We start from the raw sequence: 105,426 nt of genomic DNA, 5'->3' as shown, positions 1-105,426 counted from the left end.
GGCTAGTCCTTGAAATTTTGTATCGTTTAAAAATTCATATTTTTGTTAAATCTGGATTTTAAATTTAGTGTAGGTGCTCAGTTAGTGCCATTGTGTTTAATTATTTGTTGGAGTTTAGTTTTTAATGGTTCAATGTTACAGTAATAAAGTTATTTTTTTATATTCTCTTGTTTTATTCATTGCCTAAATTTATTAAAAACAATCGTTCGACAATTTGATATTTATGGTTTTATGGCATTCAAATGATTTATAAAGAGTAGAAAAAAATCGATCACGAGGCGAGACTCGAACGCGCATCCTTTCACGCCAATCCGGGGCGGACGCTTGACCAACTCAGCCACTCAGGTAAGTGGGTGTGATGTAATTAAGATATATATGTAAATGAAAATATATTCATTTGTAGGTATTCTATAGACTAGATAATTTCTTAAAAAATCTACTAAAAGAAAATAAATAAATAAACAGTATGAAAAATGAACAATTTCAATACTCCTTGTCAAAATATTAAGCAAATACACAAATGCGATTTGAAAAGGAAAAATTTCGATTTGATTGAAATGAATACGATTTCAATTTTTTTAAACTACAAACGTGACATTTTATCAAATTTAAAATATAAGTACAGTATCTGTTTGTTGCTCTATTCCCCAAAATACCTAAATAATGCTGGCGGGAATAGTAAAAACACAGACTTCAGTACCTACGTTGTTTTTTAGAAACCCACTTTGCGATTTTATACTTTATTGCAATACTTATTTTTAATTTATTCTACTACTACGGGCTTTCAATGATTTTTTCCCAACACCTACTCTACTTAAAGTAAAAGTATTTTTCTAATAAAATCAAGAAAAAAAGACAAACAATTCTATCGAACATGCGTTATAATTGCTGGTAATTTATCGTAATTAAAATGTACAGCCGCCATTTTCTTTACAAGTCTTTAAGCCTAGAAAAGCTTCGAATTTCACGGCATTTTCAACGTTATTTTGTTGAAATAGAGTACCGATTCCTTTGATATTGTGCACCATATGGTACAATATCATGTAATTATTAGGTACAAGAGTTCAATCGATGACTGACATGACGTGATGTTTTAACAAACAATTGGAGGCAATTTTGGTTTATAAATAATTATGTTAATATAGAAGGTTATGATCTTATGTCTCATATAATAATAAAACACACTACATTGGATTGGAAAATGACAAGTCTTATTTATTTGGATAAAATACCCGATGTAATTTTGTTTCCTATGTTTAACTTAGGCGTTAAACCAATGATTAAACGTCGTTTAATATGCTAAATATTATAATGAAAAATATATTATTATCTAACTACTATACATAATATATAGAAAACTGCAGTATTCCTAAAAGACATCCCATTATCCCATACTCAAAAGTTCATACAATCTCTGAGTCATAGCAATCGAATACGATAATATATTCCGTTGAAACTAGAACATTTCCCATATAAAGAACAGCGACCGCCAAATGTTCCACTAGTGTAACCTTATGTAGGAGAAGACGACAATTTTCCACAATATTGTAGTAGATAATCATACTATACTTTACTATAGTATTACCACAGAATACTTAATAGTAGCTGTATATCTTAATCCTCAAAGCTCTCGTTAACAAACCTCTCCGCTATCCGACCAGCGAATTATATGCTCTTTGCCAAGTTCCCACCGTAAGACAATTGTTTATTCTCAAAGTTGTTCTGAGGAAGCACTCAGACACTGTGTATGACTTGGACTTTATAAATACTAGGCGCAGAAACGACAGAGTATGCGTTATTAAATATCGCAGAACAGCAATAGCTAGTCGCCACTATCTTTTCATAAGTTCGTTAATCTACAATAAAATTAATCAAGTCCTCAATATTTACCCACTCTGTCATTATAAGCTAAAAACCATACTCCTAAACTGGCTTCTATCCCTCTCGTATGATGAAACTGAACTAATTATTAAAACCACCATCTAAACTTCTACATTTCTCACTCAACCTCACAAACTCACATAATCTCACTCTCGCATACTCACACACATAACATTCACACACTCTCTCACAAACACATACCTGCACATTTTTGTCTTTTTAATTTTGTATAAGTAAATCGTCTTACTTACTTTTATCATTACTTTGTGTTTCTGTTTTGGAGATATGAATGTTAAAATTTGATTAGTGGAACTACTAATGTTTGGAGGCGGGCGTTGGCACCTGTGCCGCAGCTTATTTAAGCTTTTATGGGTGCCATCGTGCATAAAGTTTTTGTAATGTGTTGTTGTGTTCCAAATAAACAATTTTTATTTTTTTTTTGATTTTTTTAATACTCTTCTGAGATATTATAATTATAATTGTTTGTTTATAACAATGCCAATTTGTCGAATTTATGCTTTTATAAATAAATGCGGATAGTGGAACGTACGAGTAGTCGTGAGCTTAGAAAATACTGTAGGTGTTATTCTACTAGCTTAGTATCATATAATATTATAATATAGGTGAAGTAAGAAAACAAATGTAAACATTTTTTTCCATTTACATTGCAGTCATTTGAATATCACGCGATGTTAAGCATAGATGCGGTCTAAAGTATTTTATTCTTGCTTTTAGAGATATTGCCTTTTCATTTTTGCCTAAAAAAGATAAACTATAAATATACTTAGCCTATGGCTTCGTAAACTTCCGTGCTAGCGAGTATTCTTTGCTCATGCGACAGCCGTTGCTCATATAAAATTCCATCCCCTATTCCATCCTTTCGCGTTTATTTTCACGACAAAAGCTTTTTCAACGTTCCAACTTTATATCAAAGTTCATCTACTATTAATTATTATGCGTAAACAATGTGACAGACGCATAGACAGTTTCCTTTTTTCAACCGACTTAAAAAAAGGATGAGAGGATATTCTCAATTTGAGTGAACCGATTTTGATGATTTCGTCCGCCCCGTTTTAATTTTTTTTCAGTTCTAACCATTAATTGAAGGCGGTTTTGATTGTGAAAAAATAATAAGTATTTGTTTCCATGGAGATCGAGTATTTTTCACTTTTGTTGTAAGTAGTAATTTAATTTTGTAGGCTTTTATAAATAAATGTAAGTCATTAGTGTCTTCGGTTGATGGAAGCCCGCATTTCTAGGTGTTGATAATAATGCGGGGTAAACGAGGAGCTATAACGAGTGCAATAGTACGATAGTTTTCATAAATAGTTAATGAAATTTCGAAATTTTGTTTGTATCCATTATTTTGACTATTTATTGATGAACTAATATTGAAGCAATATTAAGAAAATGAAGAAATTCGTTAGGTGAAAAAAATTAAGAAATATTTAATTGTATTACGGGAATGAACTTACCTAATCACAGAGCACGTCGCTAATTATAATAAAAAAATCGAATTCAGTTTAATTTTTAGCAACGCTGGACAAAAACTACCCCATAAAAGCATCTTCATTTTTGTAAAGTCGGTAAAAAGTGCATGTTCCCTCATGTAAACACACGCTATCGATTGCAGAGGGTCAAGGTTGGGGAACCAGCATCCCCATTCATCTGAATCTCCCTACGGGCTTACAGGCAACCCTTTCATTGTGACCATATTTTTAATAAAGGCGAATTTTTTTAACTAAGTACATAATATTGTGATTTTTTGAAGGAATTAATATTAATTTTTCCTTTTTTATAAAAAATTTAAACATTTATAAATTTATGTACCAAATTATTTTCTAGAACCTGTATCAGAACTATCATATTCAATGAATTTTCTCAAAAGTAGTCATGAATTTGTTTTTAAAGAAAGTTTTAATCGTAGAAAATTGTCAAGATGATGAGTAATGCTCTAGCTTTAGATCCACACATCACAATGTGGTACTTCAATTATTCAGTAATTTTCTTTCGATGTAAAATTTTGTTCTTGTTCATCATAATCAGTGATCACACAATGATCAAACAAGCAAGCTACTGGTTGTTGGGTTGGATACAAACTAAATGATGATAAACAACACTGTAATGTAAATACCTAATATTACATTGTTATTAAAAGGTAGCTCGATATTATTACTTAATCATTTCGATGTTGGAAACACGCTTTTCTTATAAAATCGAACTTAAGACTCTATGGAATTAAAATTCAATTTTTACAATAGATCCAATTTGAAAAAGACAATAATTAATAGTTCAACTTTAATTATATCATATAATATTGAAATTTAACATCCGCACATTAATTATATTTGACCAATTTTTATCATTTCAGGAAGCAAATTAGTAAAATTACAATAGAATAAAATCAGATGTTTAACCATACAATGTGTAATGAATCTATTAATAACATTAATTTCCTTATATTACTCATTGTTCCCAACAAACTGAGCCGAAAGACAAGCCCTGTCTGTAGTGTGTCCACTAGTGCATATTATAGCTACACGATACGGTGTTATTCTGAATCTAGACCTAACTTGGATGCGATATCGCTTCGATCTCGTTTCGATTAACAGCCTATTATATCGGTTTTCAGCGTTTCTTCGGGAAAAACAATACATTACAAAACTCTATGATATTTTGAGATGTAGAGTTTTTTTCTTGGAGTTCTTTCAACTTTATAAAAAATTTATCTGTCTATTTATTACATTCCCTAATCAAAATCAATCGGTCTTTACTTCCCACATAATTAACTATACAAAAACTATGGCCACAACATACATACAAAAAAAACTACAGTGCCCAGTAGAATCAAACATCTTTTAACCATGAATCGTCATATCTTTGTTTTTACCTCTATCCATCCTTCGAAATGACTAATCTCCTCATCCCAAATCCTCTTTTTCCCTATCAAATTCAAAACTATTCAATTCCATACAAACCCACAATTCCAGAATAGTCCCGGCGCATATCCCACGTTATATAAAAGCGGTGAACACCACGCACCACCACCAGTCCGGCCCGGTGCGTTGCCTAGCGAACTCGCCACGCCAAAACCGCTCTTATTGTTCAAGACTTGACAAGACTTAAAAACTAAAGCAACATGGTAAGTTAACTTTTTTTTAGTTAGTAAAAAAAAATAGAAAATAGGCTTCAAAAAATATTTATTTATTAAATAATATCACATAACATTATACTTAATATAAAATATTGTCGAGTCCTTTGAATTTTTCAAAATCTAGAGCAGACCTTTATTAAATAGGAAAACTAGAAAACTGGCAAAATAATTATTATAATAAATCCGTACCTTAATTAATTAATTATAACGTAAATTAATTTTCTCTTTAATTGTGAAAAGCTTATAAAAATGTTTTATCATTACTTGTAATATACTGTACTAAATATAAAGTAATATTTAGGTGCTCTACTATGCTCTACCTTTTAATTAAATTAAATAAAATTAAAAAAAATATTTTTTATTCCTTATTGTAGTTAAGTAGGTACCTTTAGGTATTTTGGCATTGTATATATGAATAATTATATTCATCTAAAATATTAAACTACCTACTTGTATCATTTGTATGTGCTAGTAACTTCACCTTATGAATTAAATAGCGCAATAGGTGATATAATAATATTATCGATAGATTTCAATCGATTCGTAAATAAGTGATAAACTACTATTAATTTGCAAAAATTAATTATTTTATTCTGTCATCTGCAAAATTACATTGGAATCTCAATACCAATTTCGCGATTGACTGATCAAACTAATTTCAACGAGCCGTTAAAGCTTAATAAGTTTCGGATAAAAAAGTATTATACTAAGATGTGTTTATTTGATGCCAATTGAAAAACAATATTAGTTGCCGACCGTAGTTGGAACGAAGGAACAGTAAAAAATGAGTAGTACTTAAGTAATTTTATTTTCTTATTTTTACCCTAAAATTGTATAAAAAGTAAATATATCACTTCAAGCGGTATTTTTCAATTCAACAGCGTTTATAAACGAAGTTTATTTAATTAAATAAATGTTAATTAATTATTTTAACCGCAATTTAATAACCGCGATTTAATTTTGATATCCTCGCTCGTTCGTTTCATTTATTTTATCTATTTTTTTTTCTGTACTGATGTACGGGTTAATGTTTTGGTTTTAATTTTGATATTACAAGTGTTATATTTAAAAAAAGTTCAAAGTCTGTCCCTGATGCTTTGCCAAGTTTGTAAAGTCCACTATATCCTAGAACAGCTCTTACCGATTCCTTGATCCTTTGTTCCTTGAAGCATGTTTTATTCAAGCCGATAAATATTAGATCGGGAATAAGCAATTAGTTCCCGAACACACAATGCATACAGACAGACTTCGTGACAAACAATGCAGCTATTGTTTATGCAACCGCCTTATTGAGGGGTTCACTATATACGTACAATAAATCGGAAAGTGGAGAAATTAAAATAAATAAAAAAACATTTTTTTCGAAATGTCTCTGATATTGTAGGTAACCACGCTATTAACTCATCAAAAAGTTTTCCGAAGTTTTTTCAGTGAAGAAATTTTATGCAATCGATCCATCTATCGATCCATCTCAAAGGTGACTGATATAAGTGATCTATCAACGCACAGCCCAAACCACTGGTCGGATCGGGCTGAAATTTGGCATGCGGATAAGTGTTAGGACGGTGGCGCGGCGGCCCCTTAGAAAGGATTTTGATCAATTCTACCCCCAAGGGGATAAAATAGAGGATGAAAATTTGTATCATGTTTAATTATCTTTTCCACACATAAAAACTAAACTTAATTCCCAATACATTCGCATTTCCATAGAACATTATTTTGTAATTAATTTTATAATGTATATAGAGTCGAAATTATTAGACAGAGTCCCTATTGTGGTCCCTATGCAATTAATAAAAACGTCAATAATTTTAGTGTTGTTCCTTATATACTGGCAACATTATTCAACAATAGCCTTAGCAGTAAAAAATAAAGTAAAAATGTCATTTCAATATCTCACCACAGATAAAACCTAACTGTACTTTACAATAATTTATTGTCGCGTGAAAGCGTTTAATCAGTTTTTGCAAGATATCGACCCAACGATATAAGTTGCATCCAACACGTTTTCGGTCAGTGCAGTGACCTTTGAACGAAGAATTGGCGGGTAAATATTTGACAATTTTATTGTTCAGAAACAGCTTTCAACTTTCGAATCGTCCCGAAATATTATGTAAATAAGAAAAAAACTCTATTTTCATTATTCTGATTCCAATAGGGAAAAGAAAGAGGTAAAAAAATATTAAAAAATACATTTAGGGTAGGTTAGGTAGATATATCATAGAATTTAGAAAGATATTTAAAATACATGCGACGCAATAAAACAAGCTCTCTGGTAGCCGTACAAGCTTTTATATTCAGCTATTTTAATCAATTAAATAGATATATAAATACACATATAATTACACTACAGACAATACGTGGGTGTGAGCTTATCAGATTATCCATACCTAAGTTATTATTATTAGGTAACTATTAGGTACAGTAGCACGACTTTGTCTATAGAAAACTTTAATATAATATTATGGACGTTCCTACATAATATATGCCTTTTATTAATATTGAATAAGGTGTCAAAGAAATATCGATTAAGTGTGTTATTAACTATCTACAAATAAGCTTTTGTATTGCGTCCAAATTGCGTCAAGTTATTTCATAAAATAATTGAGACTGGGAAATAATATCACATAATATCGGTCAATTAAAATGCTGTCCTTTTTTAGAGATTATTATTTTATTATAGTCACATTAAAATAACGTGAAAGATCTGTTACATTTTTACAATTTAATATTTTTCTAAAAATTGTGTGTAAGTAATTATTTGCACAAGTTTACTAAGTGATTCCACTGAAAGCTCTACAGTAGAGCTATCGCCAAAATATCAACAAGGTCGTATTTTGCGTAACTTAATTAATTAATATCATAAACCGAGCCTATATTTTATTATAATATATGTAATACCTAGATAATAAAGTACGTTATTAGCTCTTATTTTTTTACTCTATCTTCGCGATTTCGCCTGCTTTGTCTAGAATACAGATCTCTTCTGTATAATGTAGTGATTAAGCTATAATAAAAAATGCAGATGCAAGCTTTAATTAACATCTACTAATACATATACTTCGTATACCTAAGTATTTTAATAATTAGCTTTTGGAAGCTTCGAGTGACGTCACCAGCCCCTCCCTGTGACTCATCCCTATTTGCATGTCACTTGGGATTCAGTTACAATTATTCCAGATATTTATTCAGCGGTTATCCGTTGTATCCAATTTACGAGGTTTTTAACCTCTGGATAGTTGGGATATTTTAATGGTATTCATTGAAAAGTTTTAATTATTTTTAAATATCAATGACAAACTTTACATCACTTACGTTTTTATTTCTTGTGACCTTTTAGTTATCATCATCATTTGATAAGCAACTTAAGTTATCTATCATCTATATTGTTATGAATAGTCAGAAAAAATAAATAATTAGGTAGGTAGTTATATATTCACGAAAATATCAAAATAATCTTCTGGATAAATGATTATTTTTGTAGGGACTAAAATTTAAACTGTAAAGTTGTATTGTTAGTTGTTACGTATTAGATCAGCCGTATGTACCTAGTGTAGGCAAAATAGATATCTTTGTTACAATGATTCAGAGTTTCAAGAAATCAATGTCTCAAATTAAAAGTCTTACAAAGAAATCCTTATTCACTTTGTTTTGATATTCCGCGTTATTTGATTCATATTAATTATTATACAATGTAAACAGATGGTATAACCATTGTATTTTATTTATTTTTAAACCATTATTTTATTGTGTAACATCTTTGTAGGTAAATATCCTATACTAACTTACTTATAGGTAACTAGCTTTCCGCCCGCGGCTTCGCCCGCGTTTTCAAAGAAAAACCCGTTCCCGTAGGATTTCCGGGAAAAAACCTATCCTATGTCCTTTCTCGGGTATCAAAATATCTCTATACCAAATTTCATGCAAATTGGTTCAGTAGTTAAGGCGTGATTGAGTAACAGACAGACAGACAGACAGAGTTACTTTCGCATTTATAATATTAGTATGGATAATGTCAGTTTTTTTTATAAATAACGCGATCGTTTAAGCTTTTAGATAATAACCAAAGGTATTGGATAAAGATACTACATGTACATTCTATTTCATTGATGTATCTTTTCAAAAAAGTAAAAAATGGTATGTACTTAAATTAATACATAAACCTACGAACCTATCATAATATATATGTATTACCTACTACTATACCTAAGCCTGCATCTTTTTCAGAATTTACCGCAAAATTTACATAAACATAACACTATTTTTTAATAAAATAAAACAGGTTGAAAATAAAATTTTAGCGACCAGAAATAACTCTTGCGTTCCAAAAATTGTAATTTTTTTCGCTCGCTTATGACTACCGTGTAAAAAAACTACATAGCGTTAGAATACAATGTTCACGACTGCGGCAGGCCACATCGGACAATAGTTATTATGAAATGTTTTTGCCTTTTTTGTCAGCAGGCGTCTCGTGCCGGACAAAAACCACAATGGGTGTCGGTAGCAACGTTGTTATAAACTATTTATGCCTCTGAAATAGTAGCCTTATCATCAACTTCTTTTCTTATTAAATATTTTCAAAGGACAACGTATCTAGTGCACATATATTATGTATGTTAAACTAGAGGGTAGTAAGGTATTACTATTAATTTAGTATTTTAGTAGTTTAACGTTCATATGGGCCGTAGTTTTAAGTTATCGGTATTAAGACCTTTAACTGTAACTACATTTGTTGCCTGAAATAAAGAAATAAATAAAATAAATAAATTACATAAACTTACATGTTACATAGTTACATGTAATGTATACTACACAGTACACAGTAATAGTTAGAAAGTAGTACGTAGTAAGAAAATAGTCTCATAAAGTAGAGTCTAGAGACATAGGGTCAGAGAACAGAGATAGATATGTATTAGAAAGCTTACTTTTGATTTCATTTCATTTCAAGTATAAAATGTATAATATGATCGGATTTAAAATCCTGCCTATTCACAGGAAATATTAATTAGGTATGTACTTTATATTTTAAGTTAAAAGTAAATCAGTTTGTAAAATTGTTAATGATAAACAATTAACTGATTTTTAGTACAAATCAAGAGTTTAACATTCCTGTAATCCACCAAATAAAGTGTTAAGTTCGATTCACTATTGTCAGTTTTTATGATGTTTTTTGTATTGTTACTCCGACGTCGGAATTAACAGAGTACATTGAACTCGGCTCTATAACTTGGCTTGCAGTAATGTAGATTTTGATAGCGATTTGTTCCTAGACATTTCTGCATAAAACAATGATGTATTGATTTAATTATAGATAAATAAACGTGTTTTATTATCTTCATTTGTCTGGCTAAGTGTTAGTTACGTTGTTCTATACAAAACGCAGATTATATTCGTCTCAAATAACTACATAGACAGTAAAATTTGATAAAATTATCTTTAGATAGTAATTTTCTGATAAAATTGGATCAGGAAGTAATAAATATGTATAATTAAAGCATCTTATTATGATATTAATTGAATCGAGCTAAAACTTTTATAGAGCTCTTCATTCAATACTAGCTTACCGCCCGCGGCTTCGCCCGCTTTGTCTGAAACCTAATAAATTATATACTAAAACCTTCCTCTTGAATCACTCTATCTATTAAAAAAACCGCATCAAAATCCGTTGCGTAGTTTTAAAGATTTAAGCATACAAAGGTGAAAGGGACATAGGGACAGAGAAAGCGACTTTATTTTATACTATGTAGTGATGATAATAACCTTTGTTAACATAAATGACCAGTCTTCAAGTGCCTAGAAATACTTTCAATTATTCCTACGAATTTTGTGTAAAGAAAATAACTAGAAACCAAGGAAGACCATTAATTTCGTGTAAATAGGTATTCCGATAACCTGGTTGACTGGACGTTTTCAGGGCACCTACAGGAAACACTGGATTTAAGTCACTGCTGTCTAACATGCTATTTAGTATTTACTAGCCTTGCTTTTATCTAGGATGTAGGTACTTACTGTATTCCAGATTGTAATCTAGTATTTTATTTAGGTAAATAGGTACATAATAATATCCTGATTCGAATCACATTGAAAGCGAATATTGCTAATCAGTAACTAAACAGTTAAAATAAATTATAAAACAAAATCTATCTCTAAACTAGCAATATAAATTTAAAAATTATACCACTATGTTATCAAATACCTACTAGGTTTATGCAAAAATTCCCTTTACTTCAGACATTCTAGGCATCCTAAAACTACACTCTTTACGTTCCCAAATAAAAAGCCGTAATATTTGCTTACGTAAGGGCTTGTAACCCTACCTCGATGTAGGGTGCTTCGCCCCTGTGGAAAGGGCTTTTAGGGCATCGGAAGCGTATGTACTAAGTATCTACACTGTTAGACCTAGGGAGTGCTCTTATTACATGAAGGGCTTTGTAATGAGTCTAGGTAGGATGAAATGAATTTTTGACAGCCCTTTTTAATGCATACGATGAGCTAACATTTTAATTGTTAATCAATAAGATTTGTTTCGAAATTGAAAATTTATGGAATAAATATCTTGAAGTATGGAATGAATGCAACTGTAAGAACTTTTTGAAATATTACATTTATTAGCAGGATAATTAAAATATAAAGTCAAATTAATGAATCTATATTTGTTATATTCTACTACTTTAATGTTGCTACATCATAAAAACGATTACACGATTAATTGTTACGATTAGAAAAGTCACTAAAAAAGTCATGTTAATTCACAAACCAAAAGTGTCATGTTAATTCGATACTATACAATAAATCTTTCAGAAATAATTAATGAACACAACTTCAATGACGTGTTTTTAGTCGTTTAAATCGAGTCAAGGGTCGCTTTGTTAATATACTTGCCATTTATTAAATAAAAGCAAAGCCAAGTTTTTACTTCTTTAGAGAAAAAATGTGCTGACTCAGACTCATTTATAACAGCGCCTGGCTCTACGGTCATTTATGATATTTAAACTAAATAAATTCTTAATTTGTTGCCATACAAACCTTTAAAATGATTTTTTGTTTCGTGTTTTTGTAAATTTCAAATATCATTAATCTTATATAATTATATTGGCGCTTAAAAAAGTGGTAGAAACGATTTCCAGAAATTTCTAGTCATCGTAGTCATTTTACCTTACATAGGCCATTTTAAATATGATATATTTAAGTACCACGAATGTAATTTGATTGTAAGTGTACCTACGATTATAATGTTCACGCAGCATATCATAATATACTTTCTTCTATTTTTTCAATTATCTAACTTATTATAATAATATTATGACCGTGATTATGTATCATTCATAATAAGACTTCAAATTTACTTAAATTATTATAATCAAACTTTTACTAACTTTCCACCCGCGGCATCGCCCGCGCAGAAGAAAGAAAACCCGCATAGTTCCCGTTCCCGTGGGATTTCCGGGATAAAACCTATTCTATGTCCTTTATCTCGGGTATCAAAATATCTCTATACCAAATTTCATGCAAATTGGTTCAGTAGTTAAGGCGTGATTGAGTAACAGACAGAGTTACTTTCGCATTTATAATATTATATTAGTATGGAAAAATAGTTTTTTTTTTTAATATACCTCGTGTGTTCATAAGTTTTGAGACGAACTTTGTAGTTAAAAAATGAGATAAAATGTCACTGGTTGATATTTTTTTCTTTTTCCAATTTTGAATTTGGAATGTTTACTCTTAATTCCTTTGATTTTCAAATTCATTTCTTTCAATTTTCTCGTGATGGAGGGAACTAAAGAATTACGTGCGACCGTAATTTCGCTGTTTAAGGCGGGGAAAAACCCAATGGAGATTTTCCATGAGGTGAAAATTTTTGGTGTGAGCCGTAACTTCGTGTATTACACTATCAAACGATACAAGGAGACTAATTCTTTGCAAGATCGCCAAAGAAGTGGCCGGCCACGCTCTGTGAGGACGCCTGCGAACATCAAAATCATCAGAGAGCGACTTCGCCGAAATCCATGTCGCACTCAGAAAAAACTCGCACTGCAGACTGATATTTCGCGCGTATCAATCAACAGAATACTAAAATATGATCTTAAGGTAAAGGCGTACAGCCGTAGGAAAATTCACTTTTTAAACGACCGGCTTCGTAAATTGCGACGCGAACGTTCTCCAATACTGCTTAGGAGACACGATGCGAGGAAAATACTCTTTACTGATGAGAAAATCTTTACTGTCGAAGAAAAGTTCAACCGACAAAACAATAAAGTGTATGCCAAAAGTAGCAAGGACGTCCCACCTTCTGCACGGAATGTCTTGCGTACTCATCATCCGGCTAGTGTGATGGTATGGTGGGGAGTTTCGTATGAAGGTGTCACTCCGCTGCATTTCTGCCAACAAGGTGTCAAGGTGAAAGCCAAGAATTATCAAAGTGATATTTTAGAGCCTGTTGTGAAACCCCTGTCTCATACTTTATTTCACAACAAGGATTGGGTTTTCCAGCAAGACTCAGCGCCATCTCATAAGGCAAAAACCACCCAAGCTTGGTTGAAGGAGAATTTGCCGGCCTTCATTGCGGCTAACGAATGGCCCTCCTCCAGCCCAGACCTCAACCCGCTGGATTATTCTTTATGGACTGAATTAGAGCTCAGGGCCTGCCGAAAGTCCCACCGAAACTTGGAGTCACTGAAGCGAGCTCTTGTCCGAGAGGCAAAGCGAATTCCATTGGAAAAGATTCGTGCCGCTATAGATGACTGTCCAAATCGTCTGAGGGCTTGTATAAAAAATAAGGGTGGACATTTTGAGTAAAATTGAAAGTTTATTGTTTGTTATTACTGACTTAATATGTTGTATAAATTTTAGAATTATAAGTTAAATATTACAAAAGATATGCAACTTTTATTTCGTCTCAAAACTTATGAACACACGAGGTAAGATCCTATTTATAATCATTATAATAAAAAATAGTTTTCTAAATACCCATACACCATATTAACATTATAAATTGACTAAAGCTAAAATACTAAACTCATTTTAAACACATGTCCGTCACAAACTATATTTTATATAAGAAAAAACTAAGTAAACTAAGTAAACTTCTCATAATGAAACTGCCTTCCGATAATGTCTGATTTAAAAAATTGCTCTTGTACGTAGCACGGTGTGGTACCAACGATATCATCAATCAATGTAGAAACATAATAGGCTAAGTTACTGTGCCAAATTAATACCTGGATCTAGGTTAATTCGATTCTTACGATCTAGTGTCAAAATTGTGGTAAATTATGGAATTCTGGAAGTTCATTTCACCGAAATATTTGGAATAGAATTATAATACCTAGGTACCGATTCACTTCATGTTGTAGCTAGCTGCGCCCCGCGGTTTCATCAGCGTGGCTCTGCTCCTGTTGGTATTAGCATGATGATATATTATAGCCTTCCTCGATAAATGGGCTATCTAACACCGAAATAATTTTTCAAATCGGACCAGTAGTTCCTGAGATTAGCGCGTTCAAACAAACAAACTCTTCAGCTTTATAATATTAGTATAGATTCCAATTAAATATCTATTGACTAAAATGTTCTTTTTATGTCATGGTAAATTGGCAAATAAAAAGCTCTTAAAATGTGTTCCCAAACAGTAGAGTTGTTAAAGAAAATTGATGTCATTAATTGTGAAACAATTGACAATAAAGATGTTTTTTAAGTATGTAATCGTTTTCAATCGAATAAGTGTGGGTGTGTTTCCATTTTGGAAATAAATCGATTGATCTGCATTGAAATTGTTAAACAATTTGTTTTATGTAAATTAATGTTTCGTTTGTTAAATGACTTGGTAAAGTTTTAGTTTAGTTTTCAGTACCTATGACCTTTTAAGATTGATTTTTATTGATTATTGCTTAGGATTATAGTTTCAGTAATTCAGATGTTTTCATTTTCAGTTTCAGACCATTTTTCATAACAAGAAATTATAAATTATTTAAAGAAGATCTTTGAAGCTTTTATTATACCTAATATCGTAATAGTTTTGAAGGTATAGATAGGTTTACAAATGTTTAATTCAGATCAATAAATCTTCAAGTAATACAGAAGTAGTTCCACTTGAGCGGGTATAAACAAAGACGGATTTAGCAGGCCGCTGGTTGCGCCTGCGCAGCCAATGAAGCATTCCCATAATATTGGGCCATTTCCTATCAATTGTATTCTTCTAGTGTCCTTTAAAGTTAAGCTAGAATGAGTGTTTGATATAATATGTATGGAATTATAGGTATATTTAATTAATAATTTAACACGTTTTAGAAAAAATGACTGCATGTAGTCTAGATCGATTGGTGTGTTTCAATTAATATGATACTTGTTACAGTAACATTGGGACTTGGGTTATGGGTAAATGAAAATGACAAAAAGAGATAGGTAATGTTTTTTTTAATGCGTTGATATTTGCATAGTCTCATAAGTTCTTTATAATTACATAAAAATAAATGAAGTACTTGTAAATTCCTATTTTCAAAATCTGCTTGCTAACTAAAAAAAAATGTTGTGTGGTTTTATGAAACCACGGTAAAAGTGAAACTTTTTTTCACACAATAGAGTATAGACATTTAACTGAAAATTATCGTATTTGTAGGATAATTATCGTACGTATCGTGCGTGACGCGACATGCGCTACACAGACCAAAAAGTTTGAGACGATGTAATAAAAGTTTCACTTTAAAATTAAATTTTCTACATGATTACAATTCAAAATACTTTAAAATTAGAATGTATTACTGAAAATACCCATATCAAAGTAATCGATACTGCATTGTAATTGAAAATAACTTCACTACCATCTATGCGTGCATCAGTAACAAAACCACCGTATAACATGAAAGGGGAAAATCCCTGGAAACAGAAAAACAAAGGATAAGTATATGCTTCATATGAATAATTTCATAGATTCCCATCTATTTGTATTCATTGTATTCAAAAAATGTAAGCATTTATCCAAACAGCCTGTTTGTTGTTATTTTTATCGATCTTTAACAAAATCGTGTGTATTATTCGTTTAGAAACCTATTTTTAGATTTTTTTTAATCTACTTATTTCAATTCGAAGACAAGTTATTTCCGCTTATATCTCAGAAGGCAGAGCTACGACGTCGCAGGTATTGATACTTGTGATATGAAACCAGATCCAAACCAGCTGCTTCACCAAGCATGTCCGTTTGTTCATGTGTAACGAATGATGATGTTACATTAATAGCTTGCCCAGTCTGCATCCATTTGAGATTATCTTCGAAAATCTGAGAAATATGCGTCATGATGATTAATATTTTTGTCTTTTGCTTTTAGTTTGTAAAGTCATTGGTACATAACTACCGACCTTTCCCCGTTTAATTTTTCTAATTAAAACTTCTTTTTCTTAACTTAAAAGATAGGTACATAGAGTGAGACGTTTGCTCTATGACGAATATATGCAAACCCTGGTACGTCAGCACTGAACATAAGTTTTGAAAACACCTTTAAGGTTATTTTTCATCACAATAAGTTCATTGTTTTGATATATACAGTCTAACAATAAAACAAAACAAAATGCCAGTTTTAAGGCTTTACAATTATCATCTTTCCTATAGACGCAAACTAATACCGTATCCATTCCACATTTATGATAATCATAAACATATCATGGCAGGCAATTCGTGGCTGACACGGCGTTTTTCAGTCCTGTAATGGAAGTTCATTGAACTTAACCCTAATCTTGTGCTTTACAAATTACCGTCACGCACGGAACGATTAGCTTTGAACAGCTGATGTATAGATATTTTCTGTAAAGTTATGCGTGTAATGACATAGAATAACCCCTGTTTTTATGTCAAAGTTCATGTACTAAGTTGTTAGGTCTTTTCTTAATAATGAACGATTTGACTAAAATTTACCCCGGTATTTTAGTCAACGCTAAATTCAAATTAAGCTGACCTGCCTATTTTAAGGTTTCAAAAGTCACAGATTACAAAAAGAACAACTAAAGAAAGTCTTGTCCTTAAAAGCTCTATTGAAAATTGATACACTTAATTCTATAGTTTAATTTAATAGGATTAATTATATAATTACATATTCAACATACATATACCTACCGTATTAAATCCGGAGAAACTGCTATAAAATGTAAATATAAAATATTTCCAATGAAAGTGTTGATGCATTAACGTGATTAACATATTCTTGTGGTCTGCACGTTTTCCGCCCCATTTCATGCTAAGTGCATTTGCATTGCCTCTTTACTATTTCACTTTGAATATTTTCATTTATAAAGTACTTATACACCACTATTTTTAAATCAGTACAAAAACTTTAAGGACATGTTAGCGAATACTTTATTGTCGTGATCATGATGTTAGAATTACATAATATCGATAGATAGCAAAGATATAATCATTTGTTTATTTAAGAAAGTCTCACTAAAATCATAGACACATTGCAGAGTTCATTCACTTATTCATTGATAGTATTACCTAACCTTGGGCAATAAAATGAAACAAGAGATGTAGTTACCAACTTTATTTATTTTAATTTCCTAAATTCAAATCTCCCCTTCATAGGTACTTCATCCGGGCTTAGGACCGGCATAATTACTTTTTTACAATAAATTAAATAGGTACGTAGGTATGCAATTACAAAGCAAACAATATCAAAATCGAATTTTGACGTATAAATTAAGAAGTTAGAATCAGCTGTTTTTTACAATACCTAATCTGTATTGAAAGAAAAAACGATTTTGGCGTGTTTAAGAAGTTAGAATCAGCTGTTTTTTACAATACCTACTCTGTATTGAAAGAAAAAACGATTTTGGCGTGTTTAAGAAATTAGAATCAGCTGTTTTTACAATACCTAATCTGTATTGAAAGAAAAAACGATTTTGGCGTGTGAAGTTAGAATCAGCTGGTATTTACAATTATCTTAACTAACCTTACAAGTATTTCAATAATAAAATTGTCCTTCAAAATGTCCACCACCATTATCAATACACAGACGTGCACGTTTTATTAAATTGTTTTTTAACGAGAGAAGTAAGTAGGTATGTTTTTTTGTCTTTTCACTTCATCCAATATGCGCTGTTTTAATTATTGTTCGACACTAACCGGCTCACTTTTGTTCACTTAATTTCACTCCACAAAAAGAGGTCCAAGGGTGTGAGATCAGGTGAGCGAGGAGGCCAAGCAGCAGGCCCGCCTCGACCGATCCACTGACTTCCAAACTCCGCTGTGAGAAATTCATGAACCGCAGCGTTATTCGACATTCGTACTACGTCGAGGATCCTCTTAAAAATACGCTAGTACATTACACGTTAGCATTTTGTGACAACGCCTGCTGGTAAGCATTTACCACGACGGTTCGTACATTTGGCGATCGAGCGTTCGGGACTCAGGTACTATTATCTGTACATACGTACTGCTGCACTCGCATTTTCTCCACTCAAAAAGAACGCACGAAGCATAAGTACATAATCCCGTGATATGAATTGATATGATATTGTACCGGGAAAAACGTAAACAAACGCGACGAAAAAAAGCAAGTTTTCACTTCCGCTAACAATTAGGCACTGTTTGTCCGTTGTCGCAACGCGTTCGGCGTTGGGGTGCGAACTGCGAACTGCGAACTGCGACGCGGGCGCAGGCCACAGAGGGAAAGGGGGTGGCGGGGTGAAGGATGGCGAGCTTCGACGCGAGTTTGCCGGAATTTATCAATGGAGCTGTCCAGCGGACCTATTCGAAATCGTACGCTAGAAAATTACAACACAATTATACCTAGTGTGGGTCATTGACTAAGAATAGGTTTAACAATTTTTACATATTTATGTGGACAATTTTGGGACATTTCTGTTTGTTAGTGTTTTTAATTATTTCTTACACAAATATGATTGGTTAAAGGTACTTAACACCCTGTAAAATTTTATGTACTGATTAAAAAATAGTGGTGTATACACCACTATTTTTTAATCAGTACAAAAACTTTAAGGACATGTTAGCGAATACTTTATTATCATTTATATGATGTAAGAATTACATTATATCGATAAATAGCAAAGATATAATCATTTGTTTATTTAAGAAAGTCTCACTAAAATCATAGACACATTGCAGAGTTCATTCACTTATTCACTGATAGTATTACCTAACCTTGGGCAATAAAATGAAACAAGAGATGTAGTTACTAACTTTATTTATTTTAATTTCCTAAATTCAAATCTCCCCTTCATACTTCATCCGGGCTTAAATAACTTTAAATAAGAGGTATGTAATTACAAAACAAACATCAAAATCGAATTTTAGCGTATTTAAGAAGTTAGAATCAGCTGTTTTTACAATACCTAATCTGTATTGAAAGAAAAACGATTTTGGCGTGTTTAAGAAGTTAGAATCAGCTGTTTTTACAATACCTAACCTGTATTGAAAGAAAAAACGATTTTGGCGTGTTTAAGAAGTTAGAATCAGCTGGTATTTACAATTATCTTAACTAACCTTACAAGTATTTCAATAATAATCGTCCTTCAAAATGTCCACCACCATTATCAATACACAGACGTGCACGTTTTATTACTTAAATTGTTTTTAACGAGAGAAGTAGGTACGTTTTTTTGTCTTTTCACTTCATCCAATATGCGCTGTTTTAATTGTTCGACACTAACCGGCTCACTTTTGTTCACTTAATTTCACTCCACAAAAATAAGGCCAAGGGTGTGAGATCAGGTGAGCGAGGAGGCTAAGCAGCAGGCCCGCCTCGACCGATCCACTGACTTCCAAACTCCGCTGTGAGAAATTCATGAACCGTAGCGTTATTCGACATTCGTACTACGTCGAGGATCCTCTTCAAAATATGCTAGTACATTACACGTTAACATTTTGTGACAACGCCTGCTGGTAAGCATTTACCACGGTTCGTACATGTGACGATCGATCGATCGATCGATCTGTACATAGGTACGTACTGCTGCACTCGCATTTTCTCCACTCAAAAAGAACGCACGAAGCATAAGTACATAATCCCGTGATATGAATTGATATGATATTGTACGAAAAAAAAGCAAGTTTTCACTTCCGCTAACAATTATTAGGCACTGTTTGTCGCAACGCGTTCGGCCTTCGGCGTTGGGGTGCGAAGTGCGAACTGCGACGCGGGCGCAGGCCACAGAGGGAAAGGGGTTGGCGGGGTGAAGGATGGCGAGCATCGACGCGAGTTTGCCGGAATTTATCAATGGAGCTGTGCAGCGGACCTATTCGAAATCGTACGCTAGAAAATTACAACATAATACCTAGTGTGGGTCATTGACTAAGAATAGGTTTAACAATTTTTACATATTTATGTGGACAATTTTGGGACATTTCTGTTTGTTAGTGTTTTTAATTATTTCTTACACAAATATGATTGGTTAAAGGTACTTAACACCCTGTAAATTTTTTTGTACTGATTAAAAAATAGTGGTGTATAATTGTTTGTACCCATGGGAATATAGTTCGATTTGAAATGTAAAATAAAGTATAGATGGGCCGATATCTATGATTATTACTATGAGTTTCAATTTTCTATTCCAAATATCGGACTGATGATTAATTTACATAATATCACACGTGTAGGTGCGTGCTCTTTATTTTCTTAACCTTCCTCTTTAATTTTACCTGTTAAAAAAACATTTTAAATAACATTATTATTTGTTATAAAGATTAATAATCTTCAATCAATAATTAAAATTAAAATTCATCTCTCCAAAAAAAAAATCAATACCTATATTATTATAACCAATATTTATTACGACAACCTTCTGCACTACAACAAATCTTGTTCACATATCACCAAGAATAAAAAAGAACCACCTCAATACAACAAATTATTTGCCCACAGAGGGAATGCATCTCAGTCCACATCGGGCAAGCCGGCGTGCAGATCGGCAACGCCTGCTGGGAGCTGTACTGCCTGGAGCACGGCATCCAGCCGGACGGGCAGATGCCCTCCGACAAGACGCTGGGCGGCGGGGACGACTCCTTCAACACGTTCTTCAGCGAGACCGGCGCGGGCAAGCATGTGCCGAGGGCTGTGTTCGTGGACCTCGAGCCTACTGTAGTGGGTAAGTGACAGATGCCCTACAACAAGACGCCTGGTGGCGGAGACGACTCCTTCAACACGTTCTTCAGCGAGACCGGCGCGGGCAAGCATGTGCCGAGGGCTGTGTTCGTGGACCTCGAGCCTACTGTAGTGGGTAAGTGACAGATGCCCTACAACAAGACGCCTGGTGGCGGAGACGACTCCTTCAACACGTTCTTCAGCGAGACCGGCGCGGGCAAGCACGTGCCGAAGGCTGTGTTCGTGGATCTGGAGCCTACTGAAGTGGGTTAGTAAGAGTACTTTCATGATTTTATAGAGCAATATTATGCTATAAAGTCAGTTAAAAATTGACATACCTATAAAAAATGAAGATTTTTATACTTACGTCTTTCGTCATTGGAGCCTTTTTCTTTTAAAGATTTGACACAATTTCCCGTTGAAGCTTTTTGGGTTTATGATATAATTTTAGAAGTCTCTAGTAAAATAAAATAAACCAGTTGAATATAAATTATCATCGAAGTGAAAAAATACTGCATCATCATGAATAATGATTTCTAAATCGAATGTAAAAAAACTTAGAGAACTTAGAATTAAATAAGCTTTCTAAGCTGAGTGCGCTGTAATAATCATGACCACAAATAACTTGCTTGTCTGGAGTTTTTATAGTAAGTATATATGTATCTAGTAAGTAGGAACATATAATCAGAATACTAAATGTAAACTTTTAAAATCATTTCACAAGGCTCATAGAAAATTATATTATACAAATTCTATAGGACGATGAACGTCGAAACCTTTAGTGATAAAAGCTTAAAGCACACTTATGAAAAGTTGTTTAATAACTTCAGCCATTCGACAAATCATAATTGAATGTACATTATTATATTATATTACCCATATTAATGCCTGTAACATTTCCCAAAATAGTCCCGAAAAGCTCGAAGCTCGAATCATACGAGTGTGCTCTTGAAGTAAGAACTTATAAGTTAGATAAGACGACCATTGAACTTGTTCAAGAGGCAGCTATTACAGTAACGTGTCATTACGTCTATATTCCGCACTGTACTTACCTAAATCGAGGATCTGGCTGACAGGGCTGCTAACAAAAAAAAATGCCTTGCTAACAAAAAAGTTCTTGATGATGTTTTTTTTTGCTTAGAGAAGCAAAATGAAAACGATGCCTTTCTTGGAGACATTATTCGACATTTTTTCTTTCTTAGTGTTTCATGTTGTTAAAAATAATTTGCTGTTTAAATATGTACTTAAATCCAATAATCTTACGATTAGCTAATTAATTTCGGCAAATGATCGAAATATACATTAAAATTTAAAACAGCTATATGCATATTGCATATGTAGCTTTTTGAAATTTTATACATATTATTAAACTCAATATGAATAACAGGTGACAACCCTATAGCCACGTTATAACTCATCAAATTGCTATTTTCATCACTCGAAGCACAAATATAAACCCGTCGATCGAAACATTGAAAATGTACACAATTTACGATCAAATTACAATGTTTAGCTACCTACTACAGTTAAAGGGAAAATTGTTTTAGTGATGATGGCGTTATTACTTACTGATACTTAGTTCGTATTATAGAGGCTTTAAAAATAAAATAATAGTTTTCGCTCTTTTATCTTTTTCTAAACAAATTAAAATCTTTATCGAATACATTTGAATTGTTTCCCAGTTTATATTATGTATCTAATATAGGTAATTTGTACCTACGATGTTTTTCTATTTCAAAATAACATAGTACCTACCATTTATGTATAGTCTATGATACCTACGCAATAATATTCACTGCGGTTAATAAATAGCCTATAAAAACGATCAATGTATGCTATTCATAATTCATCCGTAATTGTTAGTATAGAATACAGATTATAATTCAATATGAAATAATAATAAACGATTGCCTAAATAAAAATGTCGTTCATGAACGATGAAGAAAATTTCGTCAGGCTGTATTCGTTTCCAATAATATTGCCTATATTTTTGAATACCTACATAAATATTATTTCTAGTTTGAAACAGTTATAAAACAGCTTACAAGCAGGAAAGCTTTCAATCCACGTTTATTTCGGCCAACTTTCAGTTTCACATACTTTATTTCTTCAAAATTTACTTACGTATATAGAAAAAAGCTATCCACATTGACTATTAGATTATTGACATAAATATAAATAACATTAAGAAGTGCTATTTTTTGAAATTATAGGTTTTTAATTTAAAAACTTTACTTCTAACGTCGGCATTATACTAAACCCACGCCTAAGATTCTCAGAAGCAACAAATAACAATGCAAATACTTGCGTGTCAGATTACGCCTACAAAAAAATAGATGACCAATAATAATTACGACTGTATTTGATTCATTTCATAACATATCATGCGGCTGTATATAAAATAATTTGCATAATATACTATATATAATGCTATGCTCCGCCGCCCGTCTGCCCGTTACCTACATGCTAAGACCTTAGCTAAGACGATGAGATTTTGCAAAGAATCTGAAGAAAATTCTTTACGAGATTTCTTTACACTTAACTTTTAATTGAATTTTAATTAAAAATGTTTTATATTAAATTATATAAGTTTAAACTTAGAATAGCCAGCTCCCATTCAGAGTTTTATAAATAAGTAATACATATTACTTATTTACTTAAATATAAGTTTTTGAAGGCGCTACATTTTTTCCTTCGAAACTATTTAGCCTCGAGTAACATTTTAAATATATTTTAAGTATTCTGAAACTTACATAGCTTATTTAACTTCAATTATTCAAGACCTCATTCCCAGCTATTTAGGTTACTTATTCCAGCCTAGATTGAAAATTCAGAGAAACGGGAGCATGCCTGCGGGGCAGAGCGAATACAAGCTCAAAGAACTTAAATTTTCACGAGATGAATTCAATCTTGCCTTGTTCTTAATAAGATGCTTTTGTTTGACTTTGTATTGAAGAATAGGACTATATATGGCTTATATTGTACTTACCTATATATAGTAGCCTGACTTTGTAGAGACAATAATGCTTGCATAGAAGCGAAATGTTCGGTCTCTTTTAGTTATAGATAACTACTAGCGGTCCGCCCCGGCTTCGCCCGTGGTACATATTAACGTTTTCTCTACATAAGAACCATCCTCGTACTTCAAGGAATATAATAAAAAAAGAATTATCGAAATCGGTTCAGCCGTTCTCGAGTTATGGAATTACAACGAAAAGTGGCATTGATTTTTATATATTAGAAGATAAAGAAAATTCTGTCTGTTAACTTTGATTAACTTATATTTTAGATCACATATTTTTTTAAACATAAGTACATACTTTTATCTAAAAATTTTCAATATAGAAACAACAAAAACACGAACTTTAATTAAAATCATCCCTTTCGGAACCACTGTTTTCTTTATACATGACTAAGTACCGAGTCCCAAAAATAATGAATCGTCTCAAGGGCTGAAACATAAAACGAAAAAATTACCCTCCAGATAGGGGAGACTAGACATAGACAAACATGATGACAATACACAAAGTAATTAATAAACTGAAAACATATTACAATATCTATATTTTTAAAATTATGAAAAGGAATGTAATGATTTTTAATTACGACCCGACTCAATATATTAAGTAAGATCAACTGGTTCGATATTAACAAATTCTATTATGTTTTAGATATTATAATTATATAATAGTACAGTACAGTAATAGATGAGCATTTTATTGTACGACTATCGAATAATAATGTGAAGAACACTTGAGCGAAACAACGAAAGACTGCTAGACTTTTAAATGTTTATGTTTATGGTAGCGCCTCTACACTTTATTGTAGTTATTAATAATTATTACAATATGGATAATTAAATGTTGCTTTACCTGTTTCTAAATCAATAAAACAATTGCAAATAAAAATGCACTAAAAGCCAGTAATCAACACAGGCCCGACAAATCCAATTACGCAGTCTGCAGAACATTCCACCTCATTAACTGCCACTTGACTTTCTGATGGAATCACTGTTTTGTTCGCTTTGCCCACATGTGCTGGTCGTTAGTTATTCCTGGTATTTGCTACTGAAAGAATTTAATTAGAAGGGTTATAGATATCTATACTAATATTATACAGAGAAAAGATTTGATTGTTTGTATTGAAAAGGCTCCGAACCTACTGGACCAATTTTTAAAATCTTTATCAACATAATCCTACGTTATCCCTTAACATAGGTATTTTGTGATGTTTTTATCCCGGTTTAAACACGTGCGGAGCCGGGACGAGAGCCTAGTTTGTGATATATTCAAGCTATTGTTTAAGTACCTAGTTGGCGCAATTTCTGAAGCGAATTTCTGTGATGAAAAGTTTAATTTAGAAATGCAGTTACTTGGCTTTCTGATTGATTTGCGTACAGACATTCTACTTAATGAAGTTTAATTGCATTGATTGAGTGCAATACTTAATTAACCTTCGCAGACTTGCTCTGCTTCAGATTCTGCATAGTTATGTCCGATTTAATAATGAAATTTCTTTTCTTTAAATGTTTTTACCAGTTGCCATAAACAATCAATAAAATTAAGAATGTAGAGCTTCACACACACAGACACACATTGATATTGACAACAACTTTTAGGCGTATTCTTTTTAAGTATAAGTTCGATTGCATTATCTATTCAGCTTCACGTAAAAGCGAGAACGATTCATCATAATTATCATCATCATATCAGATGACAGATCGCTCTCTAATAAAATATAGAGCCCTTTAAAAAACCGTTTCATTCTCATACATAATTTTTTCCACGTCTAGACGAGGTCCGCACGGGCACCTATCGCCAGTTGTTTCACCCAGAACAGCTTATCACTGGCAAGGAAGACGCCGCCAACAACTATGCGAGGGGCCACTACACCATCGGCAAGGAGATCGTTGACGTCGTGTTGGATAGGCTCAGGAAACTTGCTGACCAGTGCACTGGACTGCAGGTTTGTTAATTTAGCTATTATCATGCTAAAAGGCTTAGTTCTAAGTTGATTTGTTAATTAATTGTTTCTGCATTCAAATGGTATCGAATATTGTCGTGGATATAATATTTTGTAACATAACATATACATAATATAACGTAGAGTCCTCCGCTGAAATTTTCTGTTTGTTCGCGATAAACTCAAAAACCTACATCACCGATTTACATTATGTTTTGACCAGCACAGCCTGGTTGTCGTGGAAATAAGAATATTATATTTTGTTTTTGACAACGCGAGTAAATCCGGCGGAAACTAGTAACTGATGTTTTATCTCTGTGTCTAGGGATTCCTCGTGTTCCACTCGTTCGGTGGAGGCACCGGCTCCGGGTTCACGTCCCTGCTGATGGAGCGCCTCTCCGTGGACTATGGGAAGAAGTCCAAGCTGGAGTTCTCCATCTACCCTGCACCACAAGTAAGTGTACTAATTTGTATCTAAATTTATTATATTTAATTTTGGAGATAGTTAATTTTGAATATGTCCCCGTCTTGTCAACTTCATCTAGTTGGATCTGCTATTTGATAGAAAGACTACTGTGTTAATTGAATGACGACATTTAATTGAATGACTAGGTCGAACGTTAAATTAACAAGTATCAGTCAAAGTTCAATTAGTTAGCGGATTGTAACATAGCCCTTTGAACAGAGCGGCATATTGTTGAATGACTAGCGTGTTCATCGAAAGACTACGGAATTTACTCCTTCCAAGGTATCCTCAAAAAGATGGTTGCGAGCCGACGGCCGACTTCTTATTTCCCCATTATCATAGAAAATCACACACTAAAACTTTAAATTTCTCATTTATTAATCTAATATTCTTCCCCAGGTATCAACAGCAGTAGTAGAACCCTACAACTCCATTCTCACGACGCACACAACGCTGGAGCACTCGGACTGCGCCTTCATGGTCGACAACGAAGCCATCTATGACATCTGCAGGAGAAACCTCGATATTGAGAGGCCGACATACACCAACTTGAATAGGCTTATAGGACAGGTAAGATATATCAGATAATGGAAATGTAGTGCAAAAATAAAATATTTAAAAGGTAGAGATTTTAATTTTAGAGAAATTCATCCAGTTTTTAAGATTAGGTTTTTAAAGTGTTGTTCTAAAACACTAATTCTCATTCAAAGCTCTATTTTCTTTGATCTTTCATTAAACAAAGTATCTCTTATCGTTTTACTTTTTAATTGTAAGTTATAACAAAAATCGTCTTACGTTATATTTCCCTTTATAGGTACCTATAAAATATACTAAATACATTAATTACCTGATGATTAATGATGTTAGCTCACCTTTTACCATTACTTTTAAAGTTATAACATTGCAATTGTTTTAATAATAGTGTTAATAGTACGTTGTTTTATTATGCAATCTGCATTGATACAATTTCTTAACCTAACACTAACCTAAGCACTATTCCACAGATCGTATCCTCCATAACCGCGTCCCTCCGCTTCGACGGCGCCCTCAACGTGGACCTCACGGAGTTCCAAACGAACCTGGTGCCCTACCCGCGTATACACTTCCCGCTCGCTACTTACGCGCCCGTCATCTCCGCGGAGAAAGCGTACCACGAGCAGCTCACTGTCGCTGAGATCACTAACGCGTGCTTCGAGCCGGCTAACCAGGTGAGTCATAAATAAAATATTTATTGCCAAAACGAAATTTAATAGTTATTCGAATTGCGATTACCAGGATCGAAAGATAGCTAGAAAGTTTTATTCGAGCTGGCTTACCAAGCGAACAGACTGCGAATCTATTAGAAACAGATAAGCTTAGTCCTGAACCCTTTTTATTATTTCACATTGAGACTGGTCTTATCAAAAGTATGGAAGACCTATCAGTCGGTCGAAATCATAATTATCTTGGCATTCTTGCTTACATTATATATTTATTTTTCACATTGATACTCAACATAAAATTGTTCAATAGATACATATTTGTTTTAAAACGATGATAAAATAACAAAGTTGAATCGATAATAGTTCAAAATAGTCATTTTGTCAAGAATACCATAAGATACAAAAACTAAGAGAGAAAGCTACAAAAACATTCAATTTACCTAAGCTTGGAATTGCTTGGAATAAAATATGCGCATTGCAGATAGGTCCTTATGCAATATTAATTCCGCTGGCTGGGATCCAAAAGCCTCCCTCATAACTTTTATGACGTTCTCAAGATTTCGAGCCTTGTACCTTATACTTTAATGATGCTTTAGAAATTTAATTCAGCTTGGAATATTACCGAGGTAAAAGAAAATTTAATGGAAAATTTATTCAGTCGACCTATGTATGATAGAATACGACTTAGGTAGTTAGATTAGTTTGGTATCGTAACATAGTTTGAAATATAAAACTTTATCCTGAAATAATAAATTGATATTGGCTATAAAATTAAAAGGTACTGATTGAAAACTCCTGTTTGTTGTGTAATTAGATTCTTTGTATTTCTATTAGATTTGTTTTAATTTTGTTTTGTAATTGCAGATGGTAAAATGCGACCCACGTCACGGCAAATACATGGCGTGCTGCATGTTATACAGGTTTGTATTCAAATCCTTATTAATAATTTAAATATTTGATCATTTTATAACTATGTGTAAAGTTTTTAACTTCATAAAGTTTGAAGAATGAATGTTTAATAATTTCATGAAGAAAATTTGTCTGAGCTTAAATTAACTTTTCCAATTTCGAACCTAAAAAAAGATTTTTATCTTCAGCCACTTTTCAGCCACTTCTTTGCTTAACTCTAATAAAATGATTTTCAACAGAGGTGACGTAGTACCAAAGGACGTGAACGCAGCCATCGCGACCATCAAGACCAAACGGTCCATACAGTTTGTGGACTGGTGTCCTACTGGGTTCAAAGTTAGTGCTTTTTGTAATTCTCATGTAATTTATGAAAATATAATATACGTGTGGCACTCGGGGACTGCCGCGGTAAAGCTATTGCATGCTATGCCTTCAAGCCACACCTCCGTGCCTGTCGGAATGGGGAGCGTGAGGTTTTTCGCAATTTCTGGATTCAGTCCCCGCGATCAAGGCCCGCGATAGAAGCTATGCAATAGCTTAAAAATATTTTTCCTTAATTAATTTCATATTCATATAATAATTATCATATAGGTGGGCATCAACTACCAGCCACCGACGGTGGTGCCGGGCGGCGACCTCGCCAAGGTGCAGCGCGCTGTGTGCATGTTGTCCAACACAACCGCCATTGCAGAGGCTTGGGCCAGGTATATTACACATATACACATTTTTTTATTTAGACCAAAAATCAAGATATCTGTTGCTCTTCGTTTTAATGTGTGAAATGACGATGTAATGCAATGTAATTACCAATTATGTAGATATATGTATATTTAGAGGTATTCTTGTGAAGTAAATGTCAGATAGTCGTGCTAAAGTTTTATGCTGATTAAAAATTTACCACTTTTCATTCTACAATTTTATATGTAGGAATATTAAAAAATGAGTGTAAATAAAAGCTCGACAACATGATTTTAAACAACTTTATTAGATATAATATACAATTAGTACAATTACAATAAATACATACCACATGGTATAAAATAAATGTCTTCTCATTAGAGGAATTCAAATTCAAATTAAATAATATTCAAAGCTATATAACGAAAGAGTTTCATCAAAATGCGTCTAGTAATTTTTGCGTGAAAATCGGATAACAAACAGACTTCCAGTTTTATTATATCTTATATCTGGATACTCAAATCTGTGTATTAAAACAATGTCTTTCCCACAGGCTCGACCACAAATTCGATCTAATGTACGCAAAGCGCGCTTTTGTACATTGGTACGTTGGCGAAGGTATGGAGGAGGGAGAGTTCTCTGAGGCTAGAGAGGATCTCGCAGCGCTTGAGAAGGACTATGAGGAGGTCGGGGTCGATTCCACTGAGGGGGAACTTGATGAGGATAATGAATATTAGAGGGGAGGCTGTGATGTGCGATTTATATGAGAGATAGAGAGAGACAAAGGAATATTGCCTATACCATAGAGATAATATAAATATGTACTTAATTAGCTGTGAATAGAGAATACTTCATAGAGGGAATCAGTATTTTGTCTCGTTCTGTAATCTGTAATACTACTATGTCATCAATGTATTTTAAGTATATAACATTATTATATTGCATTGTCCAAAAGTATTGACATATGTAGTAGATTTTACAGATTTTAAGTGTCTTTTTTGGAGATTCCGTCACTTTCAATGTAAAATGAAATAAAGTATTGATTAAAATCACTAAAATCAATAAATCGCACATCACTACAAATTTGACGTCTGACATCCACCATCAATGTTGCCAGCAATAAAATATTTTATCAATTTTCTACTAAATAAGTAACAAATAATAAGGGTAATATGAGCTTGTAAGAATGCTTATTAACAGTACAAACTTTTGAAATATAATTTCCATTTGAAATACAAAGTTTGTATAACTGTAACATTGTGTGAATTTATTTGCGGTATGCATTTATTAAGTATAGAGATCGTGATGATTAGATTTAGCTTTTCAATTTTTATCAAGCTAACTTATAGATTTTTATGTACTACAATATTGTATCAATATTAATTTATTTTTAATGCACAATAAAAAATTTACACTTTACATGTCGATGTTTTATTTTCATTCCCTTTTAAGAACTCTTTATTACTAAGTTGTTTTATAGATAATCTAGTAATTGTATATAAAGCCTATGGTTATTCTATAGATCTAGATCTGTTTATCTGAATACCAAAACAAAGCAAAAGTAGTTCAGCAATTTTGTGCGTGCCACAGATATTCAAATACTCTTTTAAAAAATATTTTTTATAAGGATAGGGTATTAATGTGAATTATTATGAATGAGAAAGAAAACACATATCAATATTTAAATTTCCTAATTTATTTACAAAGTTAATTTCAACTACACAAATGTATTAAAATTAAAAGAAAATCGATAAGCCTTTATAAAAACTTTATTTCAATGTATAACATTAACAAAATGACTTCTATATAATATTGTATATAGTTACAAATTATTATTTGCAATAAATCTATTTTCGAGTATATGTTAAAAAAATAAAGAACTTTAAACACAGTTAAAAATAGCAGCAAATAAACTTTTATTAAAAAATAAATCTTCACAGAATATATGTAAATTATATAAAATTAAAAAACACTTGGGTCAGAATAAAAAAAACGTAGTTAGGAATGATAATTGTGACATAAACATTTCTTAATATACCAGTTGTATTTTATTTAACAAAATAAAAAATAGAAACCTATCAAAGTTATTAAAAGTACAAAAAAATATTGCAAAAAGTACATAAAAGGTAATTAAACTATAATAAAATTCGATTATAATTACCATAGATTAACTAGACGACACGAAAAATCGCACAAAATTTAAGTTCAATTCGATCGATTTTATTGGATTATTTCATGTTTATTAATATTATTTATAAAACCTGTAAAAAAGTAAAAAAAAATGATTGTTTATTATACAGAGATTGTTTATTCTGTCACCTCACCTAAAAACTGTCTTCCGTCTTGTGCCACAGCACAAAAAAAAACCATTAAAAATATATAATGCTTGCACCTGTAATCATTTACTTGACACCTCACAAAAAAGGGTTTTATAAAATAATTAACTAAAATAACAGTATGTATAATCTATTTATATTTGACTGTACAAAAAGAGATCTTGACTAACAATATTTAGTACAAATGCCATTGTAATATTATGTATTAGCATACAAGTTCTTTATAAACATATACAAAATGTTCTTAAAAATTCGCTTCGTTATAAATGCGGTTATTCTTATAATGACTAAAATACAGGGTTACTTGTAAAACACCAGCAACCTCGCAGGACAAGATAGCTAACATCATAAGTAACAACATTTTGTTCTACGATTTTTGATAATTTGTTAGATTTTATTTTCATACAAAAATAAATATTCATTTAATTTTCCGTTTGAATATTATAAACTTTTACGTTATCTATCTGCGACAGTCAGCGCATAGACTTACAAATGTTAGGAGAGTACAATAAAAGCTTAAAAAATCATTTAAAAATAATTTATTGCGTTATGCCAATAGTCGTAGAACAAATGTTGTTAATTATGATGTAAGCTATCTAGTCCTGCGAGGTTGCTGCCTGCTGGTTTTTTACAAGTAACCTGTATACATATTTCATTATTTCCCTTCAAAGTACACTACCAACTTTCAACGTTGTATTTAAAATGTATAAATATAAATAACGTTTATTCTAAATGTTGACTTAATTAGCAGGCACAGAATCATGTTAATATTTTTAAACTAAGACTCAGGCACTTTATGAATTTCTGAAAAGCGTTTTTATATTATGAATATAGTATATTCTTAATTTAAAATAACATTCTCTTTAGAAGGAGATAGATATAATTTGTCTCCTTCATGCGTGTGGAATTTGAGTTTGTTTTATGTGGAACATGGTGTTATTAAATACACTGCGACTTATTTGAAATAGTATAAAAAGGGTGTATACTGTATAATGTACATTCACAAAATTTTATTTTATTTTCACATTTATATCCCGCATCGAATATGTAACAGAAATAAAAACAAACACAATTTTTTAATTTCATATTTTCATCTACCATTAATTATTTTAATAAAAACGTGTTTTCACATTTTTTTCATAACACAAAAAATTAATTATCGAAATCGGTCCACCCACGTCCATGTCCGTCCACGCGTGAACGTGATGCCGTGACCAAGGAAAAAGGGTTTTTTTTGTATATATATATAGAGATGTAATGATAATATCATTATTTAGGGCACTTATTAGAAAAAAATATATCGCTGCCGTTAAAATCATATCGTATTGTAAACTAACTTGACTCATATTACTATTTACTATATCAGCATATGATTTCAACATGTGTGTTTAATTAACAAAAACGTAACAACTAGATCACTTTTGATTATCATTTTCACTTTATCAACTACAATATACCAGTGGAAAGTTGCCATGGAGGAGAAGTACTTGAAATACTGGATATTGCTATCCAATTATATTGCTGAAATGAAACATTTCTTTATTTTTAAAAAGAAATAGAACCATGCCCGGGAATCGAACTTACTAAAAGTTCGTAGTGCTTTTCCTCCAACGCCCATACAATTTTCCATCATGTATAGTACCTATAACTAACCGCTAGATGGCGCTGATTTCAAAATTCCGGTATCACTAAATAAGACGTGTGTTAAATATAATTTTGTATTTTGAACTTTGCGCCTTGCAACACCAGCTCACGCTTGACCTTCTTGACCTAGAGAGAGCTCTACTCTGTGGAGACATTATAGTGACTGTATGTGTTCCTGGTATTTTTACTTAAAATAAAGTTAATATTGAAATAAACAGTATTTGTGACTCATTAATCTTGATAGATTAATGCCTACACTAAACCAATATCTGTGCCCATAGCTCAGAATCAGAAACAAGAAAAGTGCGAAATCTCGTTGTAAAAACAGTGATCAAAACATTATAAGTGAACTTCACCTCAAACCAGCAACGTGACTTTTGTTAATACAACTTTTGTGTTGAAAGTGAATAAATTCAAACAAAATGGCAACAAACAACCAATTGGCATTAATTGAAAAGCTATACGGTCGGGAAAACTATGCAACTTGGCGGTTTGCAATGCTAACATATTTACAACATGAGGAGTTGGGGGACTGCATAGAATCTAACACGGAACCAGATCCAAAACGAGATGCTAAGGCGAGAACAAAGATAATCCTCTCAGTTGATCCCACAAGGTATGTGCATATCCAAGTCTCGCACCGCCAAAGAAGTTTGGGATAAATTGTCCTCATCATTTGATGACTCTGGGCTGACACGCAGAGGTGGGCTACTGCGTGATTTATGTAATACGTCACTAACAGAATGTCAAAATGTAGAAGAGTACGAGAATAATGAACAAAGCTCATAAACTCAGAAACATTGGTTTTAAAATGGACGACGAGGTAACTATGTCGCTCTCAGTTCTGCCCGAAAGCTATAAACCAATGATAATGGCCATTGAAAGCTCAGGCATGACTATTACTTCAGATTCTGTAAAGGCAAAATTATTACAGGGTTTCGGACCATGTGAAAATGAGTCAAAAGCATTCGCAGTTAACAAAAAAATTCAGAAAAATTTCAAGAGGCATTCTAAAGTACCTAGGTGCTACACCTGTAATAAATATGGACACAAAAGCCCAGAATGCAAATCGAAAAATAAAGAAGAGTGAAGTCCCATGTCCCCGTAGTGGGGTAAGGGGCAGATGCATTATACATCTGTTACACTGATCGATTTTCTTTAGGGGCAAGTAGGTTATCAACCTTCTGTGTCCTGCCAGACCGAGACATTTTTTTTTCTTCCTCTCCACCGGGAATCGAACCCAGGACCCCTCGGTACTACGCTCGCGCGTCAACCACTGTACCAAGGAGGCGGTCAAAAATAAAAGTTGAAAAATAAAGAAGCATCACAAAATTCCAGTAGTTCATCATATGCTGCTGTATTTATTGCGACAACTGCACAATGTGATGGTATGTGGACTCAGGCGCATCCTCACATATGGTCAAAGACAAGAGTTTGTTTCAGAATGAGACTACTTCCGTTATAAAGAATATAAGAGTAGCATATAACAAAGTATTATCAGTGCAATGCTCAGGGCAAGTGAGCTTAAATACTTACAATGAAAAAGGTCAAGAAAATAAAGTACTGTTTACAAATGTATTACATGTTCATGGATGAGCTACTTACTATCTGTAAGTCAGATTATTCGCAGTGGAGGCCAAGTAAGATTTGACAAAACTGGCTGTGTTATTATGAACAATGGAAATCACATAGCAACAGTATTAGTATTATCAACAACGTGTACCGGCTGAACATGCCTGGAGGCTATGCGTGCATGTCCGATGTTGAAGAAAATTATATCTTTCTATCATATAGATATACATATGGAGACGACACCGCCTACATCACTTATGTTCCGCTCACCATAAGCCATATGGCTTAACTGCACTCAGTCGCTTGCTCGCTCATTAGCGCGAACGTCACGCTCATTTTTTATTTGTTTTAAAGTGAAACGCATCAAATATGCCTTCGTGTGTGTGACGATATTGCACAAATAATACGGAAAAGTGCAAAGGAATAACTTTTCATCGGTAAGTACCTAACTAGATAATAATTTTTAAAACTTAGTTAGAGCAAAAAAATGGCGCACAGATTTTGTTCGTGGTGTCTCCTCCATACGTAGTAATATCTCAATGCTTTCTATGGCACATTAATTTCAACAGTCTAAAGAAAATGTCTGATAATACTGACCATGTAACTTTCTCAGCAAATTCAGAAAATCATGTGTCACCTGTAAGAAAGGTAAGCAGACAAGAACTTTTAGAAGTGAAGGGTTTGCTTCAATTGGTCCACTCAGATATATTATGTGGCCCTATGGAGACAAAGATATGATTTTTGTGTCTGGAGATAGTTGGGAGGCTAGAGTGATATTATAGCCTATATTTTTATGTAATAACTTTTCTAATATTGCCTGTTGAGCACACACATTTCTTTGTTGTTTAATGTATACATATCGCCTAATTTATTATTAATTTTTTTTTAAATAAATAAATAATTTCTGTGAATGTAGTGTTCATCTATAATAGTTGCATAATAATGTGTAAATCCTATTGTTCCTGTTTTACGAGAATGATACATATGTAACAACTGGTGATGAACCTTTTTAATAAATAAATAATAATACATTTTACTGCGCTCATTTTCATGGGAAATTCCTTTGACTACACAGTCTAAAAAAAACTACTGGGCCTATCCGAATAAAATTTTATGGGACCAATTCGACACCATCCCGCAACGAACAAAAAAAAAGAATCACGTAAATCGGTTCAGAAACCTCGGAGTAATCGGTGTACACACATTTAAAAAAATATACCGGCCGAATTGATAACCTCCTCCTTTTTTTTAAAGTCGGTTAAAAACTAATTTAAACACATTTAAATGAAGATATAACCTAGTGCTAATCGGGTTTACTTTTAATTTGATCTGTTGGCACTACTGCGTCTCGCGGGAACCAACCCCGCGGCCCTCGGCTTGATTCCTCGAAACCGACTAGTTTCTCGCCGAAGAGCCAATGCCTGAAAAAAATTAATTTATTGAGTAAAAAGGAGGATAAATTGAATAAAAAGTACATATTTGATCTTAGGAGCGACTTAGCGCCATATTGAACGTCATAATTATTGTGATTCTAACTAATTCAGAAATAACCTTTAATATTTAGGTAAGTACGTTTATTGCAACATATTTATCTTAGTTAAGAAATAACATTTAACATAAGGGAAAAACCCCTGTTTTTAATGTAAAAAACCATAGTTTAAAAAATGACGTTGAACAGTAATTTTATGTTATTTCGCATAGTATTTAAAAAATCAATCCAAACGCATTACTAATTGGCGCCGGAAATATAACGCGATTTTTTAATTTCTTTATAATATTTATAAAAAAGCATCACTACATCAATGACCTATTATACTAGTAGACGCGGCATACGCCAACATCATTGCACTAAAAAACAGCGTAATTAATACATACCTACTTACTAACGCATTATCACCAATACAGTTGTTCTCTCTTTCACTCTCACGCACGAGACGTAATACATGTCTCACTCATGTACTTCGTAATAACAACTGCCGATTAAAATACAAAAAGAACGTCCAGCCACGACGCTGAATGGTGCGTGACTAAGTGAAACTCGGGCACTTACCTGAGTTTTTTCTTGCCAAAATAGAGAGCGGGTAACGTATCTAGCTTTTTTATATAATATCATAGCACTACATAGTATAAAACAAAGTCGCTTTCTCTGTCCCTATGCCCCTTTGTATGCTTAAATTTTTCAAACTACGTAACGGATTTCGATGCGGTTTTTTTAATAGATAGAGTGATTCAAGAGGAAGGGTTAGTATATAATTTATTAGGTATTAGACAAAGCGGGCGAAGCCGCGGGCGGTAAGCTAGTAATATAATAAAATTAAAACCCGCACCTTCTCTGCCTAGTAGCTCTGATAAGATCTCCAGGCTTCAACGGCAGTCTAGCTTCATCGGTACAAGGTGCTGCGATGGCTGCGCGCGGCCGGCTGAGGATGGGTACCCAGTGGCCGGAGTAAGTACTGGTCGCCGTGAATAGACGGGAGCGGAGTTGTTTATCTATCTTTTGGGCTTTTTGCTCCATCTGCAGGAGAAAATAATTTTAAATTATTATTAAATATAAAATGATAAAATCATTTTTTAATAACTCAGCCCCCGGAATCACAGGTCGTGGACCGATCGGGTCGCTGGGGGCTCAATGGGTTAACGAAATTGTTATCGATTTATTTTCAAACTGGCTGTGCTCCGCGGTTTTACCTGCAGTGCTCCGCTCCTGTTGGTCTTAGCGAGATGTTATATAGCCTTCCTCGAAAAATAAGCTATCTAACACCGAATGAATTTCAAATCGGACCAGCAGCTCCCGAGATTAGTGCGTTCAAACAAACAAACTCTTCAGCTTTATAATATTAGTATCTAGATGAAATTGCATGACAGAGATGTAGCAGAGGATTACTGTTATCGTGTGAGATAGTAAAAATTTAGGAAAAAAATATGTATCATTAAAAATATAACCATACATTTTTATAAAAAAATTAAATTTTGTTCATCTCTTTCTACATTACTCACAGTAAGATCATAAGGCCCAGTTCCCTCGATCACGTGCCAGTGCAGGCCGTCCCCGAGGCCGGGGGCGAAGGCCGAGCGCAAACTATCCGCCCAGTGGTACATGTAGGGGTACACGAAGGGCGGTAGGCCCCGCTCTTCGCGCCGACTCGCTGCCTTCTCCACTATCCAGTCCTCGATGGTCGTGCGGTTGCGGAGTAGCCCGCGGATCTGGACATAATATAATGTCAAGATTTTAAGTAGGAGTTTTCTTTGGGAAATAGATAAAAAAATACTCAAAGATTTGTGTCTTCAAATTATCACTGGATTTTGAGAAAAGGTATATTAACCTCTTGCTTTAATTCAACACTATGCAATACTTAGATTATTTTTTTTTACGTCGGTAACTATATTGTCAATTTGTCAATATATAGGTAGAATTTATTGTGCCACCTGGAGGAAAATACTCTAAACACTGTAGTTAGAAAATTTTGCAAAAAGAATAATATATTCTTTTAGTTTTGAATGCAATTTGCATTCAACAATTTCCGATTTTTCCGATTCCTTTTCAATTTACTTTGACACAACTTTTTCATTAGCATAAAACCCACCTGCAAATACAACAGCGCTCCAACCGCTAACACAACGCCCACAGCCAGCCCAATCGCCAGCAGGGTCAGCAGTAACGTGGTCAGCGTGAGGAAGATCAGCGGCTCTTGGCCCGTGCCGTGATACATGTACCAGCCGCGGTTGATCGCGTGGTACAGGCAGATTATTAGCACCTGTGGGAAGACCGATCTAAATAGTGTGGTATGGGCAGATTGTCAGCGTAAGAAAACACTGAAATAATTTTTCAAATCGGACCAGTAGTTCCTGAGATTAGCGCGTTCAAACAAACTCTTCAGCTTTATAATATTTATATAGATATCTTAATATATAAAAATGAAACCCGCTTTCCTTGGTCACAGCATCACGCGTGAACGAACGGGTGGACTGTTTTCGACAATTCTTCTTTTATTATATTCCATGAAGTACGAGGATGGTTCTTATGTAGAGAAAACGTAAATATGTACCACGGGCGAAGCCGGAGCGGACCGCTAGTAGATTATAACTTACAATAGATGCATGCAGACATCCAAGCACAGCAAACATGAGGAATGTGATGAAGTAACCATGATTAGCATATCCCACACAACAGTTGATCCACGGGCAGTGGTGATCCATTTTCTTTATACACCTACCACCTGAAATAAAAATTAATTGATTTATGTGATGTTACCATTTAGAAAACTTGTTATAGCTACAGTTCTAGTTGCTATTAATTTTATTAAATACTAGCTTTCCACCCGCGGCATCGCCCGCGCAGTCAAAGAAAAACCCGCATAACTAGTTCCCGTTCCCGTGGGATTTCCGGGATAAAAAGTATCCTATATCCTTTTTCGGGTATCAATATATCTCTATACCAAATTTCATACAAATTGGTTCAGTAGTTAAGGCGTGATTGAGTAACAGACAGACATAGTTACTTTCGCATTTACAATATTAATATGGATATTTATATGTTTGATTTAATGTTTCAATTATTCATGTTTGTGTATTTTGGAAAATCTCTGTAACAACTTTCTAGGAATACTAGCTGTGCCCCGCAATTTTATGCGCAGTGCTTCGCTCATGTTGGTCTTAGCTTGTTGATATACACTATAGTCTTCCTCGATAAATGGAAAAAATCAAACTCTTCAACTTTATAAAATTAGTAAAGATTTCTAACTGGCAGAAGTATACAGTCGACTCTCGTTAATTCAAACCTGCGATAATTCGAACCTCTCTATAATTCAAAGTTATCACGAGATCCCTACAAAATCTCTTTATATTTCGAAATAAAACCATACATTTTTGTGCACTTGGTAATTCAAATGAAAATACCATTGCTATATAACAAAACGACGCGTTAATTCGAACTCATCGACGTCCAACACTCGACAATTCAAAGTTGCAGAGAGAAAGAGGCGGAAAGAATCGTAAGCAGGTAGTCAGGTAGGTACATTTTGCGACAAGTTCAAACTTGTTCAATGAGCTGTTGTTTTTGTTATGATTAGTTTGACTTTACACTTCTCACGAATTGGTATGTTTAGTTATCATTTGGTTACTGTAGAATAGTATATAATAAATAATAATTCGAAGTTTTATTTATTTTCTCTCACAAATTTCGAACCATTTGATATTTCAAACTCTTGATAATTCATAATATTTTGAGAGTCCCTCGAGTTTCGAATTAACGAGAGTCAACTGTAGTTACAAACGTACTAGAATTGGCTTTATTTTGTAAAGATAAATAATTTTATAAATAATAATAAAGTCAAAGGTTGTATTTAAATAAAATTTAGTATAAAATGAAATACTCACACTTTTTACAATGATGTGACCTAGGTGCTTTGTAACCCTCACACACAACACAATATTGCAAATATTCTACATCCTCTTCATTTTCCTGCAATTTTAAAATCAATCAATTAAGATTTTTATTTTATTGAGTACATAACATTTATTAACGTCAATACTTATTAAAAAACAAGAACTCATGTTCTTGCACTTAAATAAATAAAATAAAAACTGAAAAAGTATATCTTCTCCATAATAAAATAAGTTTTTTTGTTGATCCATCACTTCACTTTACTCTACAGTGATAAACTTTAGTGATTCATGAAAAAATTGTCCAAAAATCTGAAATAATCTAATTACCAAATTTAATAATAATAACAACACTCACAGGTTTCCATCCCATCGGCACATATCCCGGCCCTTCAAGTAATGCTTGTAGAAAGTAATATAGAGTAAGGGCTGCAAGGCTCAGAAACATGAGGGAGTGAAGAGCTGCTCCTAGGGAGACATGTGGGGGCCACCACATGCTCATCAGATGGACCATAGCCCATGTTATCAGTTTGATTATAGCTGCAAATTATAATAATTCAAATTCAAATTCAAATAATTTATTGCTTACTAACCAATTTACATATTAGTAACCTTATACAGGTATTGCAATACAATCATAATGTTATATTTAAATTACATAATATTATCTCATACAATTAAATTTGACAATAATTAGATTACAAAAATAACAAAAATAATGTACAATTTATATATGTCCGGAATTACACAATTACGTTTAGTTTAGTTTCAATTACATTTATTAGGTATATGAGATTGGAAAGACTCGCCACACGAAGCCACACGAAAATTCAAGTTTAGCGTAGTTTAGCTTCGAAATATTCATTTATTGAATAAAAGCATTTTTGGATTAAAAGGAACTTTAGTTGTTTGTTAAAAGAATAAATAGTTTTTTGGTTTTTAATTTGGTCAGGAAGTTTGTTATATATTTTTATAGCCATGTGATAGGGGCTTTGATTTAACATTTTGATTCTTGAGAATCGTAGGTGTAATCTATTTTTAAAGCGCGTATTTACTTCGTGGTGTTCCTCGACTCGTGAAAATGTATTAATATTTTTATAGACAAATGTGCAAATTTCGTGTATATACATCGATGGTAATGTTAAAAGGTTATATTTTCTAAAGTATGGTTTGCAACTATCTGTGTTTTTTATTTGGGCTAAGATTCTCACGCACTTCTTCTGCATTTTAAATAAATCATTAACATCAACGCTGTTTCCCCATAACATCACACCATATCTTAGCCATGAGTAGGCGTACCCGTAATATGCAGATAAAGCGGTGTGTAAGTTTGTGCTATGTTTTATATGGAATAAGACATATTAATCTATTATTTCTCTCTGTGCACTATAAAAATATAATAGAGTGGTGATGAAGGTTGCATATAGTTAATTCTGGTAAAGATTTACAGGAACCTTCCTTTGTTGTTCTGAATATAACCTTCTAGTCTCCAGATAATCAATTAACATACAGTTATCATAATACGAACAACGAGCGCACAAAGTTGTCAAAAAGTGCGTGAAATACTTATCAAAACGCCGGTTTGTTAGAAAAAAACAATATTTTATTATTTAAACGTACCTAATACTGAAATTGGACCCCAATGCAACAAACGTCGAAAAGGCGATACGTGCATGATTATTTTCTTCTTTTATTACAATCCAATATTCGATTATCAACTATACATTATTCCTTATCATTATGCTCTACTTAACGCAATAGTTTCACTTATATTCACTATAAAATCATTGTATGCTTGCGTTTAATGAACTCATGAACTCTGAAGTGCTTTGCTTTCAATAATAATCAGCTGTCGCCTGTCACTCAACATCCGGACGACAAATTGACAGTAGCGGTATTCAAATCATTTTACGCAATAATGTTTGACCATAATAGTTTAATTTTTATTTTTTAATGTTATTTACTTTTTATTTTACTTTTTATTTCAATATCCTTAATTTTATTATCATGTTGAAAACAATATTCAATATAGTTTCAGTGAAATATGAGTGGTTCAAGACCAGTGCAAACTTAGCACCCCATCTATGGAATTTTGGGTCGAAAATGACCTTGATCGTTAGGTCCCCGTTAGGTCCTTTAAGGTCCCACAATTTTTTCGTTAGGTCCCCTTTAGTTTTTTTTTAAATAATTTTTTAAATTTTAGGTATAAAAAAATGCAACTTTAGCACCCCATCCATAGAATTTTGGGACAAAAATGACCTTAATCGATAGGTCTCCGTTAGGTCCTATAAGGTCCCACAATTTTTTCGTTAGGTCCCCTTTAGTTTTTTTTTTAAATTTTTTTTTTTAATTTTAGGTATAAAAAAGTTACACTTTAGCACCATTGAGATAATATTAATATGGAGCAGACACCACGAACAAAATCTGTGCGCCAAGCGCGGCGGCGCGGGGCGCGCGAATGACGGCTAGACAGTCATAGATTATGCGATGTCACTGACTCACCGCTATAGAGGCGACACTTTGTTTCATTCTGTCTATTTTATTGGGTGCCACTCCTTACATGCACGTTGACTTGAAATTTTCTTTGTACTTAAGTACTTAATATTTATTTTAGGTATAAACTGACTTTACTACGCGGGGCTAACAATATCTGGCATATAATATAGGATGATGTAAATAGTGATGTCATATGGAATAATTTAATTTTTTTCGTGTTTTAGGTTCAGTCAGGGCTATGGGAAGTTTTATTCCTTACAAATTGAGCCTTTTTTAGAAAAAAAAATAATTTTTCCCTTTCTTCACGGCCCAGACATGGAAACCTTGAATAGAAAAAATATTAATTACTTATCTCTGAACTAGCGGTCCGCCCCGGCTTCGCCCGTGGCACATATTTCGCAATAAAAAGTAGCCTATGTTCTTTCTCAGGGTCTTAAGATTGTCTGTGCCAAAGGAGAATGCCCATGAAAGTATGGACCACAGTACAGTGTTGCGTCAATGCCAGAGTGGTTTTGGAGGGTTCTTCGATATTCAAAAGATTTTTACCAATTGATTTTTTTGTGATAAAAACAGGGGTTTTCAAGATATTGAGAAAAATGTGAAATAACCTCAAAACTTAAATAAGCCCGATTTAGTTAGGTTTATGTGTGATTTAGGTAACATTTTATCGTCCAAAGGGTATTTTTCGATTAACATATTTAATCTATGCGTAGAGCTTATGCTTTCAGACAAAGTCTATCTGTTCATCGGCTAGTGTAGGTAGGCACCAGAAATCTTCCGGGACGGATTTCAAGAAAACCTAAATATATACTTAAAAAATGCCAATTGAGTTTTTATTCGGTTTACATGTTGTTGTTGTTGTTGTTGTTTGAATAATTTTTTCACTACATATTCCAAGAAAGAAACAAATAAGAAATAACTGGTTACCTACCAAGCTATGTCATAATAATATTTTTTTTATATAATATACATATTTATATTATTTTACTTCACTATCTTTGTTAAAACAACATACAGTGTATAAACAATACCTTTAAAGAGTGATTTTATGTTAATTGATTTTTTTTTTGTAATTCAATGAACACAATAATCGATATTAATACATTTAGCTATTTACCATAGTAAATGTAATAAGTTACCGCTTGGTTACCGTGGTAACCGGTAATGGACACTAAATCTATAATAACGGATCTAAACAATTACATGTCTTATTAGATTTTACAAAACATTCCCTGTTCAAAATATATTTTCCGATGGTAAGAAGGCCTCTAAATTGCCGAGATTTTTTTTAATAGTATTGTTGTCTTGATGCATGAGAAAAACCAGTACCAAAAATGGGCATTCTCCTTTCATCAAAATCGGTCCAGTAGTTTATGAGCCTATTAATTACAATCAAACAAACAAACAAAGTTTTCCTCTTTATAATATTAGTGCAGATAAATAAATAATAATTCAATTATACGTTCAAGTCAGTAGCTTATACAATATCAATTAAAAACTTGATTAAAATAAATTAACAAAAAAAATTGGTGATTGAGTAATTGATTTTCATATTTCATGATTTCACCTTTTTTCAATTAACAACCAGTCTATGCTTTTCTAAATATGTAAAATTATTATTTTATACTATAAAAATATACGCCAGCAAATATTACTAACAACACTTATTTCATGCCCAATGTCATATCTTAAATTTTTAATCTATGACAAAATGTCGCCCGCCAAAAATTTTGTTCTAACTAAGTTTTAAAAATTATTATCTAGTTACTTACTGATGAAAAGTTATTCCTTTGCACTTTTCCGTATTCTTTGTATTATTTGCGCAATATCGTAACACACACGTAGGCATATTTGATGCGTTTCACTTTAAAACAAATAAAAAATGAGCGTGACGTTCGCGCCAATGAGCGAGCAACCGACTGAGTGCAGTTACGCCACATGACGTATGTTGAGTGGAACATAAGTGATGTAGGCGGTATCGTCTCCATATTAATATTATCTCAATGTTTAGCACCCCATCCATAGCAAAATTGGCGAATTTTATCAAAATCGTATTCTTTACCGTTAGGTCCGTAGAGGCCCATCATTGAAATTGTTAAATTATTTATGTTATTAAAATCTATATATATAAAAGAAAGGCGTGTTAGTTACTCCACTTATAACTCAAGAACGGCTGAACCGATTTAGCTAAAAATTGGCAGGGAGGTAGTTTAGAGCCAGGAGAAGGATATAGGATACTAAATATGTACCACGGGCGAAGCCGGGGCGGACCACTAGTTATAAAATAATTGAAACCTGCGCATGCGCCTTAGAGCATTAAGGCATGCGCACATCATTCATAAACAGTGCGAAATTTAAATTGGTATCGTTTCATTTATTAAATTAAATCAATAAATAAATATATATAGGTCTACCAGAATCTGATGGCATATTTATATTTAAACTCAAACTCAAACTCAAACATTTATTTATTCAATTAGACTTCTTCGAGAAGCACTTTTGAAACGTCAATACATATTTTTATCATTTACCACCGATTCGGAAAGCAGTATCTATGGAGAAGAATCGGCAAGAAACTCCATAGTTGCTCTTTTAAATCATTTCAGTATTACAATTTAATTTTACAAAATATGTAAGTAACCGTACGTATATAATATTATCATAATATGCCAAAGAACTGTCCTGCGGTTCTCACGCGACAACCCTCCATGGGTTTTTATCTTCCATATATTCCTTAATGCTGTAATAGGCTCTCTGAACTAAGACGTTTTTTACATAATTCTTAAATTTAGCACTACTAAACTCTTTAATACTATGAGGAATTTTGTTGTAAAAAAGTATACCTTGACCCATAAATGAATTTTTAACTTTAGCTAACCGGTAAAATGGCATTTCAATTTTATTTCTGTTCCTTGTGCCATAACAGTGTCTATCTCCTACTCTTGTGTGTAAGTCTGCGTTTTTGTGTACATATAAAATATTATTAAATATATACTGTGATGGTACAGTGAGGATACCAGTATTCTTAAAGAGATCTCTTAGTGAGTCCCTAGCACGTAAATTATATATAGAGCGTATGGCTCTTTTCTGTAATATAAATATAGTTTCAATATCTGCAGCCCTGCCCCATAGAAGAATTCCATAGGACATAATGCTATGAAAGTAGCTAAAATAAACCAATCTAGCCGTGTCTACATCGGTGAGATGCCTTATTCTTCGAACTGCATATGCAGCTGAACTAAGCTTAGCAGCAGTGGCGGCAACATGGGCCCCCCATTGTAACTTCTCATCTAGTGTCAATCCAAGAAAAACAGTAGAATCCACAGGGTATAATACCTCCCCGTTTAAAATAATATCCCTTTTTACCTTTTTTACATTTGGAAGGATAAATTCTACACAATTTGTTTTTTTTGCATTTAATAATAAATTATTAGCAGTGAACCAATTGGATATGCGTAAAAGAGCAGAGTTTACTTCGTCAACGTTTGAGTCATGTCTATCCACATTAAATATTAATGAGGTATCATCTGCAAACAGTACTATTTCACACATATCCTGCAAATAATAAGGTAGGTCATTAATATATACTAAGAACAAAAACGGTCCTAAGATAGATCCCTGCGGAACACCTATGTTAATCGGCGCACCGCGAGATTTCTCTCCATTAACAACAACGGTTTGTACCCTGTTCTGAAGATATGAAGCTATGAGGTCCTGAGATAAACCTTTAATACCATAAAAATTTAGTTTCCGTAATAGAGTGGTATGTTCTACACAGTCAAAAGCCTTAGAAAGGTCACAGAATATCCCTAAAGCATTCTTTGAATTTTCCCATGCTTTATATATATGTGACAAAAGAGCTATTCCAGCATCAGTAGTAGAGCGCCCCTTTGTGAAACCAAACTGTTTGGCGTGCAGTAAACCATTTGATACAAAATGACTACATAATTGGTTTAAAATTAATTTCTCGAAGACTTTGCTCAAAGTTGGTAAAATGGAAATTGGCCTATAGTTATTACAGTCTTCCTGGTCACCACTTTTAAATAAAGGAATTACTTTACTTAACTTTAATAAATCAGGGAATATACCACAGTCACAACATTGATTAAATATAAACGCTAAGTGGTTGGCAATGTTTTCTTTAAGAAATAAAAGATTTTCATGTGGCAACTTATTTGACAACTATCAAATTGGTTGTCAAATTATTTATCTTTTTTGCAGTTGATGAATAATTTTTAGGATTTTGTCTAAAAAAATCTTCGAAAATGTCGAAAAAGCCGCTGCGATCACAAGCAATATGTGTAGACTGTAGTTTATAATGTGTATAGAAAAACATTCGAAGAAGAAGGGTCAAACACATCACAATTTTCAATTTTGAAGGTTTTATTGGTAAATTGGACTTACCCGTTTTGATACTTTAAATTAAAAAATATTATATGTAGGTAACTATAATATTGTTTGTTGATTAGAATATAATTTTATGAAAACTTATTACAGGAGTTTCCAATACGGCTATTCTTCAAGTCCAAGCTGTCCAAGTCAATTTTATAATGTGGTAATCTGTTAATACTTACGACAATAAACATAGTTTTATTTTATTTTATAAATAATTATTATAAGCAGTTTTGATCTATATTATCATGGCATACACCAGTATGTTATATTGTATATTCATTACCAAATGAATATACAAATATAGGTATGTGTAAATAATAATATGTATTACCTGTATACAAGTAATATGTCTAATTGTATATGTAAGTATGTACCTACATAATATTAAATGGATATCTCATTATTAAGTAAAGTATTGTCCACTTATGTAATGTGACTAATGATATTGAGGACAAAATAAAAAATAACGAGTATCAAGATCGTTCAGTCCATTTTCCCTAGGGTTGCACACTCAAAATTTTGATTTCCCTAATTGCCATCAGATTCTAGTTTACCTATACTAGTCACGTCTGGTTCGAAAGATGAAACTGGCTTTTTATTTCGAAAATTTATTTGGCAACACTTGACAGTTAACTGTCATTAAAACCTGAGTTGTTGATGTGTCAAAGCTTGTCAAAGTGATTTTTTTGTGTTTTTCTGCGATTTTAGCTTAGGATTTTAGTGATTTCTAAAAAAAAATTAAAAAAAAAATTATTAAAAAAAACTAAAGGGGACCTAACGAAAAAATTGTGGGACCTTATAGGACCTAACGGAGACCTATCGATTAAGGTCATTTTTGACCCAAAATTCTATGGATGGGGTGCTAAAGTTGCATTTTTTTATACCTAAAATTTAAAAAATTATTAAAAAGAAACTAAAGGGGACCTAACGAAAAAATTGTGGGACCTTAAAGGACCTAACGGGGACCTAACGATCAAGGTCATTTTCGACCCAAAATTCCATAGATGGGGTGCTAAGTTTGCACTGGTTGGTTCAAGAGCTACGACCTAAGGCTACGACACATGAACACAAATATTTAAAATTAGAAATTTAATTTTACGACATTCTACCTATACCAATATAATTAATTATTAAGTACAATATGTAATCGAAGTTAACTTTTGTATTGATTATATTTAATATTTCATAAATGGAATATTTAATCTATTTGATTATTCATAATCTGTAATAGAAATTTACAAGACATTACCAGTTTTGTCAAGTTTTTATTTGAAAATTGATAAAATGTGGTAACCCGGCGTACCACGTCACGCAGTTGTCACATCATATCGCGATATTTTTGTGACTCTTTTGGGTGTGTGCTTTCTTCATGTGTGTTTTGCTACTTATGTGGATTATTAGGTGATATTCTTCTTTTACCGGGTAAGTTTTAATAAAACGTCAACTGTGATAATTTATTTTCAAGTGATTAAAGTTGGTAACCGTATATAGCCTAGTGGGTATAATCCCCGCCGGTGAGTAGGTAGGTAGGTTCCCACTATCTAATAACCGTCGTCACCAGTTCAACAAATACAATAAATGAAATAAGCAGCATGAGATATTCAGTACTTATAATTTCTCTTATAAGATACGAAAACATAATCTTAGACTGGAACGACTTGTCAATGGCCCCTTACGATGTGGTGTTTGCGTGCGAATCTCTTACACTTGTTTTTCCGTTTCAGATTGCAATCCTAAACCGCAAACATGCCAAAATCGGTAAGTACTTTTTTATAACATAAAAATGTCAATATTACAACAGGTAGTTAGTTAAAAACACGTTTTAAATGATGGAATATGATGTTCTCAAAAGCGCGTATTTCTGATTTCACCACAAGCATCAAACAGCATGTTAAATAACTGAACAAATATTGAATGTAACTTTTGCGCAATACTTAGTTTAAGTAAATACCGGAATATTATCCATATGAGTAGAATAAAGTTTTAGATTTACTCTCACATACCTTACATACTTACTGATAAGAGGTTATATTATGACTCATAATAGCTTAAAAACTTATTTCTATAATGTTTAATGGAAACAGCCACAATGTTGGCAAAATGATTCATATAGGAAATGATTCTACTTGTAAAACACTTGCTATACAATAAAACAATCATACTATCATATTATTTATATATTATTATAAAAAACTAGATTCGCATAGAGTAATGGAATAAGTAGTTCATTTCTATAATATACACATAGTTTTCATTCACAAATGTCATACAAGTAATATAATTTTTTAACTGTATATCAAAAACATATTATCAATGATATGAGAGCAATAAATAAAAATGAACTATGTACTTAAATGAAAATTTTTCATGTTCTCGGGTTTTAGTATAAATAATTTTTACCTCAATGACTACCAAAAGTGTGATAATGCTATTGTAATTTATTTGATAACATTAATTAAGTGGATTATATTCCGTACTTTCACCGTTTAAGTGATTATAATTTAAAACTGGAAGTTATGTTCAAATATTTAAATATTATTAAAGTATTTTTCATTAAACTGCACAATTTAAATAGATGTGCATTTTCCATATTTATAGAAATACGTCTTATTTATTTATAAATGAATAAATCTTGATTTAATTTATATGATTTGAATTATTTTGATTTTATGTAAGTAGTATTGATCTTTGGTACAAATATATGGAAGTTGGACATAACAATTTCATAAGTCAAATACTAAAGTTGAGTATCAGACAAAAATATATTATATATTTATTTATTAGTTTTTTGACAAACACAAGTACACGCACAAATAATGATTTGAAAAGAAAGTACAAAGTTCCACTCCACATACTTAGAAACATTAAGATAATAAATTACACACATTTGAATTTATATTTTTTGGTTTTTATGGCATTCAAATGCTTTATAAATATAAATTTATAAAGAATAGAAAAAATTCGATCACGAGGTGGGACTCGAACCCGCATCCTTCGCGCCATTCCGGGGCGGATGCCTAACCAACTCAGCCACTCGTGACCCTTGTTGACTCATTTATAAATTTATATTTACACACATTTATTTATTTTCATTTCTTATTTTATTTTTCAGATATTAGCATATATAAATAAAGCTATAGGTGGTTCAAGTGAAAATCACTTGGTTAGTTAAATTGGACTGTTTTCGTTTGGAATTCCTCTGTATACCCCTGAAATGCTATCCTTTTATAGATTAGATCTTTGCTCGAGTTTTGATTTTATTGTAAATAAATCACGTGTATGGATGCCTCACAATAACAATTTTTTTATGTGTTTCACAATATTGCTACACTTGTAAATTACATCTAAAAAATTATACAGTGAGTGTCGCTATAGACATTATTTCTTTCGACTTCTTTAATGTACATGTACCTATAACCTAATTTAAACTCTATGAATATTTGCTCACCCATTCCTTATATCGATAACCTTCTTTTTATCCAAAGTCTCAGTTCAGGAGTGTAGAATTTCATATGTTTGTTTGTGAGTTTCTGTATCCCACCCTAACTTCGGAATGCCTGAATAAATTCAAATGTCTGGATGTTGTGAAATTCATCTTAATTATAACAGTTGAATATTAATTCAAAACTATACTTAATTGAACAACATGATTATATATTAACTTAAAGAAGATGTTTCACAGTTTTTCAATCTTTAATACTTTTCAATTCTTATAAAAAAAAATTCGATAGATTAGATAATGTATCTATTAAGACATTCATGGAAACATGATATTTATGCAAAATTACTGCTAATTAATGTTAATGAAAGTTAGTTTTCAATAGGTTAATCAATAATTATCACTAATTTCAACATCTCGTTAGGTTAATTAAGCTCTCTTTGATAATGCAGCATGTTATAGACATGTTATACTGATTAAAATTATTGAAAATCGAGCCTTTTTTATAAAGGACACATTACATGATTAAGTTAGAAACAAGTAACTTGACATTTTAGCCAACTTGCTGTTCAATATAGTTATAAAAAAACAATACAAATGCTTTCGATACTATGCTATAAATATAAAACATTCGAATTTGATCGATAAGAGAAACAATATTAGCTTGAAATTAGAGCTGAATAATAAATGTGCCATTTCGTGATAGCAGAAGGGTTTGTTGCTGTAAGGGACATAAATATTACAATTCAATTATTTTTTCCATGTCAAATGAACATGGAAAGTACGAAAGATATCGCTAAATGCCTAATTTTTCTGCGTTCACATAATTACGAAGCGTTTAAAGAAACTAGAATAATTTATAAAATTGCCAGTGAAATGCCTTAAAGTGGCTCGTGAAGGAAGGAAACGCGAAAGTGGGGCACACGTTATCAGCTTAGTGGGCAGTGGACAACGTTACATGGTTTTATTTATGTATTCATTTGCAAGTGGATGCGCCGGGGTTTACTTGTAGTTTGTGACGCTTGATCTCTTGGTATTTCGTTAGGTTTTGACAGGGTTTGCGAGAGAACTAGTGGACTTTTAGGGGATTTATTGTAAATTATTGGAATTTAGGAGGTAGAAAAAGAACGAACTTTTTAAATGAAATAAATTGATTTGTCCTATTATAGGTAAGTAGGGATAAATATTTCGGGACAAGATAATTTCAAAGTATACCACATTTTGGGTTGGCTAAATCCAAGTGAAATTTATTTGCATCACGCATGTAAATATGTATATTGTATAGTGCTGGCTCATAATATTTTATTTTTGATTAAGATCAATGGAAAATTGTGGCCCATATTTAACTGAAAAGATTTTCGCTTAAGCTCTAATATTGTCGTCTGAAAGCAAAACCAAAAATTTCCGCGAAGACAATAATAATATTCTTTGAATTTCCATAAAATAGCACCTCCTAATTTGGTGTCTTTGCGAAATAAATTATGTTTCTTTAAATTAAATTAGTCACAGAGTAACAATAAAATAAACATACACTAGTCAATAATTCATCTTTTTCCTGATCCATACGAATTTTTATGAAAAGTTTTAAAACACGATGCTGTCAAATTCCTATTATTTGTAACATGAGCTTAAACTTTTAATAGCATTTCCTAGAGATAAGCTCAGCAAGGCGAGAATTACATTAAGGTCAAATAAGTCGTAATGTTTTTTCGTCATATGGAACTTGTATTTCAAATTAAATGAAACCTATATTTGGCAGTATTAGAAATATTTTAAGATGGAGTTATGTATGTTATTCTGAATCTTATTATTTTTTTTTTTTAATGTTAGTAAAATCTCCTGAGTGGTAAAGCGATATAATGAATAGCTGTAGATTAAGAATGTAATGGAAACCATTCGACATTACAGTTAAAAAAAATAGACGAACAAAACATTAAAACCTGAATTCAATCTATTAACTCTATTCTGGGACCCATTAGGGATAAAAACAGGTTTAAATATTTACAAGATGCCAATGCTCGACCGTTTGTCTGGAATTGAACGATCAGTCACTAGAAAAGGCACTAGGATTCAATCCTTATAAGAAAACAAAAAGCTGTCTAGACCACACTTAACGGTGCAGAACACCTATAAGTTTTGTCGAGAATAATCCTTTTCATTCAATCACTATTGTACTAGTGACTGATCACTTTATAAACCTAAAGGTTTAAAGGAAATACCCTTGCAACGTTTAGCATAACTTTTAGCCATGACACATTGGATCGATGCCATCATATTCAATTTAGGATCGACTCATTATAGGAAAAACATGTAGGCGGCCGTCTGCGGCGGTTAGACAGTTTGAACGCAACGTGACGAATTCATTGAACGCGCGGTTCAATCACAGTTAATCCGTTCAGTACCGCGACTTCAATGTACACTGAGCGGTGACTGCAGTCGCAAATTCAGTAAGGTGTGCAGGCTTCGTCCTCAGGGCGGAACGCCGGCGCATCCCCGCAAAAGCCGCCGGTTCAGTTTTAACTCTACCGCCGCGATCGGCAGACGCGGCCAGTGCTAACTCACCCCCGAAAATAATTTACATACTTTAAGTAGCCCCCAATATTGATACAAGTGATTGTGGCCGTGACATTAACAAGTGTAACCCGAAAGCCGGCAAAATGGTAGCGGGCGGAAAACAGGTAGATTGTTATATAACTTATTCAATGTCAATAGGCTGGTTTATGTACTTTGACCGGTAAAGATTTTTATGATTATGATTTTATGATAATTCACTGAACATTGATAACAAATTAATTATCTACTCGAGCTCTGTAAAGGTATACAAATTGTCATCAGGGTTTGGACTGAACTTAATAACTGATAGAGGAAATTTCATGCAGGCTTGATCCAAAATATAATTGGATTCTTTTGAATTGTAACGTTGGGCGTAAATATTTAATTTCATTGTCACGTCTTATCGATTTTACAGCTCACGATTTTCAGTTTCACGTAGCAACAATAAATAGTGGTCGTCAAGTGAATTGACGAGCGTGTTACATGTAGACACAATACATAAGTCGCGATGATGTCATCGAGCAGCCTTTGAGCCTCATCCAAGACGCTCAGCTTTTATTATTTATTTTGTTGGCCACAAACGGTTTTAACCGTCTCATACCCTGTCCCTGTCTACTGCGGTCACAAAAAAGGGACAGAAGGTTTCCTGTTTCGCCAATGTTCCCTCGCTTTCGATTTCTTCGGTTATATTTAGTTACCGGACCGAGGAGCAATTCGCGAGGCGAAAACGCCTTTTATCATTATCATATTCATATAATTCATGTATGCGTACGCACACGCTTTCGACGAACGTTTAGAAAAATAAATTAATCTTATCTAATCGGATCGTAATTATGATGAAATAAAATAATCTACGTTGATATGGAAAATAATTATGGACGACGACGATGTGGACAGTAGCCCGCGTTTCTATATTTAGCCTCACTATCGCTTCGAAGCCTGGCACAATTCAGGTTAATCCTTATTAAAAAAAGTCGTCTCGGTGTAGACGTACCTACCTGGGTACAAAAACTTCTGTTAATTCTGAATTATTAATTATTTCTTACCGCTCGTCAATCCCAAGGATGTTCCTTATTTGTTCAAAGGTTACAGAGATCAGAATACAACCTCACTACCTAATTATATATTATTATTAGTGTCGTTATGTTACATGATTATTTTTCTGGTACCTTGATGTAATGTATAGTATTTATCGTCATGTGAGATAGATGTTCTAGGTCTTACAATGGTTATGTTTGATATTCTAGCGCGTTGTCTACGTACCTAATTCGCATGAAGCTTTGTAAAGTTCCTGAGAATTGATACAGTATGGATCGCGAATGAATTATTTCGCATCAATAAATAGCAGCCTTCTGAGAATTACCACAAAGATGTGCTTATTTTCCTCTAAACACTGTCATACCTCTTATCATGGTCACATGTGATGATTATTATAAATCAGTCTCCACTTCCTTATTTTTTGCTTTCTATTATAATAATGAGATAATGTGAGAATCTATGCTAAGGTTTAGTGAGAATTCTCAGTATGTTGAAATATTATAAATATTTTTTTAAATAATTTATTCGTTATTATGTTTTTTGAGTGAACTTAGATTTCCTAGTTTTATAGTAAAGTGTAGTTTATATTTAAATATTATCTTATACTTACCAAAACAAACAAAAAAAGAGACTCATTAATCATCTAATTTTTATCTGTGTCCCAATAAAATATATAAGTATACGTACTTATGAAATAAACTATACTTAGCTAATCTTTTATTGTATTAAAAATAAACTACATCGAATACGACCTGAATAGGTATAATGTATTTGTAGTTTTCTTTACTGTCCTAGTTTCTATTGGTGTTACAAGATTATTGGAAACATACCTTACCTACTGATGATTTTTCAATAGGTGTTGAATGGTCCCAAAGCAAAGCAGAATATTTTCATCCGCACTTTAGAAATGCTTTCTCTATCTGATGTTAAGATCTCGGGCATCATCATAATTGAATTTGAATAAAATTTATTTCGTTAGTAAATTTCTGAGGTAGGTATATCTTTATTCATTTCGTACTTTTACATACATTTTATATCTACAGCATAATAACATAACTTTTTCATTTTTGTATGTAGATTTTTTTGTTAATTATAATATTTGTAAGAATGGTTTCTTGATGATAGTTGTGACGTGCAGTGGAGTCTATTATTATTTTTGTTGTATGAATTTGGGAGTTTTGCTGGCATTTGTTAATTTTAGAGTCCAACGTCCAATAGTGGGTTTCCGGTATTAAGACAAATAATTTCGTTAGTACCTACTCAATGACAAGCTTAAAATTTATGCATAATATTAACCATTGATCACACATTCAAATTATGAGGGTGGCAAAAAATATACCTTCTTATACCTATAATTATTCATTAAATTTAATATATTGGGTATTTGAGTAAATTTTATTGTCAATACATGAACGACGGTAATAAAAAATAAGAAAGACTTGAACGTAGGTATATTTACGTCATTGTTAGTTTTTGTTGAGGATGATGTAAGGCAACAGTTCTCACCTGTGAATTGTCAGAGAATTATAATAAACGGCCCGTAATTTCATACACATCATGGGAATGGAGACGGAATTATATAAAAGAGTTGAAGTTTTTATCAAAGCTTTAAATTGAAATGTCCCATAACTGCAACTGAAGCGGATGATATCCTAATATCCTAAGAATTGTATAACTTATCTGGTTCAGTTAAAATTGTACTGATATCTGTAATGAGTTATCCAACTAGCATCGTTTAAAGTCTTAACTCGAAATCCTGATGAAATCAAAATAAACATCCCCATCAATAGAGTTGCGCATGCGCATCTATTTTCAATTCCTATAAAACCATAGCATTTATACTCCTGTACATTTTTGACTTCCTACGATGCTATTTTTTTTATTTCTAATGCAATAAGTTAATGTGCATGCACCTTTTACCCTTGTTCCCGATACACGGTAACCACGTGGCGTCACCATCTGCCCCTGTTTGCACCTGTCCCGGCATTTTGAATCCCACCCCTTATAATGATTTTTGTTGTATTTATTTCCGTGTTTTTTTGTGGAATTAGTTTTAAAGTTTGGTCTTGGATGTTGATGACATAAAATCACTAGCTTTGCCTCGCGGTTTTATCCGCAGTGATCCGCTTCTGTCGGTCTAAGAGTGATGATATATGTGGGAATAGGATAAAATATTAAGACGTATTTCATGATTACTAGTTTTATTTTTAGTCTGTGTTTTTCTATTATTTAATCTGTGGACATGTTATCTGTAGACTGTAGATTTTTGGTTGTCTATGACTTGACTTTGTGTTTTTTGGTACGATGTAATGGAGGATTGGTTGAAATGTATTTTTGATATGTAACCGGTGTCTGGGAAATAAATCGATTGGGCGAATTTGGCTTTTCATTTACACCATCCCCACATAATTTGGGGGCTCGTCCGGGATACGGGATGGTGGAATAAAGAAAAAACAGACGAAGACTATGATGCCGGTGATTTAACCTGATTAAGAATTTACGAATTACGAACGAAGACTAAGATTTAAAGAAGCTTATGATTATACGATTACGACTTGAAGACTATAAAACTTTTTATTTACATTATTCAACATGCCGCCGAAACGAGTAAAAGATGATGATGATTGTGGTGAACCATCGCCGCGTATTTCCTTCAATGACTTAGAGAAATCAATGACGCCATTTTCGGGTGATGATGCCTATGGCATCGAAACATTCGTAAAAGATTTTGAAGATATTTCCTCTTTAATGCAATGGGGCGAAATAGAAAAACTCATATTTTCGAAGCGGCTTCTCGCGGGAACCGCCAAGCTATTTTTACGTTCACTAAGTGGGACCACCACGTGGGATACACTTAAGTCTGAGCTCCGTGAGGAATTTGGTAAGAAGTTGAACAGTGCAACTGTTCACAAGAGACTTTCAACTCGCCGGATGAAGATGAATGAGACTCATCAGCAATATTTTTTACATATGAAGGAACTTGCAGTACTTGGGAATGTTGAAGATGAAGCCCTGATGGAATATGTCATCGACGGTATTAAAGACAGTGAGTCCAACAAAAATATTTTATATGGCGCTTGTAACATTAAAGAATTCAGAAAGAAATTAGACATTTATTCAGAAATTAAGAAAAAATCATATTCACCTAATAAGATTCAAAGTAATTCAGTATCAAAGTCCATTGGCATGAAAATTCAAAAAACACTACGAGTAAAGAGATGTTTCAATTGTGGAGATTTAGATCATGAGTCGCCTAATTGTACTAAAGGCATTAAATGTTTTAAATGCAACTTGTTTGGCCATAAATCAACTGAATGTTCTAAAAGTATAAAAAAGAGTTTGGAAATTATGTCAACTAAAAATAATATTGATGTGAGACCTTTCAAGAAGCTGAAAATAAATAATATTGATGTAGAAGCCCTGATTGATACCGGAAGCGATGCTAATTTAATAATTATGTCTTATTTTAGGAAGATTCAAGGTGAAAAATTGTTATCTTATAGTTCAGGAACAACAGAAACTTTAACTGGAATAGCTGAAAAGGAAATTTATACAAAAGGATCTTTCACAGCAAAAATTGAAATTGATGATTGTTATTTTGAAACTTTATTTTATGTTGTTGATGATGGCGCTATCCCTGTCAACATTATATTAGGAAATCCTGTACTGAAAGAAGTAGAAATCAATTTTAAATCTGGAACTATCACTGCAACAAGAATATTACACCTTACAATGCTAGAGAATGAAAATGAAGATATCACAAATATTGAAAACAAAGAATATAAGAATAAAATACAGAATATTATAAAAGAATATAACCCCAAAAGATGTACTAAAGCATCAAATGTAAAACTTAAAATATTATTAACCGATGATGTACCAGTTTATCAGAATCCACGACGATTGTCACCTTTGGAGCTTAACATTGTTGACAAACAGATTAAAGAATGGCTTGATGAAGGAATAATAAAAACAAGTAAGTCTGATTATGCTAGTCCAATTGTGCTTGCAAAAAAGAAGAATGGAAACTATAGATTGTGTGTTGATTACAGGAAATTGAATAAGAAGATTATTAAAGAAAGATATCCACTACCACTCATTGAAGATCAATTAGACAGATTAACTTATGCAAAAATGTTTACCTCGCTTGATTTAAAAAATGGATTTTTACATGTGAATGTTCATATTAATAGTCAGAAGTATACATCATTTGTAACACCACGAGGTCAATATGAATTCATTAAGATGCCTTTTGGCTTATGCACTGCTCCTTCTGTTTTTCAGAGATTTATTAATGATATTTTTCAGGATCTTATTGTGGATGGTATTGTTCTATCATATCTTGACGATCTCATTTTACCATTTCAATCTGCAGAGGAAGGATTTGTTAATTTACAAAAAGTATTTGACAGAGCTGAAGAGTATGGTTTATTATTTAACTGGGATAAATGTTATTTTATGCAAAAAAGTATTAATTACTTGGGTTATATTGTTTCAGAAGGTGAAATTAAACCTTCAGTGGAGAAAATTGCCGCTGTAGAACATTTTCAGACTCCTCACAATATAAAGTCACTTCAAAGTTTCCTCGGACTAACAGGTTATTTTAGAAAGTTTATAAAGGATTATTCTTTAATAGCAAAACCTTTGACTGATTTACTAAAGAAAGGTACTGTTTTTAATTTTAACTTAGACTGTGAAAAAGCATTTCAGAAATTAAAGTTTATTTTATGTCAATCTCCAGTTTTGAAGATTTATGATCCGAATTTAGAAACAGAACTACACACAGATGCAAGTGCTGAAGGATATGGTGCTGTATTATTGCAAAGGAGTTTAACAGATAATAAGATGCATCCCGTTTACTACATGAGCAAGAAGACATCCGCTACTGAAAAAAAGTATCACAGTTATTATTTAGAAATATTAGCTATTGTTGAAGCTGTTAAAAAGTTTAGAGTATACTTGCTAGGTATTAAATTTAAAATTGTTACAGACTGCTCCGCCTTGACTATGACATTGCAGAAAAAAGACTTACCTCCGAGAGTAGCTCGCTGGGCGCTCTTACTTGAAGAATATGACTACACGATTGAACATCGGCCTGCAGCAAGGATGAAACATGCAGATGCTCTCAGCCGACAGCCTATAAAGAATATAATTGTACTTACCGATACCGCAGCACGCCTGCGAAGAGCTCAAGATGATGATCTGCAAATAAAACTAATAAAGAAAGTATTAGAAAAGGAATCTTATGATGACTATGTTTTAGAGAATGGAATGTTATGGAAGATTAAGGATGGAAATAAATTAATGGTTGTACCTAAGAAAATGCAAAATGAAATTATAAGAAAACATCATGAAAACGGACATTTTGGTTGTGTTAAAACTGAGGAATTAATAAATAGAAATTATTATATAGAGAATTTAAAGGAAAAGATTAAAACAAACATTGATAATTGCGTGGAATGTATACTTAATTCAAATAAAAGAGGAAAGAAGGAGGGATTTCTACATGTAATAGATAAAGGAGATTTACCATTGTCTACTTACCATATTGATCATTTAGGACCGTTGACATCCACCAATAAAAATTATAAATACATTCTTACCGTTGTAGATGGATTCACAAAGTTTACATGGATTTATCCGACAAAGACACTATCCACCAATGAAGTAATAGATAAATTAAATATTCAACAACAGACGTTTGGCTCGCCGCAACGAATCATAAGCGATCGCAACACTTCATTTACATCCAACATGTTTAAAGAATACTGCGAAGAAGAAGGAATTATGCATCATACAATCACAACTGGTCAACCGAGAGGAAATGGTCAAGTTGAGAGAATACATAGAATTATTATTGAAGTTTTAAGCAAATTATCATCAGACGATCCTACAAAATGGTATAAACATATCAGTAAATTGCAAAGATGTTTGAATAACACATATCAGAGAAGTATAAAGATGTCACCTTTCCAACTTTTAACAGGAATCAAAATGAATGATAAAGATGATGATATTTACAATAAAATACAAGAAGAGTTTCAGCAACATTTTTACAACGACCGTGAAGAACTAAGAAGGATGGCGAAAGCAAATATTCAGAATATACAGGATGAAAACATTAAAAATTATAATAAAAGGAGAAAGAAGTCAAACAATTACGAAGTAGGTGATTTAGTAGCGATTAAAAGGACACAATTTGTACAAGGTTATAAACTTTATCCAAAATACCTCGGCCCGTATGAAGTTATTGAGAAGAAGAGAAATGAACGATATAATTTAAGGAAGATAGGTCAGGGTGAAGGCCCTCTGAGAACCTCAAGCTCAGCTGACATGATGAAGCCATGGGTAGCGACTGTTGACTCATCTGGGACAGATGATTCTGCAGGATGACCGTGTGGGAATAGGATAAAATATTAAGACGTATTTCATGATTACTAGTTTTATTTTTAGTCTGTGTTTTTCTATTATTTAATCTGTGGACATGTTATCTGTAGACTGTAGATTTTTGGTTGTCTATGACTTGACTTTGTGTTTTTTGGTACGATGTAATGGAGGATTGGTTGAAATGTATTTTTGATATGTAACCGGTGTCTGGGAAATAAATCGATTGGGCGAATTTGGCTTTTCATTTACACCATCCCCACATATATATCCTTCCTCAATAAATGGGCTATCTAACACTGAAATAATTTTCAAATCGGACCAGTAGTTCCTGAGATTAGCGCGTTCAAAACAAACTAACGAACTCTTCAGCTTTTTTAGCTCTGAGTCCGCCGATCATAGATACATTTCATGCTGTTGATATAACATAGAAACTGAAGATCATAACATCCATGACTTGCTCACTAGTAACTCTATTAAGCTAACAGGACAATAATGAAGTCAATAAAAGTACCAATACCGTCTCTCGTTTCCGATACAAGAGTCATTGCCTGTGGTCCACACAATGGCCGTGGAGAATCGCCACACAGTATTCAGGGTCGCTAGTTTATTGTTGATAATATTGTGCCGAATCGTGGCAGTATTATGTAAGAGTCCTTAATGGTGATGGTTTGATTGCTTATCTGGAGATTTTGCGATATTCAGATAATCGTTAGATAGTATAAACTTTCAACAAAGTTACCCTGATATCAAAATCGTGTCTTCTTAAAAGCAGCGACCAGACATCAATTAACATTCTTTATAAAATTGTACACATGTCTACTGAAACATTTACAAATCTCTAAAACGAATACGATATTTATTGCCCATAATTACGATCGAATAAATAACATTTTCAGATTTTCCACACATGATACGGTTGCCAAGGTATTTTCCGCTAAATACGTGCTGTAACTAAAATATTACGTCATCTGTATTTGCTCATGTCGCCATTTTTTTGATAACCAATAGCATTCTGTTCGTATTCTCAGCTTTTACTTGTTTCCTCGTTATTAAACACAATAATAAGACTAGTTGATAACTGCGCAATGCCTTATTATATTGTGGTTATGGTATAGTATGAGCAATGAAGGTTAATTACAACCGTATATAATGCCTCATTTAATAAAATAAATGTAATCCTACAATTAAAACGTGGAGGGCTTGTTGAGGGCCAAAGTACTTAACAGTGAGAATTGTCAACCGCCCAATTAGTTAATAGATTTTATGAAAAAATTGTTATCGAAATAAGTTAGCTACTTTTAGGATAAAGCAGCACATAGGAAAAATTTAAATTTAACTCCATACACGTACTTATTATTCTCAAATAACTATAAAGTGTTTCAACTAGTACTTCCAATATTGTAACACCCATAATTCAGGCGCGTTATAGCAAAACGCGTTACAAATATAGGATCTTATCTCCATAAAGCAAGCACGGTGATGTCATCTAATCTTTAATGTTTGCCGAGGCTGAGATGCACTCAAACATGTGTGTTTGCTTCTAGTTACATTGCTATTTATAACCTCTGCAATGTTCATGTAAAAGTAGGATATACAACCACCAAGGTCTTTCACTAGAATTCGAAAATCGATTGATGCAGACCTCGATGTCTGTGTCGATCGCTTTTTCGTTTTCCTTCCGCCTCTGCTGATTTCAGCAAGGTCTTCGATATTTTAATAACGTCACATTAAAGTTCTTTTTCTGGTACATTCTGAACATTCTTGACCTCCACAAAATCCCTTGACACGACTCGTGAGTTATGTAAAAGTCAAAATATTATAAATAACGTGTAATATTTCTTCTTATACGTATATCCTTAGGTCAGTAATTTTCCTTGCTTAATCATCTCTGCTTTTTCATTACTTCATATTGAGCATATATTTTATAAAATCGTCACATTAAAAATGACAAAGTATTTATCATTCTATTTTTATCATTTACATTTTGCTTAATAAATTTATTTTTCCAAACAACACGCATTCGTTTACATGCTCACTAACTCTCATACTCATATTTACGAGTAAAATCAACTTTCATTTTCACTAGAAGATGTCATCATCAACCTTGCACCCTAATGTCAAATCGGTAAGGTAATGTTGATGGGAATCACGAATAAGTTGCGCCACCTCGACCCGGTCACTATGTACTCGTGGAACAATTGCTGTTAAACATTCAGCATGTAAAGGCAAATTGCTGGGCTTGCATAAACATCCGCCGTTTACACCGATAACGCTAGATTGGCGTTATCTCGAGGCGTTCTCGATTCCAAATTACTGAATCATCGCGTGTACGGTGTGACGTGACGTCGCAGTTTCTTCTGCTGAATATGATTTGTAGCCTGTGTTATTGTAGCACCTGTAAATCTATTTAATGTATTGCCGAAAGTGTTTGTCTTTATTGTCCTGGATTATGAGGCAGTTTCAATATTGTTTTCATTGAAGATGTTATAAGCGTTGCCTTTTTTGATGGCAGTGAAGTATGATGTTTTTTCATTCAATAATATTTCAGTCTGTCACCTGTGTCCTTTGTTGGAACTGTTGACGTCAATTTTATTTTCTTGAAAACCTCCCATCATTAATAACAACACAAATTGAAACATATTTTTTATGTATGACAGTTATCGATTTTTTCTTATTAATTTCTATGGTTGTACAATATACGGATATCTTCTATTGATTTATTAGTTTTCTATATTAATGAATTAGGAAGGTCAAACCGAGGTATCGGGAATACTACGTTTTATAATGATCTTTCAAAGGGTTTTGTTCCTCACTTAATTTTCCATCTTTCTAATAAGTTATCTGTTTTATTTCACTTGTTGGTTCCATCCTATTATGAAACATTGTCATGTTATTGTCCTCATTTATCTCTTATCTAAACAAATGCAATGATATTATCGACTGTATCTGTAGTGTTACAAATTCTTTATTCTTTTCTAATAGTGTAGTGAACAATTTATCTCTTTCGAATGATACTCATAATAGCAATGATGAAAGACGTAAAAATATTGAATTTTGAATTGAATGTAGCTTCCTTCTTTAATTATTCATCGTAAAATATATCGAAAGTTTTTACAAAGTGGTACAGCAAAATTAAGCCTTATCAGTCACTACTCAGTAGTCGCAGTCGTAAATATAGATTGATTATGTATTATATATGTAGTAATATTCGTAATAATATAGTCTCATTAGAAAAATAATTTCCAAATGAATGTTAACAAACGGCAAGAACTCAACCTACATGATAAGTAGATGCGGGTACTGAGTTATGCAGAAAATAACAAGAGGAATCAAGGCTGAGTCGACCTCGAAATGTATTCGATGAATGGACTAATGCATTGTTGCCAGCCCATAGATCATATTATCATACACTATTGTGAGTGAATTTACGATTATGTAAATAGCTAAACACGAATGTATAGGAAAACATGTATGCCGAAGTTTGAATCGATTTATAAAGAATTTTATTTTGATTTGAACGCTACCTTGATGAGGCAATTAGATTGGAATTTATGACCAAATTTAATAAAATAATGTTTTTGTCAAAACTGAACTGCTAATAACTTGGATTGGAACAACTGTCTATGAATATCTTACATCGAATTTATCTATATTTAGGTTGATATTTAGTAATAGAGATCGCATTCAATAGAAAATTGCTAAGAAATGTACTGGCGCTTATCAGCGGCGTGTACCAAGGTGAACGATTACATTATACGTCTAGAAATGCGCGCAAGCAATTACCAAATACTTGATAAGATAATGTATCGATTGTAGCTGGGCGCTGTTGTTGATTCTCTGATATTTCTTAAGTTTATACAGTCGGGAGATTAAACGAGCAAATTTTAGACTTAACTTGCTGTACCGGCAAGTGTTGTTCTGCGATTACTCTTATCTACCAAATATACACACAAAATTTCTTGAGAATTGGTTCAGCCGTTTCGATAGTGTGTGGTAACTAACATTGTGACACGAGAATTTTTTATATAGAGACTAGCTGTCCCGGCAAACGTTGTTTCTGTCTTACTCTTATCACGTGGTATGAAAAATAGATTAGCCGATTCTCAGATCTACCCATAGGCACGTGTGGTGACAAACATTGTGGCTCCAGAATCTTATACATAAAAATGAATCGCAAAATGTGTTGGTAAGCGCATAACTCGAGAACGGCTGAACCGATTTCGATAATTCTTTTTTATTATATTCCTTGAAGTACGAAGATGGTTCTTATGTAGAGAAAACGTAAACATGTACCACGGGCGAAGCCGGGGCGGACCGCTAGTTTTATATAAAGAGATAGTGAGATGTCCTAACAGAAATGGGAGTATCTGGTCACATAGTACGAAAAGCGAATACACTAGTAACATCAAAACACAATATAATTGTAAACGCTAAACGATGACACAATCGCCTCCGGAAGATCACATCCGCTTGGCGCGATCTCAACTTTTAAATATAGTCGGATGATACTATTTATATACTATCGTCTAAGTTCAGTTGCGTCTCGTTTAGTTCTTTTAATAGGTTTATATCACCGACTCGGAAGTATGTTTGTTCGCTATAGTAGGAAATTAAAAGATATTAATAATCTTTTTAGTTATAGTGAAGTTGATTTAACGAATACTGAAAGAGAATAATTAAAAAAAATAGCGGTAATGGGAATGTTATTTATTGATTGTGATGAGAAGGAAAACTTTGCACTGCACATGAAACTTTTTGGGTGTAGACTGTAGACGTAAAGAGAATGCACTCACTTATTTAAATTTATTATCAGATCAAAAACTAATCGCTGGAAATACAGTTTTGCCTTTGCAATATTATAAACATCGAAAATATCTAGATTTTCATAATCTTCGTCGATATGACGTTGCTTACTACACTGGTGAGCATCCTTGGTATTAAAAAATATGCCATTCTCGGCTATAGTATTCCTAGTAATCATTCTAATAGTAAAAAATACGGCTGATGTTGAAAGATAATCATTAATCCTGAGATAAATTGTACATGCGAATAAATTCAGTAGATTGATATCGCTTAGTTACAAAGTGAAGATCCCAAGAAAAACATCTTATAAATAATAGCACATATTTCTTGCAAAGAAAAGAATGCCCATTTATATTTATAGCCTCTTATATGTTGACTTCTTTATTAGTCTATGCTATTGCTGAAGTATTTAACGTACCTCGCAGATATAATTAAGTATTTATGAGCCTTTAGTTATCTTTGCAAAAAAACACAAACACTGGTTTATTACTGGTATTAAGATGGAGAACTTGAAAGAAAACATTGCACAGATGACTGAGAATTTTAACACCAGGATGGCAGAGTTCCAAAAGCAATTGCAAACTAACAACACACCTGCCTCCTCTAATATCACTACGGAATTTTCACTCTTCCAAAACTTTATATTGTCTTCGCTGAAAATCCTGCAGAGTGAAGTGGAGATGTTGTACAAGCTACATGACATACAGGAAATGCGGTCTCGTCGCAAGATTCTTCTTCTGCACGGTGTTAAGGAAGACCACAATGAAGACACAAAAGCAGTAGTGTTAGCGACTTTATCTAGCAAGCTTCAGTCGTTGAACCTTGATGCGGACTCCTTCAGTCGATGTCACAGAATGGGTCATGTGAGTACTAGTGCTGTCAAGCCTCGTCCTTTATTAGTTAAGTTCAGAGATGTAGCAACAAAGAATACTGTCTGGTTTTCAAAAACTAAGTTCAAAAACAGTGGTGTCACTCTCTCTGAATTTCTCACTAAATCTCGACACGAAACTTTCATGGCCGCTAGGAAGAAGTTCGGGCTCCCCAAATGTTGGACCAAGGATGGCAATGTGTTCATTATTGGTTCTGATGGCGATAAGTACCAAGCAACCTGCCTAAACGATTTAAACACTATTCCGTGCGCGCGAGTGGATAATGTGCAATTGACCTCAAGTGATCCTATGTTAAGCGATTCAAATAACTGTACTAAAGCCGCTTCTAGACCTAAAAGAATGGGTAATAAGATTAAATAAACTTATTAATATGCACATTACAATATTACATTGTATGTCCTTCTCAAACGAATTTCACCTTTATTGTTGTGTCTTATGTATCCTTTTTCTTTACAATCTCCTACCGTATGTCCGATTACTCTTTTTTACCCTCTTTTGTGTATTTTAAATCATTGTTAATTTTTGTGTCGTTTTTCAAATATTGTTTTTGTACATTCGATGACATTCTGTCAGTGTCAAATGTCAATTATTGTCTGATATGTCAACAGCAAATGTCAAATGTCATTTATGATATGATAGTATGTTTTCGTTTCGTTTCATGTAATTTTGCAATAACCTGTTTTATATTGTATTTGCTGGGGGTGTAGAAAAAATAAGCGTTTGTTTGCTTATATTCTTTAATTTGTGTTGTGTATATACATATATATTATAATATACATATATTATTTAATATTTATTTTATTGTCTATTATTCATATATAGCACGTATTATATCTATTTAATACATTCTAATAATATTATATTTTACTCTTAAATCTTTTCGGTGTTTGTAAGTAAGGTGTATAAACTGTATACTTTTGTAATTAATGGTTAACGACGACTCATCTAGTGATCTTAACTATATGTCTCTATCTTCCGAAGATGATAGTAGTGACGATAGTTTTCGCAGTTCTTCCTTTATCCCGTTAAATAATTTCCTATCCTCTTGTCTCCCTCCCAGCTTAAAAAGTTTCAATGTTATCCATATAAATGCCCAAAGTTTGCCTGCACACTATCCTGATTTCCTATCCTCCTTCGACTCTATTAATGCCCACGCTATCCTTATTTCCGAGTCTTGGCTCAAACCCTGCCTTCCTTCTTCCGCCTACTCACTTCCTGGTTTTCACTTGATACGGAATGACCGCACGGGGAGGGGTGGGGGAGGCGTCGCAATTTATCTACGGTCCCACCTTCCATTTAATATTGTAAGCGTATCGCCGCAACCCCCTCCCCCTGACGCTGCTGAACATCTCATTGTTGAAGTTTCCTTATCCCATAAAAAACTCCTCTTGGGTGTGTTTTATAGTCCTTCCCTCTCCATTAATTACTTCCACTCCTTCGAAACCATCCTCGAAAAATTTATTCCTATCTATGAGCATTCCATCCTTATGGGGGATTTTAACACCTGCCTCCTTAAAAACGATTCCCGAGCCAAGACTCTCCTTTCTATTACTGAATCTAACAACCTACATCCTCTTTCCTTAAAACCTACTCACTCCATTCCAAACTGTTCTCCTTCTCTCCTCGACTTAATCTTTGTCTCCTCTCCTAACCTCGTCCTAAAATATGGTCAGTATGATGCTAGTGCATTCTCTCATCACGACCTTATTTTCCTCTGTTACAATCTGCGATCTCCCAAACCTAAACCCAAACTCGTGATGCGACGCAATTTTGCTGGGATAGACATCGAAAGTCTTCACCGTGATGCCGGTAAGATTGACTGGTCTGTTATATTCTCTGCCGATACAATTGACTTGAAAGTTGATTTGTTTACTTCACTTCTGACTCAGCTATACGACCAACACGCACCCCTCAGACCAGTCAAACTTAAACATTTACCTGCTCCCTGGCTCACGGATGACCTCAAGTCACTGTTAAATTTAAAAGCTAAGGCTAAAGCTAAACTTAAGTCGAATAACAGTGACTTGAACAGGGAAAAGTATGTCAAGATTCGGAATCGTTGCAATACATGTTGTAGAGATGCACAACGACGCCATATTCACTCATCTGTCGAGAACGGCGACTCCAGTAAAATCTGGAAATTCTTAAAATCCATAGGAATTGGTAATAAACCTAGTAACCCTCTTCCTGATAACATAAATATAGATCTTCTAAATCAGCATTTCACCGTTTCTTCTCCTATTTTAGATAATAATACAAAATCAAACTCTCTCCAATATATTTCTTCTTTACCAATTCCTGATTTCCCCCCGTTCCATCTGAGCCAATTCGCTGATGGTGATGTTAAGAAGAGCATAATGTCAGTATCGTCTAATGCAGTCGGTAGTGACGGCATTAGTCGTAACATGATCATCCCTATCCTTGACCTCATCATTCCTATCGTAACTCATATTTTAAACTCTTCCATCTCCTCGGGTACTTTTCCCTCTGCTTGGAAAAGTGCTCAGGTTATTCCTCTCCCTAAAAAGTCCAAACCCTCATCCCACAGTGATTTCCGACCAATTTCTATTTTACCGTTCCTGTCAAAAGTTCTTGAAAAATTAGTGCATCAACAATTCAGTATTTTCCTTAACAGACATAATTTATTCAATCCTTTCCAATCCGGTTTCCGTCCTGGTCATGGGACGACTACTGCTCTCACCAAAATCACCGATGACATTAGACTTGGCATGGACAACAAACAACTCACTGTACTTACGCTACTTGACTTCAGCAATGCTTTTGGCTCTGTTGACTTCGAGTTACTGCTGGGTTTGCTACGTTCACTTAACCTATCGCCATCAGCGTGTAATTGGTTTCGTAGTTATTTATACGGGCGCCGGCAGCGAATTGCACTCGATGACATTTCATCGTCTTGGCGCAATATCAATGCCGGCGTGCCTCAAGGTTGCGTCTTGTCCCCACTTCTCTTTGCAATTTTTATTAATACTTTAACTCACTCTTTAACTTCTCTCTACCACATGTATGCCGACGATGTCCAGATCTACACCCAAGCGACTCTGGAAGACTTGCCCGATGCAATCAGTAAGGTCAACAATGATTTGTCTACCATCGTAAACTGGAGCAGGAATTTTGGACTTTTACTAAATCCATCTAAAACACAGACAATTATCATTGGGAGTGCGTCATACGTGTCTAGGATTGATTGGGCAACTCTTCCGGATGTTTTGTTGGACGGCATACAGATCGGTTACAGTACCCACGTTAAAAACTTGGGTATTTTAATGGATCAGACCCTGTCGTGGGATGTTCATCTGAAGGAGGTTAGTAGGAGGATGTTTGCTTCCGCTGGCTCACTTCGGCGCCTGCGCAACTTTCTGCCTATCCCAACAAAAATAATGCTAGCTCATTCCCTTCTCCTTTCCCACCTTGATTATGCTGATTCCTCCTACCTTGATCTTTCCGAAGTCCAGTTGAGTCGACTTGAACGCCTTCAGAATTTTTGCATTCGCTTTATCTTTGGCTTGCGTAAGTTTGACCACGTGTCAGACTATCGCAAAAAACTCAACTGGCTTCCCATCCGCCTCCGACGTAACTCCCACATTCTTCATCTTCTTTTCTCCGTCCTGTTTGATCCTAAAGCTCCTCACTATCTCAAAGATAAATTTGATTTCTTTACCTCTCCTTTCCCTCGTCCTTCCAAAACTTTACTTTTGCGTGTCCCTGTCACGAACACCAAATTTTATGGTCATTCCTTTGCTGTTCGTGCTGCCAAACTCTGGAATGAACTTCCACTAGAAGTACGTCAAGCGCAATCCTTAAGGAGTTTTAAACACCTTCTTAAGTCACACTATCTTTCTCTTGCTTAGCTTCTTCCTCTTTTTCCTTACTGTTATCTTATTTTCTTTTTTGTCATATACCTACTACTATATATGTATTTGTTCTATATGTTATATTTATTAAATATTTATAATTATATTTTCTCTGGTTACCTATATACTTCTACTATATATTTGTTGTATGTGATATATATTATATACATTGAATATTTATAATTATTCTTTCTTTTTCCCTAACGCCTTATTTTTTGCTCACCCACCTCCTTTTAATGTCTCTCGTTACATATTATTACTTACGGTGGCCTGGAAGAGATCGCTATCTAGCGATAAGGCCACCGTTTGTACACATTATTTTAATCTTATCTGTACTTTATGTGTCTCTATTTCTTTTGTGTGTGCAATAAATAATTAAATAAATAAATAAATAAATAAATATGATGTTCAAACTAAAATCCGTTTTCCTGTAACATGTTTCTGAACGTTGCTTACGAAGTTTCCATCATGATACGTATGAATGAAAGTGAGGGGATTACAAAAACGTACCCTACTAAGACAATATTTTGTAAAAAGGTTAATTGCCTTAGGTCTATGCAATAATAATGAATGTCAGTCTTCCATACCTATACAAGTTACACTATGAACGTAAAAGTATTGATCAAACTCAAAAGTACGTGCTGTAATATAATGAGAGTTGAATAAAGTAAATTTGTAAAATATTTATTTCCTACATTGCATAAGATTCCTCTGTAGCTAATAGATATAAAGGCTGAAACTTGTTACGATAACAACTATTTTAAAGTTTATACTTTCATTTTCTTAAATGATAAAACATCGACATTTATTATAGGAAAATTCTTCATAGGAAAATAGTTCCTTCGTCTTGTTTATTATTTTGTTCCTGTTTTATTTCAATCCCGCATGACATCCAATTGAGAAGATGTAATAGATTAAATGATAGGTTTTTAACTAACACACGTCACAAACAGCCATTACATGAATAGGAACAATTGTTTTCCACACACATGTTGTGTAGATGCTCTATTGTATTTCACACACATCACACATTTTACAAATCTTTATTTTATGCAACACATTTATATGTCATAATAAAATTCCTGGATCATTATCTAAGTACTTGTTCTCATTAAAAACATGTGCTCATAGAATGCTCTTCGTTCAATGCTCGATTTGAATTTCACCCTACACCATCAACTAGTATATGCATCACCTACCCTGGATGAACACGCTCCAAAAGTAGATATAGAACTGGACAATAAAATGGTAGCAGAAATAAAACATGCAACATTTACAGATGAACGTCCGGGTGACGACGATGGACGCGGAGCTGGAGTTCGCGATCCAGCAGACGACGACCGGCAAACAGCTCTTCGACCAGGTGGTGAAGACCATCGGCCTGCGGGAGGTCTGGTTCTTCGGCCTCCAGTACACCGACTCGAAGGGTGACCTGACATGGATCAAGCTGTATAAGAAGGTACGGTTGGCTTTCAGAATGTGTGAATTAATTTCTTTTCAGGGATGTTGGACTGGCGGGAGAAGATGCGATGTCTTCAAAACAAAGGGCGTTTATAATTCGTTGAATAGATATTCACAGACAAACACTGCGATGAAAAGCAGTATGCAGTATTGTTGAATATAGTTAATAGGCCATTTTTTAAGTAAATTAAGGCCACTTTAAAATGTAGATTATCAGAATCGTATGGTTGCATAACACGCATACACAGGGGTAATTTATTCGATACCATTCCATTTATATGATGTGTATGTGAAATTAATCTAGTTAATGTAAACGGCAGTTTAAACACATGTGAGAAGTTTATTTTAGTCTGATCCATCAAGATCAAGGCTCGAAGCACCGACCGCGTTATCGTTGCCAAAATGTTCATTTTGCTACAGTAACGTGTATGATTTACAAGGTTTTCTCTCCATTACTATAGTATATCTTATAGTTAATTGATTAAATATGTAGCACTATAAAGTAAATCAATGTGAGGAGTTCTGCAATTTATTTCTATCAGGGATTCCTTAACAAAAGAACAATCTTCAGACATGTCTTTGTATCGCGGTTCTATTTCTCACAGCATCATTCGTCACATAAAATAATGGTGACGTTGTATAAGCGTATGCCATTGTGTACAACACACATCGAGAAGTTCCCTCAGATAATTTTCATCAATAACGAAACGTCTGAGATTCAACCTTCATTATGGAAGTCACCATGTTATATAACCAACGTGACAAATTCAAGTGTTCTCGCCATTTATGTCGACCCATAAATCAATGATGTCCATCTAATATTTAAATGTCCGTCGTCGCTGTTGCTACGTCGATTGAATCTCAGAGCCATTTTGTCGATTGATATTCACCGCGTGGTGTTTATTGTTTTCGCCTGGAGTATTTGTGAAATTGTTTTCCTTTCGTACTTATCACGTGGCATTGACCCGCTAAACCAATGTCGCCGCGTTGATACCAAAAGTTAATTTACCCTCATACGGCCTCTTGCATTGAGGACGTCCACTTTTTAATCACCATATACTATACACCTCTGTCTTCGTGAAAACACGCCGGTACTATTTTACCGTCTATCGATGGCCGTATTTGTGATTTCTTTGCAATTCCAATTAGTTTCGTTACAAAATATCCTTGACCTCCTTAAGCGTTATATAACTCCACTGAGAGTACTTCTACCGTCGACTTGTAGAAAGTATTAAGTCGTCTAGCGGTTTTTAAATAAGCACCAGCATCAGTGAATGGATAAACAGGTGTAACGTTACCAAACTAGTTTTTGGCCGTTCGGATAAATTTTATTTCTGTATATTGTACATAAAACTTTCAATCTTCTAACGTATAACGACGAATTATTTTCGTCTTTATTCAATTTTGTATCTGTTGAGTGTTTTAATGATTAGAAACCGGATTTAGGTGTGTTCGTTTATCATATTTCACAAACGTTTTTGATAAAATTACCAATTTTTCAGACCGTTTACTTATAAGTCTTCGTCGATATTCACCATCCAAATATTTATTGCCGCAAGGTTCCACGAGTCTGGTTTATTATATGCATAGGATAACGGAATATGCCAAGAGTTATTATTATCAATCGCCGTATGACTGACGTGCAATGCAAAAGCAATAATCAGCTAAATGAATGTACTCGTTAGTAGAGTATAGTAAACACTTATTGACGTTTACTATAATTCTATTCATGCACTTTCCTTCAATCTACTTTAATGCGGCTTCATTTGAAAGGCACGCTTTTATGGTTAATGTAACTTGAATTAATTTATCAGAAATCTACGGAATAATCAACATAATTTGCACGATTTGAATATAAAATAAAACCTGTTTTCAACAAAAAGGCTCTCTAGAAGACAATGACGACAATCGATAGCAAAAACTGAAATGGCATATTACTCGTTTTTGTCAAATCGAACCGAGTGGATGTACGTGTTCAAATGGAGATCTATTCATTCGATAGTCCACTTCTTGAAATTTTCCGGTCATGCACTCAACAATGAAAGATGAAAGTGGCTCAGGTGTAATTTAAATATATTTAGCATTAAAATTTTATATTTGCTGCGAAAAATTCGTGTTAAAATGTAATGTCACGCTTAATAGTACATTTTCTATCTTAATTGAAGGTATTAGCCATATCGTAATGACGTGTTATCTAGTGTAAAACTATCGGCTTATACGTAACTAATACAATAGATTAGATGAACTTCCGTCCATTAAGTATAGTTTTCGAAAACATTAAAATTAACGAGGATGAAAATTTTGAACTTTATAACTGGTTATCACTCCCAGCAAATATAATCTTTAAAAAATCATGGGCTCGTAGGAAGTAACGAAATAACTTTTAAAGAAAACCTAATCTAGACCGATGGTAATCAATGTCTTTGAAATTTCTTCTCCCTCGGTATGTCAGGCGACTCAAGCGTAGGAACGGCAAAGCGTAGTGAATTGAAGAAAAAATTATTTGATTTAATCCTGAATACCCGTTCATAGTTTCTGTAAGCACATGTCCAATAAAGTTTGAAATAACGTAATCAACGGACTCTATTAATCAGAATTCCCACATTGTACAAGTGTATCGAGTCATGAGTCACGAGCAGCTACTAACCAGATGCTAATCACATCCAACTGGGCTTATCATGTTCCAACTCCAACGGTCATATTTTTATTACGTACTAGCTCTGTTTGCGATTTGTTACGCGTTTATAATGGTCGCCAATCGCTGCTAATGATGCTATAAAGTTGACAAAGGCGAGAGCACGAGACCGTTCGCGTTGTTGTTTCATAGACGTGAAGGAAATACTTCTAGTTAATGGGTTATTATTAGAAAAGTTTGAGAATGTTGAAGACAAAGAGCATGCGAACCTAAAATAATAAAGCAGTAGTAGGAATGGTTTGGTTTGTCTTAACCTTGGAATATTTAAAAGAACTGTGAAGCCTCCGGCAAGCAGGTTCTGCTGCTCTTTGCTACGTGTATAGCGCAAAAGAATCGTGCTGACTTTCATTTAGGCAGAAAGTCTTTAACCCACTGGTTCTTGAATTGAATCATATAAATCAGCAGAATCTTAAAATTAGATATACGCGATACGATAAAAGCAATTATCATGCAATTGCTCAAAATGTTATAAAGTGCAAGTGGTTGATTCATTTATATCCCCCGAATTTATAACAGCAGCATTTCACCGCTCAGCTGCGATACACTATATTTATAACTTTCTTCGGCGTGTGTCGTGGTATTATTTATTCCGCTTTTTGTCGCACATGAATTTTAAGAAACTCAACATTTCATTTGGAAATAATGTTTCAATTTTTGCCGTGTAACGGAATCGTATGAAACTATAAAGATAATTTATTGTATAGGATAAAGATATTGATGAAGAACAATAAATTTATTAGAAAACCAGGGCATCGTTCAAATGTTGATAAAGTTCTAAGAAAATCGTTGATAAAGTTGGAATTCTCACTACCTTGTTAGTTGTTTTAGAGAAATTTCAAGTCAGACATTATATAAGGTTTTCCAATACTTTAATTTAAGAAAACAAATGAGTGTGCGCATTGAAAATTTTAAACGATGAGTTAACTAGTTTTCACAAGTTTACGAAAATGAAAATGAAATCGAAACTAAGAAGCTGTGTTTATCTTATAATGTACCAGATGGCGTGCACTAAAAATCTTACATATTTATGAAGCATGTGGTGCCAATGTGAGTGTACAAGGTTCGCTCGCTAGAGTATTCATTTAAATGCTAATTTTAAACACTTTCATATTTTTGAAATTAAACGAAACAAAATGACTGATTCAAATAGCGATTTATTCAGTATAATTTTTACTTGAATTGTTTGAATGCGTTCCAGGTAAAATTGTTCAGAGATTTCTCTTGGACATCGATCAACTAAGATTAATCTTCTATCATACAACATTTTCTATTGGTTGTAACAATTTATTTCAATTCCATCAATCCCATTTCTTTAAACACAGCTATGGGAACTGTGACGAAATTTCGTAATTTGATAAGAAAAAAGAAAATAACCGGTTGGTTATGTTTTATTGCCTATTAACTTTCGTCTTTGTTTTGATAAATATTCATTCGCCCTCATTCCCTACTTCGAATCCTAAAACCACAGCTCAAGACGTTTCATTCACATTTGTGAGTATTCCGTGTATCATTCACAACGGTTGATAGACATCATCGTATGACGTTGCCAGTTATGATATCCGACACCGTAAGTCCTCTGGCGTGTTACGCGACGGTGGACGTGCAACTATGTCCCCTGTCGCACACGATACGATTTACATGCATATGAATATTTTGATAAGTACACGCTTGCTATGATTGTGTAACGTTTTGACTCACGGGAATCGCGTTTGCAGAATATTGGTCTGTAATCTACAGACTATGCAATATGATGCGGGTATTTGAATGTGGATCGCAATGAAATTTTATGTTTACAAGATATGGTAGCTATTGTTGGGCCTTCTGATTTTATTCATAGTATTTCGTCAGCTTTTTATCCGTAATATTGTTACTTGCTATATTTTCATCTTTTTATTTATCTGCAAACGTAAACGAGAATAGATACACTTTGTTAACGGACTCTTTGAGTCTACAACTAACCTGGCTTCAATTTAATAAATCAATCACTTAAATTTCCTTTCATTAGTCGTTACTTTCAATCAGCTTTATATGGCATTAGGACGTCCTGTAATTAACTCGATAAGGCCATCGAACGTTGTTTAAACTTTAAATACGTTAACTGTCTTCTGTAGTTTTACTATTAAACTTTTATTATTTATTGTGTAATCGTTTCGTGTTATGACGACCGATTGTCAACGCTGACACTTAACCTAAAGAGGCTCTGTTAATATTGTGGACGTCAGTTTTTTATGACTTGGCGTCAAAGACTGTCTTTGTGACGTCAATAGAATTCGCAACCAGCAAACCTGTTTTAAGTTCCATTAAAGAGGGGCAATTAGAAATTTTGTCTTCAGTAAAATATTCATCTGTGTAGATTTTCACGTAAATGATATTAATAGCGTGAGACATGCTGCACAAAATCGGTCCCGGAATGGTAGTATATTCTAAATTCATTATATCATCATTTGGAAGCTGGAGATCCAATCTAATTGATAGGATACAAATACCAAACTGTATCTACATATTCGGTAATATTGAAACATAATGTGATGATAATAATTGTCAATGAGGCATAACGTCCTCTCAGTATCAAAGTGCTAAACACATCGCACTTACGCAATCTTTGCTGCCTTATGTCACCGCCGTCCTAACACGTTTCAATATAACATATAATTGACTAGTGGTTCGCCCCGGCTTCGCCCGTGGTACCTACATGTTTAAACTATCCTATCTCTCAAGTTGGATCGAACTGCACATGGTGTGCGAATTTTATTATAATCGGTTAAGTGGTTTAGGAGTCCATTGAGGACAAACATTGTGACACGAGATTTATATATATTAAGATAAGATATTGTATTGTGGCTGTTAGAATGCATATAACTACATATATAGTTCTACTATATAGTCTTGACAGATCAAGTCAGACCATAAGCTTATTGCTGCTAACTTATGGCAGAATCTACTACTCTTTGATCTTAGAATCTACTGAATATTGAACCTCACGTAGTTATTTCACTTTTTCTGATTGGATTTCTAAGAAAACATTTAGTTCTGACTCATGTGAATTATAAAAAGGAAAGCCTCCGCGTTTAAGTCGATTGTTCTAGTTTACAAACATTTATAACCAAATCCAAAACTTGAATATAATTACGCCATTTCTCTATGCACACTCGATACATTCTTGTTCATATAAGGGCCGATTTTTCAATGCCCAGATAAACAGTCTAATAACTACCCCTCGAATAGATTTATTCAATTGCTTATCTAACTCATAACGGCTCGCCTATTTTTCAATCGTGATTTATTTGATGAATAACTATCTGACCAAATATTTCCATATTGGCAGCTCTGCTCTTGGAGTGGCGAAACAAACATATTAAATTAGTCAGGTTAGAGCGGGATAGAGTCAACTTGCAATATGTCAACAACCGTCATTATGACTCACGTCAGGAGTGCATTTTAAGTTTATCTTGTGTTCTATGATTGTTGATTATTGTTTTGATTCGAGTAAAGAGTTTTGATTAAATTTGTGTTAAAATTTATATATTTTACGATGGAAACGACATAAAGGCAGCGTCTGGCAAATTTTCAATGGCATGATCATCAGTAGGTACTATCAAAAACATCAATTTCAATATGATTTTAATTGATAATTATTTTATAGAAAGAGGCTTTATTGTAAAAATTCTACGCTCTATGTTATTACATACGAAAATATCCCAAATTTGACGCGTCAGTTGTCAACTCAAACGTCTAATCGTCGAATAGCACGCTATCTGGCCGTTGGAGCAGCAGATAGATTTATTCCTCAAATAACGTAGTTATTCGATAGATAAGTCCTATTCGTCTATTGAAAAATTGAATATTTTGTTAACTGAAGAATAAAGTCTATCTAGCTGTTTATCTGGGCATTGAAAAATCGGCCCTTAATGTTAAAACACATGATTCATCGGAATAGTTCCGGAATGACTGAATAATGACGTTTTCGATAAGCGAATTTATTTTTAAATATAACGCATGCTTAACTTTAATAATTAACTTTATCGGATTCTCTTGAAATGAGTCAATGTATGCAATATATATGGCGGTTGGAATTATGGTTCACCTTGATCCAGTTAAGTTTTCGATCGGGACACCTTGGGACAGTTGATGTAGGTTGTTCGTTTGATATTCTGTATTCGGTGTTTGAATATTGTCTTGTTGAGGAGGGAATGTTATGATAAAGGACGATAAAATTGTCTATTCTATGTCTGTTTAATCTGTCAATTGATTGGCATATGTTTTAGATGAAGATAACTTAACTCCTTAGAAAAATTATTCCAAATTTGTGCACACCTCTAACGCAATATTTGAAACTGATTAATTATCGAAGAGATAGCAAAGAAAAATCAGCACAATGCTTTTATGAATATTGATAAATTCTCACTAAGAATATCAATAGAAGTCTTGTATCGATATCTTGCAGGCGTTGCAAGGTTGAGCATTATTATGTAGGCCAAATCGCAACGACACCGTTCAATATAATATAACAGTTCCACGTAAAGACACGCTATTGGCTATGTTTTTACCTAGTTACGGTTTTATTATGATGATGATTGATGAAGAATGCATATATTTTCATTAATAGAACAAGAATAAAAGACAAGTATTAGGCTCACCAAATTTCCACTACCCTGGAAAGAAATAACAAAAACAAAATGCACACAAATATGTTTTTTTCTTTCCTTAATAATAATTTATTTAATATTTACGGCAGTCCTAATATAACTTCTTCTGTAATAGACAATGTGCGTGGGAGAGCATCTAATAATAAGTCTCCAAAGGGATAATCGAAAGATTTGGGCGAACCAAGGATAGGATTTTTCCGAAGTATATTGTTTGTAGTTAAACAAATTGCATAGATACCATAATTTGGCATTTTTTAGTTAACGTCAATTAATTAGAGAGACGTCTTAATAGTGAGTTATCAAAAAAAAGACGTGTGGCACTCGGGTCTGCCGCGGTAAAGCTATTGCATAGCATGCCTTAGAGCCACACCTCCGAGCCCGTCGGAGTGGGCAGCGTGAGGTTTTTTCGTTACGGAATTTCTCGATTCGGTCCCCGTGCTCAAGGCCCGCGGTAGAAGCTATGCAATAGCTTAATATAGCTATAATTTTTGTCAATATGAGATTCTCGAGGACAATACAGTATAAAACAGTGCGCTTACATCATATTATAATATATCAAGATTATCTCGGAGAGTCGACGAAATTTATAACAATAATTGTTGACTAATTGACGCATGTGGCTTGATGAGATCACTGCTTGAACGTCCTATTTTTCAACCGACTTCAAAAAAGGAGATTCTCAATTCACTGCATTTTTTTGGGTTACCTTAAAAACTTTCTGATTTGTATTTGTAAGCTAGAAACTTCTGGTTGGTTTTATTGAAAAAAAATTTCCAGTTCCGACCGTTTCAATGTGGTTTGGTATATTTTAAATTTTAAAAGCATATTTGCATAGAACTGTGTTATATAGAACATGTGTTACACTTGGGTTTTCCTTGCCATAAGTGAAACTAGTTTTCGATTCTAAATAGACGGATTATAGCGCTCGGATTGTTTATATTAATACATAGATTTATGAGGCTCGATATTATGATTTATTTATTAATGCAGATATGGAATCTAGTTTGACACGTATGTATTTGCTGACTCATGGAGTGTTTCTTGTAGGTATGGAGGAATAAGTAACATATGGTAACAGTATAATAGTAAATAGAGTATATCATAATACGTGATATAATACTTGATTCAGAATGGTTGTTGTTGCTAAGTAAGTGGTTACGTATCGTATTTTCGAGTTCGTAGATTAAATTTTTTGGCATAAATTAAGATATTTTTTGTTGTTTTCAAAACTTGTTAATTATAATTGTTGCTATGCTAACTTGATATTATAGTGAATGAATAAATGTTTCTTTTTAATTAGTTAGATGAGTAATATAATATCTGAGCCTTAATATGTAAATCTACTTCATATAAAAATATTACTTGATAGTCAATATGTTTCCATCAATGTAAACTGAACCTGCACAACCTGACGCAGCAGGCCGGGTCATTAACCACCGGACCAGTGGGGTCCATTACTTTCCCTTGCACCGCAATCGCAAATCTCGAAACACGAGTATAGCGTGTATGTTACTTCTTACAAGTGTTATAAAATGAAAACAGAATTTGAATGGTACAAAACTGTTTTCTATAAGCCTAAGATGAATAGAATAAGATGTCGTTTGCTGGCACGCGAGCGCGCGCACGAAACGATACTTTTTGTCCCATTCTTAATTGTTGTAATGGTGTTGTAAATGCTTAGATCATAACGGCCAGGACTAATAGACTATTTGGATTTCATCACTTACAGATGACGTAGTTTTTATGTGAGTCAAACTTGTGATGATGGGTCACATACCACATGTACAAGAGTGACGGTTTTATATTTTTTATAATTGAACTGTGATGATAAGTCATCACCTACCTAAGTTAAGACTTAGGTACCTATATTTCTCGTAGATATCATCATATCTTAGAGGTGACGCGCAATTACGTCATCACCTTCAAGGTACATCTATCGTTTTTTATACAAATTCTTCTATCCATCCGTCTCATGATGCAAACATCGAAACTAATTAGCTGAAGCCCATGTTCATTCATTTGTTGGTTTCATACGATGCGCGGGCAGCGAGGCGAGACGATGCGTCCGCGTAACCCCGTTCCCACGAGTCACCACCAGGTGGCGGTGGTGACCCCGACCAGCTTTTGGTTTGCGCGTCCTTGACTGCCTTCTAACGATGAAATCGGCGAAAGGTCACGCGAAGGTCACGCAGCCTCTGCCGCTACCGCCTTATCTTAGATAACAATCCTGTTTTTATGTACTTTCATTCAACATAGTGAAAGTGCATTTAACATTTCATTCAAGAGAAAACAAAATACCATACGCGCGTCGTTCCAACCCATGAGATGGTTGCGGGATTAGATTCCTTCAAGGAAAACGATTGATAAATGAATGAAGTAATTGCGGTAAGTGCGTCAGGTGCGATACGATGGAGATAGTGGGTGGGCGAGCGAGATGGCGATAGGTTTCGCAGCTGCGTCCGTCCGGCGGCGCGGCGGTCGGATGCGGCGCGCGCGCTGCGACGTGCAAAGTGTATCGTTGACGAGTTTCTCTCGGTATTGACATACGCAGTGGAATTTACGCAGTTTTGTGGAAAGTGTGTCTGGCGCATTGTTTGGGATGCAAACTGATGATTTCCTCGTTTCTTTTACTGTTCCGTTTGATGTTACACTCCATGTTGTTTTTTAGCGCATTAAATGTATAAACTGCAGTTGTCTTATTTTTCTAAGTCTCATCTTATGAATACTTATAAGTCAATCATCCCTTGTAATTAGTAAAAGTGTGAAGTGAAGTCCCATATCCCTAGTGGGGTAAGGGGCAGATGCATTATACATCTGTTTCACTGATCGATTTTCTTTAGGGACAAGTAGGTGATCAGCCTTCTGTGTCCTACCAGACCGAGACATTTTTTTTTCTTCGTCCCCACCGGGAATCGAACCCAGGACCCCTCGGTGTTACGCTCACGCGTCAACCACTGTACCAAGGAGGCGGTCGATGTGGGCATTAATTATTTTAATTATAATTTATAGTGCTTCTTTCACTTTTAAGTTATTTGACCTGAGGTAGAAAGAAACAAAGTAATGTGTGTAAATACCGATTATGGTTTATAAGTGCATCTTGCATGTTTCCTGTAATGAGGGCGAGGTCAATAGATTCTTGTTCGATTTGAATAGAAAAAATCGTTTATTCAAAGTATGGTTATTCCGCAAATTTATGTTAAACAATATTCTGTCTTCTCAACAAGAAAATAACTGATTTTTTCATATAAATTTTATTGTTTTTACATATTCAATGAGTGCCTGTTAGATACCTAATTCCCATTCAATATACGAAATAACATTTTGCAATGCGCACAAGAACAGGTGATTGCACTGTTCGATACGTTTAATTAAAATGGCTTTGATAATTCCCAATAGATAGCATTATATTTATATTCTATGACCAATGAAAAAGTCAATCAATCATGAGTGCACAGCTTATCAGATGTATCGTTGAACTCTTGCATATTTTTATAAGAACCAATTGCTTAAAATATTCTCAAAGCTATACAGATATAAAAAACCGACACACTATACAATGAATACAGGATTTAGAAGATACATATAAACACTACACAATTACCTCGGCTACCAGTTCGACAAAAAACCGCGAAAATGTATATAAAAGTGTCAGAAGCAACGTCCCAAGAACAAACTGATGTATGTATATAGGACATAGGTACAGATGATGCAGACCCATGTTTAGGAATGTTCGCACAGAACAGCTGATTGTGCTAACGCGGTCGCGGGTTCGTTGACCGTACTTTCGCTCCCACGAGCCACAGTGAGCTGCGACGTTGGCGTTGCTCAATGCTGCCTGGGACACGCTAATTCGTTTTCCACTACGAGCTGTCAGGACCACAGTCAAGACATTCCTTGTAGGGTTAGGCTCTAGGACGTAGAGTATACACATTACGCTAGGTACGCGCTCTAGGACGTATACCGGTTTAAGAGCAATGCAAATGTCAAAATATTAATGCAAAACTATCGAAATCGTTTTTGGTAATTCTAAGATAGCTCCTCGGCCCTCAAAGTTTCTATTAGCAACTTTGAAAGCCATTATTAAAGCACTATTAATTATTATCAATTGAAGATAACCGTTTTATGATAAAATATAACAATATCATTCTGAAAGCACTAATAGATCTGAAAGTAATCGAGCTATTTTAACCCAAAACTTTGAGGCGTTTCTCCAACCAACAAATAAATAATGATAAATGTTAAAGCCGGAAACGATAGCGGAGAAGACGGTCAAATGCGTAACGACCGCAGTAAAGAAGTTGGTAACCCCGGAGGAGGATGATGAAGAGGCTGCGTATGACCGCGCCGACGATATGGTAAGACATGGTAGCGGGCTAGTTTGGTGTATCGCTAGATCTTAATACGACGTGATAGAGCTGAATATTGACTGGCTAGTGTGGTTTTACTAAGTGATTTGGTCGTTCGAAAACACCTCTCGAAAGTATGGGCTTGAATTCTTGCCATTCCGAAGCAAGGACACAAGGTTGTATATCCGAATTGTAGCTGTCTTATGCTATATGTTTGAAGAATACCTATTTGATTTTCCTTGTTTTATATGACTTTGCAAATTAATTTAAGGCAGTTGGACTATTTGTGTGGTTGGTTATCTTATTTATCTATTAGGACCACTTAAAACTGTAATGGCAGGTTATGTTTTGAGTAATTAATTCATCGAACTATGGTACATGGCCTTACGCCACGGTATCGAGGCGTGACTGAGCACACGAATACCGGTTATTTATGTTTTACGTAAAAATTAAAAAACGATCCGATGAAGTCATTACAATGACACTAGTAATTTTAATCAATATGTTATGAACGCTTATTTCGATAATACTCTTCTGTATCTGTTATAATCTGAGATTAGCTCTAGACTAAAGAAAACCTATTAGAAAATAAGCGGTTCTTAGGAATGTATGAATTACCTCATAGAAAATCGTTATCAATTGGATAAGCATATGTACAGCATATTGTAGTAAAATAATCGTGGGCCAAGTTCCATCTGCAGATTGATATTATCGTTATACTTATTTTGAACATGTGATAATTATGTAATACACAGTTTCTTACTCCCAAAAATAAAAGTTTCGTTTCCATTCAATTCACATCAATTGACGCAATTCGCGGCAAGCAATATAGTATTGTCATATACCACATGACCAGAATATTTTGATAGTGCTACGCAAACGAAAGTGAAATCTGCCTACTAATGATACGTTTTATTAAAATAACATTATGTTTTGCGCACGTCATCGGTAAAATTAAGAAAAGCAATCATGACAAGATGAATGTATCTTTATTACTGTATTAGATAACAAGCTATACATATTTGCTGTATGCTTATTATGAACCTCATATGAATGTAAAGAATTGGTCATGACTCACGAGTTTAATAGCTCCTCTGTAGGCTAAGTAATAATTGTAGTTAGTAGTCATTTATACAGTACATTATCGCTATACGAACAAGCCCTAAAAGGCAAGTCGGTACCAACTTTAAGTTAATTTAAACATGATCGTAAAACACATTGATTTTTTCCTCTAGCTTTCAAACGGACATTTTATTTGTCGACGATTAAAATTTTCAGAGATTATGTAATTGTGTAAGAGCTAGCGCGCAAGAGCAACTTTTGTCCCAACTATTTTGTCTCTCCCATCAACTCTATGGGAAGTTGCGTCGCTACGTGCGCGCACTTTCTTACTAGCTCATAGAGTTGATGGGAGAGACAAAATAGTTGCGGAGACAAAAGTTGCTCTTGCGCGCTAGCTCTAACTCTATACGAAAATAATGAACGAATGTATCTTATACTTTCCGTACATCATAACACCAACTCCTGCTTTTTAACAGCGATTTATGTTGCTAGGTACTAATCTTTTTACACTGTCGTCGAACATTAAATTAAACTTGAGTACATTAATAACGCAAAACAATAAATACTTATCTTCCACGATGGTATCTGCTAAAATCGTTGGCGTCGTCAAGAACTACGTTAAAGTAATTATGTGCATCGTAAAATGGTTATTTTTTATGTTCTTGGATGATTATAAAACTGACGCTGAATTGTAATTAATTGTTGCCTTTTTAACGCTCACCCTGGATCACTTGGGCACGCAACGAAGTCAGGGTCGCTACCGTTCTCCAGATGGGTAAGAGTTATTATAAGAAATGTACTTTTTATTTTATATAATAAAATTATTGAAAACAATTTTCCTGTTGTTATTGTTTAAGATTCTATAAATGAACTTTAAACATTATATCTGGTCCTTCGAGTCGAATGTGTTTGTAGTTCAAAAAGCTTTCTAAATCTGGTTCAATGTTCTAACAATTGTCATTGTTTCGATAAGAGCAAGCAAGACCAAGTCTTAAGTCGTATCACAATGTGGTCAATTAATTCAATTTAACTAATCTCACTTCATTGTAACATTAACTATCTGACCAATGAGCTGACAAAGCGAAATTAATTCGAAGTTTTTTTGTAGCCTATATAGTATTTTTTTTTTTCAGATAAACTTACTATTACAATTTAGCTCCTATGCGCATCAACGGAGACATTGTAGATTTCATCTCCGATAAGAACTTGCACAAATAATTTTATGACATAAATGAAAATGCAAAGCATTGGTTTACTTCCTGATTTTTTTGGTTTATTTTATTAACTTTTTAATTTCATTAATCCCGTGTAGTAGTATCCTCTGTCTCTCCTATGCCCTGTTATATTTCAGTAAGCATAAAATACAATAATTGTACAAAAATGCTAATATTCCACGTATTGTTTCCAGGTGATGCAACAGGACGTCAAGAAGGAGAACCCGCTACAGTTCAAGTTCCGCGCCAAATTCTACCCCGAGGATGTCGCTGACGAGCTCATACAGGAGATCACGTTGAAACTCTTCTACCTGCAGGTATGTGCACAGATAATATAATATATTTAGAAAACAAATATCAGGATAACGACAATAATAATTTGTACAAAAAAATAACTAAGAAATAGCTCCTCCCTACCTTTTGTGCCAATAAAATAATGTTTTGGTGAAATTGATGAAAGATATTTGGTTCTGCAGATTTGGATCTTATTTTTAATATTAAGTAGTTAATTGAAGGTTTATTGATGGGATTTTAATTGAAAACCTCATGCAAACTGATAAACTTTTTGAAATTACTGATACTTTTTATGTTAGTTTACTAATGATACGATTGCACGATATTTAGAGCCAAATTGCTTAATTGCCCCTCCATATTTGGATACTCTGCGTATTTGCATAACTAATGGAATTTTCAACCGCAAAGGAATTTTGTGTGGGTATTTATTGTTGTTGCGTTCTGGTAAATGAATAGTTAATTAAATTCTGGTAGTGCTAACGGTACCTTAATGAATGTAAAATACAATTTGCCTTATAAGTAATGAGAGAAGTCATGAGTTTAATAGTTATGAATTAAAAAAAGTTCAACTCAACTCTAAAAAACTTTGGGCTTTGTTACTAAATTATGATTATTGTTCACATATTATATAAAATGCATATCTATGACAACGTTGAACTAGCTACCTTCCGTTGAATGGTCCATCTTTTCCGAATTATGTTAGTTTTACTTTTACCAGGTACCCTTTAGGATAGTACTATGTAGGATATGTCACTATTTTCCTGAAGGCCAAACCATGTTTTGGTCACGGTCCTAAAGTCTAATTAATCCTTGTAGGTTACAGCATCGTTTTTCTAAAGACCATAAAACATATTTTCCTCAACTAAACCAGATAAAATTCCTCGATTCCAGGTGAAGAACGCAATCCTGTCAGACGAGATCTACTGCCCGCCGGAGACGTCAGTACTGCTAGCATCCTACGCTGTGCAGGCAAGGCATGGAGATCACAACTCGTCGATACATGGGCCTGGGTTCTTGGCCAATGATCGTCTGCTGCCGCAGCGTGTCACAGACCAGCATAAGGTGGGTTTGGAGATATAATTGTGATGAAGATTCGAATGTAAAGTACCCTACTTTTCAGTTTTTGGCGCAGTGTCTTCTTTTAAGGGAATTTTGATCATAAAATGAAATATTATAGGTCAATTGTAAATACAACTGGATTATATACTGTTATTAAAAATCATAAGCATTTTATTTTACGTTGAATTTTAAATTTGTATTTTACCTCTTTTATTTTTTTACGGTATTTTTGTTTTGGTGTCAAACAAATGAATTTGAATGTAATACATTGTCTACGTACATTGATTGACATACATACATCGTCTACATATCAGGATAAGTTATCTAATTTCTAAAAAGTTCTATCTATCTATCTTTTTTGATAAGTTTAGTCTCTTTCTTAGGAGAAAATACGATTTTCGTTTGTAGTTTCTCCGAATCTTCAAGTTCGCATGAATAATAAGATGTTATTTTGAGCCATTTGCCTCTTTTAAACCGCTACATATAATATATTGGAATTCCATCCCACCAGATGTCCCGCGAGGAGTGGGAGCAGAGCATCACGAACTGGTGGCAGGAGCACCGCGGGATGCTGCGCGAGGACGCGATGATGGAGTACCTCAAGATCGCCCAAGACCTCGAGATGTACGGCGTCAACTACTTCGAGATACGCAACAAGAAGAACACCGAGCTGTGGCTGGGTGTTGACGCGCTGGGCTTGAATATATACGAGAAGGATGATAAGTGAGTGTCGTTTGCATTTATCATACTTTGATTGGTGTTTTTGTTATAGCGTAGCAAAACTACAATATACCCAATTATTGTCCTCCGCAAAAAGGCACAAAACATTACTGACCTATTTTTTGACCTATAACATTGTATAAAAAAGGGAAGTCCTATGTCCCCTAGTGGGGTAAGGGGCAGATGCGTTATACATCTGTTTCACTGATCTATTTTCTTTAGGGACAAGTAGGTGATTAGCCTTCTGTGTCCTACCTCGGTCTGGTGGTGGACAATTTATTTAACATTGTATGACCTTATTTAAATTCAAAACATGGCAAGCTATTATGTATATAAATAATAATTGTCCAATTACCATCGTATGTAATGCTATCCTGATTCAACAACGATATATAACCTTTACCTCGTCCACAGACTGACGCCGAAGATCGGTTTCCCGTGGTCGGAGATCCGCAACATCTCGTTCAACGACCGCAAGTTCATCATCAAGCCGATCGACAAGAAGGCGCCGGACTTCGTGTTCTTCGCGCCCCGGGTGCGGGTCAACAAGCGCATCCTGGCGCTGTGCATGGGCAACCACGAGCTGTACATGCGGCGCCGCAAGCCCGACACCATCGACGTGCAGCAGATGAAGGCGCAGGCGCGCGAGGAGAAGCTGGCCAAGCAGGCGCAGAGGTGAGCGCGGACAGACGCACAGACACACGCACGCAACCACGAGCTGTACATGCGGCGCCGCAAGCCCGACACCATCGACGTGTAAACAAACAACCAAAATAATAATATACAATTTAATCTTATGAATTAGTAATGTATCATTTATATGCTCTGTAAAAGCAACCTTCGAGAATATTTTTAAAATAGTGTCGCTTTTTACAAATAAATTTTCATTTATTTTAGGATGTAATTTTACATCCCAAATGATTATAAAAATAAATATATGAATTGAAAAAATTATAACATTGGCTCGTAATTCCAGAGAGAAATTACAACTGGAGATCGCAGCACGCGAAAGAGCCGAGAAGAAACAGCAAGAGTACGAAGACCGCTTGCGGCAAATGCAAGAGGAGATGGAGCGCTCACAGGTAATAAATACTTCATATTTACTTTAAAACTAGCTGCGCTCTGCGGTATCACCCGTCTGGCTCCGCTCCTGTTGGTCTTAGCGTGATGATATATAGCCTATAGCCTTCCTCGATAAATGGGCTATCTAACACCGAAATAATTTTTCAAATCGGATCAGTAGTTCCCGAGATTAGCGCTTTCAAACTCTTCAGCTTTATATTATTAGTATAGATTATAGTCTAACTATGGAAAGTAGAAAGAGAAAATAGACTATGGTTCGGAATTTCAGATAACAGTTAAAGGAATAAAAAGAGAAATAATTCATTATTTTAATATAGCGATTATTTTGATGAAAATTCCATAGTCATCATCAATTTTAACTTAAATGGTGAAGGAGTATCGTATAACATTAAGTAGTAACTTTAACAAAAATTAAACACGTTTATATGCGTGAATGTGTACTGTTATCAAATATGCCAATGCGATTAAAAATAAATTTTGTCAAAATTTAATATCATCGTAAAAAATAAAAATATTTATATATCTGATATGTTTTTAATCATTGCTAATAACGGCGATATCAGATAGCTGCTTGCGTAATATTAACGATTATAAATCAATGCTGTGCTACGAAGTATATAACTAAAAATATATGTAAATACATCATGGTTTTTGAAAAATAATTTTCTTCTACCAAATAATTTTACTTAAAAGAAATGAGATTAAGGTTCTTAAATTCTCAATGATAATAATTTATGTATTAAAGTTTTAAAAATAATTGGAAATGTTACAATAGCATTCCGAAAACTTCGTTTTATTCTTTATTTTCCAACACTATATATTTCAAACTTGCCATTTTCCATTTTATCACACATTTCACTGATCTCTGCACCGCAATTATTTATTTTCACGTCCTAATTATTTCTTATTAGATCAAACAAGGTTATTATTCTCTATTTTCCTACATAAACTTACATCGTATTACCACAAAACAATTTAAATACAGTCTAACTTTAAACCAGGGAGCTGTCACTTTAATAATTGTCTATGTACAATACGACAAAACCGGATTAAATAGAACCCGTGCTTAAAGATAAATCCTGTCTAAAGTTTTTGAAGTGAAACTTATTTATCGGGGTAAATTTAGTGTAACATTTTTTCGTTACGCGTGACATTTTTCCGTTACGCGCCATCTTTTTCTTATCCCTACCACGCGTGGTTCGAAGTATTTCTGTAAAGTTGCATAAAGTATATTATTTTTTGAAAAATAAGGTCATAAAGAAGTTTCACTTCTTACGTGTGTAGTGTGTACACTAGTACACGCACACATTTTTTTGTGGTAAGAGTTAAGACAGATTAGAATTACAATATGCGTTTAACTGTCCCCAATTTTCAGGCGAATCTAATCGAAGCGCAAGAGATGATCCGACGGCTGGAGGAGCAGCTGAAGCAGCTGCAGGCCGCCAAGGACGAGCTGGAGCAGCGCCAGAACGAGCTGCACAACATGATGCAGCGCCTCGAGGAGACCAAGGTATGTCACAGGTTCGGGAAACTTCAAGAAACTTGGAGAAGCAAGATATTAAGATAAGGGTTTAGTAGAGTGTGTGTGTTTTTGGAAATGGACTTTGAATTGAAGTTTATTAGGAATTGAAAAAATGTGGTTGTGTCGGAAAATTTCGTCTACTACTTGACGTTTATTTTGTTGGAATGTTATAGTAGTTTTTGGGCAGTCAAGTTGCGTATTGTTTGTGCATAAAATGTTAATTGTAGTTTTTTCCGATATTTCCATTTTAATAATTTTTATAAACTTATTGATTTTTAAATTATGATATTTCTTCTAGTGACTATTAGAATTGAGAGCAACTGGGTATGAGTGGCTTATTTGAAGCAGCTAATTTACGACCATATTACTTTTGCACAATTCGTCACTTAGAAAGGTTAGACTTATATTTTATACTAGCTGTACCGCGCGGTTTCACCCGCGTGGCTCCGCTCTTGTTGGTCATAGCGTGATAATATATTATAACCTATATTACTCGTGGATAATGTAGCTTTCGAATGGTGAAAGAATTTTTAAAATCGGTCCAGTAGTTTATGAGCCTATTCATTACAATCAAACAAACAAAGTTTTCCTCTTTATAATATTAGTATAGATATAATATTAGTGTCGATCATAATGGACTATTATCCCAGAACATGGAAGCAGCGGAGCGGCAGAAGCTGGAGGACGAGATCCGCGCGAAGCAGGAGGAGGTGTCCCGCATCCAGCAGGAGGTGGAGCTGAAGGACACGGAGACGCGCCGCCTGCAGGAGGAGGTGGAGGAGGCCCGCCGCAAGCAGGTAAACTATAAAAACAAGAATATATATTGTATTGGGTTTAATTGAGAATAGGATCGATTTTGCGCCATTTTGTAATGTTAAATGTGTCAAATGAAACAAATTGTTAATTGACACCTTTAACGAGGATAGAAAGCCGTTTTATTTTGGATCTTTCTATATTTTCATTCAAAATGTTTCTATTTATAATCGAATCGAATAGTAAAATGGCGCTGAGTGTGTCAGAACACAAATAAAAGATTATGTTTATGTATGTGTTTATGAACGGGTAGGATAAGATGGCGCTTATCACTACATTACTATCTATGTGTGTGTAGCACGAGATGCCGGTGTTCATTGCTCCAGTACTATGAATCTTTGTGTGTGTCATTAATTACATATTGTGTCTATGGGTTTAGCACTAGGCGGCGTTACTGGCTGCTACGGTTCTATATCTATATGTGTGTGTGTGTGTGTTAGTAATATATCTATATTCTGTGTTTAACACTAGGCGGCGTTACTTGCTGCTACAGTTCTATATTTATATATGTGTGTGTCAGTAGTACATGTGTACGTGCGTGTGCAGGACGAGGCGGCGGCGCTGCTGCTGGCGGCGACGACGCCGCAGCACCACCACGTGTCGGAGGCGGGCGCGGGCGCGGAGGGCGCGGGCGCGGACGGCGGCTCGGGCTCGGGCTCCGACGGCGGCTCCGAGTCGGGCGGCGGCGACCTCACGCGCGCGCCCGACGACCTGGTGGACCCGCTGGAGGAGCGCCGCACGCTGGCCGAGCGCTCCGAGCGCCTGCACAACCAGCTCAAGGTACGCCGCACCGGGCCGTGCAGGGACACTAACACGTTCAATATTACATGCAAAACAGTAAACGTTACGTATATGCTAAACACCAGGACCACTTGAAACACTTTTTAAACACATACACACTATACTTGATCATACGGAACACTATAGAACACTAACATGCACGGGAAAAACCTCAAACATACAGTTTTCAAGCATTTCATTAGCAAACATCACGAACACACTAACACTTTCTGAAACTCTACAAAATGCAACTAATCATACTCTACGCGTGCTAGAAACGCACACCTTAAACATTCACTTCGAAATACATCAAAATATACACGCTACGCAGTGCAAACGTAAACCAAATAAACACCAAAAACATTACAAATCGATCTTAACATTTTCCACAAACACACCCAATATGTTATCCAAAAAAATAATTCAACATATTCATGACAAAATAGCAATTTACACCTACCCCTCTATCCAAAATGACTCAGGTCTAACATAATGTTATACATTACTCAGGCGCTGAAGCAAGACCTGGCGCAATCCCGGGACGAGACGAAGGAAACGGCAATGGACAAGATCCACCGCGAGAACGTGCGCCAGGGACGCGACAAGTACAAGACTCTGCGTGAGATCCGCAAGGGCAACACCAAGCGTCGCGTCGACCAGTTCGAGAACATGTAACCGGAGCGGTGAGTGACAGATCGCAGCTCATCGTACAACAGATCCGCAAGGGCAACACCAAGCGTCGCGTCGACCAGTTCGAGAACATGTAACCGGAGCGGTGAGTGACAGATCGCAGCTCATCGTACAACAGATCCGCAAGGGCAACACCAAGCGTCGCGTCGACCAGTTCGAGAACATGTAACCGGAGCGGTGAGTGACAGATCGCAGCTCATCGTACAACAGATCCGCAAGGGCAACACCAAGCGTCGCGTCGACCAGTTCGAGAACATGTAACCGGAGCGGTGAGTGACAGATCGCAGCTCATCGTACAACAGATCCGCAAGGGCAACACCAAGCGTCGCGTCGACCAGTTCGAGAACATGTAACCGGAGCGGTGAGTGACAGATCGCAGCTCATCGTACAACAGATCCGCAAGGGCAACACCAAGCGTCGCGTCGACCAGTTCGAGAACATGTAACCGGAGCGGTGAGTGACAGATCGCAGCTCATCGTACAACAGATCCGCAAGGGCAACACCAAGCGTCGCGTCGACCAGTTCGAGAACATGTAACCGGAGCGGTGAGTGACAGATCGCAGCTCATCGTACAACAGATCCGCAAGGGCAACACCAAGCGTCGCGTCGACCAGTTCGAGAACATGTAACCGGAGCGGTGAGTGACAGATCGCAGCTCATCGGTCACCGGTCACCACGACAAGTGCAAATTGCTGCGTTGTTAGTTATATAAGCAAAATGGATCACCGTTTATCAATCTTAACATAACGTCATTTATGGAATTGCTAACAACCATTCAACTAACTTGTAAAATCCGGCTCGAAGGACCACTAAATGTACGACCTCTTGGTGTCTAGGAACATTTCAGATGAGACAGGAATTGTATACATTTAACGATTACATACTTTATTAATTACTATGAATATGATTGTGCGACTTACTCGTACATTTGTGACACTTATTTGATTTGAATTAGAAGTTCCTTGTAAATTTTTAAAATGATGGTATTTGTGATGATAATAATAACATTGTAATTTGTGTTCCAGCAGCGCGATCGGCCCAACAAGTCACCGACGGCGTTCGTCAATTATAGTCTTTGGCTAAGAGTATAGTTGTCCACTTGTAGTGCCAAACCGATCCGAACCACGAACAGACACACAGATACATCGCTTCATATACATATTACATGGGTTACGATGGCTCGTCAAAGATAACAAATACATAAATAACTCTCACTGGCCTCCCGAATATAGAATGTCGCCACTCGTCCAAACGATAACGTATCGAGTATTACTGTGACGAACGTTCAGCGAATGCGCACAGAGTGTGGGGGGGGGGGGGGGGCCGTCCGCGCTGGTGCTCGCCGCTCACTGAGCCGTCGCCTTAGGGCTTGTAAATATTGATTATTACTTAATAGTAATTTTATTTTAGACTATAATGTGCTATAATAACCGAATATCTACCGACGACTATATCGTATTCAAATATAAAATCGAGGCACACTTTGTTTTTATTTTAATGATTAATTGTTGAGCGACTCGTCGCTCCGGCCGTTGGTTAGTTGTAACTGCGTGTGCGAATATGGGACCCTGCGAGCTGCGGGAACACTTGACACTTTCATATCTTATCGCTGTGTTTATATTCAAATTCGTAACGTGTCAGACACAGTTATTTTTGTGGATATATAAAATTTGTACGTTAGTATTGCTCAAAAGTGTTAAGAGTGCCCGGAGATGGGGGGGAGGCGATGTCCCTTATTTATTTTTATAATCATTTATATTTTAGATATAGGAGTTTAGCTTCAAGTGTAATTATCGTTCCGAGTTTCTGATATTATATACAATAGTATGTGTTGTATATTCGTTCAGTTTATTGTTGGTGTGAAATCGGCCCGTTTCCTTTAATTCTTGAACAAAATTGAAGATAGCGAAACTATATTTAATTGTATGCTTATATGATGTGTATAATGTTTTAATTTAAGTGAGTAAAAGGCATTCCAATAAGTAACTATGCGGTGGCGTTTTATTGTGAAAATAGTTGCAATATTTTGTTTGTTTATAAGTGCCATCCGTTGATGTCAGTTCTCTGGAGGCAAAGTACGAAAATTTAATATTTTGGATTTATAAAAACGATATACTTAAATTTTAGATACATCGACCATTCTATACATATTTATAATCATATACATTTTGTAAAACTTTACCTACTTAACATTTGGAATATATTTTATAAAATAAACTTATTAATGGATTCGTACTTTGCCCTCGCCTAAATATGAGTTAAAGAACTAATCTTCATACTAAATTATACAAAACCACGTTGCCTTTCAGTCTAGGACGAAAATTTTTCCAATAAAATGTTTAAGTATAACAAATTGTGTTTTATTTTACTACTAACTGAAATGCCTCTTTTTATCCTGATTAAAGATAACCTTAACAATTTAGAGAAAACAAAATACAATAAGCAATATTTCGTTCTCACTTCTCTCACTAAAACACTACATATTATAATTGTGAATGTTCGCTGGGCAAAAATATTAATTATATGAATACACTATTATATTCCAAGGGATGTGATGCCACCTCGTTACTTTCTATTTTCTAAAGAGCAGTATGGAGCGTAATCTAATTTTTTGAAATTGGTAATTCGTAGCATTGAGGTGAGAAAATATAACGAACAAGATACATACGTTTTAGTTAGGGTCAACTCACACCAAAAGAGCGGCGAAGCGCAGTGCAGCGCGGCGAAGCGCGGAGTAGCGGAGACCCGCGACTTCTCGAGCAGTCGCGGGAATCCGCGCGCCTTCCCGCGATGAATTCACGGGTCGCTCTTTGCGCAGTTGGAATGCTCGCGCGCACAGACGCGTGCGGGGAGCGGGCGCGAGGGGCGGGATATTGCCAGCGGCCGCTCGCGAATGCTCGAGCATTCTCTGGAATTCCCGCGACTTCTCGCGCAGTCGCACGGCTCCGTTAATGGAATTCCACGGAATTCCAGCGGCGCCGCGGGCATCCGCGCGACTCGTTCGAGCTTGTCATGCGATAATAAGTATTATAGTAATGAAAATAAAGTTAAAATTCATATGACACGGAAACTGCGCTCCGCTTCGCCGCGCTTCGACGCTCTTTTGGTGTGATTTGACCCTTAAGGGGAAGTAATAAATGATGTGTCTCTAATGCGACATATAGAAAAAGTTGAGTAGTAGATTTTTAAATAAAATAACAAAAATTAGTTTCATATTTTATTCAATACTGAATTCGACACCATATCAACAAAAGTGGAATATATTTTGGCAAATTACAAATATCAATATCTACTTTAACCTACTTTACATTCACTGAACATTTATCACGAAATGGCTACTGCATAAATACATATGAAAAATACACAGTCAAGAGATCAAATATCCACTACATTGGAATTCCTTTATTATCTTTGTACAATTCACAGACATCATTATTTTAATTAGCATAACATCGAGAACATTCTATTCTAAAAATGTGTTGATACAAAATAAATTTAATATCACTAATACAATATATATTACATAATTATTTCATTTAAAAATTCTATTGATATAATTCCATCATCGTCTCTGAGCTGTCATTTTTCTCGCCAAAATTTTATGGAAAGCTAAAAGTTCATATCCAGCACCATTGTGACTAAGCAATTTTCCCTCTTTGTCTATTATTATCTAGAACGTTCTATTATCCCGTATGTAAACAGCAGATCGCTGTGAAGTAGAGGCTAGGTGGTGTGTTTGATCGTCTTGAGGTGCCGTAAGAGCGAACTCTTGTCTTTAAAGGCGCGTGCACACATGTTGCATGCGTAGTAGCGGTCCGTGTGAGCTACCATGTGCCGGCTTAAACCTGATGAAATTAATAAATTAAATGTAAATATTACATAAAAAAAATCTTGGAAATAGTATAATGCACTCATATAATATCTTATATGTCATACATAAAGATAATACAGATATAGATAATAAAGATATAATACTGAGAATGGAATGATAATGTTTTATGAAGACACCAATTAATTTTTATCTATTTCAATATTTAAGATAGGTATACAACATGACACAGGTATACTGGAGGGGCTATTCATGTAAATTGATTGAAAAGCACTTGATTTTGTGTATTTGATTTGATTGAAAAGCACTTTATTTTATTAACTGAATTAAAAAAAGGAGTAGGTTATAAAAATATTGCCAACTATTATTTTTTATTTCAATTTACTTGCTGTCAATAGGTTTTAAATCATAAAAATGGGAGCTTATCACAATTACTATATTTGAACATAGGAATGAAATGAGTTATCGCAATGTGTTAAGGAAAGTTCATACCAGACGGGTGCAGGAACACCTTGGGGCACTGCTTGCAGCGGTGCAGGGCCAGCGGGCGCAGGTGCGGCGTGTGCTGCGTCAGCTCGTGCGAGCGGAGCGCCGCGCGCTGCGTGAAGCCCTTGGGGCAGCGCGCGCACTTGAACGGCCGCTCCGCTGTGCAGAGATGGGTGTTAGCGCGGCAGGCAGCTCGGGCAGTTAACGGCTGAGCGACGTACAGTCGGTTGTTGACTGCTCGAGCTGTCCCTACCAACCTTGGCTTAAAGCGGTCGCGACTGCTCGAGCAGGCAGTGAATAAATCTCTATAGTTCACCACGTGGTCGAGGCTTCAAGCCGTCAGCCTTAACTGCTTGAAGTGGTCCGTGTACGACCGCCCTTAGCTCGCGTGTGTGCGTTGTGTGTGTTTTTGACGTGACAATGTCTTATAATTCGATAGAGCCGGCTGCACGCCCGAAAAAACATGACTCATGCGGCGTTACCTCGCTCTGAGGTGTTCCATGTAAGGCTTGAAGTGCATGCGAGAGCGCGGAATGAGCGACAAAGAAGCACAATCGTTGTCACGTTCAACTATCGTCAGTAAACCGACTTTTTTTTTATTATAGAGGGTAAAAATACCGTTGAAAACCCTCAGGTCTAGATCTTGGACCTGGTATGTCAGTCTCGATTATGGTCAAATGGTCTGTACCAACTAAATAAACCCTCCTCCTTCAGTGTGTGTATATGTGTGTGTGTCTATACCTTGGTGTGTGAGCTGGTGGCGGCGTAACACCTCCTTCTGTGTGAAGGCACGCTGACACACGTCGCAGGCGTAAGGCCGTACGCCCGAGTGCGTCCGCTCGTGGCGGACCATCGCCGCGCGCGTCGCGAAGTGCTTGCCGCATGTTACGCACATAGCCTTGCCACTACAAATTATTTTTTATTTATACACACACACAATTTGTATATTTGTCTTAGAAAATTATATGACATTATAAAGGCTGTTAAAAATGATTAACTGATAAAGAACATTCTAAAAATCTTTCCAAAACATACCTCAGTATCCCATTGGTGGCATTATAAACAAATTCAACTGTGCTGTTTTTATCAATTTCCCTTTCCGGTTCTGGTTCCTCCGGTTCTTCTTTTTTAGGTTCTTTTTTTGGTTCCTATATAAAAACTAAAATTATTATCTGTGATCCATTGTTAATCTATACAAATATTATAAAGAGGAAAGGTTTGATTTTTTGTTTGTTTGTTTGTATGAATTGAATAGGCTCCGAAACTACTTGGCAGATTTGAAAAATTCTTTCACCATTCGAAAGCTACATTATCCACGAGTAACATAGGCTAGGTTTTATCCCTGAAATCCCACGGGAACGGGAACTATGCGGGTTTTTCTTTGAAAACGCGGGCGAAGCCGCGGGCGGAAAGCTAGTTATTTATAATTATAAATTCTCACCTCATCCTCCTCAACGAGCTCCAGGATAACAGGACCATCGCTAGTTTCCAATCTCACATTCTTGAATGTACGGTCAATGACAACAATTTTTTCATTTGTACTATCCTTTATCAGCACTCCCAGTTGAACGAGGATTGTCGAGAGGAAACTGGTAACATCTTCAGGTATAGGCGGAATGGATTCAGAACTGACTGAATTTAGAAAGTCTAGGCTATCATTTATGTTGTAGGAAGTTGTGACGCTTGGCTCCTGTACCTAAAGCATTGTTTAAACATTTTATCATAGTTTTCTTGTATGAAATAAAATTCAACAAATTTTCATTGATATTAATATCTAGATAAAATTTTTATGTTATAAATACCTGCTCATCCTCAGGCTGGTCTCCAGCACAAGCCGTCGTCTCATTGAATATGTTAATAACTTCCAAGGCATCTTCGTCAGTCAACGACAATATAATCTCATTGTCCTCATCACTAAGATCGTTCACCCCCTCCTCCCCATCAATTTCTGGTAAATCAGATTTGAAATTACAATAATTTTCCAATTTTAACTTTAATTCGGCTGCTTTTTTAACCTCTAGTTCTTTTACAGCTATAAGGTGTGATTTGAGTTTTCTATAGGATAGCATACATTTCTTTTTGAAATCATAATAATTATCTAAGTCCCTGCAGCACTGTGAACATATCATGTTAGGTAAACACTCTTCATTGGTAATCTGCAAAATGATTTGTGATTTCGTGATAGCATGTTTGTTTTATTGATTAGTCCTTCACCATTGAATCTACTTCAACAGACACCCCGATTACTTACGTTGGATTAAATAATAAAAGCATACAAACCTCCAAACCAAGACATATCATTATCCTCATAGGCAGGGATCCACAAAACTTTCTGTCGTCATTATCGAAAATCGTCATAGGATTAATGGGTTTTCGAAGGCAGAGACGACACAACTCCAGCACACCGTCGATGAGTTGATGGTCCGGAGGTTTCCGTGAATATGTTCGCATTCTTTTATTAATTATACTTTGTTTAAAATAAATGAAAATAAAAAATAACCTCGCAAGGGAAAAAGTAAAAACAACATCGGTTTAATTATAACCTAATGAAGCATGTCGATTCTTATCTTAATGTACCTATATACATTTTATCCCAAATGTACTAATTTAATTTATATTTTAAAATAAAATAGAGTAATGCAATCAATAATATTGACAACACAATTGACAATATGTCTGAATGACAATTCCCGTCACATTAATTTCAAATGTCAATCAATACGTTCCATTTTCCACAATTGCTACGAAAATGAATTGATGAAAGCGTTTTAATTACATCTTAATTACATACTATTCATATTATAGGTACCTATTTATGACCACGACTAGGACTGTACAATATTATGGCAAATGAAGTGTATAGATCTTTGACTATGTATTATTTAAAATTACGTTAATTGGGTTTAGTAGAAAAAACAGCTCTTCTTAAATTTTTATCCTATTATAATTTATAAACTAGGAAAAACGTACTGAAAATAAATAGACAGTGACGAAATCATTGTATTTTATTTATAATCTGTGTTTATAATGCATAATAAATACGAAGCTCTATAGAACTGCGGCCGTATTATATTCTTCACGTTTTCTTCCCTCTCTTCAATATAAAATTGAAAATACTGAATACGAAGCTTTAACAATCTGAAAAAATGAAGAGATATATCATAATAAGTAGGTACATAAATGCTATATAATATATGAGGTCAATGGCCCAATCTCAAAAATAAAATAAACAATCCTCTAATAGACAAAAAAATAATAATTACCGAAACAAATGACTGGTACGACATTTTAATAACATTGAAACATTGTATCTCGACGGGTTTCTGTAATGAAAAAACTGAGTTTTAATAATTTGGGATTTATCAATATAAATTTTATTAAACATAGGAAGTCAGGTAAAGTGAATGGCAAAACAAAGTGGACATTTTCATACAATTTTCAATTTTATTTGCCGCAAATGTATCTTTACTAATTATTAATGGCATCTGATGATGGTATTAATTATAAGAGCAATGATAAAATAATGATTTCTGATAGTTTTTTTATTTTATATAATATTAATTTGTGCGAGAGCCTTAGGTGTGGTGTTCACTTTGTCCGTACTTCCCCTAATAATTTTACATAAAAATATTAAATATTAAAATAATTAATATTAATAGAATGAGATAAGATAAACGACAATTTTGTCCTCCATTCTCACAAACTAGAGTAGAGAAACTTAATTTATTTTTAATTGATTAATAACCTGGCTTTGACAAATGGCAACAACTAACAAATTCCTGATGCGAACAGAAGTGGCGCCGCGGCAATGTTGCCATCCCGAAAAGAAAATAGCCGTTGGCAATGCAGCTGCCTAAAATTTTAAAATTGTATCAGAATAAAAACGTACGTTTTGTACCCATTACATTTTATCACTATAATTTAACATTACCAATGTTATAAAATACCTAAAATATCTCTTATGCTATTTGGAAACATAGCATGGAAAATGAGCCGATTTTTCCAAGTAGCGTTTGATGTCCTGCGAAGTAAATAACTTGGCATACTTATTTACTTCGCAACACATCAAATTTTGATGGATTTTTTGATGATTATTATATATTTCGTATATAAAGATTATATAACATGTAGGTACATTGTAAGAGGAAAATATATTAGACTTACTTCAACAGTAATATCGCCAGCATTGCACATGAAGAAACCAGTAGCCATCAAGAGAGATGCGCTCGTTGACAAGGTCGCCAAAACACCCATTAATGTGCGCTCAGAATTCTTATAGAACAAAGATTAACAAAATAGTGTACCTAACTACGTAACACAAAGAAGTATGAAAAATATATGTGTAAAAGAGAAAAAAGTTGTCCCATGAGACTATAAATTCAGCTTACCACCATTTGGAGCATAAGCATGCAAAATACAGTAAAATTGAAAGTAATTTGGCCACTGAACACCCAGCTGCAAATTCGTTGACACTCCCTTACACACCTAAAAATGGAATAAAACCAATAGTTGTTGGTCAAAGCATTGTCAAAGCTTTTAAGCTTTGAAGCTATAATTAATATAATAAGCTATAATCGCAGTGGGTCCATGGTTCTACGTACCAAATAGTATCAGAATGCAATGAAATACCAACTTTCAATGCACGTTCATATTCCTTCTCCTTTTGTTCAAAATTCTCCACATTAACATCTTTAAAAATATCTTCTAGTTTGTAAAAATAGCTTTGTAAATTCTTATACTGATAACTCAACGTTATCGTTAAAGAAATAACTAATACATAGACGGCTGATACACGAAACATGAAAAGCCACCACAGGAAATACACGGCAATCCTTATAAAATCTGGCAATATTCCCCTTTGTTGTACATCCGGCCATGCCAAAATTACCGTTGTGAAAGTGTCGCCTAAAAAAATTTTATCTTTGGGAAAATTCTTTATTGAAAAGCAATTACATTGTTATTTGTGTGGCGGTGGCGATATTTATATATGTACTTCGTAGAACACCTTTATGGCTTAAAAAAAATATATGGATTCAATGTATGATAGCTATACTAAAATTTACACGTTTTCAATATTTTTTGTCACCAATTAATAAATTCAGTCTTCAAATGCTTATTCCTTAAATGGTTAAGTATTCTTTTTAGTAATAAATGGAGGATAAAATTTACGATTTTCGACTACATATTACCTTTTTTAACAACCTGCATAATACCATCAAAAGCGTAAAAAAACAAAGCAGCGCTAAAGCTCATAACATAAAATGTAGAATACAACTTCGCCTTTCTAATCATTTGTGTCTCTATTTCCAAATCGTTGTAGCCCTCTTTTAAAACCACAGAGAGCTTGAATAACAGCTTCCTAATATCCTTCCTGTAATATAAAATGCTGAAGGAATATGACATGAGTATTGGATGAGAAATAGCAAACATAATTTGATCAGATGCCTGCTTATCACTCAGATTTTTTTGCGTGAAAAACGCTATATATTCAGAGGTCATCAACGTAAGCATGAAAAACGTTGAAATCCTGTTGAACAGTGTAAAATATTTTAACGAAACTTTATCCACCCATAAATACGATAATCCACATTTGTACATTAGAATACTGGAATTGGAAAAGAATTCGGATGTTTTATTCTTTCTATATTGTATTTCAGACATCCTGACAGTTTTAAAATCACGAAACTCTTGGATTAGGTTGTTTAGGAGCGATTATTTATGTGGATTTAAAGCCAGAGATGTACTTAAAACGAAAGTTTGAGAATAGCTGATTTCAATTCTATACATACTTTGAATTGAGTTCTGACTCAAAAAGGCAAGAAAGAGAGTATAGGTACCTACTTTCTTTATAAGAAATGAAGAATGTAATAAAAAGAATAGCAAATTCTTTTTATTACATTTATGGTACATTTTCTACTGATCTTTTGTATATAGGCTACTGTCTATGGGCTTTTGCACGCCTCATAAGCGAAGCGTTGAGGTGGGTACTACTGTCACTTCGCGCAAAACATCTGATTTTTCAAACTTAAAATGTCTTTATGTATCATACATTGCACTTGTAAGATAATACATACATACACATATTAAGAAAAAACACTATTTTTAACGTTCATGATATTTTTGATGTCATTTTTGTTATTTAAACTAGTTAAAAAACAGTTTAAAAAAGTTCTGTCTTGGACGTCCGTGTGTCTGTATGTGCGGATCCTTTTTCTTGTTAACACGATAGCGACCGAAATACTTTACTAATCGAGTCTTTTTTTTTCTCTTACGCTTGAGTATGCTCAGGAATAGAACCCTTTCATTTTTCAGGGTATGATTCGATGTGGTTTAATTGTTATTAAATAAACAAAAAAATATCGACTTTTTTTTTTTTTTTTATAGTGTACTCAAAATTCACCATTATAAACTCGATTCTTTATACTATAAGCCAAGGTTTAAAAAAATAAGTTGGTAGTCAGTCCCTTAAACCTGCGCAGTTTCACATCTAGGTGGGGCCACAAGAAAAATAGCTCAATTATTACGGTACCGCTTTCTTTACTTTTCCAAATGTTTTATTTTATTTCATTTTTATATTTATAGTCACGTACTCTTTATAAATAATCAATTTTATTGTAAAGGATGAGATTATGAGGCGTGCACTTTTGGATTTTCCAAACTATTTAACTATTCTTTAAAATCAAAAGTGGCGGACTGCCCTGCTCCATATTATTACTTCACGATATTAAAGGATAAAATATATAGAAGTAATTACACACTTCGTTGAATAACGTTAATTTAGCTAATTGGTAGTAATTGACGAGCATGATCCTCGACAGTTCATAATTAGCTGGTTACTGTATAATTAATTTTATTCGTGATTTATAAGCAGTCAATGTCAAAGGGTGCTTTACCAGACCATTTGTATATGTAACTCATTTTAAAGATCTTTTTGTTGCACATTTGTATAGGAAATTTAAAATACTAGAATATTTATTTCATGATTTCATATTCTTACAACTTACATATTCAGCGATGAAAGAATTTTGAAATTTTTACAGTAGGTAAGTAGTTCCGTATCGGACATTACCGCGTTCAAGCAAACAAAAAAGCTCTTCAGCTTAAATATGTAGGTACTTAAATAAACTCTCGTATCTAACTTTTAGTTTAGATATTAAACATAACATCTTTAATTCATTAATTCGTAGTAACTAGGCATTTAATACCTACCTACTTCTTATATTTTTGTCCTTTAGCAAAAATATCTTTTCAACACAAAAATGGAATATCTCTATCACAATTAAGTAGTGTACCTACCTATTAGATAGATATTTCAAATAACTGCCGATTAACGTAGCAATGTATACTATAAAAGCATATAATTTTGCATAAATTAACGGAATTAAAGTATTAAATATGAAAGGTCTGATCAATGGGTATACGCTCGCTATTAGAATATATTATTATGTAATTACCTATAAAGCATGTAAGTACCTACTTCATTATATAACTTTTCAGTTTTAATACCATAACTAATATGAGACTAGCAGACACGGCATACCTACGTTAGAACCTAGAATAGCTACTTGACATAAAAATCAAATTTGGAGTAATGCATAGGTACTTATACAGGGCAAACACTCAAACAGCAGCTTCTATACAGGGTTAAAATTGTGTTTTCAAATAACCACCTTCAGCAAAAAAGATTGATACATGATATAGGAGTTAACGATCTCCTTCAGAAGATCAACAAATTGACCAAGAAAATAAGGTTACGATTGAAAAATATTGTAAAATAAAAAATATACTTAGAAGAATTCAGCACTTGCTATAATACCGATAGGTGACGCCGCGCGCTGATAACAAAAGACAGCTTTCTGCTTTGTTGTACCGTTGTATAGTACCCGTCAAGTAAAAAGATCGCTGGCTAAAAGTGATGGGGTGTGTTTGCACATGGATCGAGTTTTGCACGAAAGCTATGTGCCGATTATTTTATTTTTGAACAAGGCTCGCGAATCGTGGCTTCGCAATTACCTATATGTTATTCTTATAACCACCTCATAACACCAAATAGACCGATAAATCGCCAATGCGCAGCCATCCGTCAGCGTTCTTTTTACTTGACGCGACTTGTACCCATAACATGACCAGCCCCCCTAGCCAAGTGGCTTTCTATTAGCGTAGCATTCAATAGAATAGACTACGAATGTATGAGATTGACGTAAGCTGTAGATACGTTTATCTAGCTATGGCTAGGGGGGCAGGACTATAGGTACTTGTATTAGTTTGAATTTCGATATTCAGACAGGATCATGGAACATGTCGTACAAATCCTACTTACTACTCCTCTTTTTTATTCGCACTACATATTTCCAAATTACTTTCAAGGTACGACGATATATATAAGTAAATTATCTATGTAGTTAGCTACTTATTTGTTGCTGCCTTCTTTTATCATAATTAAAATGAATAATTATTAAGGAAAAAATGTAATAGATAAATATCTACGGTACTTATAGTAGTTACATTTTTTTACATTTCTAATGTTGTTCAGTAGGTAAGGCCCCGTTTCCACCTGCAAGTAAACTCGCGGAAGTCTTGCA

The 105,426-nt window shown here is 34.2% G+C and overlaps 5 protein-coding genes across 9 annotated transcripts; 2 read left to right on the top strand and 3 right to left on the bottom strand.

The window, feature by feature from the left end:
• Positions 1-4,932: 4,932 nt before the first annotated feature.
• LOC123693082 (tubulin alpha-1A chain-like) lies at positions 4,933-30,221 on the top strand. Its single transcript, XM_045638035.1, has 10 exons — positions 4,933-5,023; positions 20,902-21,124; positions 25,913-26,085; positions 26,408-26,536; positions 26,948-27,118; positions 27,553-27,756; positions 28,615-28,670; positions 28,899-28,995; positions 29,251-29,363; positions 29,891-30,221. Exons 1-10 carry the CDS (start codon positions 5,021-5,023, stop codon positions 30,072-30,074), a joined length of 1,353 nt encoding a protein of 450 aa, XP_045493991.1. The 5' UTR covers positions 4,933-5,020; the 3' UTR covers positions 30,075-30,221.
• Positions 30,222-36,096: 5,875 nt separating this feature from the next.
• LOC123693083 (palmitoyltransferase ZDHHC6-like) lies at positions 36,097-42,062 on the bottom strand. The gene is made up of 8 exons (XM_045638036.1): positions 41,892-42,062; positions 40,630-40,811; positions 40,266-40,350; positions 38,979-39,106; positions 38,474-38,644; positions 37,887-38,093; positions 37,217-37,404; positions 36,097-36,310 (listed from the first exon to the last, which is right to left on the bottom strand). Exons 1-8 carry the CDS (start codon positions 41,944-41,946, stop codon positions 36,193-36,195), a joined length of 1,134 nt encoding a protein of 377 aa, XP_045493992.1. The 5' UTR covers positions 41,947-42,062; the 3' UTR covers positions 36,097-36,192.
• Positions 42,063-48,444: 6,382 nt separating this feature from the next.
• LOC123693081 (moesin/ezrin/radixin homolog 1) lies at positions 48,445-94,882 on the top strand. 3 transcript variants are annotated; one of them, XM_045638034.1, is made up of 13 exons: positions 48,445-48,584; positions 48,887-48,920; positions 71,424-71,603; positions 85,763-85,885; positions 86,754-86,924; positions 87,433-87,644; positions 88,056-88,316; positions 88,618-88,723; positions 90,100-90,234; positions 90,897-91,043; positions 91,606-91,839; positions 92,350-92,522; positions 93,555-94,882. In XM_045638034.1, the coding sequence occupies exons 2-12, from the start codon at positions 48,909-48,911 to the stop codon at positions 92,512-92,514; spliced, it is 1,746 nt and encodes a 581-aa protein (XP_045493990.1). In that variant the 5' UTR covers positions 48,445-48,584; positions 48,887-48,908; the 3' UTR covers positions 92,515-92,522; positions 93,555-94,882. The 3 variants fall into 3 exon arrangements, with proteins under 3 accessions (XP_045493990.1, XP_045493989.1, XP_045493988.1); XM_045638033.1 differs by lacking the exons at positions 48,445-48,584; positions 48,887-48,920 and adding an exon at positions 53,107-53,279 and having other exon boundaries at positions 93,558-94,882; XM_045638032.1 differs by lacking the exons at positions 48,445-48,584; positions 48,887-48,920 and adding an exon at positions 53,107-53,279.
• An 851-nt stretch (positions 94,883-95,733) lies between these two features.
• LOC123693389 (histone-lysine N-methyltransferase PRDM9-like) lies at positions 95,734-99,508 on the bottom strand. Of its 3 annotated transcripts, none has more exons than XM_045638464.1 (7): positions 99,125-99,508; positions 98,647-99,000; positions 98,286-98,540; positions 97,880-97,992; positions 97,586-97,749; positions 96,851-97,003; positions 95,734-96,374 (listed from the first exon to the last, which is right to left on the bottom strand). In XM_045638464.1, the coding sequence occupies exons 1-7, from the start codon at positions 99,293-99,295 to the stop codon at positions 96,253-96,255; spliced, it is 1,332 nt and encodes a 443-aa protein (XP_045494420.1). In that variant the 5' UTR covers positions 99,296-99,508; the 3' UTR covers positions 95,734-96,252. The 3 variants fall into 3 exon arrangements, with proteins under 3 accessions (XP_045494420.1, XP_045494421.1, XP_045494422.1); XM_045638465.1 differs by having other exon boundaries at positions 98,647-98,958; XM_045638466.1 differs by having other exon boundaries at positions 98,647-98,792; positions 99,125-99,273.
• A 377-nt stretch (positions 99,509-99,885) lies between these two features.
• On the bottom strand, positions 99,886-102,419 carry LOC123693320. The gene is made up of 7 exons (XM_045638365.1): positions 102,034-102,419; positions 101,446-101,749; positions 101,233-101,329; positions 101,009-101,116; positions 100,590-100,697; positions 100,108-100,167; positions 99,886-99,982 (listed from the first exon to the last, which is right to left on the bottom strand). The coding sequence occupies exons 1-7, from the start codon at positions 102,353-102,355 to the stop codon at positions 99,941-99,943; spliced, it is 1,041 nt and encodes a 346-aa protein (XP_045494321.1). The 5' UTR covers positions 102,356-102,419; the 3' UTR covers positions 99,886-99,940.
• Positions 102,420-105,426: the final 3,007 nt, after the last annotated feature.

The sequence above is a fragment of the Colias croceus genome, chromosome 7 (assembly GCF_905220415.1).
Source record: "Colias croceus chromosome 7, ilColCroc2.1".
In the NCBI taxonomy this organism is placed as follows: Eukaryota; Metazoa; Arthropoda; class Insecta; order Lepidoptera; family Pieridae; genus Colias; species Colias croceus.
The sequence above is the reverse complement of the archived record's forward strand: the minus strand, read 5'-3'. Positions and strand labels throughout refer to the sequence as shown.

Bases quoted from the DNA above. Each gene is read 5' to 3' on its own strand.
- LOC123693082 (XM_045638035.1), top strand. The intron at 26,086-26,407 runs GTTTGTTAATTT...CTCTGTGTCTAG, and splicing joins ACCAGTGCACTGGACTGCAG to GGATTCCTCGTGTTCCACTC. The intron at 28,996-29,250 runs GTTAGTGCTTTT...ATTATCATATAG, and splicing joins GGTGTCCTACTGGGTTCAAA to GTGGGCATCAACTACCAGCC.
- LOC123693083 (XM_045638036.1), bottom strand. From the start codon at position 41,946: ATGCACGTATCGCCTTTTCGACGTTTGTTGCATTGGGGTCCAATTTCA. The intron at 40,351-40,629 runs GTGAGTGTTGTT...TTAAAATTGCAG, and splicing joins TGCCGATGGGATGGAAACCT to GAAAATGAAGAGGATGTAGA. The intron at 39,107-40,265 runs GTGAGTATTTCA...TTTTTATTTCAG, and splicing joins GTCACATCATTGTAAAAAGT to GTGGTAGGTGTATAAAGAAA.
- LOC123693081 (XM_045638033.1), top strand. From the start codon at position 53,259: ATGGTAGCGGGCGGAAAACAG. The intron at 87,645-88,055 runs GTGAGTGTCGTT...CCTCGTCCACAG, and splicing joins ATATACGAGAAGGATGATAA to ACTGACGCCGAAGATCGGTT. The intron at 88,317-88,617 runs GTGAGCGCGGAC...TCGTAATTCCAG, and splicing joins CTGGCCAAGCAGGCGCAGAG to AGAGAAATTACAACTGGAGA.
- LOC123693389 (XM_045638464.1), bottom strand. From the start codon at position 99,295: ATGCGAACATATTCACGGAAACCTCCGGACCATCAACTCATCGACGGT. The intron at 97,004-97,585 runs GTATAGACACAC...ATCTCTGCACAG, and splicing joins CCACCAGCTCACACACCAAG to CGGAGCGGCCGTTCAAGTGC. The intron at 96,375-96,850 runs GTATGAACTTTC...TAATTTCATCAG, and splicing joins GGTGTTCCTGCACCCGTCTG to GTTTAAGCCGGCACATGGTA.
- LOC123693320 (XM_045638365.1), bottom strand. From the start codon at position 102,355: ATGCTTACGTTGATGACCTCTGAATATATAGCGTTTTTCACGCAAAAA. The intron at 101,330-101,445 runs GTACGTAGAACC...TTCCATTTTTAG, and splicing joins TTGCATTCTGATACTATTTG to GTGTGTAAGGGAGTGTCAAC. The intron at 99,983-100,107 runs GTAATTATTATT...TCATTTTTTCAG, and splicing joins CGTACCAGTCATTTGTTTCG to ATTGTTAAAGCTTCGTATTC.